The sequence below is a fragment of the Talpa occidentalis genome, unplaced genomic scaffold (assembly GCF_014898055.3).
Source record: "Talpa occidentalis isolate TD23 unplaced genomic scaffold, MPIMG_talOcc4v2.1 talOcc4.16, whole genome shotgun sequence".
NCBI lineage: Eukaryota > Metazoa > Chordata > Mammalia > Eulipotyphla > Talpidae > Talpa > Talpa occidentalis.
The window spans coordinates 75,496,120-75,610,984 of record NW_023601653.1 but is presented as its reverse complement, the minus strand read 5'-3'; the positions used below and the strand labels follow the sequence as shown (position 1 = coordinate 75,610,984).

At 42.9% G+C, this 114,865-nt stretch overlaps 5 protein-coding genes and 2 non-coding genes across 15 annotated transcripts; 3 read left to right on the top strand and 4 right to left on the bottom strand.

Annotated features, from left to right (window-relative positions):
• The first annotated feature begins 686 nt into the window (after positions 1 to 686).
• Positions 687 to 15,622, top strand: BID (BH3 interacting domain death agonist). The gene is made up of 5 exons (XM_037514632.2): positions 687 to 1,037; positions 7,563 to 7,812; positions 10,570 to 10,709; positions 12,015 to 12,230; positions 13,317 to 15,622. Exons 1-5 carry the CDS (start codon positions 1,026 to 1,028, stop codon positions 13,326 to 13,328), a joined length of 630 nt encoding a protein of 209 aa, XP_037370529.1. The 5' UTR covers positions 687 to 1,025; the 3' UTR covers positions 13,329 to 15,622.
• LOC119248518 (small nucleolar RNA U13) lies at positions 4,748 to 4,851 on the bottom strand. The gene has a single exon (XR_005125949.1). It is a non-coding gene; the product is annotated as a small nucleolar RNA U13 (small nucleolar RNA).
• Positions 15,623 to 80,562, bottom strand: BCL2L13 (BCL2 like 13). 9 transcript variants are annotated; one of them, XM_037514628.2, is made up of 7 exons: positions 80,431 to 80,562; positions 71,477 to 71,647; positions 54,512 to 54,619; positions 52,129 to 52,285; positions 47,649 to 47,718; positions 41,978 to 42,121; positions 15,623 to 23,710 (listed from the first exon to the last, which is right to left on the bottom strand). In XM_037514628.2, the coding sequence occupies exons 2-7, from the start codon at positions 71,595 to 71,597 to the stop codon at positions 22,907 to 22,909; spliced, it is 1,404 nt and encodes a 467-aa protein (XP_037370525.1). In that variant the 5' UTR covers positions 71,598 to 71,647; positions 80,431 to 80,562; the 3' UTR covers positions 15,623 to 22,906. The 9 variants fall into 9 exon arrangements, 7 of the variants coding, with proteins under 7 accessions (XP_037370525.1, XP_037370526.1, XP_054552556.1 ...); XM_037514629.2 differs by lacking the exon at positions 80,431 to 80,562 and adding an exon at positions 80,299 to 80,383; XR_005125838.2 differs by lacking the exon at positions 15,623 to 23,710 and adding an exon at positions 46,001 to 46,166 and having other exon boundaries at positions 42,086 to 42,121.
• Positions 80,563 to 86,252: 5,690 nt separating this feature from the next.
• On the top strand, positions 86,253 to 103,285 carry ATP6V1E1 (ATPase H+ transporting V1 subunit E1). Its single transcript, XM_037514624.2, has 9 exons — positions 86,253 to 86,410; positions 88,706 to 88,771; positions 90,863 to 90,972; positions 91,665 to 91,731; positions 93,665 to 93,754; positions 94,688 to 94,756; positions 98,250 to 98,344; positions 101,281 to 101,368; positions 102,359 to 103,285. The coding sequence occupies exons 1-9, from the start codon at positions 86,378 to 86,380 to the stop codon at positions 102,419 to 102,421; spliced, it is 681 nt and encodes a 226-aa protein (XP_037370521.1). The 5' UTR covers positions 86,253 to 86,377; the 3' UTR covers positions 102,422 to 103,285.
• On the top strand, positions 96,092 to 97,255 carry LOC119247863 (protein FAM177A1). The gene has a single exon (XM_037514625.2). The coding sequence runs from the start codon at positions 96,114 to 96,116 to the stop codon at positions 96,753 to 96,755; it is 642 nt and encodes a 213-aa protein (XP_037370522.1). The 5' UTR covers positions 96,092 to 96,113; the 3' UTR covers positions 96,756 to 97,255.
• An 883-nt stretch (positions 103,286 to 104,168) lies between the features above and the next one.
• SLC25A18 (solute carrier family 25 member 18) lies at positions 104,169 to 113,425 on the bottom strand. The gene is made up of 9 exons (XM_037514627.1): positions 113,237 to 113,425; positions 111,225 to 111,347; positions 110,947 to 111,002; positions 109,612 to 109,702; positions 108,443 to 108,561; positions 107,293 to 107,461; positions 106,082 to 106,236; positions 105,214 to 105,289; positions 104,169 to 104,570 (listed from the first exon to the last, which is right to left on the bottom strand). The coding sequence occupies exons 1-9, from the start codon at positions 113,254 to 113,256 to the stop codon at positions 104,429 to 104,431; spliced, it is 951 nt and encodes a 316-aa protein (XP_037370524.1). The 5' UTR covers positions 113,257 to 113,425; the 3' UTR covers positions 104,169 to 104,428.
• LOC119248571 (U7 small nuclear RNA) lies at positions 107,618 to 107,677 on the bottom strand. The gene has a single exon (XR_005125985.1). It is a non-coding gene; the product is annotated as a U7 small nuclear RNA (small nuclear RNA).
• Positions 113,426 to 114,865: the final 1,440 nt, after the last annotated feature.

Sequence of the window (114,865 nt, the reverse complement as noted above, 5' to 3'; positions counted from 1 at the left end):
CTTGTAAGGAAAGTCAGGCTGCAATCTCTGGTGATAGTCCAGGAAGCTAAAAATAAATTCTGTGGCAATTGATCCCGAATGGCAAAGTTCTTGATTAATAATTGACAGCTTCTCTAATTTTTGTCCCTCTTTTCTATTAGGGAGGAAAAGTTTTCCTGTACTTTTCAAGATTCTTTTAACTGAGCTAATAATTAAATTGATACAAGACAGATTAACAGGAGAAAAACAAAATAATTTCACACATATAGAACCCATGTACACGAGAGATTTAAAGACAGAAAGGTAAAGTAAGATATCCATGCCATTCTGAGCCAAGGAATGGGATAAGAATCTGGGGCTTCAGAGGGGAGGGGAGGGTAAGTCACAGGGCAATAAAAAGAGCAGAGGGGGCCTCCCTGCTTGTGCACAGGGTTAAGACGCAACACTATCTATCCACAGCCACTGCAGCATGAGTTCGATCCCCAGCCAGGGAGGTAACACACATGGTGCAGCAGACCTCTCTTGTCTTGCCCGCTGCTCCCCTCAGCAGTGTATTTCAGTAGATCCACCTGTCTGCTCCCCACTCTGTCTCTGATGAATCCTCTCACCCCTTGCACCTCTGGCCTACACCCCAGCTTTTGTATGCATAATCATATCAGTAGCCAATGCAGCACGAGTTCAATCCCTGGCCAGGGAGCAGACTCACATGGTGCAGCAGACATTGAGGTCAGACTGGGAGGGTTGGCCCTGGGGAGTGGCCGGACTCCGGAACAAGGAAAACTGTAGTCAGCCCAGTTCTGGCTCCCAGATGTGGCCAGGTGAGGGAGAGGCCAGGTACACACTGTTGACCAGGTAGATGCGACAGGACTGGAGCCTCTTGAGCAAGGGCCCCGGACAGTGGTCCTTGTTTTTCTCCTAAGGGGCCCCATGGGGGTGGCCCTGCAGGACACAGCCACCCACCCTTGTGTCTGTGTCCTCTTCTAGGCTGCTGACTTGGGACGCCTGCAAGCCCGAAGCCATCGGAGCCCCGCGCTGCGGCCTGGGCCATGGATTCTCAGGTCAGATGCAGCCTGTGCACGTTGTGCTGGGGGAGGGAGCAAAGGTGGCTGGCCTGGCCCCCACTTTACAGCAGCAGGAGGAGCCTCACATTCATAGTAAAAAAGAAAACAAAACTCTCGGTTCCCCATCCTCTTCCCTCCTAGCCGGGGCCTGAGGTCTAGCTGGAAGACCTTCTGTAGCATCTGGGAGAGGTCACCCTGAGGTCCTCGGGCACCTAAATTGTGCCTGGACTAAACTTGCCTTTGAACAGCATGGACGAGAAGGTCATGGCACAGCCCATCGAAAGCTTTTCATCCCATCTACGTACTGCAGTCCTTCTCGTCCCCTCCTCTGCCAAGTTCTGGAACTTCCTCGTGGTGCCCAGCCCCGGGGGCTCTTCTGTGTCCCCACCCTTTTCTCCAGCCATTCTGGGAGGTGTCCGCCACAGCCTCGTGATGTAGTCATTAGCAGGCTCAGGGGCCCAAGGTCTCTGAAGCCTGAGCACACAGCAGGGCCTCGTCCAGAAGGTTCTGTGTGTGCAACTGCAGAAGCTCCCGACGGAGGGTATCATGTGGCTCAGCTGGGCAGCTGGAGGGCTCAAGACATTGTGCATCAGGAGAGATGCCAGTGGCTTGAATGGAAGAGATTTCGGGGCTCCCCTTGTCCTGAGAAAGGCCTACTCTTGTGTCCAAAGCACTCTTGTTTGGTGCCATGATAACCTGCCCCTTATTCCTTCCAGCTGGAACTGTTGCCTCTTCTTTATGTTTTTGTGATGTCTCCAAGTCACAAGCCAAAGTCCTTGCTGCCACCTGTCCCAGCGTGCGCGTAGATGCCCTGAAGGGCTTTCTCCCAGGTCGTCCCTTCAGTAGGAAACGTGGATACAATCGCTTGCAGTGTTTTCTTTTTTTTTTCTCCTTCAAGATAAGAGAACTGAGACCCAGAAGTCACCCATTGGGGTTCACAGTGAGGGCTGAGGTTCACAGGAATTAGGGTTTGGCCTTCCCCCGCAGCAGAATTTTCATCCTATTACAGACAATTTTTTTATGTTTTCCTTTGACTTTTTTCCCTAGTGTTTTTTAAATTGTGGTCACACAGACGTAGCATAGCGCGAACAATTCAACCTTTTAAAGCTTATGATGCAGTAACATCAAGTGCTTTCATGTTCTTGTCCCTTCTGGGGCTCCAGACTGCCCAGCTGCAGCTCTCACCTCTGATAACCCCGTCCCCCACAGTCCCTGCCCGCTGCACTTTCTAGCTGTGAATCTGGCCATGAATCTGACCACTTGCAATGCCTCTGAGACCCAGCCTTGGTGTCTATCTTGGTCAACTCGTCTCACTCAGCAGTGTCTTGGAGTTTGGGTTCTTTTTTTTCTTAAAAGATTGATTTATTTATTTATGCATACAAGAACTGGGGTACAGGCCAGAGGTGTGTGGGGGGTGAGAGGATTCGTTCACCAGAGACAGAGTGGGGAACAGAACAGGCAGACTGACTGAAATACACTGCTGAGGGGAGCAGCGGGCGAGTTCAGGAGAGGTCTGCTGTGCCATGTGGGTAGCTCCCTGGCCGGCTGGGGATCGAACTCGTGCTGCAGGGGCTGCAGACAGCTTCATAGTGCAGTGCTTAACCCCTTGCGGCACCAGGGAGCCCCAGGATTTGTGTTCTTACACTATGTGGATGGCATGGTTCATATTGTAGCTTTTCTTCTTTGGATTGTTGTTTTTTTTTTTTTTTTAATTCAGAAAGAAAGTAAAAAGAATATTGACTTTGAAAGTTTGTTTGGGCAACAGGATCATTCCAACTTGTCAGATACACTGACTAGTTTTCCATCTTTTTCTCTGCATTGCCACTGATTTTATAGCCTGAGAGTTATTTTTGCCTCCTTTCAATAACTTTTATACTCTGTCCAGCAAGATCTCCTCAGTCCAGATTGTTTCTCTTAACGGAGTTCCCCCTATCAGGATAAATAACAGGATTAATACTGTCAGCTCTCCATCTTCGAACCATCCATTTCAACTTCTACTTCCTTTTTAGAAGGCCCGGCAACGTCATAGCTCCACGCTGGCTTATCAAGCTGTTTGTCCTTCGAATTGGATTTGCTCAGCCTCTGAGCAACTTCCTTTCTCCTGGAGCAGTCCAGCCAGTTCTTGGGGTTCTTGATTTGCCCATCAAAATGGGGGTCTCTCCACATTGCTTTCCTACCACCTGGCCCTGAACATTGACTTTGTGGGTTACCCACTTGTGGCTTCCAGACCTGTCCCTTCCTTTCCCTCCTTGTCCTGAATTTTTGTGAGAAAGACAAAGGTCACTGGCCCTGTATTTGAAACCTGATCTGGGGTAGCTGGTGGCACGGCCCTGGATCCAGACTTTGGACACCATGTTTACCAGCCTCTGGGTCAGAAGGAAGTCAGCAGGCAGAGGCTGCACTATTAGCCAGCTTCCAGGGAGGGCAGGGCCAGATACCACAAGCGGGTGACTTAGGACATCAGAATTAGCCCCTCATGTGCCGGACTGGAAGTCTGAAATCGGGGTGTGAGCAGGGCTGCTCTGTCTGGTGCCTCCCCGGCTTCTGGAGACTTCTGCCATCTTGGTGCTTCTGGACTTGTAAACACTTAGCTCCCGCGTCAGCCATTTGTCTTCATGAGCTTTTGTCTCAGTGGAAAAACTCCCCTCTCTCCTCGTGAAACACCTGTCCTTGACTTAGGGCTTGCCCGCACCCACTATGGCGTCATCTTGACTTGGTCACATCTGCGAAGACCTGCTTCCAGACAAGGTCACGTTCGCAGGATTAGCACCTGAGCTTTTCTTTTGGGGGACATAATTGAACCCACAACTCTGCCCCAGTCCTTGTTCCTTCTCTCCCAACCAGGACATCTCCTTGAACATGTTCTTTAAGCTGCCTTGTGCCTCCCGGCCTCACGGTATAGGACTCGTAAGGATTGAATGTAATAGAGGTTTTACATGAAATTTTTCCTTTTTTTTTTTTAAAGATTTATTTATTTATGCATACAAGAGCTGGGGCACAGACCAGAGCTGCAGGGGGTGAGAGGATTCACCAGAGACAGAGTGGGGAACAGAATAGGCAGAGTGACTGAAATACACTGCTGAGGGGAGCAGCTGGAGAGACAGGAGAGGTCTGCCTCGCCATGTGGGTTTCTCCCTGGCTGGCTGGGGATCGAACTCGTGCTGCAGAGGCTGCAGATTGCTTCATAGTGTGGTGCTTAACCCCTTGCGCCACCAGGAAGACCCCCCCTTTTTTTAAGATTTATTTATGCATACAAGAACTGGGGTACAGGCCAGAGGTGTGGGGGGTGAGAGGACCCACCAGAGAGACAGAGTGGGGAGCAGAACAGGCAGAATGACTGAAACACACTGCTAAGGGGAACAGCGGGGAGACAGGAGAGGTCTGCTGCACCCTGGGGGGCAGCTCCCTGGCCGGGGATCGAACTCGTGCTGCAGTGGCTGCGGACAGCTTCATAGGTTGTGTCTTAACCCCTTGTGCCACCAGGGAGGCCCAAATAATTCCTTTTTTAGACATAATTTTGGAGAAGGGATGAATAGCACTATATAAGCACCTTTTTTGTGCATTCTATTTCTTTTATTGAGGTGTAATTGCCATCTAACATCACGTTAGTTGCATAATGTTTGATGTTTGTAAATATTGCAAAGCAATCACTACACGGTAAATTCCATTTATACCATCACCTGACTGTTATGAGACTTTTTTTTTCACGTCAGAAGGGTAATGTGCCGATGTTGTAACAAGGTTTAAGGGAGGCACATCTCACACAGCCGCGTGAACACCCAGTCATCATGCTTATGAACCGGAAAAGGATCTATGAGACTTTTTTCTTCTTGTGATGAGAACTTGTAAGATGTATTCACTTGGCAGCTTTCAAATGTGCAATGCATTGTTATTAACTGTAGTCATCGCTCTACACTGTGCCTCATAACTTGTTTTACAGCTGGCAGTGTGTCCCTGTGTGTATACAGTTGTGTATACAGTTGGTCAGTTTCACTAGTTCTGTCCATCCCCCACTTCCAGCCTCTGCAAACACCAATCTGTTATCTCTGCAAGCTCAGTTGTTTGTTTTGGGGGTTTTGCTTGTTTGTTTTGGTTTTTTTTTTCTTCAGATTCCACATAGTGAGATCATGTGCTATTTGTCTTTCTCTGTTTGACTTATTTTACTGAGCTTAATGCCCTCATAATGTTGTTACATACGTGTGTGTGTGTGTGTGTGTGTGTGTGTGTGTGATGTCTGATTTTCAATGTATGAATGGACACTTAGGTTGCTTTCATGTCTTGGCTACTGTAAGTAATGTTGGGGCCACGAATTTGGGAGTGCAAATATCTTTTTGATATTTTCTTCCAATAAATAGCCCGCAGTCAAATTGCTGGATCTTATGGTAGTTCTTTTTTTTTTTTTTTTTTTTTTAAAGATTTATTTATTTATACAAGCACTGGGGTGGCCAGAGGCGCAGGAGGGTGAGAGGCCCCACCAGAGACAGAGCGGGGAACAGAACAGGCAGAATGACGAAGTACACTGCTGAGGGGAGCAGCGGGCGAGACAGGAGAGGTCTGCTGCGCCCTGTGGGACCCTCACCGGCCGGCTGGGATGGAACCAGCACTGCAGAGGCTGTGGACAGCTTCACCGCGCGCCGCTCAACCATCTGTGCCACCAGGGGAGGCCCTCTGCCCACTTTTTAATTAGATTGCTTGGTTGGTTTTTGCTGTTGAGTTGTATGAGTTCTTTATGTATTTTGAATATTAGCCCCTTGTCAGATACATGATTTGTAAATATGTTCTCTCATTCAGTGGCAGACCTTTTCATTTTACTGATGATTTTCTTGACTCCGCACAAGTTTTTTTTTTTTTTTTAATGTTTGTGTCATCAGCTGATTATTTCTTTTATTTTTTTTTTTAAAGATTTATTTATTTATTTATACAAGCACTGGGTACAGTCAGTAGCGCGGGAGGGTGAGAGAATTCACCAGAGCCAGAGCGGGGAGCAGAGCAGGCAGAAGGACCGAAGCACACTGCTGAGGGGAGCAGCGGGTGGCAGGAGAGGTCTGCGCGCCATGTGGGACCCTCCTCCAGTGGCCGGGGAGCAGCCGGGGATCGAACCGGCGCTGCAGAGGCCGCGGGCAGCTTCGCAACCCAGCGCTCAACCACTGCGCCACCGGGGAGGCCCCCTCGCACAAGTTTTTTAGTTTTGATGTAGCCCCTCATGTTTATTTTTGCTTTTTGGTGCCAAATCTAAGAAATCATTGCCAAGACCAGTGCCAGGCTGCTTCCTGCCTGTATCTTCTTCTCGGAGTTTATGGTTGGGTCTTACATTCAAGTTTTAATCCATTTTGAATGAATTTGTGTGTGGTGTGGAACCGCGCTTCTGTTTCATTCCTTTGCATGTGACTGTCCGTTTTCCCAACACTACTGAAGGGCCCGTCCTTTGCCCATTGTGCGTTCTTGATTCCTGTCTCATGAATTCATTGACCAAATATGTGAGTTTATTTCTGGGTGTTCTGTTCTGTCCCATGATCTGTGTACCTGATTTTTTATGACACTACCACACTGTTTTTATTACTCTTTGCATTTGCTCAATTTAAAACAATTTGTTCCCTAAAAGTTTTCTCTGTTTTTTTTTTAATGAAAAATATTAAAGACTTAGGAACTAGAGATAAAATTTACCTGCATCATCATCTGCTATCACCCCAGTTTATCTGGACAAAGCTCCGTCTCCCTCACCTTCGAGATTATTCTCTTTCATCCTAGGTCTTTTGGTTCTTCCGATTAGTTCTTTTGATCTGACCTGCTACAAGTGCTCACCTTTGTTTGCCAAGAACCTTCCCCAGGTGCAGCCAGGACAGCAGACACGTCCGGGGGCCCAATGTGCCGCTGCAAGAGCTGCTCCCTGGTCATGGGGCGTGGTCGTGGGGAGTGGTTGGGTTCTCTAGCCCCTGGGCCGGCTGAAGCAGGTGCACCCTCAGGGCTCCCTGTGGGTTTAGGGTAAAGAGGGACCAAGGGGAGGCAAAATATACCTGCCCAAAGCAGTGTTACCTGTCATTTCAACATTTACTGAAAAAGTGCTGGCTGCACAATCCCCTCCTGGTCCCACAAAGGAGACTGGGCAAGAAAGAGCTCCCTGTTCGGTGTGCACCAGTAAAGGTGGGCTCAGGTTGGTGAAAGACACATGGAATTTGGCAAAAGCCCGGAGATCCATTGATGACGCCTCCATGATGGTATTTGACTTTCTGGAAACAGCCTTTGGAGCTTCTTACCCTGAAAGGGAGCTCATTGCAGCAGGAGTCAAGCAGATGGTAGGCGATGCCCTCTGCAGAATCAGGCCTCCTCTTAGACATCCGCAGGGCCTTGCTTGAAGCAGGTGCTGCAGGCTCCATGGACCTCTGCCTGCGAGCCCTGCTGCAGGAGCCCAGTGCCCAGCAAGACCCACACCTCTCTGGCTGGTGAAAGCATTTCAGGCCGGCTGGCCTAGAGCCTTGTGCCAGCTCTGCCTGGACAGGTCTCCTGACGCCCCTTTCACCCTAGGTCAGCAATGGCGCAGGCCTCCGTGATGAGCGCATCACAAACTTGCTGTTGTTTGGCTTCCTCCAAAACTGCTCCAACGCCAGTTTCCACCATGAGCTGTTGACCCTGTGCTGTGAGCTGCCCCAGCTGCCCAAGGTGCAACCGCAGGGTCTCAGGTACCAGAGTGATTTCGGTGAACTGAAAGCCCCAGACGACGAGCTGCAAACAGACGGCAACTTCAGCAGCCACTTCGAGGGGGAGGAGCAGCAAGGTAAGCCTGTGGCCCAGCCGCCTCCCCGTAAACCTGGGCTTTGCTCTCAGTAACATTTAGGGACCCAGAGTGCCAGAGGGGTGCTGGGTGCTCAGCCACCTCTGAGGTCTCAGTACCGCTTTGTTTCTGTTGCCTGGTGCTTTGCTCTATGCCCCGTGAGTGTCCAGTTGGCTGAAATCCACTCCATTTCTCGATGATTCTTTGTATCTGTGCCTTACTCACAAGTCATAACATGTATGAAGCATAAGTGTATCTACAGACAGACTGGGGCACCGAAGCATCAGAGCCTCACTTCCAGGTGAGGAAGCTGAGGCCAGAGAAGGTAAAACAGTGCGCTCTAAGCCAGGGACAGTGAGCATAGCCAGCCTTGGCCCTGGCGCGGGCCCCGCCGTGCCCCCAGCAGGCGTCACCCCAGCTGCTGCCTCCACAGTTGGAGACCACCCTGAGCTGAAGGCCAGCGAGGGTGCCGAGGACCAGCCACTGCAGCCTGGAGCCTCGAATAGTGGTTCTCAGTTGTGTGTGCGCTGGAATTCCATGGAAGCTTCTCAATGCTCTGGGCCCTGATCCATCCAGCTGCCGGGACCAGCATATTCTAGCCAGAGAGTCCCCAGATGTTTCTGATGTACGCCCTGGCTAAATCAGTGCCCCCAAAGGCCAAGGTGAATCTGAGGACCCGAACCAGGCTCCCAGCCTAACAAGTTAGCCTGTGTTGACCTCAGCCCCCTCAGCCTCCTGACGGACGAGGCTGCACTGCCCTCTGGTGGCCGCGGGGGAGACCTCCCGCCCACGAGCCTGTGGACTCCAGCTTTGTCTTAAATTAGGCGGGTCGGAAGGGGCAGGGTCTCTGCCGGCCAGGCCCGCTGGTGTGTCTTCTGCTGGTCTTAAACAAAACACCCTCTCTGAAGAAGGCGCCCACCCCAGGCGCCTTCTCTGCAGCTGCACTTCTCTGCAAGCCTCTCTGATGTCCACCTGGGTGCGCTGCCCTTGAGCTCCTGAGCCATCTTGCCCTCCAGGCCACGCTCCACACGCCACAGCAGGCCTGGGTGTCTCATCGTCACATGGCACTAAGTGTATTGTGGAGGACGGACTGGAGGGCATGGCGGGGTTAGGACACTATTGTCACCATCCAGATGGGCGCTATGGAGGCCTCACGCCCCGGGGTGGCCGTGGGAGCACGCAGGAGTGACAGTTGTGTCTGTCCTGAGAGTGAGACCTGATGAGTGAGTGGGGCCGCAGCGATGGCCACGGTGTGGGTAAAGGAAATTTCTCTCCTGGGTGAATAAGAAGCCAGAGGGATGTTGCAAGCCCAGAAAAAATACAAGATTTAATGGGTGAACAATAGCTGACATTTATTGAGTACCTACTAGGAGCCAGGTACAGAGTTCGTTCATTCAGACATGTAATTATTAAGCACCTGTTGTGTGCCTTGCATGGCTTTTTTTTTTTTTAAATTTATTTATTTATCCATATAAGAGCTGGGGTACAGGCCAGAGGTGTGGGGGTGCGAGGATTCACTAGAGACAGACTGGGGAACAGAACAGGCAGACTGACTGAAATACACTGCTGAGGGGAGCAGGGGGCGAGGCAGGAGAGGTCTGCTGTGCCATATGGGTAGCTTCACGGCTGGGGATCGAACTCGTGCTGCAGTGGCTGTGGATAGCATTCATAGGTTGTGTCTTAACCCCTTGCACCACCAGGGAGGCCCCTTGCATGGCTTTTGGTGCTGCATATTTGGTGGTACGTAAAACAGATTAAAAAATCAGAGCCAGGGCCTCCCCTGGTGGTACAGCGGGTTGAGTGCAGCGCTGTGAAGCTGTCCTCAGCCTCTGCAGCACAGGTTCGATTCCCGGCCAGCCAGGGAGAAACCCACATGGTGCGCAGACCTCTCCTGCCTCGCCCCCTGCTCCCCTCAGCAGTGTCTTCGGTCCATCTGCCTGTTCTGTTCCCCGCTCTGGCTCTGGTGAATTCTCTCACCCTCCCATGCCTCTGACCTGTACCCCGGTTTTTGTATAAATAAATAAATCTTTAAAAAAACAAACAAACAAAATTAGAGCCTTTGGGACAGTCACATTCCAGCGAGGGAGGCAAAGCACTGACAGGTAACATAGTGATGGGCGGTGGGGGTGGGGGGTCTGGTGTCCATCTTGGTCAGAGGAGCATCTGAATAAACCGAAAGAAGCGAGAGGAGGAGCCAAGCTCTCTGGGAAGGCCAGAGAGGAGGAGTTAGGAAGAAGTTTCCACTAGAGAGGCGAGGCAGGTTGCATAGGGGTCAGAGCCCCAGGGGTCAGAGTGCAGAGTAAAGACGAGCAGCGTTGGAGGGAGCCGCCATCAGCAAGCCATGGCAGAGGTGGGGTCTCCCTCGGTCTGACGGCAGCACTTCTATGCTAGCAACTGCCTGGGGTGACCCCTGTATTTGGTGGGGTGTAGAGCTGGCGGCTGTCAAGGCTGCTGCCAGACTGTGCCCTCAGGTGCCCAGAGGCCTGGACGTCCCACGGCTGACCCTGGCATAGGCAGGGTTGACACTGTTCAAGGCAGAGGCCTCCATGCCCAGCCTGTCTGCTGCTCACTCGCATCCGTCCTCTGCCCCAGCTCTCTGCCTGGCTTCCCTGGACAGCTGGGACCACTGTGGGCCGCTGTGGAAGCGAGAGCGGGCTCGGACCCAGAGCAGAATCCCTTCCTCTTGCCAGGGTGGGGGGAGAGGGAAGGGGTAGAGGAGGGCCTTTGTTGACCCTGCCTTGTCTTGGCCTGTACACACAGATTCTGAGAGCCAAGAGGAGATCATCCGGGACATCGCCAGGAACCTGGCCCGGATAGGAGACAGCCTGGATAGCAGGATCCAGCCGGCGCTGGTGAACAACCTGGCCGCCCAGTTCCGGAACCCGAACCTGTCAGAGGATGTGAGTGAGGCGCCCGCTGTGCCTTCTGGGCTTGGCGAGAAAGCGTTGGGCTTGGCGAGAAAGCGTAGGGCGTCCAGTAGCCAGTTGAATCACCAAGGTCTGTCCGCTGTCCCCCATCAGACAGGCGGTGCTTGGTGAGGACACTCGGCGCATGACTGTCCACGAAAGAACCAGAAATAGAATCAGAGAGTGGCTGGTTGTCTTTCAGAAGAATTAAGGAAACGTGAACTTTTAAGTCAGAAGCAACAGTTTGGCGATAAAAGTCTCCTGAGAGATGAACAATACATATCTAACTCTTAGAAAAATATGTCACTGTTTCCTCAGGTTTAGGGAGTTGAATCCAAATCCCCGTTGAGAACCTGATCTCACTTACCCAGGTGTGGCGAGGAGGGTGGCGCTGCGGCCCACTGCTGTTGACTCTGGTTAAATCAATAAACAGAGACTTCCAGTGCTTCTGCATTTGCTGAGCACTGGGGGCCACAGCGAGGCCTGAGGCACTATGTCCTCTGTGAGGAGACAGCAGGATACCCCTAGTCAATACATGCCACAGATGTCCACAGGAGAGAGAGGGCCCGTCTTGACTACCACCGAGGATGCAGTGCCCTCATTGCCTGGAAAGGTCTCAGCTTCTAGGATTGAGCCAGGGCAGGCCCCCTGCCTCCACGGAGGCCCGTCCCCATTGTATGAACCCCCATCTGCCAAGCCCCAGCAGCTCCGGGGCCTCGCCCTCAACGTCAGCACGTCTGCGTGTGAGCCAAGGAGCTTTTGAAGGTCCTCTCCTAGCTAGCGCCTGTGAGGTGCCTGCCGTGGAGGGGGTCGCATCCTGTGCATCCCCCCTCATCTGCTAGTTCCTTTGACCGGTCTGCACCCGTAAGGTAGGCCAAGACTGCCCCGCGTGGTTAACTGAGTCTTGATTTTTAAGGCCCTTGGAGGCAGGGGGTGGAGGACATAGGCTGCTGCTTTTCATTGAAGTGACAGCGGTTCACGGCGTTAGGCAGCTTCTGTGTCAGCATCTGTGCGGGCCGCGTTACGCTGGTGGCAGAAACGAAGCCTTCATGCCCTGGCGGTGTCTGATGGTGACGATGCTCGGCCAACATGGACCGAGCTGCGTCCACCCAGGGCAGTCGCTCTGCCCTTTTGTCGTGTCTCAAAGCTAGATTGTTCCTCATTCTCTCGCCCAGTCTCCCTAACTGTTGAACAGCTACTTGCCCCTGAAGTGAAAGTGTGCTTCATCCTCCTCCCTGAGGGGTGCTCTCCCTTGCAGAGGGCAGCGGATCTGTAAGCGCATCTGTCTCACCCTAATAGGAGAGAAAGAAGTATCTGGCCACCGTGCTGGATCAGCTCATGCAGACTTTCCCCAAAGACACAGAGAAGGAGAAGATGATGCTGATGCTGACCATGCTGCTGGCCAAGAAGGTGGCCGATCACACGCCATCCCTGCTCCGCGATGTCTTTCGCACGACCGTGAACTTTATTATTAACCAGAACCTCCTTACCTACGTGAGGAACTTAATCAGAAACGTAAGAACCAGTGAAGTCAAGCCCCTGGTCTCTGCTCCTCCCCCCACCGCACCCACGTCCCCGCAAGGCCTGGAGACCCAGCAGCGCCCTCCGCGTGGGCTCCGTCCAGCCCTGCCCCTGCTCTGGAAGCCACCAGGATGGCTGCCAGACTCCCTGCTCGGGCTTGGCTTGCCTTCGTGAGCAGGAGCAGGTGATCGTAGACACCTGGTGCTCGTCTGAGCTTCATCAGTTTTATTTTTAAGACGTGCTGCTATCAGAGAGGTGGGGAAGGCTTCCCTCTAGTGATAAAATTGCAATCACAGGCAAGAGTATGGTGTAGACGTGTCCTGTAGGATGATACAGACGTGCAGTCATGTGGTATAGACATGAAAGAAAGGAGGAGGCCCAAGATGAGCTTCTCAGTCTGCTTCCAGCTTCCCCTTGTCATAAAAATGTGTAAATTCCTAACAAACGTGTTTACCAAGGATAATGGATGAAAGACCAAAAGAAATGGTCAAAAAGGAGCAGAAATACTATCTAAAATCCTTCCCAGGAAGCATGCCTCCCACGGTAGGGCTATTAACAGCATGGCTCTTCGGGACGCAGCTCAGGAAGAGCCAGGCTGTCCTCCAAGTCTGGTGCTTCCGTTTCACAGACCCACAGGAAGTGAAGTGGCTGTCTCTCATTTGTACACTTGAAAATATTAGTGAATGTTTGAGATTTTACACGTCAGCTTTGCTCGGGCAGCTGGTGCTCCTGATACTTACTGAGAAGCCTGACGAGCGCCCTCTGCTGTCTGTGCAGCAGATCGCCAGACACCGGGAGGCTGAAGCCCAACCCTGGTTCCCCAAAGATGCCTCTTGGCCCCATGGTGATTCAGTGGGTGTGAATCTAGATCTTTGCACGTTGAAAGCCTATGTTTTTGCAGCTGCTCTCACGCAGCAAAAAGTAGGATGCAGGGATGCAGGGGTCATTCTGGGCTCCAGAGAGTGTTTTTGCACAAACCCCAACTTCCCTTCTGTGGCTGGGGCACTAGTGATCTTAACGCTTCATCCTGCCTTTTGCATCAGACTGACTGACCCTGCCTGTCTTCCTTTCTTGCTCTAGGAGATGGACTGAATGGAGGCCTCTGCAAAGCACGACTGGTTAAAACTTGCTATGGTGACAGCAGAAGATAGCTGCCTCCCACGAGATGGAGCCAGGCCATTTAAGCAAATTTCTGAAGATGGGCATGAGAAAGTAGCTATTTATTTCTCCCTCTCTTAAAGATGATGCTTGAAGCCGGTGATCCATTTAGAAATCTCTACATTAATATACTTGAATGAAAATGTCCATGCACATGCTTGAATGACTTTCGTGCCATCTTCTAAGTCCACCTGTGTACTGTGTCTTTACCTTATTTCAGGTCCCCACTTGGAAATTAAATTAAAAAAACAGATTGTTGAAGAAAAAAGCGCAGGTTGTAAGGCAGAAGAAAAACACACTTAGATACTTGTTTTTTAAAAAATCCTCCATTGTTTATTAAAGTGCAGCCTTGGGGAATGGCCTCTCCATGGGCAGTATTGTGTTTGAGGAGGGCGAGGATTGGGGGACGGACAGACGTACACGGTCCTTACAAATGAAAACCGCCTCTCATCGGCCCCCTCAGCTTAATACTGAGAAGTAACCTTCCTGTTTAAAAACCAGACAGCTTAAGAGGTACAGGACTAAGTTCTGTACTCAAATAATGGAAAAATCAGGCCTCAAAACCTGTGTTTGATGTTTTTGAATTTAATTTCCTGTTGAGTCAAGATGAACAGTAGGCGGTTAAAGGGTGTGGAGGTGACGGAAGGGTTCCGAAGTCAGGTAACTCAGGATACCTTTCCTCTTTTCAAGAATCAAGGCTTTGCTAAACATCTTCAGCTGCATGCCAGAAGGTACCGCCTACATCGGCAGTGCCTGTTAATATTCTAGCTTTCATTTCCAGCCATCCCGCCTCAGCTCATCCATGCCTAAGAAACTGCATCTGGAAACAACAGATTTCTAGGCCTAAGAGATGAAAGAGCAATCAGACTTTTAAAAGCTGAGGTGGTTCCCTTTCCTAGTGACATAGTATATCGGGAATAACAAAAGCGAGTCACTTCGGTTGTGCTAAAGGAACCAGGAGCGCTGACATTTAGCATGAGGGCCACGCTGGTGTGCCGTCCCGGGAGAGGGGTCTGCTAGGATTCCCAACGCGAGGGAGTGACAGACGCGAGGGCCACATGACACACTCCCTTTATCCAACAGCGCTGCCCTTGTTACCCTGAATGTGACGCTCTGGAAAGGACATGAACAAGAGTAATAAATAAAGCTTTCTCCTTACCAAGAACACTTTTCTGTTGCTCAAGAGTTTAAATTTGTCAGAAAAGTAACTCCACCCTTCAGCATTGACTACATAGCACACCAGGGCCGAGTTCGCAGTCTGATACCTGCGACACCTGCAAATACTCGAAGGAAGTAGACACTTGTCTTGCAGCGTGAAGACCACATTTGGGAATAAATGTTCCGGTAGCAATTCTATGAATGTTTTGGAGTGATTTTTTTTTTTTTTTTTTTTAAGGATTCCTCTCACAGTGGGAACAAGTTGAAGCACACCTGCAGACACATACACATCCACTTCTGAATCAGTGTAATCAAGTTCTCACTAGGGGGAGATGTTTTCTTCCAGAAGGAGCAATTAAGATACAGGTAGTCAACTCTGAAGTAACAGGAGAGAAAAGAACTCTAAAACAGCCAATAATCCTAGACTCTCTCTTACCAACTTTCACTCTTTCAAGGCATCTTTATCTTTCACTGTTTTGTTTAAGTCATACAGTAGGTGTGAATTTTTCAAGACCGAGTCAGATAGATACACTCTCGGTCTTATAGGATTATCACTTCTCCACAAGCCAATTCTAAAAATGATTCCACTGTATCAAAAACATGTTCCATTCCCAGCCACAAGGACTCAGGCTAGTCCTGGACATTGGTAGATTTTCCATCTTGTAATTAAGAGAGTTTCATCCTGTTTTTGTTGTTGCTGTTTTAATATTTGCACTAGGTGATGGAAATGCTTTGGTTAAAACTAAAAATCACCACCAAAAGATAGATGCTTGGCATGTCTCTTCAGCGAGGGGACTGCTCCGTGTATCCTGAAGGTCTGATCAGCCCCCCCTCCCCCAGCATCGACTCCTGAAAGGCTAAAAGCACCAACGTCTGCTCTTATTTTCCCACAATTTCATTAGCTGCGCCGACCAGGAACTTGCACAGAGTGTCCTTTGGATGTTATGATTGTGTTTTCAGGACCTGAAGTGAAACCAAGTGTGTGTGTGCTTGTGAGGACTGCAAGATTATCTCAAATGGTCCCACCTGCGTGGAGGGCAGAAGGTTACTGTGAATAAAGACGAGTCTGCTGATTATCTTCAGATCTCATTTTATTACAACCTGCGGCGTGTTCTCCTCAACACATTGCTTCTAGCAGAAAGCACAATTTATAGATGGAGGCTTTGTTCCTTTCTCCTGATGAAGAGCAGATGAGCCAAAAGGTAGAAACAGGAGGGGCGGGAGGGGGTGGGGCACCAGAATAAGCCACGATGAGTCAGTGTAGCGAGGGTGCCTGCCGGAACTTCACTTTGAAAAAGGAAATACATGCTGCTTAGGCCAAACATGTTAACCTCGTTACCAGAATTGTCGCTTAATTCCAGTCATTTTGAGGAGATGAGGGCATCAAAACCAGTCACGCATTGAACTCAGTTCAAGGAATGAGTTAGGTAGAAAGAGGCACTTTTAATTTGAAGGAAGAACGAAATGGAAGACTACATTAGCAGGAAGATCACAGTTCCGGGAAAAATGTTATCTTTTCCTTTGGTGCCCGCCAAGGACTGACCTATATAATACAATTCTCTTGCTAGAAATCACTAGGAACCATCCAAGTTATTCCAGACTCTGCAACAGGGAAAACTGTACTTCAGCTTCCTTTTATTCCTGAAGGAGGCAACAAACCAGTAACTTTAAATCAAAATTTGTGCTAAATAACCAGTTTGTTCTCGGTGCAAAGAACACACTGAGGTGAGTGATATCACTATAAAATTTCCCCTTAGGAGAGGTGAGAACAGGGCCAAGTCCCCTTGAGCCAGCTGCTCCTTTTGACTGAAAAGGCCTTGCGACTATCCCTGAGAACAATTCCAACCTGAGCTGACAGTGAAGCAGCCGCCTGGTGAGGGCCCCTGTCTTGTAAACAAACATGGGGAAGACCCTGATGCTTTCAATTCAGGGGAATGTGGCAAGCAGAGGTGGGAGTGGGGTGTTGAGTGATGTGTACGGAAGAATGTACTAATATTTTATTACCATGACAGTTTCCAACTCTCCATGGAGCTCTGAATATAAGGTAACTGAAAAATAGTGACTGGATTTTAAGCCGCCAGTATTCCGTGCTCCCCAGCACACTGTGAGAATGGGGGGTTTTTTACCAGCAAGGCATGCTGGTCAGTCTTCCTGGCTGAGGTGGTGACCTCCGAGGGCCTGAGGGCAAGCCATGCCTATCGCTTGCCCCCCTTCACACTCAAGCTGTGGCACAGGCAAGGCAGAAGGGAAGAGAAAAAGGTTGTAGTGATACTTGCGAACTATTTGGCAGTAACTCCTGTGTCAGATGAGCCTTGTGCACTTGCAGACATATTTAACATTAAGAAGGGAATGCAAGAGCTACTCCAGTGATAACTGTGTATTTAACCATGACACGTCTCATTCAGTATTTGAAGAGAAAACTGTCCAGTACAATTACAAGTTGGGAACCATCCTGGCCCTCATGTCACTCTTATGCACCTGTAATAGAACATGCTCGCGAGTTAGGCTGTGCGCGAGGGAGAAGAAGGCTCCCCTCTTCAGGGCGCGGGGCTCACCTCACAGCTTGCAGAGAGCCTGTCGCTGCTGCTCTGTGGGACCAGAAAAGTGATAAAAACAGATAAAAGCCCCAGACTTGGAATCAAAAATTCAAACCACTGCCTTGTCTCTCATATGCTAGAACACATTAGAAAAGTTTTTGAACTCTGGTTAGGTTGCTGTGGTCTATAAAATGTGAATAAGAGGAGTGTGAAGCTACCAGAACTCTGAAGGTGAAACAGTATGTCAGGGCATGAGAACAATCTCTGGCGTATTGTAAATACTCAACATTTGCTAAAGTTGCTATTACTCACACTTTAGGGAAAATTATATTCTCTCATGGAAAAAAGATGCATCCTAACAACCCACACAGAGGGGCCTCCTCAGTGATGAGCAGCTTAGCGGGAAGCTAACAGCAGAGCTTGGTCCTCTTGAGAAGAGGAAACATTTTTCTGTCATCAGTTGTGTTGCTAATACTTGAAGTGAGAGCGTGTGAGGAATTAGTTCAAAAGGTAGAAGCTATTTCTCTTCAAAAAGTAGAAGCTGTTTTTCTTAAGTAACCAGAAAACCTACAGGTCCTCTTGATGAAAATTACTACAAATTTATTAAAAGTCTGAGTAAAAAGAATGAGAAAGAACTTCTTGCCTATAATACCTTTTAATACTACGAAATATCTCAATGTTAAAATTCTATGAGCATGACATTTGTCCACATATTGTGCCCGCAGGGGAGAAGGCAGGGAGCGGGCATGTCTTTCTACATTGTCGGAGGAAGTTAGCACAAAGGCTGAGGGAATGATTTCTATGGGAAGTTAATGGCTGCTGTGCTTCAAAACATGCCCCTGGATTCACTGCTTATCCTGCTCGGGACAAATCTAGGTAGTGGCTGCACTTGATTTAAGAGAAGGGACTGAAACAGGTGAGAGGGGACCCCGAGGATGCCCTCGGGTGGCGAACATGTGAAGCTGATGGTGTAGGGTGAGGTAAAAGTATCAGGCTTTTCCGCCCTCCCGCCATCAGGATAGATGATGGATCCTTGCGGCCCTGAATGCATGCCTGATGGCGGGCACCTGGAGGAGGGTGTGGGCCTAGGTAGATGGGATTCACCTGGGCTGAGACTGGGCTTGTAAGGGCGGCGTCATGGGGACACCAGCAGAAGCAGAATGAGAAGCTGAGAAAGAAGCAGAGCAGAACAGAAGCCGAGAGAGAGAAGGCCGGAGAGCCCAGATAGAGTGAAGACTTGCTGGGGGTTGGGAGGCCTGCCAGCCTCCCGGCCCCCCAGCACCCCTACCTGTAAATCCCAATAAAAGCCTGAAAAGCCACTGAGGGCTCCAGGACTCTCTCCTCTTTTACCCCGGTCTGCAGGATCAGAAAACCTGCTCAGTGGCCCAGTCCTGCCCTTACAATTGGCGTAAGTCGGCAGGATGATCCATGCAGACGGGTATGGAGCCCTCTGAAGACCTGGAGGGACTGAGGAGTAACAGACTGTGTGTGCCTGTGACGACGCTGGAGGCGTCATGGCGGCACAGGAGACAGACAAGGTCCGGGAGCTGCGGGACGAGAACTCGCGTGGAGGAGACGCCCGGGAGGACCAGCCAACGACCCCCGAGGCAGCAAGAATCGTCGGGGAAGAGAGGAACCCGGTTCAGAGCTCGCCAGTGCTGATGCAGGGAGAGGCCTGATGGACCTAGACTGATGGACATGGACTGACAATCCCGCCAGAAGGAGGAGGAACTTTGGCAAGTTAAGTTTTTGGGACCCTGGGGGAGGATGCTATTGTTTGTACACCCCAGGAGATGGGAATCTGGGGGTGGCCAGTGGGCCTTGATGGCCAAAAGTAGCCTGTGTATGCCCAGCAGCCAGGCGGAGGAGAAAAGCGCACTGAGAAGGCAAAAGCTGGTGCTGATGCTAAGTTTGGGAAGCCCTGAGTGGCTGTTAAGGACTAATTAAGCTGAGGAAGGCCAGTGAGTCTCGTAAAATCGCCTGTGGGTGACGCCCTGCTCGTTGTCGAGTGAGGGTGAGGATGTGAGGAACCCGTCCTTGGGGGATGGGTGGGGAACGTGGCTTGGGGTGGAGCCCAAGCCGAAGAGGGGACCCAAGAGAGGCCGCATGTAAAGTTTGGATCCCGACCCATGTGCGTGTGCTGTGGGTTGGCCTGAGTGCAGGGGTCTGTGTGTGGCATGGGTGGCTGTGAAGGCCGAGTGTTGGAGCGACCGCAGACAGAAACCCTGAGGGTTGGCAATTACCCCCAACAGTAGAATAGAAGCGCCAGTCCCAGAGCTAGTGCATCCTGGGGGTGGATGCGGTGTGTGGCTTGTAGCCGAGACCACAGCCAGAGAAGGCCAGGAAGCCTGACGGCTCCTGGTGTGTGACAGTAGATCCCCTCCCTCGTATGAGCAGTGCCTTCGGCAGCAGATTTGGTGGCTCATCTGCTGGTGCCAGTAATTGTCTTTTGCACTAGGTTGGTGTCCTGCCTGGACTTATTTGTGTTCTGTTGTATTGTTATATATTTCATTTGCTTTTGTGGGCCATGGCTGCAGTGTTCTATTGCCGAGAAATGTACATGATGTTTAGACTGTCTGGCAGAAAACCCTGAGGGGGTGGACTGTAGGGTAAGGTAAAAGTATCAGGCTTTTCTGCCCTCCCGCCATCAGGATGGATGACGAATCTGCGGTCCTGAATGCATGCCTGATGGCGGGCACCTGGAGTGGGGTGTGGGCATAGGTAGATGGGATTCACCTGGGCTAAGACTGGGCTTTTAAGGGCGGCATCATGGGGATGCCAGGAGAAGCAGAACAAGAAGCCGAGAAAGAAGCAGAACAGAAGCCGAGAGAGAGAGAGAGAGAGAGAGAGAGAGAGAGAGAAGGCCAGAGAGCCCAGATAGAGTGAAAATTTGCTGGGAGTTGGGAGGCCTGCTAGCCTCCCGGCCCCCCAGCACCCCTATCTGCCATGTACCCGGTAAATCCCAATAAAAGCCTGAAAAGCCACTGAGGGCTCCAGGACTCTCTCCTCCTTTACCCCGGTCTGCTGGATCAGAAAACCTGCTCAGTGGCCCAGTCCTGCCCTTACAGATGGTAACAGTTGTTTTTATCTACAAAGCTTTCTGGAGAGCGGTAATCATCAGGAGAGTCCCCCTAAGGCACACTAGATATTGACTGATTTTTGTGGGCCCACAATGGTTCCATTGTAATACAGAGAGAATACATTGGCATTCTTTAATTGTTTTTCTCATAAAACCTTCACTGGTTTTTTGCCAAGTGATCAGAAAGCATTATGTTCCAGAAAACAGTTAAGAGTTCCAGAAGACTTCCTAGCAAACACTTTTCTTCAGAGAATGAGCAATAACAAGGCGACAGTCTCAATCCTGCATTTGAATTCCAAAAACAAGTGGGATTTATTTCGAATCCTCCCTTACCTTAAATGTAGATGTTCTGTATAAGTATCTAAGGGAGCAAGAAAGAATGGCTTCCTACTTCCAGCCCCCACCAAAACATGGGGGTGGGTTGAGAGAGATTTAGAAAATATAATAGCAGAAAATAAGAGCTGCTGTAAGAAGCAGTCATTAATAGGGCTGTTTTCTTCCACTGCCAGAGGCAGAGGATAAGGAAGTGAAGAGACAGGACACTATTACTCAGAAACTAGTAACAGTTCATTCTAGAGAAAGCCGGTGGTTGAGAGCTATTTACCATTACCCAGCAAACTGCAACTGGCCAAATCACTTCAGATTAGCGTTCAACAGGTGGGAAAATAAAGCAGCACTGAAGCGGCAGCACCTCACGCGTCCTCTCTCCTTTTCTGGAGAACACAGACCCAACTATCCTACACCACAGACCTCCTTTTAGCAGCTCAGAAATGAACCTGATTTCTGTTCATACTTAAAATGTATATAGTCAATGGATTTGAAGATTGTGAGTGTAAAAGTGTGAACACCGAAAGGAAAATATTTTATTATGAAAGGGGGAAAAATTAAAACTTAACTCACCGGTTTGCTCTTACCCTATGCAAACATAAATGTAGCAGTTCAAATACAGAATAAAATCCAGTATCATGAATAAAATCCAGCCCAAGGAGGAAAAAAACCCTCTCGTTGTATTAATCAAGTTGCACCAAAACCCTTCAAAACATTGCTTCCTCGGCGGGACTCTAGAACTCTGGACATGAAGACAGACTGCACGATAATGCTAAACCCACAAACACACTTCAGGTCTTTTCTCGACCAACTTTTAAACTGATTGCTTTTGGGGGGGGGGGGTTACTTTAAAAAAATAAATTTCAAAAAGAAAGCACATTTAAAACATCATGTTTTGGTGACCCAGGTAGGTAATGTAATTTTATTACAAATTTCAGGATCTAAAAAGTAATGTTACATAGACTAAGAGAAATCTGAGATGACTTGTGTCGAGCATGTGTCCTGCAGTGACGCTGATCCTCAGCCATGAACAGACACAGCCCCGTTCCCCTACAGGGGTGGGATCAACCACAGGAAAGAAAACGCTGCTGATTCTCAACTAGCACATACTGATTAGATCGTTTTTGGTTTATCACTCTGGCATTTGGACTGTGAAGAGTTCAGTGCAGAAGCCTCCATTCTTGAACTCTGAAAGCCAAACTAGAATCTTGAGGGTAGTTTTGAGAAATTCAAGTTTAACTTTTCCTATTTTTTTTTTATTTCAGTGATATTTAAGGAGCTTTTCTATATTCATTAAGATTTATGATTCAGTTGGTCTGTGAGCCCTAGTATGCAAATCCTCACCACATGGCAAGAGACCGCAGGAGCTGGTTGACTTCTTAATGGAGTAAGAAGACTGACGCCAGGTACCGGGTTAACATACAAGCCCTGGTTAGAGACGGTGGCCGTCCAGCAACAGGTGCTGCCAACAGGTAATCATATGGGCAGCTGGGTGGCCACAACAAAAGGCTGGACCTAGGTCCCCTAGGCCATCTGCCTGTTTCTGAAAGAGAAATCTCTCTAGCCGGTTACTTGGCCTTTGCACTCAACGGCAGGGAGCCCTAGGTCTCTTACACTTTTTAAGATTACTAAAGGCAGCATCTTTACAAGGGGAGCTGTAGGAAGTGTCAGGGGCTTAATGGGCGCAGAGCAAGCACCCTCCCATGGGGTGTCCGAAGGAACCTGGGGGTGAAGAGGGAGTGCAGTACCTGAGAGGCAGCTGTGACAGAAAGGGAGAGCACCCTCACACTACAGGACTAGGAAGGTGGGAAGAAAAGAAGAGCCCAAAAGGAGGCTACAAAACAGCAGATTCATCAATAAAGATGAAATTCCAAAGGCAGGGCAGGAACGATCAGCAGCCGGGGCATGCCCAGCTAAGCCCTCCGGGAGTTTCCATCCCAGATCCTTCCAAACTGACCCTCCCACTAAAGTGGATCTCAACCGGGAATAACTTTACCCTCGGGGACATTTGGCAAGGTCGGGAGACATTTCTCATTGTCACAACTGGGGGAAGGGTGCTACTGGTATTAAGAGGGTGAGGCCAGGGCTGTTGCTAAACACCCTACAACACAGGCCAGTCTCCTACAACAAAGAATTGTCAAGATGTCATTAATGCCAACGTTGAGAAACCCTGTTCTAGAGGGAGTACTTTGCTCCTAAGATTCTGAATCTAGCATGAGTCAAGGCCCTTGGAACTTAGAATCAGACAAACACCCTCTACCTCAAGCCCTAGAATGGGGATCTGCTGTGTTGAACAGAAGCCCCCAATTATCCCAGAGTTGCACCAATGTCCAATGAGCTGCTGGCGGTTCAAATTCAGTCAATACAACTAAAACCTTACATCTTGTTGTCTTCCTCCTCTCCCGGACAATCTACTTCTTTCTCAGAGCCAGTGCTACTCCAACTGCCATAGCCAGGAGGGCCACAGCAGCAGCCCCTCCAAACAGCAGAACAGACTTGCCCTCAGCAAAGGGCACAGCCTTCTCTTCGCCAGCAGGGGCGGGCCCTTCCATCACACTCTTTTTCCTTGTAGTTACCCCCTCTTCACGCAGCAGCTTTTTCATGGGCTCCAGGGCAGGGATCACTACCTCCTCCAGTTCAACAGGCTCAGTTGTTGCTGCTTTCACCTCTTCTTCATCAATTTCTATGAACAAAGATGTGGGAGGGCTCACTTTCTCAACTGCAATAATTTCTGTGTCGGGGTCCCTTGTCTCCAGCAAGGATGTGGCAGTGATATGTGGAAGCAAGGAAGCTGGTGCGTCAGGGAATGCTTCTTGCAGCTCCCTGGTTGACAAGACCATAGAAGCCGCAGCAGCCTCTTCCATGCCTTCAGGTATCTCTTCTTTCTCCACATGCACAATGTCAGAATTGGAAGAGTTGTTCTCACTCTTCTCTCCAGCCCCATTACTATCTAAGCTCTTGACTTCTTCAGGATCCATGGCGATCTGCTGCCAGGACTCAGGACCGAGGGACACTGGCAGGCTCTCTGTGTGCCAACTCTGACTGGCTGACAGTGAAACAGGTAAGCTCTCTGACTGCCAAGAAGTGGTCACAGTCGGAGACTCTGGGGGACTGATTTGTCCAGAGTTGTCACTGGGCAGGATATAAATGTCATTGCTGTCTTCCGCTGTGATTCCAGGGTATTCCTCCTCTGGCTCAAGATTAAAGACCGTGCCCTAGAGAGAGATCAATGTGAAGAGTGATAAATATATTGAAAATAAATAGAAATCTTAAACAGTTCTTTCCTAAAATGAAATTCCAGGTTTAAATATTTTAAAACCTATGTAGCTTCTGGATTGAATGTAGTTACTTGTATAATGATGCAGAGGAAGAATTTTTAACAAGATCAGCTTCCTTGAAGTCAAAAAGTTAATTTATATTCAATTTAATATATATGTTCAATGCAAAACAGCAGAGAAAAAAGGCAAGAACCTTGCTCTCAATAATGAACAAAAATAGGGCCTCCCCGGTTGCGCAGCGGTTGAGCGCTGGGTTGCGGGGCTGCCTGCGGCCTCTGCAGCATCGGTTCGATCGATCCCTGGCTGCTCCCCGGCCATCGGAGGAGGGTCCCGCATGGCGCGCAGACCTCTCCTGCCGCCCGCTGCTCCCCTCAGCAGTGTACTTCGGTCCTTCTGCCTGCTCTGCTCCCCGCTCTGGCGAATTCTCTCACCCTCCCGCGCTTCTGACTGTACCCAGTGCTTGTATAAATAAATAAAAATCTTCAAAAAAAAAAAAGAACAAAAATAATGTTATTGCGCGTTCACATGGGAAAACTTCTTTTGGACATTGGAGTGGGCAGGGAGATCCCCGAAAGCTTCATGGAGGAACCAGCGCTTCTACTGGACAGCTGAAGGATGAGTAGGAGTCCATGCTCAAAGTCTCATAGAAAATACCAGCAAAATACTGCAGGGGAGGAGGAGGGAGGGAGGAGCACAGGGGACTGAGGTGATGGTGCACGGGTGCCCTGGGGAAGGAAATTCTATGGGGACTCAATCTGAGGGGGTGCGGGGAAGCAAATATTGTCTAAAAAAAGTAAAAAATGATAAATATTAAAAAAAATTAATCTAAAAATAAGTAAAACATGAAAAAAAAGAATACCAGCAAAAATACAGAAACATAAAAAAGTGGAACAGCCAGTACCCCAGTTTAATTAGTCACAGTGTACATGAAGACTACAGTTCAGTTAGGACAGGACTGCAGGGGACTCTGACAGACAGCTAAGAAACATGGACTTTATCCAATAGGCAATGATTTGTCACTGAAATCTTTTGAGCTATAAAATGATCAGCAGAGAACTACCTAAAATTACTCTGATTGCAATTCCAGAATGGAGGGACACCAGATATGTGGGCCACTTGCTTCCCTCTTTAGCAAGAGTCTACTTAAAACAAAAACAAATAGTGTAGGGGCCTCCCTGGTGGCGCAGCGGGCTGAGCGCTGCCCTGTGAAGCTTTTTGCAGCCTCTGCAGCGTGGGTTCGATTCCCAGCCGGCCAGGGAGAAACCCACATGGCGTGGCAGACCTCTCCTGCCTCGCCCACCGCTCCCCTCAGCAGAGTCCTCGGTCTGTCTGCCTGTTCTGCTCCCCACTCTGTCTCTGGTGAATTCTCTCACCCTCCACCCCATGCTTGTATAAATAAATAAATCTTTTTAAAATATATATAAATTTAAAAAAATACTGTGCGGATGTGAAGACTGACCTGTGAATAACGAATTTCAATATGATCTGGTAAGTTGTAAGGTAGGTGCACATACACAGAGCTAACAGAAGCAGGGGTTAAGACATGGTCAGAACAGCAGGAAAGAACCGGTGGAATGGAGTAGCATAGAGACCTACAGGAAGTTTTACAAAAGTCTGGATGATACTCTTATTTGCTAATGAGTGGTTGAATAGGATGTGTACAATAAATTCCTACTTTATTGTACGATGATGGCTGAATACTTTAAGCTATTTTATTCTTCTATCAAGACCAGAAGTTTCTGTGTACACCAAGGCTCTAAAATAAATCAGTCGCATTTGCAGCAGCACCGCCAAAAGAAAATCAGAAATAAAACTAAGCAAATCACATGGTCATAATGTCAGCATTCCAATTGCCCCACATTCTACTTTAATTCACTTAAGCCTCCTTAAAAAGAGGTCCTTGGTAGATCTCAGAGGCAGCCCATAAATGAACATAAGCAGAGAGACCAATTTAAAAAACAACTTTTGTAGGAAGAAAGAATTGGTTTGAATCCCAGCTTCACCAGGCACCAACTCAGTGAATTTGGACGGCATACTTTTAAACTTCAATTTCTTCATAAATTAAATGGGGATGACTGATTTGATAGGATTGTTACAAAATTAAATAATAGCATTTATAGTGCTTAGCACAGTATCATGTACATAGTAAGCAACAATAAATTATGCTATTTTTCCATTATTATTGTTTTTGCTGTCATTTTTTAAAAGATTTATTTATGCATACAAGAACTGGGGCATAGGCCAGAGATGGGGGGCCAGGGGGTTGAGAGGATTCACCAGAGACAGAGTGGGGAGCAGAACAGGCAGATCTACTGAAATACACTGCTGAGGGGAGCAGCAGGCAAGACAGGAGAGGTCTGCTGTGCCATATGTGGGTCACCTCCCTGGCCTGGGATCAAATTAACCCCTAGGCCACCAGGGAGGCCCTCTTTTATTCTTTCATAGCATTGAAATTTAAATTCATAACATTTACATAACACAAATTCACCATTTATAGATGTACAATTCAGCTGTTTTCAGCACAGTCACAACGGTGTACATACATCACTGAGCACTCCCCATTTCCCCTTGTCCACCCCCTTGCAACAGCTCATTTCTGTCTTTATGGCTTTGTCTATGCTGGTGAGCACTTACCAGTACCTGCTAACAGCATGTGTTCAAGGATCGTCCCTGTTGTTGCAGGTATCCTTAGTTCCTTTCTTTTAATGGTGCTATATTTCATTATAAGGACATACCACCTTTTGTTATTAATTCATCAGCTGGTTGACATCTGAGTTATCTCTAGTTTTTGGTTATTGTGAACAGTGCTTCAGTGACCTTCACAGACAAGCTTTTCCTTAACTACCTACTTCCAGTTCTTTTGAATTGGAGTTATTGGGTCATACAATTTTTAATTTTATTTTTCATTTATTGAGGTGCTACCAAACTACTTCCCAAAGTAAATGCACCATTTTATACTCTAACCAGCAATGTCTCAGAGTTCTAATTTCTTCACATCCTCCTCAATACTTGCCACTATCTGATTTTTTAAATTATAGCCATCGGGCCTCCCTGGTTGCGCAAGGGGGTAAGATGCAACCTATGAAGCTATCTGCAGCCACTGCAGCATGAGTTCGATCCCCGGCCAGGGAGCAACTCACATGGCACAGCAGACCTCTCCTGACTCACCCACTGTTCCCCTCAGCCTTCAGTCAATCTGCCTGTTCTGTTCCCCACTCTGTCTCTGGTGAATCCTCTCATCGCCCCCACCCCCACTTCTGGCCTGTACCCCAGTTCTTGTATGCATAAATAAATCTTTAAAAAAAATTTTTTAAAAAATTATAGCAATCCTGGGGGAGGGGAAGTGGTATCTCACTGTGGTTTTGTTTTTCTCTAATGACTAATGGCTTTTAGCATCTTCTTCATGTGCTCACTGGCCATTTGTATATCTTCCTTGGAATAAAATCTTATTCACATATTTTGCCCATTTTAAAACTGGATTACTATATTCCTGAATTAACATTTTCGTCTATTGTTTTTAAACAAAACTGCTGCTCAGCTGGATATTAAAATAACCAATTGTCTGGGAACAAGAGTACTTTTAATTAGGTTGAGCCTAAATGAAACAGATAATAAAAAGTACTAAAGTAACTAGTAGTCTATGCTAATTAATAATTTTAGCCTTAAAAAGTCTCCTCTGCCATCAATGCCATTACTTGTATGTACTATTTTTCTAGGCTTCAAACTCCACATGACTTAAAAGGGACCTAATATAACTATGATCTTAATGATATTCAATCTCTTTTATACTTTCATTATATTTTCATCAATATAATGGTAATACAAAAGCACTCGACAGTTCTGGGACTACCATCAATAATAAATGATAACAGAGAGTCCCTTACAATCAGTGCAGCACATAAAGGCTGCACATCAATAGCAGACGTCATTAATTAGAGAGAGCCAGAAAAGAATACTTGTCCTACCGAAGAACAGGAAGTACAAATACTACTTCTACATCATTCTGTCTTATCCCAGACTTAGTAATTTTTCATTCTAGTTAGCATCTTCTTCTAGTTACTCATTAAGTGCTAAATATATGTCAAAATATTCATTCTTAAGTGACCCTTAACATGTCTAAATCTATTTTCCCTTTCAACACCTTCTATTTTTCTAGCACAGCAATCACTTTCACCAGAACTAATGCAAAAGGCTCCTTTCTTCTTGACCCTGTAATCCAATGTGGAGATGAGAAACACCATTTCACAAGTCAGCTAAGCCAAAAAGCTAAGAGTCATATTGTATTTCTCCCGCTTCTGAAGAAGTTGCTTCTTATTGCTGGGAAGTGTGCTACTTAGAGGCTAGTGATAAAACCATATCACCTCTGCCCTCACAGAGTTTAAGATGGAGATTAAAATCTAGTGAAAGAGACAAAGAGAGAAACTTATTTGGGGATTCATCAAAGGCCTCTTCGAAGAGAGAACAATAGAGCTGGATCTTAAAGAATAAATAACAACCAACAAACCAAGATGGTCCAAGGAGCAGAAAAGCACAAATAAAAATACGGCACTGAGAAACCTCTTATCATATGTAGGCAACTAGTGGGTCTTCTATATTTCAATGCATAGGACAGTAAGTGAAGAAACACAAAGGTAAAAAAGTAGGGAAGATGAGGCATGATGCATGAATGGAAAGTAAAATATCAGTGTCTTTCTGGATATAAAACAAGGATATGCCTCTGTCTAACAGAAGGTCAATGTTTTCCCACAGTCTTGCAGACTTTGACAAAGATCTTGGTTCTATTGAAAAATGATTTTTCTATTGAAAAAAATCTTTCTGGGGCCTCCCTGGTGGCGTAAGGGGTTAAGACGCAATGTACGAAGTTGTCTGCAGCTGCAAGTTCAATCCCCAGCTGGGGAGTTTCCCACATGGTACAGCAGACCTCTCCTGGCTCTCCCCCTGCTACCTTCAGAAGTGTATTTCAGTCAATCTGCCTGTTCTGTTCTCCACTCTGTCTCTGGTGAATCCTCTCATGCCCCGCACCTCTGGCCTGTATCCCAGTTCTTATATGTATGAATAAATCTTTAAAAAAAAAAAAACAGAAAAAAGAAAAATCTTTCTCCCACCCCCCCCCATATGGCAACTCTTAGACACCATTAATAACTTGAGAGCTGAAGAGATGAATCTGAGGTACCAGAGGCCATTAGATAAAGGCATAGAATTTTAGAGTAGTGCCATATTTTAAATGTATTTCTAATTACCTGATTCCTTCAATTAAAAAGCAAAATGGCATAGTCATTCAATATTTAGAATAATATCTTGTAAAAAAATTTAAAGGCTACAGTATAGTGAATGGTTTCAAAGGAGGTAAGACCAAATTTTCCTCTCTAATTCCTAGGGTCATCATTTAGCCCAAATTTGTCTTCACATATTAGGAACCTACATAAGAAGGAAGGCTTGTGTTGGTGAGGTGGTTCGCTGTCTCTACAAGTGCTGTGCTAAATTCCCAAGTCCTGCCTTTCTATTCATGCAGATACTAACATTTTAGATGAGCAGAAAATGTTTGGCAAATAGAAAGAAACATTGAGACTTTTCCCTTAGAACTGTGCATTCATACAAAACAGCATACCATTTTAGGGGAGATTTCAGACTCTCTGAAACATATCCATGGATCCCAATTTAAGATTCCTTATCTGGCTCTATCAGGGAAGAGCTGAAATTTCATGCCCTCTGGACTACTGAATCTAACCTTGCTCTTCTATTTCTCCTGAGCTCATAGCTCAGAGTCTTGGCCACACAAGGTATAATAATTATACACTTGTACCACATATCTAATTTTTTCATAAGTATTAGTCATATCCCCAACTAGATTAATACCTCAGGGGAAGAAAACATGTTTTAAACTTCCCTGTTATCCTCATGTAACACCTAACATTTGCTGAGAAAACAATGATACTCAATATAACGCTTGGCTGACAGGAAAATAGGTTCCATCTTTGGATATAAAAGCAGCTCTGAACATTAGCTGTTTTGATTTTCTCAGGCACTGGTAGATACAGCTCTTTATTCATCTCTCCACTTCTACTCATATGGACTGCACCTCAGTGTCTGCTGACCAAGGTCACACAGTGCTGGGGCTGAAGGGAGAATTCCAACACCCTCAACCCCCCTCCGCATTCTGACTAACTCAAGTCACCTGATCCCATCCACCCAGAATGCCCTCCCCCTCAGTTCTGCCCTTCTGAATCATTACCTCTACAGTCTTAAGTAATTAATCTGTTCTCCTTGCTATAAAATGTATAGGAAATAGTACATGTTATAGACTCTAATAACTATAGGCTCCAAGAAGCTAAGGATACTTTTTATGACATCTTTGTTATATTGATTTCTTTTCTCAGCCCACTCCTCCCAGGTGTCTTACAGGATTCCATACATATTATGTGAACATAATTACATTAATCATATATATCATTATATTAATAGAAATCAATCTGGGGGAACTTAAACAAGCTGGCCTGGCTCTTGAATCTGGAAATATTCCCCTGAAATACAGCTATCATTTCTCTTTCTGCATGACTGCCTTGTAATCACCAACCCACAAGGATGGAACATTCTTTATGTGCAACATAACATGTACCATAACCTGCTTTTCTGGACCTGCAAGTCTCTCAGAAGAGGAAATACCTCTGTTTTTCAACTTTTTCTGCTATACACAATCAGTGGAGGTCTGAGCAGGATTGAATAGGTTCAAGACTGCTTTTTTCAAAGCAAAGCTCAGTTTAGGATGTACTGCAAGTGGCTCAGCTACTAAAGATTCAGAACATAATAGACAAAGTCTGGCTATTCTGAGCAAAAGCCCCACCAGACTACCTAAGAGGGATTCTCAAAATTTACGACTAATCCTTGCTGCTGGACCTCGCCGGTGGCGCAGCGGTTGAGCGCTGGGATGCGAAGTTGCCCGCAGCCTCTGCAGCACGGGTTCGATCCCCAGCTGCTCCCCGGCCACTGGAGGAGGGTCCCACATGGCGCGCAGACCTCTCCTGCCGCCCGCTGCTCCCCTCAGCAGTGTACTTCGGTCCTTCTGCCTGCTCTGCTCCCTGCTCTGGCTCTGGTGCATTCTCTCACCCTCCCGCGCTTCTGACTGTACCCAGTGCTTGTATAAATAATAAAATAAAATAAAATAAAAATAAAAATAAATCTTAAAAAAAAAAAAATCCTTGCTGCTTTCCAAAATGCCCTTCACTTTAAGATGTGATTACGTTTTCAAGACGCCTTTGCAGATTCAGTGCTACTTTACTAAAACACATTTTCTCTCTTGGCATTCTATAATTGCCACTAAAAAAAAAGTAATTCACTGTGGCTTTCTTGATATTTCTTTATTTTAAATAACTATTGGCTCCTATATGTATAGGGTTGTACTTAACTAATAAGTACAATATAACCAGTAATCCAGAAAAGTCATAGTAGATACTGTCATGTTAAAGAGAAACTGAAGGTCCTCCCTGGGTGCAAGGGGTTGTCTCAGCACTATGAAGCTATCAGCAGCCACTGCAGCACCAGTTTGATCCCTGGCCAGGGAGGTGACCCACATGGCGCAGCAGACCTCTCCTATCTCGTGTGCACTGCTCCCCTCAGCAGGGTGTTTCAGTAGATCTGCCTGTTCTGCTCCCCACTCTGTCTCTGGTGAATCCTCTCACCTCCCCTCCCCCCACCCCACACCTCTGACCTACACCCAGGCTCTTGTATGCTTAAATAAATAAATCTTTTTTAAAAAAAAAAAAAAGTACTGAAAATAGTGTACTCTTGCCAGTCTTCCATTAACATTTAAAAATTTTCATATAAAATATTCAAAAAGTGCTACTAACACCACCCTCCAATCAATGTTATTTGGAGATAAGAAATATATTTCTCATGTACTTTATTTTTAGTCTTAGAATCACATCAGCTCTCACTCTCTGTTCACTCTCTACAAGTTTTGTAAGCTGTTTCCATGCCATTTCAAAATATGTACAGGAGCTGGATTCACAGAACAATCTTACAATTACACAGCTCTTAAACAGAAAGGTTATCCAGAGGTTAGAGAAGTCTTAAATATCAGCTGATAGGGATTCTCAACTAGCTACTTATCTATATTTCTAAAAACAGACCTCTGACAGTAAGAACTGATTAAAACTAAAAAAACAAAAACAAAAAACAAACAAAATGAAACACAGCAAAAAAAATGTAAGAAGTTTAATCCTTAGACAGGAGACCTTTGCTACTTTTTTCTTTTGGGTTCCAAGCCAAAACAAGTGAAGTGGAAATTTCAAAAGTTCTATCATGAAGAAATAGGAGGAAAGTTAACAAGCTGAAATAGAATTTAGTGTAAAATGACTTTTCTTTTTATTTTTAATAATCCAAAGTTAGTAAAAGAGTTAAGACCATTCTTTACTCCACATCTAGAGGGTCTTTTCATCTCATCCAAGATACTAGGTCAACTTGTTTAAAATTACAACTTTGGAGTAATGGATTCTTAAAAGTAAATTCTTAAAAGCTATAATGGCTGACCTGACAACACGTTTCTGTATTCAGGACATACCATTTTAATGAAGGTTCACCATCTTGTGCTCTTAGGTAAAAAGTTCAAAGAAAGAATAGATGGCCACTGAGACTCTTACTCCTGGAGACAAGTCATATAAAGCAAAAATAAAAAATTTCCTTTTCACAATTACTGACATTATTGAAGAAAAGCCTTTCACTAAATGACAAAAAGCTAGTCTGGATAACAGTTCACCTAAAATTTAACACATTAGAGGAACAACATTTGAAAGTGGTTTAGAAGTATTTCAACAAGTTAAATTATTTTTAGGACAAAATATTTGTATTGGAACTATCTCTTTAGTCCCATTATGGAAAACAAAAAGGAGTAACTTCAAGTGCTCAAAACTATAAAATTAATTGGAACCAATTATCACAGGCTAAATATGTGTAAAAAAATCAGAGGTCTTGTTCTGTTCCCCACTCTGCTTCTGGTGAATCCTCTCACCCCCCGACACCTCTCGCCTGTACCCCACCTCTTGTATGCATAAATAAATAAATATTTTAAAGAAATGTAAAAAATAAAAAAGCAGAGGTTTTTAAAAAAATAATTGAAATCCTTAGAAACCAGGTAACTTACCCAGGATAGTTTGCTATGAGAACTGGATGTCAATAATCACAGGTAATCCTTGTACAGCTCTGATCATACAACCTTCTAAAGGCTTTAATCCTATTTAAACCTCAAGATGCTATGAAGTAAGTCTTACTATCTCCATTTTATAGACACAGAAACTGAAGCTAGTGAAAGGGTAAGTAATTTGCCCAAAGCTCTAAGCCCAGGCAGCCTAGCCCCAGGGTCCACACTTTTATCAACTATGCTATCCTAACTTTCAGGCTGAAGTCCCTGGGTTCCTCATACTAATTTTTTTCCCTAAGTTTATGGCCAGAAGTACGTGGAAAAGTGTAGGGTAAGGGAAAAAAAAATCAGGCTTTTCTGCCCTCCCGCCATCAGGATAGATGAGGGAACCCTGTGATCCTGAATGCATGCCTGATGGTGGGCACCTGAAGTGGGTACACCTGTGCTAAGACTGCTTTTTAAGGGCGGTGTCACGGGGACGCCAGTAGAAGCCGAAAGAGAAGAAGCCCGAAGCAGAAGCAGAGAACGCCAGAGAGCCCAGATAGAGTGAAGACTTGCTGGGGGCTGGGAGGGCTGCCAGCCTCCCAGCCCCCCAGCACCCCTGCCTGCGGTGTACCGGGTAAATCCCAATAAAAAGACCTGCAAAAACCCACTAAGGACTCTGACTCCTCCTTTACCCGGTCTGCATGGGATCAGAAAAGCTGCACTGTGGTCCTTCCTGACCCTTACAAAAAGTAAATGTTTCCTTCAAGCAAATACACAAAGATATGTACAGGAAACTCTTCAACTGAAAAGAAGACTGAAATACAGATATTAAAGAAATATTTTAAATAAACATGAGATAAAATATAATCATAACTTTGGTTTTGGTGTTTGGAATCATCAAACACCTTGATTGTTTCAAAGAATCATTTCAAAAATGGCAGTATCTGCTTCATGATTATAATCACTGCATTTTGTTTTGCTCTTTTTGTTCTTGTTGTTCACATCAGTTATAAATTATTCTGCCACTTCAGGGTCATAGGTCCTGACAAAGCAAGCTCTTACAAAATGAACTTTTCCATCTGAAGATGCTTTGGCAGAACTCCAAAAACCATATTCACTGGAAAACTCACCTAGGGACTCATTGCCCCTAAAAGTATGCCAACAAGCATTCTCGTTACTTGCAAGCCCTTATAAAAATATCTCTCAAGTAGTCACCTTACAAAATAAATACAAATAAGTGGTTTTCTACATTTGGTCAAACTAATAACCATTTTTGCTCACTATTAACCTACAATGAGAAAATAGAGAGTGTAAAAGAAATCCCAGAAAAGTAATTTTCCACCTACTATGGTAACAAGGCCCACAAAATACATTTCAGAACAAAATGCAGTGATTGCCCATCCTCACAAACGGATCCTATTTACCCTTACTACACTACATTGACCGCAACTGAAGCCCACTTAACTGAATTCATATCACCTGTTTATCATTTCCTACCATATGAAAACTCTGTTCTAACAAATTCCCACGAGACAGTTTTCAACTATCCTTAACTTAAAAAAAGACTACTTTTGTGATTTGATATTCTTAAACTAGAAATCAGATGCTTTAAGTCAAAGAGAAAAAAGAAACACTTAGTTTTATTAATACTACATAAACATTATGACTGACATAAGATGACATTTCCCCCAATAACCTTTTATGCAATCTAAAACTAAATCTTTCATAATAAGTACTTAGTTCAGTATATGACAAAAGAGAAAATAAGAGAAGCCTTACCAGGTGGACTTGCACCTTTGCAGGAGACAGCCTTATTTCTAATGTAGCAACACAGCCCAGAAATCGAGACAGTGAGTGAGAGGGAGGGAGGGAGCAGGATGAGTCAGGGACAATCACTGTGTGCCAGTCTGTCCTGACTGTGCTGCAGCCCAAGCAGAAGTCAGACTCAAACTCAAGAGAAATTTCAATCAGACTTAAAAGATGAGGTTAAAAAAAAAAAAAAAAAAAAAAGCAAAAAGGGACATCTGAAAACTTGATGTTTGCAAAAACATAACATTCTCATAAACCACTATGATATCACTATTTTTTTCTGAGCAAAGTAGTTCAGAAGGTTAAATGAATTTCCCCCCAAAACACAGGGTTAATATTTAATAGAGCTGGGGGCTATAAACAAATCTTGTGATTTCCAATCGTGTTTTCAACTCACCACTCTGGTAAGATGAAAAAAAAAGAGGTAAAATAAAAATATATTAAAGACCCTATCTTGTAATTCTAATGCCAGTGTAACTGAAAGTAATACTTCTGTTCTAGCTCTAAAATTATAAAAATGAGGGGCCTACCTGCTGGCCAGGACTAAAGTCTCCGAGCTACCCCACATGGTGCAGCAGACCTCTCCTGTTTCCCTTATCCTCTCCTCAGCAGTGTATTTCAGTAAATGAGTCTGTTCTCCTCCCCACTCTGTCTCTGGTGGATCCTCTCACACCCCGCACCTGTAGCCTACACCAGAGTTCTTGTATGCATAAATAATAGAAATAAATCTTAAAATAAATAAAATTATAAAATGATGTTTCTAACTAATCTGTATTTCTACTTGCTCCCCAGATACTCATTCCCTCCTTTTGCTTTCCTGCTACCCTTTGAACACACCTACCTCAAAGCACATATCATGCTACATGTGGGTAGCACCTTTTACACTTCGGTCTCCATTAGGTCTAAGTTCAAAACTAACTCCAAGATTGGCTTATCAGAGCAGATGCCATCCAGGGAATCAGAGCTGAGGTTAAGAAACCTGAGTAATGGATGGATTACTGGAGGCTCAGTTTCAACAATAAGAGTTAAAAACTCTGGGAGAATGCAATCATCAGAAGGTTCCCACAATACTGTTAGATTTATCAACCAGGTGCTCACAGTAAATATGAGAAAAATCTCCTCATGCTTCCAGCAAGGAGAGAGAAAAGAAGCCATTTTGAAATAGTTTTTTTTTTAAGATTTTATTTATTTATGCATACAAGAACTGGGGTACAGGCCAGAGGTGCAGGGGGTGAGGGGTGAGAGGATTCACCCGAGACAGAGTGGGGAACAGAACAGGCAGATCGACTGAAATACACTGCTGAGGGGAGCAGCGGATGAGTCAGGAGAGGTCTGCTGTGCCAGACCTGGGTAGCTCCCTGGCTGGGGACCAAACTCATGCTGCAGTGGCTGCGAATAGCTTCATGAGTTGTATCTTAACCCCTTGCGCCACCAGGGAGGCCTGAAATAGTTTGTTCTTAATAGGGACTGCCCTCAAGAGAAACCAGTTAACCAGAGCCTTGTTAGCTCCGGATAGGTCAGCCTAACCTATCTGGGGTTTGAGAAATCCAACTCCAGCCCACTCTAGCCATCCTCCTCCATCTAAGGGTGGGGGCAAAGAAATGAAAAACACTTGTAAAATTTACAGTGCAGAGGCGCAGGCTCAGTCCTAACCCAATCATAGGACTCTAAAACACTTCTCCTCCTCCCACACCTCACCACTACAACATTACTCAAGGCCTGTTTTCAGTAGTTCCTTTTACCCAGCACATGTCTGAGGATGAAGAATTACAGGGCATACAAAAAGCAGGGGGTAAAAAACCAACCACAATTTGAAGAGATGGAGCAAGCACGACAACCAGATATGGCAGAGATGTTGGAATTAGCATATCCAAGAATTTAAAACAATGATGATTAATAAGCTTAAGAGTTCTAATGTATAAAGTAGACAGCATGCAAGAACAGATGGGCAATGGCAGCAGACTGAAATCTTAAGAAAGAACCAAAAAGAAATGCTAGGGATCAAAAGCACTAACAGAAATAAAGAGTGCTTTGATGAACTTATTAGTAGACTAGACAGGGCTGAGGAAAAGAATCTCTGAGTTTGAGCATATCTGAATAGAAACATCGAAAATGGAAGAGCAAAAACGGGCAAACAAAAACAAAAACAAGATTATCCAAGGACTGGGACAACTACACAGGATGTAACATACCTGTAGTTGGAAGGAGAAGAAAGGAACAGAAAACTTGAGAAACAATGACTGAGGATTTTATGACTGAGTCATAAAATGACTGAGTCATAAAATGTATTGCCAATGTTTTCTTCTATATATTTAATTGTTGCGGTATGCTTAAGTCTTCAATCTATTTAGAATTTATCTTTGTGTGTGGAGTGAGAGCGATCCAGCTTTATTCTTTTACTTGTGGCCTTTCAGTCTTCCCAGCACCATTTGTTAGAGACTCTCCTTTCCCCATCGTATTGTCCTGGCTCCTTAAGTATTGTTATAAACGTGGGTTTATTTCTGGGCTTGCAAAGTTGTTCCATTGGTTCATGTGTCTATTTTTCTGCTAACAGCATATTGTTTTAATTACTATTTTTTTAGCATAAAGTCAGGTAATGTGATGCCTTGGTTTCTCTCTTTTTTTTTTCCCCCTCAGGATTGCTTTTGCTATTCAAGGCCTTGTATTCCATACCAATGTTTGTATTTTCTATACAATTTCTTTGAAGAATATCATTGATATTTTCATGGGAATTAATCACTTTTGGAACAATGTTCACTTTGCCTACATTGAGTCTCCCCAACTATTAGCATGGAATTTCTTTCCCTCTCCCTATGTCATGACCTATATCCTTTGATGACACTTTGAAGTTTTTTTGTATGATGAAATAGTGGTTAGGTTAATGCCAAGGTTTTTATTCTTTTTGAAACAATTGTGAATAGAATTATTTTCTTCATTTCATTTTCTTCTCATTGATTGTCTATAAAATCGCAATAGAGTTTTTTATGTTAATTTTGTAACCTGCCACTTTGCTGTATTCACTTACGGTTTCCAAAAACCTTCTGGTGGAGCATTTAGGGCTTTCTATAGAAATTATTATATTGCATGCAAATAATGGTAGTTTCACGTTTTCTTTTTTTTTTTAAAGATTTATTTATTTATATATACAAGCACTGGGTACAGTCAGAAGTGCGGGAGGGTGAGAGAATTCCCCAGAGCCAGAGCAGGGAACAGAACTGGCAGACTGACAGAATACACTGCTGAGGGGAGCAGCAGGCGTGGCAGGAGGGGTCTGCGCACCATGTGGGACCCTCACTGGCGGCCGGGGATGGAACCCGTGCTACAGAGGCTGCGGGCAGCTTCACAGCCCAGAGCTCAATCGCTGCGCCACCAGGGGAGGCCCTCACATTTTCTTTTCTAATCTGGATTCCTTTTATTTCCTGTTGCCAGACTGCTCTAGTTAAAACCTCTAAGACTAAATAAAACAGAAGTGGTGGCAGTGGGCATCCTTGTCTTGTTCTTGATCTTAAACGCTTTCAGTTTTTCACTATGAAGTATGACATTTTCTGTTGGTTTGTGATATATGGCCTTTATTAAGTTGAGGTAGGTCCCCTCCATTTTCATATTAAGTTTTTAATCATAAATGGGTATTGAATCTTGTGAAACACTTTCTTTACGTATATTGATATTGTTTGCTCCAAAAATGAATGTCTTTTTTAAAAAGCAAACTGGTCATATGAATTCTAAACCTTAGTAAGTATTCTCAATACTAGTACTGAAAATCATCTCAAATATACTAAGACAAAAACTATCACAAAACATAGGTCACAGAAAAAGTACTAAGTACTAAACTATGTGCAGAGCTCCAAAAGGCATTTATCATTGCTATTTCTCTTTATAATTCAGAGAATATTATTTTTCTCTTTGCAAATCTATGGACCAAAACCTTGCCTTTTCCTAAAGAACTACATGCCACATTGTCATTCATCCAACAGAATATGGCTGCCATCACCTTTCCCTTTTCTGTAGGTTTTTAAAGCTCATTCCATGTTGGCAGCTAGGCAGTTTCACCTTATTCAAGTGGCTGATAGATGACACATTACCTGTAGAAATCACACAGCTGACTTTACATAACAGACACCAGACAGGTAACATCATGTAGCTAAATGCTTCTCTTCAGGAAGGGTGGGTGCCTTACATAACAGACATGGAACTTATGAGTCAAATAATTCTCCTCAGGAAGGTTAGTGACAGTTTTAAGAGCTGTGAATATTTAATACAAAGTACTTTAAAGGTGATTCATGTTGACACTACCAGAATGTATTTTCACCAATCAGTCATAAAAGCAATCTCTACATTTTAAACACACATACATAACACTTACCCTTGCCAATGTGAAATGCAGATTGGGCATACAAATTTAGAAAGAAAAGTATACTTTAAATGTAAGCATGGGCTGAGCCTAAGGGTTAACTCTCAGCACTATCACCACTATGGCCTGAGTTCAATCCCCACCAGGGAGCTGACCCACATGGCACAGCAGACCTCTCCTGTCTCACCCACTACTCCCCTCAGCAGTGTATCTCAGTAGATCAACCTGTTCTGATCCCCACTTTGTCTCTGGTGAATCCTCTCACCCCCTGCACCTCTGGCCTACACCCCAGTTTCTACACAAAAATAAATAAAATCTTCTAAAAAATAACTATAAGCAAACTAGTTATTTATATTACTGCTCTTATTCTTTGCACATACATTTTATTTTATATATATATATATATATATATATATTAGCCTCCAAGTCCGGCTGCACATAGGTTTTTAAATTAATAAAAAATACTTTCTCTGTAACAAATTGTAATCATCAACAAACTTCAAAGCACTCCATCACAATAAAACTAAAAATCAAGGAGGGAATATATAACATCCCCTGGGTCTTTCCCCTTGGTTGTAAAGCACCGTATAGGATAAGTGGAAACGAACCTGCAGCATCCCCCAGCTCTCACACAAACCATATACTACACTCACCAAGATAATTTTAAATGTACTAAAATAGGAAGAAAAAAAGCAATAATAAATTCTCATAGTTCTTATTTTAAAGAACAGATTTAAAATATTATTTTCCTAAGACAAATGCTCAGCATTTCATTCCCTAAATATTTACCAAGCTTCTAAACTTAGTATGTTCCATACTAGTATCCGCATTAAATTCCACTTTTCTCTTTCTTTAAACTCAAACTCCTAGCTGCACAGTGGCTAAAAAGCAATAATGTGTGCTATAGTTTATAAAAACTATTCTCACTACAAAATCACTAAAAGTCCGGTGAATTACAACAAACACAGTTTAAAAACCATTTCTGGGCTACAAGAAAGGAAGAGAAATTCCCAGGGAAAAACAGAGTGAAAAGAAAAGAGAGAGACGAGAACAATGAACTGTGAGATAAAACAGGAGAAATAAATCTTTGCTCAATTGTAATTCGAATGTCAGTGGGGCTGTACCACATTACAAACTTTAACTACATCCTATATGTCTTCCCTGCTCTCTTTTTCTTCATAGAATATACCAACACCTGATATACTATGTACCTTAATTATGTTTATCTTCCTCAATTAAAATGTAAGCTCCATGGGGTCAAGGATATTTTCTGTTTATAACTGTCTACTCAGAATCTGAAACAGAGCATGGTATATTATAAGTATTCAATAAACTGTACAAGAAAAGCTGAGGTAAATAAAATGATGAAGTAAGATACAGAGGCAAATACCAGGATGAAAAAATTGCTACTATAAAGCTTTAGACAAAGACTTTAAGACAAAAAAACATTTTTAGGGACAAAGACCATGCCAAAAGTTTCAAGTTGCCAAGAGTATTCAATAATTGTAACTTGTAGTCATCCAACAAAATAACCTGAGGAAAAACAATCTCCAAATTGACAGAACTAAGGAGGAAACTCAAAATCTGCCATCATAACAGAAGATTTGAATGTACCAAACATCAGCCAACACAGCAATCGAGATCATGCATTATTCTCAATGGGGACAATTAAGAGGGTGAAAATTGGTTTCGTAGCTGTATGAAATCTTAGATATTACAATGACTGGTGCCCTCCAAAGGGCTACAGTACATTAGTAGACTTATACTGTAGTTTAAAATTTCATGGGGGGTAGGGAGAATAGAGAGAAGAGGGAGATGGATAGGGAAAAAAATCCAAAAAGAGTTCGTAGGGGAGAAATAATGAACAAAAGACTGGTAAACAAAGACCAAGGTGAATCTCAAAAACCTAAGATTAAGTGAAAAAAAGCTAATTAGAGAAGAACACATAGTATAATACTATATAATTAAAGTTCAAAACAAACAAAATAGTATTTTATCTAAGGGTATGTGTGTGTATAAAAACTATAATAAAAAAACAAAATTCAGGGGCCTCCCTGGTGGCGCAGGCAGTTGAGCGCCGCACTGTTAAGCTGTCCACAGCTTCTGCAGCGCAGGTTCGATCCTGGCCAGCTGTGGAGATACCCACATGGCGTGGCAGACCTCTCCTGTCTTGCCCGCTGCTCCCCTCAGCAGTGTATTTCATCAGTCTGCCTGTTTCTTTCCCTGCTCTGTCTCTGGTGAATCCTCTCACCCTCCTGTGCATCTGGACTATAACCCGGTTCTTGTATAAATAAAAATAAATCTTTAAAAAAAAATTCAGAACAGAAGTTATCTTTGTGAAGTAGGTAGGACCATGCTGAAATCTAGGAGCACATAAGGAGATATAAAAATGTTGGCTGTGTTCTTCGATGGGGATGCACAGGTGTACATTTTATTATTCCTCATCCCTCATTTAAATATTAGTATGAAATTTTCATAGGAACTGCTTTAAAATATCACATGTTAATTCACTATAAATATAATCTTAGTAATTTAACTTAAAACTGTATGGATAGTTTCTCCATTAGTTTGTCATTCAATATTGATATCAAACCTATACTTTTAAAAACACAACCATGGGGGCCTTAATTTTTTATTTATTTACCTTAAATGCTTTTTATAAATTGTAATATTTTTCATTGAGTTAACACTGGTCACCACACTATAAGTGATTTAGATGTATAGGTCCACGCCTCTTCAGATTTTAGTAACCATACCACACCCACCACCAAAACACCCATAATTCTCTACCATAGATAATTGGGCTCCCACCCCGCTTTGCTTCCCACCGTCAGCCTCCCCCCACCCCAGCAGCCTCAATTCCATAATCAGATTTTTCTTAATTTTTTTAAAAGAAAATATTTTTTAAAAAAATCACAACTCATACCCAGCCACCTTGCTGAATGATGTACTCTGCTGCACAGTCCTCCAGATACGTCACACCAAACTGCAGCAATGAATGCAAAGGTTCTTGACCACGTCTGGTCAACTCCAAAAGCATTTGTTGTAGCAAAACCAGAGGCACCAAAATCTTCAATGCAAAGATGAGAGAGTAAAAAAACAAACTGAAATTCTTATAATTCATTTTCTGTTCAACTACTAGAAAATTATACTTAGAGGCATCATTATAGAATCCATTTGTTATTATAAGAAATAAACGTTGACCCCCTACTAGAATTTTTGCTTATGTTTCATTAGGTGGCAGAAATAAGTACTATATGAAAAAAATGGGTTCGTGTGTGTGTGTATGTGAGAGACAGAGAAACAACATATGTATACGGAAGTTCATAGAAGCATTATTTATAAGCAAAAGAATGGAAACAATCCAGCAGGGTCCAGTTAAATAAATTCTGACAACATCACAGTTTCAAAAGAATCAAATTGTTCAGTGCCCAAACATCAAGATTTACTTTAAGTGAAAAGAGCAAGATAATGCAGTGTTGTACAATAGTGTCATCAAAAAATAAATAAAAAGCATGACATATACACGTTTGCATAATCCTATAGTATACCTGGAAAAATATACAAAAAAGCCCCTAGTAATAGTGGTTGTCTGATGAGAGGAAACTAAGCAGCCTGCAATAAGGATGAGAAAATACTTTCAACGTTATATCTTTCTGTACATTTTGTGTTTTGTACCATGTGCTTTTAATACCTATCTGAAAATTAGGACTTTTAAAATCTTGTAAAAGTCATTAAATATATGACATAAACTAGGGTCATTTGCCTTCTAAAAAATAACAGCATATTGAAAAAACTAAGTATAACCATCTGGGTGCAATCTCTTCCGTATAAAACATAAAAAAGGTCTCCACACGACTGGAAAAGGAAAGCTAAAGGAAATTAAGCCAAGTCTGATTCCTTGTTACTGAATTGCCAAGGTAATAACTGAGATATTACAACTGAGATATTACAAACAGAAAAGACAATGACTTTATGTTCATAATAATATTCTTTGGTTTTTAAGCAGCCCTGCAGGAATCTATACCAAAATCTGAAAGAAATACAGTAACTATGTATCCTCATTTTTTTATATCCTAAAAAGAACTGTAGTCCAGAAGATATTAAAAACTTCTGAATACTCATGAAGAGGTTGAGGTCTTTAAAGAATATGAAATGGGGGTCTCCCTGGTGGTGCAGGAGTTAAAGACAGTGCTATCAAGCTATTGCCAGCCACTGAAGCACGAGTTCAATCCCCCGCCAGCCAGGGAGCTACCCACATGGCGCAGCAGACTTCTGCCTCGCCTGCTGCTCCCCTCAGCAGTATATTTCAATAGATCTGCCTATTCTGCTCCCCACTGTCTCTGGTGAATCCTCTCACCCCCGCACCTCTGGCTTATACCCCAGTTCTTGTAGGCATAAATAAACACATGAAATGAGTCTTTTTTCCACAGCTAGGAAATCTGCCATACTACTAAAACCAAATTCCCCCTGTCCCCCTCAAAACTTTCACCTAGCCCCAGGATTTTGTCTTAGCAGGAACAGTAAGTGAAAGTTTGTCAATCTACTAATCTACTAATATGCAACATTTTAATGTTATTCATGTTTAGGCTCTATAGACTCTTTGGGAAATGAACTGCAAACATTTTGTATTTGCTATATAAAATTATAATTTCATTTGTTCCAAAGTTACCTTCTTTCATGTATCAAAAAGTAGATGCTCAAATTTTACTAGAGATAAATCTGTAATCCTCTCTCACTACTGCCTTTTAGTCTTTTATCATATTCCCTCTCAACCACTATATTTTTAGGCTGAAATCTATTCAACTTTTAGTCTGTTCTTCATATGGTAATTTCTTCATGACTTTGATCATTTAAGTTTTTCTTTTCTGAATCTTCGCCAGTAACCAGAGAGCAGAAATTAAATTTTACAGGACTAACTTTCTCTATTTGATTGATAATACTCTTGTAATTTTATGTTCGGTAATTCATTCCCCTCTGCCCCCTATATTCCTCACACATTAAATGACTACTACCAGCTTAACTGGTAGATTGCCTTTAAATAATTTTTATAATCACCTGCAAAGGTTTATGAGTTAGCTCTACAACAGCTCTCCAAGACCTTGGAAATACTTTTTATGCTTCATCTTCCATTTTACGTTTATTTTTAATTGCTAAAACAAAACTAGGTCCCCAAGTCCCCTTCCTAGAAGGTCCCACTGTTCATATCTCCAGAACTAAAAAGTAACCAAATAATCTTAATCTTTGAATTCTTTTCTGTAAACCATTCTGTACTGGTTAAGAGTAATCCCCACAATGCATATAAATTACTTTTTTCTTTAATAAGTTCTGCAGTGGAAAGGTTCTTTTGGCCATCAAAAAGGACTACCTCCACTGCTGTCTCCTCATATGGACCATGTGGCCTCTTTCTTCAGTAGGTTAGACTTAGTTAACCAAGTTATCCTATATGAAACTGCCTGGTATAGAAATGAACTATATCAATTTATAGCTTCCAGGGTCCCTTTCAATAGAATGGATATTTCGTAATAATGAATTACATATTTCAGCACTCTATATACTATTTAACCCTTCTATACTTTCTGTACCTTCTAGTAGAAGTCACACCCCACAAAATTGATCTGCATTTAATTCACTGATTAGGTTTGACCCATCAGCTTCAAAATAAAATTTCAGAGACAACAGGGCATTATATATCATCTACTATGATGCAACAGAAAATAGAGAACATCACCAATCTAAATCTGATTAGGTTTCTAGATCTACCTACCAAGGAAAAGGAAATATAGATACTAACACACACGCTAAATGACATCTCACTGAGGCAGTCAATAAAATCCAGGAGGAAGGAAAATTACTGGATGAATAACTCATAAGTAAATTAGAGAATTATAATTCAATTTAAAAAAAAGAGAGAGGCTCGAGATCTCAACCAAATGCAATCTCAACCTATCAAATGAGTCTTGATCTAAAAAAATCACCTTATAAAAATGCATTTATGAGATAACTGGGAAAATCTGAATACTGAACGATGTGACAATATTAGAATTACTGTTAATATTTTGAGATGTGATATTGGTATTATCAGGTGGTTTAAAAAAAAGGAATTCATTACCCTTGGAAAAACATACTAATGCATTTATGAATGAAATGATATGATGTCTAGGGTTTGCTTCAAAATAATCTAGTAGGAAAGGTGTATGGGGAATAGATGAAACATGATCAGCCATATACCAGTAACTGTTGAATCTGAAAGATGCATATTCATGGAGTTTGCTAAACTATTCTCTCTGTTTTGTGTATTCTAGAAAGTTTAATAACAAATATTTCAAAAGATTAGTGATCTAACATGTCACTAAAATTTAAGTGAGGCAAAAATTTCATTTATCTTTGCTATCATTTTCTAAAGTGAGTTTAGCATACTATGAACATCATGTAGTTCCTTACTAACTTTCTAGCTAGTTTTTTTTCTGGGATAGTCACTTTCTTCTTATTTTCCTATAAGCAGTTAAGTACATAGGAAAAAATAAACTTCATGAGGAAAAAGAAAATCACCTGTAATCCTGTGATAACTACTACATATTATATAATGTTCGACACATATTTCAATTATTTCTAGACATACTATATAGTCTGCATTTATAAATGTGCACTCCTTTAAAAGATCATACTATTAATATAAGTTTACGACCAGCTTTTACCTCCACTTCTTTTGATATATTTATATTCCACAATGCTTTTAAAATCCCTTTATAGGGACAGTAAAAAATAAATATTTAAATAAAATAAATAAATCTCTTTACAGATGAAATGACTGATATCTAATTCACCCCTAACCTGGCAGGCTTTGTAAACATTTTTTTCTCTTCTCACTGATGAACATTTCACTTAACTTCATTTACCTGCCAGCAGCTATAGTCATATAACAACCTTATATAAGAATTTTGCAAACCTTCACATGAAATGTAAGACATGAGCTAGCTGCTTCATATTAGTCAAACTGAGTTTGACTGGCAGTGAGAGGAGGCAGAGCAAGTAATAGTCTACTTGGCACATCTCATTTATATGAGGTACTCAAGCCACAGCCTTGAAGATCAACAGTTGGTCCAGATGAGGAACTAAAATGAAGGAGGGAATGGAACAAAAAGAAGAGTGAAGAGAGAGTGAATACTGAAGTTTACCCAGATTTTTGTATGCTAACCCTACAGAGGGAAGGGGGCATATAAGTGTTGATTATAACAATCACTAGACAGTAAGGCAAACATAAAACAGGAGAAGGCTAGTAATATTATATATATCTACGTATTTGTTGGCTATATTGAGAAATATAACCAAATCTATTTTATTTATAAAATCTTTCAAATGTCCTTATGATTTGTTTCTTTATTCCAAGAAAACAAATGAAACAAATAGTAAAATATTTTTACAAATTATTTATAGCTAAATAACAGTAAAATTCTATAATAGTGACATGGGAACAAGGTCCTCCCATGTGTTAAAGCTAACATAATAGCAGCTGTTTATTAAGTACTAACTATGGTGCCAGACATATATATGTCTAGACATATCACAGACATATCATATATGTCATTTAAAATTCCAGAAAAACGTATAAGGTTACTATTATCAACCCCATTTCACATAGTAAAAAAACCTAAGATTTAAAGAGTTTAATTAAACTGTCAAAAGACACACACCTAGTCCTTGGCAAAGCTGGAATTTGAAACAAGTCTGATTACAAAGACTATAATGCTCATTATGCTATAATACCTCCAAAGTCTGCATTAAGCAAAACAACATATATCAATTAGGTACATAAGATCACATGGCCTAACATATCAAAAGCCATTCTAAATAGAGCTGGCTATTTGAAAAATAATTCTACTAAACTTTTTCATCCCTAGCATTAAATCAGTAATGGCCATACTTTTTCCTCATAATTGAGTTACCCTATACTGCATCCCCTCAGACTCTGTCTTTTTGAGGTGATAAGTAGATAATAAGATAATGGATAAGGGTATGGCACAATGGAAAAGCACTGAAGCTAGAATTATAAGATCTTAGCTTTAGTGTTTGTTCCAATATTTACTAGTCAAGAAGTCCTAGACAAGTCGTTCTTTTTCTCTATTCACGGAACCTAATTATATAAATAACAAATGCCAATAAAATCTATTCTGCCTTCTGCAAAGAACAGTTGTGATGATCAAATGAGATGTGACATGAGATACTTCATGAGCTATATAACACAAATGCTATTCGTTTAAGAGAATCAGAAGAAGCTGTCTCCTAAATGAAGCCCCAAGACATACACGTTAACAAAAAACCACCTGGAGATAAAAGTCATGTCTAACACAGAAAAATTAAGAAATGACGGGGAATTCAGGAAAGAAGGGTTATATTTGGGACACACATTTTTCACCCAAGCAGAACCTTGCAGTACTAACCCAAAAATTAATTTTAAAAATGTACTTAATACAATTGGACTTATGCATTGAATAATAAGCTCTAGTAGGTTTTTCTTATATGATGCTAGAAATTCATATTGCCCTTATAATTAACACACTAAAATCTTGTAAAATAAAAGGTAGTTTGGTTAATACCTTATTCCAGCCGCTGGCATGAACTGTGGTCTCCAGAGTACATTCCCGATATGCCTGATATGTCACTGGCCTGCAGAGATTTTTTTAAAAGTCTATGTCACAAAGAAGGAAAATTCTAAATTTCCAAATGAATAAATAAATATACAGATACCACTCTGCTGTTGAAATTTTTGCTAAAGTAACAAGGATTATTTAACATATTGTTTTGATGAGATGTGACATTTAATCGGTATGCATTTTTCTTCAAGCATTCTCTAGACAATGAGATTCATGCTACTAAGCTGGGAAAGCAGTTAATAACATAGGAAAATAATGATAAGTATTAATTTTCTTAACTGCTTGAAACTTATCAAAGATTTCTGTGTTGCAAATAAACACACACTTATTAATATAAAATCAAATAAAAACAAAAATTATCTCATCAATAAAATTAAAAGTACAATTTAAACTTTTTAAAAGTCTAAAATATTTTAAGATATGTCACTGGAAGACTCTTCAAATTAAGGAGATATAAGAAGTTGGAATAAACAAGGCCAATGAATGGAGCGCTATTTTTAACTAAGAGTCTTATGACATAAAATCCTGGAGGGGATAGAGATAAGCTTTTCTGATTATTTCCATGTAAGTTTTAGTCTAGATATGGAAACAAAAACAAATCCTTGAGTGATGACAACACTCAACTGATTTATTGAGGGACTCAAAGTACTTAATATTCTATGCCTTGGTTTCACCCTAGACATAAATTAACAATATCAAGAAAACAACACTTGGTAGCAAGTAACACATGAAGGCTTCAATAGCTTAAATATTAGATATAATAAAATTTAATCCCCACGCTTTTTGGGAAAATATAAACATATTTGTAAAAGAGAGGGACAACGAGTCTTGCTTTTATGGAATTTTAAAATTCATTCCAAAGGCATTTTCTGTTCTGATCACTCTGGTCTGTGACCTCTTTGTTCTGCGAATATTTAAGATTAATTTAAATATTTAATATTTGAGATTGGTAGCCTACTGTTAGGCTTTATAGTTTTATATTTATATTTTATATTATATATCATTTTGTATATTAGGAAACAAGCTCAAAAGAGCTTTCAGTCTGTCCCAATAGCTGGAAAGCAGCAACGGAGGAATTCACACTCAGTTAGATCTGATACCAAAGTCCACATTGTCCTATTTGAAGTTAGGCTTTGGATACATGCCATGATAATATATAGATGCCACATGTGGCTAAGGACCAATTAAAATGTAATGACTAGTGATGAACTGAAAATGTAAATGTACATATTGGATTTCAGAAATAAAATAATTAGCAACAAAAAAGAAGTAAAATATCTCATTTTCATATTGAGTACATGTTAAAACTATATTTTTAACATATTGGGTAAATATATCATTATATTATTTTATTTTTTATGTAACTGTTAGAAAATTTTAATATATGTGACTAGCATGTGAAAATTTTACATATATGTGATTAGCATTATAATTACTGGACAGTGCTGGTCTAGATAGTTCAGAAAACAATTCTGATCACAAATTTCATTCTTTTATACAAGTCAATATAACAACACTATAGTGATACTAAAAGGAGATAAGATACCAAGGATTACCTTTTGAATGAGATGTTATATATTTTCCTGATAATATTCCATTAAAGTGGTCTGGGATTTTTTTACAATCCTTGGGCTAAATACAAGGTGGTTGGAAAACTTGAACTTCAGCAAAACTATACAGTCTACCTACCTATATACTCCCTGAAGTTTTATTTGCGTATACCAGTCCCTTCACTTCCTTTCCTGAACTGTCTGATGCAGCTGTGGGTCACAGGAGTCCTTATTGGTAGTTTGTCTATCAGGCTAAAAGTACTTTAGCATCCTTCAGAATGAAACATGATTTGAAACATTACATGTCCACACATACATGCACATAAGAGATCCAGCAGATTAAAATATTCCAAAAAATCTAATACATAGAAAAGTAAGTAGCTTAATAACCAGCACTACTTAATGAGCTATTTGAACAGAGTAAAGAAAAAAGAGATCTGGGGGGAGGGGAATCTTTGAAACTGCTGATGCTCACCTACACAAACAGTTGATGATTAATTTCCACTTTAACAAAATTGTTGAGCAGGAAGTATTTTCTACCTTAATAGACAATGCATCAACCTGTATGATATCTCTAGTTCATCAACCATGAGTTATTTTCCAGGCATTAGTAACAGAGCTTAACAATTTTCAATTTCAATTTCTAGAAAAAAGGTATTCATAAGATGTCTGACTTTGAAATACAACAGAGGTACCAATTTGAAAAATAACTGCATCAGTATTTGGGGTTTGTGGGGGAAAAAAACAAATATTGATCCAAGACAGCAATTTTTTTTAATATAATTTACTTTGCAGTGAAAAGATATCAATTTTTTCCTATAAATATGAAAAGAACTCCAAAAACAATACTAAAAAAATACTACATATTATCATAATTCAGAGACCTTATAATATCCCAGTAAAGTCAAAATTAACAGAGTAACTGAAACTTGGAGTGAAATGGTCTGTTCAAAGTTAATGGCTCACTTCAAAGCTGGAAACAGAAGTTATGCCTCATACTGCTCAGTTACTTTACTCCCGGTCCCAACAACTTTTACAAGTTTTTGTTTACTTGTTTATTGTCTTGGCAAAGCAGATTTCTTCAGATCGCACAAGAAACTTCAAAACGTAAAACACATGAAACTATGGCTGTCCTGGTTTTAAAAATCGGAGAGGCCAGAACCAGCCCCACCCACTCACCCCATCCCTCACCTTTCAGGGCCCCCTAAAGTCCCACAGAACACTTGGATGCCACTGCAGTAAACTGAAATTTCCTGTTTAGATGTTTTATCTCCAGAAACTCATAATCTCTCCACAGTCATTTGTAAACTTTTCTACAGTTATAGTTAAGCAAATACAAATACAATTTTCATTTCACTGTTTCCTGTTTTTATACTAGCTCATGTCACCAGAATATGCAAAAACACATTGAATTCTCCTTAAACCCTGCTTCCTTCTAACAAATGGTAAAATACAAACACTGCCTATGGGAGAGTAAGGAATTACCACTGTACAACTGTAATGTGGCATCTTAATCTTAGCCCTGTAAAGGAACAGTCCTCATCCTGGTTTGGATTCTTTCTTTTTTTTTTTATTCTTTTCTCTTTATTACTTTAAAGACCCAACTAAGTTACCAAGACCTGTTGATTAATATCAACTTCTTAAACATCTTCAGTCTCTCACTACTTCAATCCAATACAATGCTGCCATCAGAGTTGTAGAACTCAAATCTGATACTCCTACTTAAATACCTTTGGTGGTCTCTCCTCCTTTTATCAGATAGTTTACAAATCCTTTAAGTTTGGTAGGAGGAATGTCCTTTAGATTGCCCTTCAAGGTACATTTCAGTTTCATGTGGCCACTTTCACTATAATTGATACTACTACATAGAACTATTCCAGATTTTCTGGACAGACCATGTGGTGTCACAGTCCACATCCTTGTACTTGCTAAACCATTTGCATGGTATTCTTTCTTCCACCTGGTTATGGTATAGATCAAGGAACAAAAGACTCCTTAGTACAGTGCTCACACGCCATTTGTGTGATGAAGTCATCCTTGACAGTCTTCATTTTTCGTTGGTCTTTTTTTTTTTTTCAGTTTTATTGAAAAATAATTGACATACATTACTGTATAAATTTAAGGCATACAGCATGATTGTTTGATTTACATCATCCTGTTTTAGATAACTGTTACTCTTCATTAAAACAAGTATCTTTTTGAATTCATACTAATTCCTAATGAGTCTTAACAAAAAAATTAGGGAAAGTTAATTTTTATGCTTTTTAATAAATGACTTGGTTCCATTTTAATAGCATTTATACATTTTAAATAATTTATAGTCTGTTTCTTGTTTTTAACTTAACAGTCAGGACCACAGTTAGGAGCGAAGTTCTCACTCTTAAGAATATGGAAGCAGATCCATGGGCAGATATGCAACCCCAAAGTTCAGCAACATTTCTGATACTTAAAATACAGATATAATGTTAATGCCACATAACAATGATAAAATCCTAGCCACTATATTCATATTGGCACTGGAGGAAATGGTGGTAAAAGTGGTCAGGACAAGTAAAATAGCTATAGTTACAAGTCAGTGAAAGCAGTTGTTGAAACCTGATTGCTCAACAAGTCAATACAAATGATCACATTCAGGCTGGAACAGTTAAATTACTGCTTTGGATGTGATTTTGATTTGTCAATCAAAAATTGTCACTGGAAACATAAATAGGGACGCTTTAGGAAAGCAAAAGAAAAAAGTGAAGAGAAGTATTTTGAGAAAAGAAGTGATAACATTCTCCTAGAACAAAGCCTTATCCATTAACCAATCCAGTGCTGCACGAGCTCCAGAGACTACTTAGAGACGCACGTCCCCACTCAGCAACGTAACTCACTGGCTGAGGAGCTTTTGCAAGGCTTTATGCAGGGGCTCTTTCAGTTCCTGAGACACTTTTTCTCCCAGATGAGCCAAGCAGTCCTCTACTGAGCTTTCTGGGTTAGCAGGGCTAAATACTGGAGAAGTGTGACGGTCAAAGCCTGTGCTGGTGAAGGCTGAAGACAGAGCAGAAGAAAAACCTAATTTAGTAAGCAGTATCAAAAATTGTGCTATAAAAATTCAAGAAATTAAAACAGCTACTCTTGAGAACAAGCCAGTAGTTTCAAGCCACTTGAAAAGATCAAATAATCATGGGATATTAATTTGTCCTGGACACCAACATTGATAGGTCCTAAATTAAAAAGTGTCTATCCCACCTTGAGCTGAGTCAAATACTATCATTCCTTTTTTAAAATGAACTTTCAACTTACTAATTTTCTTTTTTTTTTTTTTTTTAATTTTCTAGAGGCATGTCTTATTTATATTTATTTGTTTGTTTGGTTTTTGGTTTATACAAGCACTGGGTACAGTCAGAAGCGCGGGAGGGTGAGAGAATTCACCAGAGTCAGAGCGGGGTGCAGAGCAGGCAGAAGGACCGAAGTACACTGCTGAGGGGAGCAGCGGGCGGCAGGAGAGGTCTGCGCGCCATGTGGGACCCTCCTCCGGTGGCCGGGAAGCAGCCGGGAATCGAACCGGCGCCGCAGAGGCCGGCCGCGGGCAGCTTCGCAACCCAGCACTCAACCGCTGTGCCACTGGGGAGGCCCTCAACTTACTAATTTTCATATGTAAGAAGCAATCATAGTCTATCCCTCCTTAGTTCAAAATTCAGCCTCTCATCTGCTTTGTTATTCCATGTTATATGGACTTAGTCCTTCCCGAAGTGCAGGAAAAGCAAGCAGAATCATTGTTTGCTCTAGGGTACCAACAGGACACAGGGCACAGAATTCCAGTAAAGCAAGTGGTTTATTCCCACACCCAGGAGTTGTCAATAACCTCCACAAAATATTTATTGTATTAATCTAAAGGTAGCTCCTAGAAGGCTGCAAATTTTACTATTAAGTATAACTTTTTTATTTTTATGTTTTTTAAAGATTTATTTATTTATTTGTTTGTTTATTTATTTATTTATACAAGCACTGGGTACAGTCAGAAGCGCGGGGGGAGGGGGGGTGTGTGAGAGAATTCACCAGAGCCAGAGAGGGGAGCAGAGCAGGCAGAAGGACCGAAGTACACTGCTGAGGGGAGCAGCGGGCGGCAGGAGAGGTCTGCGCGCCATGCGGGACCCTCCTCTGGTGGCCGGGGAGCAGCCAGAGATCAAACCGGCGCTGCAGAGGCTGCGGGCAGCTTCGCAGCCCAGTGCTCAACTGCTGCACCACCGGGGAGGCCCAAGTATAACTTTTTTTAATTGTTTGCCTCTAAGAAAGATGCAAATGGCTTTAAAATTTACAAATATTTTGTTGTCTGAGCAAGCTCGACAATATCCACTTTAACCATCTATTTTGGATAATATGGGGTTTAACATTGTGTGTATTTCAGCTTTTTCTTGCTCTTTTTTTCCTTTTTCCAATTTTATCACATATAAGTACTGTTATTAGAATATGAACGAAGGCTTAGAATAGAACTGGAACATTAATCAATTAAATATGCTAGTGAAGGAAAATAAAGACCAAAAGTAGTTTTCTATATTATTTTAAAATTTCTATTCAAGGGCCTCCCCGGTGTTGCTCAACCGCTGGGCCACCGGGGGAGGCCCAAAGCTATGCACTTTAAATGGGCAAACTTTAAGACATGAGAAATACATCTCTATAAAGCTGTAAAAAAAACATTGGACAAGTTGTTCAATGCAGTGCTACTTTATGGGAGGCAAAACAATAACCTAAATGTTCTCCTCAATAAGGGAATGTTTGAGTGAATATTTATGATGGGATTTTATGCAGTTAGCACAATGATATTATTTTAAAGTTTATGAGGTACAATGTTAAGTGAAAAATATGTGGCTATAAAATTACATGTACACTGATAACACACATAATGTGAATCTATATCCCTAAATCATATTCAGGATTATAAACCAATGTTATGGAATTTCAAAAAAAAGATACAAGAGAATAAATTACATGTACATTAACATTACAGCTATCTATAGCATATATGCATGCAAAAACAAAAGCAGATTACTTTTTCCCCTTTAATGTTGCTATTAATTATAAAGATACCGAATATAAATCAGTAAAAAGTACCATGACATGATCATTTACTCTATTACTTAATGCTATAATTAACTGTTGGATGTAGTTGGGAAACTTCACAAATAAATATCCCAGGAAAAAGGATACCTTAACCAACAGTAAATCACACCAAACATAATTTTACTTTAACTAAGAAAATAAGAATAAACAGACCTTCAGAAATTTCTTTGTCCAAGGATTTTAGCTCTTCTTCTATTTCAGTTTTAACTTTTAATAAAACTTCTTGACCCAGAGATTGAGAAGCTACATCTGGTTGAACCCCTGAAACCAACAAATAAGTTTACGATTAAAAGAGGGAGAGAGAAGCTACTAGAGTATGGTGGTATTTAACTACTAAGAAAACAATGCCAAAACATTAAGGCTAGGGAGATAGAAGGTTAAGTTTTTGCAATGTATTTTTTTTTTTTTTTTTTGGTCTTAGAAGCATGTGGGCCTATCTAATTGAGAGAAAAATATGGTAATAAAAGAATACATCTCCCCTTTGAGTTGTTTTTTACAGGGATGGAGGAAAGAGCAGAACCTTTAGAAACACATCAATTCAAAAGGAGATTGGGGAAAGACTGGTATTAACACGCATGAGAGCATCTCCTTGTATTCTTAAAAACTATTTATGAAAACTGAATACAATAGAGCCAAATAGAAGAATTTTGTGTCATTGCCATTTTAGTGGTGGTGAAAGGTGCCCAACCCTGCCATTGCCACCCACTCTTCCCACCCCACCCCACCCCACCCCCCATTTAAATTATACAGATCCCTAATTGCATCTCACTTCTGGGCACAATTGTTTTCTTCACCTTCTACCAAACCAGCTGTGCCCATACCCCATCTGTCTCCCCTACTCCTTCCTTCCTCTCCCATTCTCTCTGATAACCATTATATTCTTTTTATTGAGTTCAAGATTTATTCCTACTCTTCTTTTATATGCATGTTTTGGAGTCTTTGCACAGATGAGTGAAACCAATTTATATCTTTCACCTTTTGACTTATTTCATTCAACATAATCACCTAGAGGCCCATCCACTTTGTCCCAAATGCCACCATTTCATCTTTCTTCACAGCTGTGTAGTAATCCATTGAGTATATATTCTACAACTTCTCTATCTATTCATCTGTTGAAGGGCACATTTGTAAATGAAATAGCTCTAGTATTTTATGCATGTTTTGTGAGTTTAATTTTTTCATATCTGAGTAATTAATATTTGCAATTAATAATAAGGTCCTCCCTGGTGGTGCAGCGGTTGAGTGCTGGGTTGCGAAGCTGCCCGCAGCCTCTGCAGTGCTGGTTCAATCCCCGGCCACCGGGTGAGGGTCCTACATGGTGCGCAGACCTCTCCTGCCGCCCACTGCCCCCCTCAGCAGTGTACTTTGTCAGTCTGTCTGTTCTGCTCCCTGCTCTGGCTCTGGTGAATTCTCTCACCCTCCCACGCTTCTGACTGTACCCAGTGCTTGTATAAGTAGTAAATAAATAAATCTTAAAATAATAATAATAAGTTAATTATAATCCACAAAGCATACAACTGAAGGTAATTGTTCACTACTTTGGGCATAAAGATTTGTCTTAGTCATATTAGATTTATAAGAGTTATGCTCACCATCAGTGTCATCCTTATTACTGACACTTCAATTTTTCCACTAATTTAAGAAATAAAGGAATAACTGCAAGTAAGATAACTGTGCAGGCACTAATATACAAAAGGAAGATACTGCTGAAGCTTGAAGGAAATTATCCTCATGGTTTCACACATGACAGTTCAAATTCAAATAACAAGTCAGTTTAGTGGTACAGATGCATAATGGTCAATACTCAGTGCCAAATGTACTTTGTGTATGGTTTGTATTTATTAAATCCTCCTAATGATCCTCTTTGAGAGATACTATTATTCCTACTTTGTAGATCAAAAAATTGAGACACAGGGCCTCCCCGGTGGTGCAGCGGTTGAGCGCTGGGTTGCGAAGCTGCCCGCGGCCTCTGCAGCGCCGGTTCGATCCCCGGTTGCTCCCCGGCCAACAGAGGAGGGTCCCGCATGGCACGCAGACCTCTCCTGCCACCTGCTGCTCCCCTCAGCAGTGTACTTCGGTCCTTCTGCCTGCTCTGCTCCCCGCTCTGGCTCTGAATTCTCTCACCCTCCCGCGCTTCTGATTGTACCCAGTGCTTGTATAAATAAATAAATAAATAAATATCTTTAAAAAAAAAAATTTGAGACACAGGGAAGGGAACTGACTGAGGACGCCTAGACAGAAGTGGCGGAGCTCAGAAACAATCCCAAGCATTCTAGTTTCAAGGTGTGGGCTCTCCACCACTATACTACATGGCCTCTCCTGCTTGAAAGTGCTGGCTATCTAAAATCAAACACCCAAAAGTCAAGGACTTCTCTAAAACAATAATCTCCTAATCACAGACATTCTTAGAACATTTTTTGGATTATGGTCCCTTAGAGAACTTAAATAAAATAATGGCCCCTCATCCCAGAAGGTTCACCAAGAAGGCAATCACGATTCTCTCAAGGACCTTCATGAGCCGTTGGTTTTAAAACTTTATTAATTTTCAGCTAATTCTCCTTTCCCTTCCTGGCCTTCTACATAAAATCACACTCTTTGAATAATAAAGTACTATGCTTTTGTTATTGGGCAATCTGACAATATGCAATGGTTATTAATCAGCCCTAAAAAGTTACAGGGAAATAAGTCAAGAGTTAGTTTGGGGCCTCCCTGGTGGCACAAGGGGTTAAGCACAGCACTATGAAGCAATCCACAGCCTCTGCAGCATGAGTTGGCTCCCCAGCCGGCCAGGGAGAAACCCACATGGCACAGCAGACCTCTCCTGTCTCGCCCGCTGCTCCCCTCAGCAGTGTATTTCAGTCAATCTGCCTGTTCTGTTCCCCACTCTCTCTGGTGAATCCTTTCATTCCCCCTACCTCTGGCCTATGCAAAAATAAATAAAATCTTTTAAAAAAATTAAAGTTCTCATGAAGGTTAAAAGTTGGCAGATTTGGGGGTGTAACAGCATATATCCTTTAAAAAGCTTACATAGTAAATTTAAGGTCTTACTACACTGTGAAAACACACTTTCTTAAGTGAATACATTTTTCTTGTTTTGGATTATTTCAGCACTATAGAAAAAGACTTCTATTTTTTTTTAAAGATTTATTTATTTATTCAAGAATCGGGGTACAGGCCAGATCCACGTGAGGGTGAGAGGATTCACCAGAGACAGAGCGGGGAACAGAACAGTCAGACTGATGAAATACACTGCCAAGGGGAGCAGCGGGTACAACAGGAAAGGTCTGCTGCGCCATGTGGGACCCTCATCGGTTGGCTGAGATCGAACCGGTGCTGTAGAGGCTGCAGACAGCTTCACAGTGCGGAGCTCAACTGCCTGCGCCACCATGGGAGGCCCAGAAAAAGACTTCTATTTTAACAATAAATTTTGTTTAAATGAGTCAAACCAATGGAAACACTCAGCAAAAATCAGATTCCTGGGACATAAGTCAGAGTTGCAATTACACCAATAATATAGTTTAACTTTTAGCTGAAGGACGTCAGGATAATGGGCCATTCTAGGAATGTTTCATTTCTTCTTGTATTCTTAAAAATCATTTATGAAAACTGAATACAATAAAGCTTACATACAAGCTTATCTTAACACTCAGAAGTTGTTGGTTTCTTGTGTGTAGAACTGGGGTGTAGGCCAGAGGTGGCAGGGCAGGGGTATGAAAGGATTTACCAGAGTCAGAGTGGGGAGCAGAACAGGAAGGTTTACTGAAATACAGTGCTAAGGGAAGAGCAGGCAAGACAGGAGAGGTCTGCTGCGCCATGTGGGTTAGCTCCCTGGCCAGAGATTGAACTCAGGTCCTACCAGTGATAGCACTGAGACTTACCCTCAGGGAGGGCTAACTCAGAAGTTGTTAAATCAGATACTTACTAACCAAACTGTAGATAAAGAAAAGTTTTCAATTCAGCCAAAGTATTGAGGTAAATAAATGGTTGCAAGTGACAATGAAGTCCCTACCTAGGTGTAGGGGAAAGGCCCTGCCATCAGCTATCCGCCTCTTTGCAAGAATCCCAACAAAAGGAGAAAGAATACAGTTTAGACCACCAATTTGCAGATCTATTTATTCACTCAATCACTGAAGAAAACATTTACTGCATACCTGCTATTTTTGGCTATTGTGCTAAGCATCTAACTAGCACAAAAATGAATAAAATTTGTCCAATTCCTCAAGCAATTCATATATGGGGAAATCTAGTGGGGCAGGAAGAAAGCAAGCATTTACAAGTCTCCTGTCTTTTAACAGGTGCTGTGCTAAACATGTCTTTCATATGTGTTACTTTATTTAATGTTCATGTCAACATCTTCAGGGATGAAATGACATTTCCATTTAAAGATGAGGATACTGAGGCTTGGGAAGGTTACAATAACTACTGTGGAGAAGCTCACTGAGTAGCACTCAGGTCAGTCTGAAAACAAGCCATGAATTCTGACTGTACCCATCTCATCTTGATTCAATGGCCAGGAAGAAAATATCTCAGAATTATTTTGGACATACTTAAAAAGTAAAGGAAACCTGACAGGTGGGTAGATCAGTGGTATCTTCGGACACTGAAATCCGTGGCCTTACCTTCAGTTCTTCATGAAATCTGCAGCCCAAAAGAAGGCTTATTACGATCCAAAAAAGACACCCTTCAAAGAAAACTATGAATACACTAAAGGCACTGGGCACAAGCTGTTCTCGTGCAGTAAGAGGAATAGGCGAGTCTTGGTCTCTAGCATAGAAAGGAGAACAAAGAAGAATCTGAAGGAGAAAATCAGGCTAGATACTTGACAATTTACTAATCTCTCCTGCCTGAGATACTGGAGTAGAGCTTCATCATGTCATCGGAAAAACTGAATCCAAATATGACATCCCTCACCCTTCCCATTCAGAATATATTTACAGATACACATCCAGTACTTTTCCAGCTGTTCATGTCACTGTTTTCTGCCACTGACACATTTTAAAAACAAAGGGAGCTGTTTTTGTCTTCAATTTTTGCAAGCATATAATTCTGAATTCAAAGGTTAACTTCTTTAAGCCAAGAAACTTGATTATCTATGGGCCTTTAAAATACCTTTGAGGGGCCTCCCTGGTAACACAAGAGGTTAAGACACAATCTATGAAGCTATCCGCAGTCACTGCAGCAAGAGTTCGATTCCCAGCAGGGCAGGGAGCTACCCACAAGGCACAGCAGTCCTCTCCTGTCTCGCCCGCTGCTCCCCTCAGCAGTGTATTTCAGTCAATCTGCCTGTTCTGTTCCCCATTCTGTCTCTGGTGACTCCTCTCACCGCCCCCCCAAACCTCTGGCCTATACCCCAGTACTTGTACATATAAATAAATCTTAAAAAAAAACCTCCTAAAACCATAATTTAAAAATAAAAAATAAAATACCTTTGAAAAGTAAAAGGTTAAATGTTTCTATATATCACAGATTCTCTGACCAGTTTTCAACTTTTAAAGTTGACAAAAAGAATTTTCCCTTAGGCCTCATGAAATACCTTTTTTTTTTAAATAATTTTTAAAAAAAATTTTACATCATTGATGAAACACCTTCTGAGCTGAGACTAGCCAAGATAAAATCCACATCCTTAAAATAATTTTTGTGGAAAATATATAATCCTATTTCCCAGTGAAGTTTAACACAAAGGATACCCTCAATGTCATGATAAACCTTTATTTTGTTTAATGACATTTCACTTATCATTTCTGCCTACATAAATGCCTTATATGAAACGACATATCTAAAAACTTTAAACTGCTTCATTAAACAGACACAATCTATTATGCAAAATGTGAAGATAATGTATCCTAGGAAGAAGATTCATCTTTATATATTCTCATAAAGCATAAAAGTCTAACTTTACAGATAGGCTTTTCTTCCTCAATTTGTGAACTGTGGTTAACAACATGAAATTTACCATTTTAAAGTATGGAGTTCAGTGGTATCAAACGCATTCAAAAGGTTGTACAACCATCCCAATATCCACCTCTAGAACTCTCTTCATTGTGTGAAGCTGAAATTCTATAGCTATGGAACAGTAACTCCCCGTTCCCTCCTTCTAGTCCCTGGTAAACACCATTCTAATTTCAGTCTATGATTCTGAATCCTCTAAGTACTTTATGTAAGTGGAATTATACAGTATTTGTCTTTTGGGGACTGGGTTGTTGTTTTTTTTTTAAGATTTGTTTATTTATGCATACAAGAGCTGGGGTACAGGCCAGAGGTGCAGGGGCTAAGAGGATTCACCAGAGATAGAGTGGGAAACAGAACAGGCAGACTGGCTGAAATACACTGCTGAGGGGAGCAGCGGGTGAAACGGGAAAGGTCTGCTGCGCCATGTGGGTTGCTCCCTGGCTGGCTGGGGATCGAACTCATGCTGCAGAGGCTGTAGATTGCTTCATAGTGCAGTGCTTAACCCCTTGTGCCACCAGGGAGGCCCAGTGTTAATTATTTTTTTAAGATTTATTTTACTTATTTATGCATACAAGAACTGGGGTGCAGGCCAGAGGTTTGAGGGATGAGAAGATCCACCAGAAACAGAGTGGAGAGCAGAACAAGTGAATCTACTGCAATACACTGCTGAGGGGAGCACCGGGGGTGAGGGGGGATAGGAGAGGTCTGTTGAACCATGTGGGTCAGCTCCCTGGTTGAGGATGGAACTCCTGGTGCAGTGGCTGGCAACAGCTTGATAGCGCTGAGACTTTAACCCCTGTGCCACCAGGGAGGCCCAGTTAACTATTTTTTTAACATTGGTACTTTATTGCCATTACTTTACCTTTTATCCAGAATTATATTAAGAGACAGTGTTCTGAAACCAAACACTGTAACTTCTACTGTATTTCTCTGTGCCCTATGATATACAGTTCTAAGTGAAAAAAGTACCTTTTATAGAAGAATGTTCTACATAAAAGAAAATAGTAGTTTCTAGTTATGGAGGAAAAAAATAATTCTTTTGAATCTTTATCACAGGGTGATCCTCCCTCATTATATGAATATGGGATTTCAATGAATTGCCCAGGCTCAGAGAAATCACACAGAAACAATTTAAAAAGCAGATTTTCTGGTGAGTAAAAGTATTACTGAATTCTAGAACATGATTATAATTTTTGATGTACAGTGAAACACAGGAATACATGAATGTTTTATCTACCATCTGCCTCTTTTTGAAAAATCTACATACCTAAAATAAATGCACTCCCACACTCATTCACACCACCACCATTATCACCACCATGACACAAAGTACATGAAAATAATGGCTTGGTCACCATATGCCTCACCTCGCCAGATTAAAGAAAAGCAGCTGATTAAAGAATTATCTATTCTCATGAGACTAATGTGATGCTGATTACACACGACAAGTTGTCATACTTGATAATAAGCCATGTGGAAAACCTTAACCAGAAAAAGTCTACTGCTGTCAGAACACAAAAGGCTATTTATTTAGCTAATCAATGATATAGACAGACTCAGTGGTTTTCATTTATACAACACTCCACCCAGAGTTTCAAAAGCATAGAGATATGCAGTAGCACCAATGCAGGCTAAATCCTACACTACAAACCCAGAGAGAACTATTTTAAAGATAAACAGACTTTTAACACACTAAATTTCACCCATCTCAGGGTCCAATAAAAAGTTAGCAATGGTTATATTCTGGTCCTGAAATAGACTCAAGGGCTTGCAATGTGAATACTGGATCAACAAGTTTAGAACAATAGTATTGGGCTAAATCTTCTAGAACACACTGCTTTCTAAATCTATGGTTCCTCAAGCTGCAGAACCTAGAAAGTATATTAAAAATACAGACCCCCAGGTTTTGGGATGCACCACTTCTTCAGCAGGTCTGAAATAGGGCTCCATGATCTTTGTTTTTTTTTTTTTTTTTTTTTTTTTTTTTTTTTTTTTTTTTTTTATTTTTTTTTTAATAGAGGCATGTTTTATTTATTTATTTATTTATTATATTTGTTTGTTTGTTTTGTTTATACATGCACTGGGTACAGTCAGAAGCGCAGGAAGATGAGAGAATTCACCAGAGCCAGAGCGGGGAGCAGAACAGGCAGAAGGACCGAAGCACACTGCTGAGGGGAGCAGCGGGTGGCAGGAGAGGTCTGCGCACCATGTGGGATCCTCCTCCGGGGCCGGGAGCAGCGGGGATCGAACCGGCGCCACGGAGGCTGTGGGCAGCTTCGCAACCCAGCGCTCAACCGCTGCGCCACCGGGAGGCCCCTCCATGATCTTTGTTTTAATAAGAACATAGGCAATTAGTCCTGACAATCCAAGTAATTATAATCAAATTCAAACCATGTACTGAACAGCCAACAAATGTGTCAATTATTCATTCACTAGCAAAGAAAAATATCCCAAATGATACCAGTAAGAGAGATTTAAAAACAACAAATTCCAAAATAGTCAATCACAGTGACAGCTTTCAAGTTCTAACGTTACCAACCCCACCTCCCACCCCTACCCTGTATCCTGCAGACTGGGAGACACATTTGAGGGAGGAGAGATTTGAAGAAGATGAATGCATGGAAAATCTATCATGCACTCACTCAAAGTCTGGTTTCATAGTGATGAGAACCAAACATCTGGCATTCCCGGCAGACTGACATAAACATGAACAGTACACACCTCCAGCTAATGGATTCTAAATCACCATTTGGGATGGGGTTATAAGAGTCTGTCTTGGAAAGTTGATTTGAGATGGCACTACTCCCCAAATTGATCTACAGAGTCCATGTAAACCCTTATCAAAATTCCAACTACCTTTTTTCCAGAAAAGGAAAATAAAAAAATCATAACAGAATTATAAGAGACAGAGAACTGTCACAGCAATTTTGAAAAAGAACCAAGCTGGAAGACTCACAGGCTCATACTTCACAATTTCAAAACTTACTAGAAAGCTACAGTAATAGAGATAGTGTGGTGATAATATAAGAACAAACATACAGATCAATGGAATCTAATGGAAAGACCAGAAATAAATCCACATATTTAAGGTTAATTGACTTTTTTAAAAAGTACCAGTGCCATTCAATGGGGCAAAAAGCCTTTTCAATAAATGGTGCTGGGACAACTGGATATTCCTATCATCAGAATGAACCTGGACCCTTCCCACCACTACAAAAATTAATTCAAATAGATCAATAGTCTAAATTTAAGAGTCAACTTTTTATCTGACATCTTAATGAGGCTGCTCTGGGCAAAGTTGGTCACCCTACCATGTCTATTTGTGATATATGTTAATTAGAAAAGGTTAGTCTATGCTGCAATAACAAATAAAGCCAGAAATTTCAGCAAGTAAACTCAAAGGTGCACTTCCCCCTGATGTACAAATCTAACATGCTGCAGGCAGGAGACTGCTCCACATAGTCAAGACATAGTCATGTCTTATTGTAACTATGGCATAAGGAACATATGTCCCTCCCCTGCATATCCACACACACACACAGGGAGAAAGCATACTGGCTACCACCTCTAAGTACAACAAATCACATCCACTCATATTTCATTGGCTAAGACTGAACAGTCACATGGCCCTGCCTAAATGCAATTTTACCATAGGCCCAGGAAGGATGGAAGAATTAGATATGGGTAAGCCTTAGCAGTCACTACCAATGAAGCAGTAATCACTACAACCAACGATAGACTACCAAAAGTCTACCATTCTGTAGTAGTTCAACTTGAAAGAAAAAGATACAGATAGGAATAAGCATGGTTTGTTTAAAGTTCAAAGCAAAACAGATAAGACACAATAGGTGGCCTCCCTGGTGGTGCAAGGAGTTAAGCACTGCACTACGAAGCAATCCACAGCCTCTGCGGCACGAGTTCAATCCCTGGCCGGCCGGGGAGAAACCACATGGCGCAGTAGACCTCTCCTGTGTTGCCCGCTGCTCCCTCAGCAGTGTATTTCAGTCAGTCTGCCTGCTCCCCACTGTGTCTCTGGTGAATCCTCTCATCCCTCCCACATCTCTGGCCTGTACCCCAGCTCTTGTAGGCATAAATAAATCTTTAAAAAAAAAAAAAGGACACAACAGGCAATGGGACCAGATCATGAAAATGTATTAAAGTTTAGTAGTGCAGCCTTAGGGAAAAGGGATCAACTGGGGGTTCTCAAAGCAAGAAGCAATGCTAGGGACTTCCCTGGTGGCGCAAGGGATTAAGACGCAACCTATGAAGCTTCCCACAGCCACTGCAGCGTGAGTTCGATCCCTGGCCCGGGAGCTACCGACATGGCACGGCAGATCTCTCCTGTCTTGCTTGCTGCTCCCCTCAGCAGTGTATTTCAGTCAATCTGCCTGTTCTGTTCTCCACTCTGCCTCTGGTGAATCCTCTCAACCCCCACACCTCTGGCCCGTACCCCAGTTCTTGTATGCATAAATAAGTAAATCTTAAAAAAAATAAAATAAAAAAAGAAGCAATGCTAGGAAGCACAATCTTTGTGTAGTAGCATGCAAAATGTATGATGGAAAAGACATAAAGTGAAGAAGAATTAGGACACATTTGCAATAATGAGAAAGGGTCTATAAAAATATGAGAGAATAGTCACAATATTGGGGCAACTGGTAATAGCTGACAATGAAAGAAGGCAGGGGCTTCCTGGTGGTGCAAGGGGTTAAGACACAACCTATGAAGCTAACCACAGCCACTGCAGCACGAGTTTGATCCCCGGCCAGGGAACAACCCACATAGCACAGACCTCTCCTGACTTGCCCACTGCTCCCCTCAACAGTGTATTTCAGTCAATCTGCCTGTTCTGGTCCCCACTCTGACTCTGGTGAATCCTCTCACCCCCACTGCCGGACCTCTGGCCTGTACCCCAGTTCTTGCATGCAGAAAAGTAAAATCTTAAAAAACAAAAACAAAGAAAGAAGGCAGAAAGCAGAGATAAGAGCTAAACATATAACTTATGTTTCAAGGCTGGGTAGCAGGTAGTATTGTTAACAAATTACTATGAAAATAGGGATTGGCTTACAGAAGAAGATAAAAATAAAACTGACTTCTAGACTTGTGTATTTAATATTGTACCTACTAGCCTACTTATGTATTTAATATTGCACCTACCAGCCAATTAATATGCAGCTATCTTAAAAATTCAGTGCCTCTATCACACCAGAGTCACACTTCAAGAAATCAATTGCCATGTGTGACTTGTGATTGCAATACTGGACAGATAATAACATTATCATCATTATGAAAAGTTCCACTAAACAGTGTTTTTCTAAACCTACCAGGCTCTAACTAGTAAGGAAAAGGTTTTGGAAAAGTAAATGAAACTAGAAATAAAAGTTTTAAGGAATTTGTAGAGTAGTTGAAGGATTATTATGTACCTACTCCAAAGAAGGCTGATGAACTTTTACCAGTAAATACTAGTTAACTGTACTAAATGTCCTAGAGTAGGAGACTGTAGATATTTATTTATTGACATGGACAGGCGATCAAATACATTATTAATTTTTAAAACATTACAAAATGGCATATATAGGATCCTATTTTTGTAAACCATAAATTCAAATTTATATGGACTGATAAAAAATGTTTTGAAATAATATTAACACTTCATAATTTTAGTGACAGGATTTTTTCTTATTTTTTAATTTTTTTCACTTTCCTAAACATTTTCAAATATATGTTACCAATATAAAATATTTTCATAAAAAATATGATTACAGATTAGAGGGACAAAGAGACAGATTTTGTAGTAATACCAAAAAGAAATAGCATTTAGTTTTGTGTATAATGGAATATGTTTCTCAATAATGATGAGAAAGGGGCCTCCCTGGTGGTGCAGGGGTTAAAATCTCAGCCCTCAGAAGCTTTTGCCAGCCACTGCAGCATGAGTTTAATCCTGGCCAGGGAGCTGACCCACATGGCGCAACAGACCTCTCCTGTCTCGCCCGCTGCTCCCCTCAGCAGTGTATTTCAGTTGATCTGCCTGTTCTGCTCCCCACTCTGTCTCTGGTGAATCCTCTCAACCTTCAATCCTCTGGCCTACACCCCAGAGGTGTAATGCATAAATTAAAAAAATAAATCTTTAAAAAAAAATGATGAGGCGAAAAGTAATAAATGTTTCTTACGCTGATATTCCATATCAGGGGTCAGGAAACTCTGATCCTTGGGTAAAATTTGTCCCACTACATGTTTTTATACAGTCCCTGACCTAAGAATGGTTTCTATATTTTTGAAATGTAAATTTCAAAAAAAAAAAAGTTTTTTGTGACATTAAATATAGGAAATTCAGTGCCAACAGCCACTCTCATTCATTCACAGATGATCTTAGGCTGATGTGAGCTGCAATGGCAGCATCAGTGGCAGACTGTGTGTGGCACTCTCAGGGCTTCACACTGCTGCTCAGCACACTACAAACTGTAGAGATGTAACCACAGCTACACAACACTTCAACTACCACACATACTGCCATACCACAACTTTTATTTCCCTATGTATACACATTATGTCAAAACAAGAAAAGTGGACTTTGAATATCCTTTTTTTTAATATCCTGCTTTTTAAGGTACAATGGAGTACAGATTATTTTATTATCAAATTAGATGGCAAAGTATGTGTTTATCACGCAGTGACATTATAGTTGTGTTCTCAGAACACAATATACATTAACATTACCACACTATAAAGCACTCATCACAATATTCAAAAAATCACAGGAAAGCAATAGTCAGAAAAATTGGAAAATTTAAAATGAAACATCTCATCGTAGAATTTCTTCATAAAAATAAAAAATGAAAATGAGGCTGCAACCAAGTAAGTTTCTAAATGGCTCTATCATTCACCTGGAAAGCCATTTATTGATGCTGAGTTACTTAAATCATATTCAATTGCAGTAACTGAAGAAATGTGTCCAGAAAAAAATAAATGTTTAAGATTATTAGTCTTTTGGAGAGAACAGGTGCTCAGTGAGTTGAGGACAATGGGAAGAATATCAATAGTCAAATGAAATACAAAGCAAACATTTTGAGTGGTTTTCCTTGGCTCTTGATTCAATGACAGATGTCTGAAACTGCTCAGCTGTTGTTTATTCAAGGAGTCAATGCCGAGTTTGAAGTGACTGAAGAATTGGCACAGTCTGCACAAAATAATTACAGGTGAGAATATTTTCAAAGACATTGAGAAAGCACTAATTTACTATAACCTGAAGTAGAATCTAAGATGTGTTAGTGATGGTGGCAAAATATGTGTACACTAGAAAAAAACTTTATTAGTTGGACAAATTTAAAGACTGTAAAAGGATAAGTAACTTAAATTGGTGGCTTATTCATAATAGTATTCATCAGTAGGTACTGTGAAGATACTTGGATCTACTGTGTGTTAATGAACCTGGAGTTTCAACAGTAAACATTTACTATCATAAACTTAATCACTGTCAGTTCCAAGAACTTTTGTCAGAAAAAGAAGTTGAATATCCTGATACACTTATCACACAGGAATTTAATGGCTAAAAAGTGGTAAGGTTTTATTGCAACTTTTGAACTCAAGAATGAAACTGAAATTTTTCTGAAAAAGAACATTCAACCAATATTATCAAATAATGACTAGCTTCGGGAACTGGCTTTTGCTGCAGACTTGTAGATGTTCCTTAATGAATTAAACCTAAAACTACAAGGCCTACTGTTTGCCAACCCTTTTCTGGACAGTATTCCTAAGAGTCAATGACACCACCCTTGGGCTACATTCTGTTGGCTCCTCAGGCAAAGAAGGCAGGATACACTGACTCCTGCTACTACTATACAGCAGATCAAGTACTAATATCTGGTATTGGAGTTTATGGCCCCAGATAATAACCAGGAATCTATCCTTAACTCTAGCTACAACAGTCAATGAAATGGCATAAATCTTGAAGAAAGCATGTCTGAGTGCTTTTGCTTGCATTATAATGGGTAACAGAGTGGTCTTGGGCCACATATTGGCCTATTAGGGAAGGATATGTATGACAGTCAAACCTCCTATTGAGTTGGAGGAATACTATTGGTTATGTAGAATAACCTATACATGCTAAAGAAAGGAAACTAAGTCGCTGTCTGAAAAAATACCTACTTGTCCTCCATCTGGGATTTACTCACTTGACTGAATCTGGGGCCCTGAGGTGGATGGCTGAGATTCACACGCAGAATGGCCTCATCCTGCTAATTGTGATTCTGCTGGTAATAACCTTATTGAGTGCCACATGAGATAAACTATATGAACCGTACTGCATCTAGTCTTGAGGGCTGGATTGTTGAGAACACTAGCTTGCTATGAACCCCAAGCATCCCTGTATGTCCTTGGTGAGTATGACAAACCAGAGGCCTAACTGTCTTCTAACATTTAGTCATTTCTATAGTTAGTCATGAAGGCAATTAAAGTAAGGGGTGTCCCAGGGTGCCCTTCAACTTGCCCTATAACAAGTGGACTCCCTGTAAGTCTAATATGGTAGATGCTGAGGATAAATACCTGGAATCCAGGATATCAGATGTTATAGCTAATTTTAAGACAATATATGAAAACTTAAAAATACATAATAGATGGTATGACAATCTATAGGTCACATTTATTTTAAATTACAAGTTTCTCATAAAAATATTATTGCTCTTGGGCCTCCCCGGTGGCGCAGAGGTTGAGCGCTGGGTTGCGAATCTGCCCACGGCCTCTGCAGCGCCGGTTCGATCCCCAGCTGCTCCCTGGCCCCCAGAGGAGGGTCCCACATGGCGCGCAGACCTCTCCTGCTGCCCGCTGCTCCCCTCAGCAGTGTATTTCATCAGTCTGCCTGTTCTGCTCCCCGCTCTGGCTCTGGTGAATTCTCTTACCCTCCCGCGCTTCTGACTATACCCAGTGCTTGTATAAATAAAAAAATAAATAAATAAATCTTTAAAAAAAAAAATTGCTCTTTTTGATTCCATTGTATGATTCTAGATGATTTAGTAAAAAACTAAAAAAAGGCAATGTATGGTAGAAACACTTTTTTTAAAAAATTTATTTTATTTATTTATGCATGTAAGAGCTGGGGTACAGGCCAGAGGTGCTGGGGGATGGCAGTGAGAGCAATCACCAGAGACAGAGCAGAACAGGAGGATCTACTGAAATACACTGCTGAGGGGAGGAGTGGGCGAGACAGGAGGGGTCTGCTGCGCCATGTAGCTCAGCTCCCTGGTCGGGTATCAAACTCATGCTGCAGTGACTGGCGATACCTTGATAGCGCTGAGACTTTAACCTTTGTGCCACCAGGAAGGCCCAGTAGAAACACCCTTAACCAACCTCCCCTGAAATGATGTGTTGAATGAAGTGGCCTCTGGCAGCCTGCATCTGGAACATGCCAAGTGCACTCACAGGAAGCTGCACACATGCAGCTAACGGACTTCTTTACAGTGTACTTGCACCAGTTTTTGTGCTTATCAAGACACAGTTATTTTTCTCCCAATCTCCCAGTCGTTTTATGAAAGGTGTCTTTGTCATTGAAATTACATAATTTAAAATTATAGGCATCATTGAAATATTATTATGCAAGGAGACTTGATACTTCTTTATTTTTTTAGATGTGATACTTCTATGAGAGCTGGATTAAATGCTTTGAGAAGCTGCTTTAAAGCTACCTTACTAAAAAAAAAAAAAAAAAGATTTTATCAAAATGGGTGAGAGAACAGCTGTAGGAGATTGGGGGAAATCATAAAAATCTGCAACTACTCTTTAATCACTATTTTACAAGCATTTTGATGTTCCTACTCAATCTTAAGTAAACATATATTGAAAACGATAGGTAATAGATGTGATTTATGCTAGAAAGATGACATGGAATTCCAGTCACCAGATCCATCTTTAAAAGAAAAAAAGCCGTGACCCTGTATCAAAATTGCTAAATGTGTATTAATAACATTTTAAATTAAAATTTCTTACAATAACCTTTGATTATGATTCTGTCTTAACTTTTCAATTAAAGCCCTGCCACTGGTGTTAGTGGCTTAGGTGAAAGCCTTTTATGGTAAACTAAAAATTATATAGCAGTACTACTAATAAAAGAAATTAAAAGACATTTACAAAGGTAAGTAATACAATAATGGAGGAAAGCACAGACAGTACAGAAATATGTAAAAAGGTTCAAAAAAAAATGAGTAAAAAAATCCACAAATAATTGATTACAACTATGCAAAATTGTGTATAAATGATAAATATTAAAAGACAATAGTAAGAGTTGCTACGTGAGTTTGGTAAGATTAAGTGAGATAATTAAATATTTGGTAACACAAATGACTTAAGTTTTTAAAGTCATTTTGATGTAATCTGTTTAAATGGCAACCTACATTGGGGTACTTAAAATGATGTATATCTTAAAATTAAACACACCCACTAATATGCCAGTATTTGTATAAGTATTTAAATGAGCATTGTTAGGATACCTTCTGTCATTGCCTCCTAACATAACTGCTAATGATTCCATCATTTCCAAATTCACAACACTATCTCTTCTGGAACTAGAATAGCAGCAGATAAGAACTACCTCTATGGCTGAGGTGGAAATCTATGATGAGAATATTTAAGATGATGAAGTCACAACTTAATGAAGACTCCAGTAACTACTTTAAGCTTGTTTTGACAAACTACTTAAAGAAGAGTATATACAATTTCACAAAACAAAGAATTGTGCTAAAAACTATCAGTTATGCTAATCCATTGTTTAAATCTAATATCCTTGAACAAAGGCAATTCAAAGAATCTAATTGTATTATACATTTTAAAATAATTATGCAATTCTAGTGTATCTCTTGGTAAGTATGAAATCTCTTTAAAACAAGTAGATTTCTGTTTATATGTATTTAGTACATTTTTACCTGTATGGCATTTACTTTTTCATGACATTCATTTACCAATGGCATTTATTTAAATTATCAAGCTCTTAAAAAGCATGAAAAGTAGTTGCTTCTGGGAATAGGTCAAGGGGCAGGAAGGGATTAGGTAAGAGGTTATTCTTTAAAAGTATATTACAAATATTTAATCTAGTGACCATAGATATTCAATAGTTAGATACAAGTATTTTTATGTATGAAGTAATTGTTACTGCTTAATAAAACCAGTATAAGCCAAATATAATACCTTGGGGTGAGGAAGGGTGTTGCTCTTGCAGCTTCTCCTGAGAGAGGAGTCCCAAGTAGCTGAGAACAACATACTTTGTTTCATAGTGAAATCCTAGAGGCACAGTAGTAGAGGACGCCATTGAGTTGGCTGGCAGGGCTCCAAAAAAGTCTATTTACAGATGTGTAAAACCTAAAAACATAAAAGTATTTTTTCAGTTTAAAGTTTACTACATGCCAGTACATATTCCCATTGACTCCGATTATTCAAATAATGCCAAAATAAATATTTGAAATCTAAAAATGTGACTTCAATTTACTTATAAGGAATTTATTTAGATTTCAGATCAAAAGTAAATTTTCCTTTATATCACTCCCTAGTTTCTCTATTTTCACCTACATGGCAAAAACACTAGCTATGCCCCCACTCCCAAACCAGTATATGTTCTCATTTTTTTTTTCCTAATAAAATCTAATTAACTCAGTCCATGACCAGAGCTGCAGACCACATTCCTAGTCTCCTTCGCAGCTCAACATACCATATGATTAGTCTGAGAGGAATATGAAGGGAAGTTATAAGTGCAATTTGTGGGTCTCTTATAAATTTCCTCTTTCCTCTTTTCTGTGGTTAAGAATATGAGTATGGAAGGCTTTGACCTGCAAACAAGTACACCACTACTGGGGGCAGCAAAGAAACCTGGGTCCTTAAATAATTACGTGGAACAGAGTTGTCCTGCCAGCCTGGATCACTCACCTCTGCTCTGTTATTTTAGCCACTTTAGTATGAATCTCACTAGGTATCCTAATATGCACCCTAGTCAATACAACTCCCACTTTTTGGACTGGAATTTAGTAGTTATTTTACCTACCATGTATCTTACCAGTTGCTTCAAATGGTAAATAAGATAAAACATCTTACTATGAAATTAGCAAATAACTCTTTTCTATTGAAAACAACAATATGGAGTTCTTTAAGACCTCAAGAAATAGCCAGTAAAAGGTAGTTCAGATAATTGAGAGGAAAAAAAGATCTATAATAAGCAAACTAAGAATAATGTCCTAGAAAGATTAACAATGGGGAAAAAAAACACTTGCAGAATTTGAAATACACAAAATAAGAGTGGCGCTATAAAGATTAAAAGAAAAAGATGAAAACCTGCTTTGAATGGTTCTATGCTTTTTTAAAAGTGTATTTATGGTTGCTATTAATAGCAGTATTTACTTAGGTTGTCGAAACAAATCAACTGTGAAAAGTCTCTGCTGTTTCTATCTTCAGGGGCAATGTTACCAAATTGTATTACAATATCCAATAAATCAAACAATAGGTTTTGGACTACCTTGTTCAACTTTAATAGAAGTTCCCATACATAAACTTCAAAAAAGTATTTCAAAACTATCCTCCAATTAAAAGAAAAAAGTGTTACAGCTTATCTCACAGGAATGAAAGTTACACCATTGTAGTCTTACCAGGTGTTTTACTCTTGAAAAACTCAAAATATTTGATATACTTTTACATTATTGCCACTTAATAGTTAGACAACAGTATTTTAAATTTACAAATAAGGAAAGGGAAACCCACAGAGGTAAAATAAGAATTCCGAGGTCTATTATTTCTAATATCAGATCATATTTCTAATATTATTTCTCAGGTCAGATATTACCTAGAAGCAGTGGTATAACAAAATCTGCCTTTTTATTTTGCTTGCCTGCCATCCAAACCCAATTTCCTTTCTACAGAGAATCCCACACTGTGTCAATATTGGTAAAATAAACAAAGAAAAAGAGAAATCCACCAGCCCCCAAGGGAAAAGCTTAGAGAGGTTAGACATTTTCTCTCCTGTTATCCAATTCCCTGGTACCTAAGAAATAGATGTAGGACCTTGGCTTGGCCAAGTCAGAGGCTCCCACCTAGGAACTAGAACCGGAAAGACATTTAAAGATAATTCATGGAGAAGATGGTGGTATCAGTTCAGCAGAGGCAGCGATGTGGCTCCTGCAGCACTATCCTAGATGGTCCCATTCTTATGGTCGGACGCTGGATGAGGCTGCGGTCAGGTCTCCCTTGGACCCTGCCTGTTTCCTAACCTAATTTTCCAGCTATTCTGTGGGCTATCCAATGCCTTTCCCATAAGTTCCTTTTCAGCTTAAGCTAGAATTACTTTGTGTTGTTTGCAATGTGACCTAACTGGAACAAGGGCCAAGACTGGAATCTAATTTTCTTTAAATTTCTAAGGAAGTTCTTCAACAATTGTAACACACTATTTTCATGTGAATTTTATTACACTGGACTTAGTTTAGAAAAAATCTAATTCTGCAAAGTTCATGTGTAGACCTAGTTATTACACTGAAATAGAAGACAATGTCTTCTGATAACTTCATGTGTTCATTCAACACACATTTCTTAGGAGAAAAAGTATACTCCAGAGGCACTAGGCACAAAGACAGCAGAGGAAAAAAAAAATATATAAACAAATAAGAACAACCAAGTTCTCCAATACAAGTCAGAATCCATAGAGTGGGGGAAGGCAACGCAAAAGAGGAAGCAGGCAAGTCTCGCCAGGGAAGGGAAAAGGGAAGTAGAAATCAGCAAAGACTTCATAAAGTAAAAATCTGAGCCAGTTTTGGAACAAGAGCAGGTAGGTATTCACTGAACCAGCCAAGGGTAGGGACAATTTGGGATGCAAATAAGTCTAGGAAAAGGCACAGATGTGTTTTGAAACGGCATGAAAAAACACAAAAGCTAAGGAATCTGATATGGCCTAATCATAAGATATACAGGGGAGGGGGCTCAGCCGGAGTAAGCAGCAGTATACATTTGATGTGCCTTGTGCACTACAGGCTGCTAGGAAGCTTGAATTTTTTTCTATAAGCCAGGAATTATATCAGCCACATCCATGAGTGAACCTCCTAAAACTGTATGCAAATGACGTGTGTACAAACATTTTTTCTGGAGAGAAAAATCATTTCATTTCTCTCATTAGATTCTTAAGTTAGATCATGATGCAAAGCAGCTAAAAACTACTTTAGAACACCACTAGGAGACGTAAAGGATCTCAAACAAGAGAAGCTCATTAACAGACGGCATTCTGAAAAACGATCCTGGAGGTGGTGTGGATGGTAGAGATTGGACACCGGACACAGGGTTAGAGGAATACTGGAAACACCTAAACCATAAAAATATGAAGGCATAAATTAGGGCGGGAACACCAAAAAGGAGAAGGGGACAGATAAGAAAAATCTTAAGAGTTCAAAGATGTGTAAGCTGACCCAACCAGAGTAATCAGGGCATTGTATGGAAAAGGGTTGTTATTAATATTTCTCAAATTAGGCTACTATAGGAAGAGATGCTTTGGGGAAGAGGGATAACAAGTTCCCTTGGAGACATCCTGACTTCAAATGACCTTTTGGGAAGCCCACCTGGGTATACAGAAGGAGTTAGACATATAGGTCTTAAACTCAGAAAGAGGTCTAGAGATACTGAACTGTATACCGCAAAATGCGAGTCAATAAAATTATCTAAAGAATCCAAGACCAGTGGTGATCTCTAGTGGGCATGCAGTGTCAAAATTTTGGATTAATTTAGCTTGAAAACCATATTCAATATATTGTTTCATACATGCAAAAGGAGTGGTTACCCACTATTTTCAGAATACAAAGTACAGAAAATAAAGCAGGGTAAATCTTAAATATTCTGTTATCAGTGACCCAGTGTGGGGATGGAACGGAAAAATAATGTTTCCTCAACCCACCCCAAGCGTCACCACCAGGATAGGAGCCAGAGAAATTTTCAATCTCTCTCTAAAAGAGAAATATTTAAAATATGCCCAGAAGTACTTGTTAATAAAAAGAAACACCAGGGGAAAAAAACATTTTTAGGGGTGGTCAAGAGATGAGAAGCCAGCAGAGAAAACCTCTTGGTCTGGATTGGAACAATCAGAAAGGAATGCAGGACACCAGGTAAGGGCGTGTTCACAGAAGTCAGGGGAGGCAAGTCTATATGGAGAGTGAATAAAAGAGTCAATTTAACAGCACATCTAGAAGAATGCAAACGAGGAGTCAGCTGGATCTGGGCATTGAAGTTCTGTCTTATGTCTGACAGGACAGTTCTATTTGACTGGCAGGGCCATGGCGGATGGCAGGAAGTTGAGGAATGAAAGGGTGGAGTAAAAGAAAATACGGCTTGTAGAGAAGAAAAGATGGAGGCTAGAATGAGAGACAAAAAAGGTTTGTGAGCGCACCCGTTTTATATTTAAACACAATGAAAGAGTCCTTGAGCATGTTTACATTCAGTGAAGGAAGAGCCAATAAAGAGAAATAAATATAGAGGGCAAGGAATAAATGAAGTAAAGTTCCAAAAGAAAGGGGGAGAATACAGCAAACCAGTGACGAAACCTAATCTTTAAAGTCTCAGAATCTGTCTGGTGTTTTGATAATTCTTTAAATAAAAATTTGATGTTCTCAAATTTTGTGACATTCAAATTTCTTGTATTCATCAAAAATTCATATACCAAAAGGCACTGGGCATTCAAATTTTTTTTGAGTGTCTTCAAATTTTCTTACAAATCTCAATTGTCTAACTATAAATGCAAGGATTTAATAATCTTCCAACTTGCACACTCACCATTCTATTTGCAGTTAGCCCTCAGCTGTTAATATCCCTATATTTGGTGACTATCCTGGTTGAATACTACATTCAATCATTTTCAATGATTCACGTGATCGGAGATAATACAAACTTTATAGTTTTTAGGCTTTAAATGTGCATTGAGCATTCTAGTTATAAACATACCAGATCTACACATACCGCACTTACAATATAAAATAACCAACTTTTAATTTAGCTTGTGCTACTGGCTACACAGCAACAAAGCAGCTCATGCAAGCCTGTGTTTAGGTGGTTAGCTAGACAGACTCCAGGAACACTATTATAGATAGAGTTCATTCGCATAAATCCCAGAATTAAGCATTGGGAATATGGTAAAGAGAAGGTGCAGAGCACTACCATGTATTCTAAGGTATTCTGGGATGAGAGGGCACTCACTGCCTTTGCAACATTCTGCAGTGTCTTAAACAGCAGCCCGAGCTTGCATTTCTAACACATACCATAAATAAATTGTATCTGTGTGAGAGTTCCATCTATGAAGCACTTTTCCATACATTGTCACAGCAATCCTCTATGCTAGAAGGAAAAGTTGTAGTAATCTCAATTTTATTGATGGAGAAACAAGAATAGACAATTTATTTGCTCAAAATCATACAGCTAAGTAATAACTCAACCATTTGGGTGAGTACACCCTCTTCTGTTCTGAACTCTTAGCCCTTAACTGCATTCACTGAACACATATTTACTGCATACCAGGTAACGTGCCGGGGGGGAGGGAAGGAAAGCAGAGGTAAAAAACAGTAACACCAATAACAGCAGGGAGACATGTAGGGGGGAAGGAATGGGTTTTCAAGTATCAGAAAATCAAGAGTATTATAAGAAGCAAATTTGAGAAGGGAGGGGAGGAAAAGGTCAGAAGGACAAAAAGTAAGTATGATCGACGTTCAGGAGGGGAAGGGAAGAGAGCGGGATCAAAACAGCACAAGGGATTGTGATGACAGTTCACAGGTAACTTGGTGGAGGGAATTTTATGGGGATTACACCTGAGAGGAGATATCAAATACTATGCGAAAATGAAAAACTATGTAAAAAACTATATATATTTAAATAAATATAGAAAAACAAACCAAAAACCCCAAAAAGTAAATATGATTGGAGGCCACCACCTAGGGCTTTTCTGGAATCAGGGGACAATGCTGAGGTCCCCTCCAATTCTGCCTCACCAACACAGTGCATTTTTAAAATGTGCAAGTTTCCATTTTAAATGTTTGCTTAAAAAAAAAAAAACAACAGATTTGTATGATGAGTACCAGTACAAATGCTGGTACTCTAGCACTGATTATACAGCAGAAATTAAGTACATTTTATGAACTATAACCTGAAGGTATGCAGCAATTATTAAATTCCTGTGAATGGAAAGGAAATCTGCAGCAACAGGAATTTTTTGTACCTGTTTCACAAACTTGTCTGACTAGTCATCTTGAATACTTGTTAAAAATAGAAATTTCTACCACCCACCTCAGACATATTAACTTAGAATATCATACCTATGTTATACTCCTTAACTCCATAAAACCAAGAAACAAACCATTATAATTTGATATTTTAGTTAAAATATTTCAGGAAACTCTTGTTTTTAGGCCACGTCCTTCCATAAATAAAAATTGTAATATAATAAAATTGACTGAATACTCCAGCAAGAGACTTGAACAGATTTAGAATTCGTTTTTAAACTGTTAAAATCTGCAAATAATTCAATCACAACCAAAACTCTAGAATTTTAAATATCAACAAAGATTTCTGGTTACCAGCTCTCTAGTCTCAACACTCAACCCATGGGTTGAGCAGGGAATTTTTTTGAAGTTCCACAATTTAACATGAAGTTGAATAACTATATTATAACCCATGCTTTATTAGATCGTAGAGAATTCTAGGACTTTCTCTAAAAGTAAAATTAAATATCCTAATAAAAATTGGAAAGTTGCAAAAATTCATCCCATCCAGGTGAGAAATGCAACTGAGCAAGGTGTCATTTTTAACTCAGCAGACAGGAAGAATTCTAGAATACACTATCCCTTTTCTATTGAAACATGCTTAACCTAAACACTCTAGTTTTATCTTGCATTGAGCTGCCCAAAAATGTTTTCACTTAGCAGCTGACATTAGCAGATAATGTACTTACAGAGGACTGCCTCATTCTCTCCCCACACAGTCTGACTTTCAAATATGTTAATTAGGTTCCCATATACATGTAGATAGCTTGTAAAAGGGGAAACATAAAATTCAGTTACTCTCCTCTACTTCCTAGGTATATGCCAGAAATGAGAACACAGCTACGGAAAAACTTGCATGTGAAAAGCTACAGCAGCATTATATCTAACAGTCAAATAGTGGAAATAACTGCCCATCAACTGATGAAGAAGGAAAATGTGGTGTAGCCATACAATGGAATGTTATGTGACTATAAAAAAGGAGTGAAGTACTGGTCCACGCTACGACATGAAACCTAAAAATATTATGCTAAGAGAAACCAATCACAAAAGACTTCATAGTGTATAATTTCATTTATATTAAATGTCCAGAAGTGTAACTAGAAACAACAGTAAATCAGTGGTTGCCGATAAAGGAGAGGTAGGGAAAAGAAGGAATCAAGAATGACTGTTAATGGGTACAGGGTTTCATTTTGGGACGATGAAAATTGTGGTAATGGTTGTACACACCATGAACATCCTAAAAACTATTAAACTATTAAACTGGTGAGTTGTATGATGTTAATTATATTTCACTAAAAAAGTTATTCTGAAAATATCCCTTCCAGTATTAAGAACTTTTGGTGACCATTTATTTGGAATAAGATACAAATCAAAATGTTTGAAAAACAACCATAAAAAGCAAGATGGCACAGTTGTTTAAAATGTGTATGTCTAAAATTGTTCATAAGAGAAATATATTTTTAAAACAGTTGCAAATCACTTGTCCTAACAATTTAGTATAGAAGCTATTTAGTAAATATTGAGCAATGTGCTAATGAGCATATCTTTTCTTTACAAAATGGATTGGAATCAACCTTACAACTGAATTCAACTATTGGGGTATAGTCCACCTTAAGAACATTTGTCAATAAATTTATTCTCAGTGAATAAAACACCGAGAATAGCAACTGACCAATAAGCATAAAAGGATTTTCAAGACCCTTACCAGTCTGTTGTCAATGAAGACTACATAATGGTTTAAATATTTTCAATTTGCGGGTGCACAAGTGTAATGCACATTTATCCAATGTGTAGAAACAGTTCGCTACCTACACAAACATTTGCTTAATTTTCTGGGAGAGTGGAAAAAAAAAAAAAAAAACAACTAGAAGGGTGTGGCAACTCATCCAAGGTCACACAAGTCAGGGCAGAGATCAACATTCTGGTTTTTGCCAAATCTCCAGGGGAAATCTTACTGACAGTTTCGCAAAAAAGACTGCTTTGCAAAGCAAAAAACCAAAACAAAACCAAAAAAACGAGGTGGGGGAGGGGAGAGGGGCTGTCAGCTTAGTTTTAAACTTTATAAATAGAGACCGTGAGATAGCTATTTTGGATAAACAAACACTATTGCCAGAAGTGGTTAAGAGAGAAAGTGTCAGAAGCCTGCGCACAACTGACCAGATCGCCTCATTTTCAACCTAGGTTACAGCTTTATCTCAAAAAGTCTAGTTTTCCTTCACAGTCTGTTCTGAAGGAAAGCAACGTGGGATCTCCTTGGCATAATGAGAGGATAAACATCAAAGGAAGGAAGAACTAACTGTAAATTGTATTGCCCCCAAAGATAAGAGATTTTTTTTTTTGGGGGGGGGGAATGGGTGTCAAAACAGCAGTGTCTAAAGGGTAAGCATTCTAACAATCTGTAAGAAGGAAAGACCAGGAGGGCTGACAGCACTCATCTGGGCTCGTTCTACACGAATCGCAGGAAAACCTTCTCTTGGGTCAAGAACTCCACGTTCTCAGCTTGGTCCTAAAAAAACGGGGCTGGGCTTCCCATGTCAAAGTCTCTGTGGGTTCGGGCGCTGCAGAGCGAGGCCGAGCCCCCCATCTCTGAGCGCCCCTCGGAAAGCCCCGCTCAACAAGCGTTCACGCTGGGTCCCCCGCTGGACACGTCAGGTTCTCCTGAAAGGGACCCTTTAGCTTCGAGAACCTTCGGCCGAAGCATCGCCCACTCGCCCTCTCTCAGTCACTGTCACACGCTCTGACACTCACTCACGCGTCGTCGGAACCACTGGGGGGCCGGCGGCTCGGCACCGTCTCTGGGCACCTTCCTAGCCTGTGAAAGGCGCCTGAGGAGCCCGGTGAGGACCCAGCGCCTCCTGCCCGGACACCCGCTCCCCTCACCTGGCCCTGGCCCCAGCCCCAGAAGAGATGACAGAGGCGGCGGCGGCGGCAGGTGTTTCCGACAGGGTCCCCCAGCGGCGGTGGCTGCTCCGACCCGCGGCCCTAATCTACCGCCGCCGCCATGTTGGAGGGTGAGGTCACCCCCGGCGTGCTTCCGTCAGCGCCGGCGTCGGGGCGGGCCGGGAGCGCGCCGGAAGGGGGCGACTCTGTGCTTCCGGGCGGAAGCACGGACCGCGGAGCCGAGAGGGCCCAGCGCGGATGTGACCCGGAAGGCGGCCGCGCTGAGCCCGCTCGTCCCGGGGGCCGCGCGGGGCTGTGGTGCCCGGGTCGGCGGAGGCCGCTGAAGGCCGGAGGGGGCGGTTGTGTGGGGCGAGAGGCCGGCCAGCCCCCGGGCCAGGAAATGGCTGCGTTCACAGAACGTGAGCCGCGGGTGTACTGAGTGTGGAGCTTCAGGTGTGTGCCAGCAGGCGACAAGTGTCAAGAGACCCACGGAGTCACCTGCTGGAAAAATAGGAAATTTTTCTCCGGGATAGGGTTGCACTGGACGTGGAGGGTCACCTAGGCGGAGGCCCTGCCTGAGCGGAGGCGCGATGCCCCTAAGGGAAATCTACAGGGGCGGAGCATGTTGCTTGCAGCTCCTAGCTCGGCGCCTGGGGTAGAATGTGTGTTAATAGGGGTTTGCTTTCTTGGATCTCAGTGTCCTTTGGGGGAGTCCCTGAAGCCCCCTGGTCGGGTAGAGTATCCTATCTAAGCCACGTTCTAATGAAATCAAGTTCACCAGGTTGTACATGAGTTGCAAGGAGACTATTGAGGACGAGAAGTTACAATTCTGTTATATGAGGAATCAGAACCGAATCCCAGAAGCCTAATGAAGGGTGGCCACTTACTGGCACAGGATTCCTCTTGGGGCGATAAGAATACTCTCAAATTGATTGTGGTGATGGTTGCACAACTCTGTGACTATCCTTAACACTGTTCAATAGTAAAATTTAAGTAGGGGGATTTTTTTCAGTTATATCTGAAGGCTGTGGAAGAAGTGATAAAAACCTGAACTGATGAGAGGGTGGGTGGTGAAATCAAAAAGAAGCTTGGAGCTGTGTTATAGGCAGCTTTCAGCCTAAGTGAATGAGAAAATGCAGTGCCATTCTTTAGTAATTAGAGATTTGCCAAGGAAGACTTGGTGAGCTAAGAAAACAAGATTCCTGTTCATTTTCAAATTTCCCTAATTGTCCTAGTAATGGGTTTTATAATTTTTTTTAAAACTAAGATCATGCATTTTGTGTGTGTGTGTGTGTGTGTGTGTGTGTGTGTTTAGTCTCCCGGTCTTATTTTTAACACTGACTTTTTGAAATATCTTCACATAATGAATATTACTAAGCCATAAACAAAAATGAAGCATTGATATATCTGACAATATAGATCAATTTCAAAAAAAAAAAAAAGTAAGTGAACGAAGCCAGACACAAAAACATAATGTGTGAATCTGTTTATATTTCAGGAGCAGGCAAAAATAACAATTGGTGATAGATATCAGCACACTGTAGCGAGAGGTAAGGGGATTACCTGGAAATGAGAGTAAAAAATAAGCTAAGGGGTAAGTAAAGGAAAAGGCCATCCCAGGCAAAAAGCTTGACATTTTTCAGGAATTGAAAGGAAACCAGTAAGGTTTGAGCTGGTGAGCAAAGAAAAGGGTGATGAGCTCAGGCTGTCTCACAGAGGACATCTAAGGTGTCTGTAAATACATAGACACCACTAGAGGATTTTAATTGGGGAGTGACTAGATGACTAGGTTTTAAATCTTCTGTGTGAATTGGCTGCAAAGGGGTAAAATGTACAGGCACCTAAGTTAGAGTTTCACTATTTTCTGCTACCATTTTTTTACCTTCTTTTTTAAATTGATTCTTCAAAGAGATTATTTGCATTTACCACCAGTCTCTCCCTTAGTTCCTCCCCAGCAAATAAATTCAAGAGTTAGCCTATCATTTGGCTGACTCAATTTCTAATTAAACCACAGACTGAAGTCCCAGCCTGTGAGCCGGTGAGATGATGACCACACAAACCAATTCTTTAGGATTAACCTGACAGGGATCTACGGCAGTGATTCTGGGGAAGCCACAAGTAAATTGGCTTATCTAGGACCGAGATTTTGGGAATTTATCTGAGAAACTCTAACACTTCTTCACAAGACCTGAGCTAGTATAAGAGGAAATTGGGTCTCTCCGGTGGCGCAGCGGTTGAGCGCTGGGTGGCGAAGGTGCCCTCAGCCTCTGCAGCGCCCGTTCGATCCCCGGCTGCTCCCCGGCCACCGGAGGAGGGTCCCGCATGGCGCGCAGACCTCTCCTGCCGCCCGCTGCTCCCCTCAGCAGTGTACTTCGGTCCTTCTGCCTGCTCTGCTCCCCGCTCTGTCTCTGGTGAATTCTCTCACCCTCCAGCGCTTCTGACTATACCCAGTGTTTGTATAAATAAATGAATAAATCTTTAAAAAAAAAAAAAAAAAAGAGGAAATTGAATTTGGGAAGCTACCAAATGGTTAATCTTTGCTTGTACTCAACTTTTTCAATCAAGGGACTGTCTCTGTGAAGCTTATCATGTTCTTATCAGACAGGACCTGTCCTGTTCTTTGATGATTCAGCAAAATACTACAGAAACTAGTTGCAAAGAGCAATAACGTGGGAAAGGGGGAGGCTGCACAAAAGGATATTACAGTATCACAAATGTAAGCCATATGTCAAGAGTATAACACACTTGGCGCCTTCCTGGTGGCAAGGGGTTAAGACACAACCTATGAAGCTGCCCACAGCCACTGCAGCATGTATTTATGCATACAAGAACTGGGCGTAGGCCAGAGGTGCCGGGGCCAGGGTGTGTGTAAGAAGATTCACCAGAGGGACAGTGGGGAGCAGAACAGGCAGATCCACTGAAGTACACTGCTGAGGGGAGCAGCAAGCGAGACAGGAGAGGTCTGCTGTACAATGTGGGTTAGCTCCCTGGCCAGGGATCAAACTCATGCTGCAGTGGCTGCCAGTAGCTTGATAGTGCTGAGACTTTAACCCCTGCACCACCAGGGAGGCCCACAATTGATGAATTTATATCAAGGGAGTTCACTGCTATTCTTACAACTTAATATATTGGAAATTTCCTCAAAATAGAAAGCTAGTGGGCATTGCCAGGGCAACCCATGGTGGCATGGTTCCCACCACAATGGGCCTGAGCTGTGCCCAGTTCCGGCTGCCCTTGACCAAATGGCCTGATACAGACATTGACCCTGATCTGGCAAGAAGTTTGATACCTGTAGGATTGTGCTCGCATTTACAGTTTTGCTATGCATTTCAGATTCGGAAACCTCTAGAAAAAAATCACAGAAACTGCAAAGATTTCACTCTTAGCCTTTCATCCTACTATAAAGGAATCTGAACAGAAAATGAGTAGGTGAGAAGCTAGTCTTTTTTGGGGGGTAAGCCCATGTGCTGGCAAGGCCAAGATCAGGATAGGTCAGAGGAGAATCATGATTTTGAATAACCCAGATATAGGTGGATCTCCTTACATAGCAACCAAAACAAATGAAGCAAAACACTTGGTAGAAGCAACCACCAAACATTCATTGATGCTCAAGAGCCACTCGGAAGAGAAAAAATGGGTAACTTGAAAAAGTGCTGCACATGAATCTAAACCACATCCTTCAGTTTTCATACATGTACTGAATAATCATTTAATCCATGATTAAACTGTATAAGAGATTCATAATAAAAATAAATATAAAGCTACTAATAAAAATGCATGTTCCTTTTGATCCATAATTCTGCTAGAAATCTCATAAAAATTACATTTTCAAAAGTTTTTTGCCTTTCTAGTTGAGGAGACAGGGAAATGGAACTTGGAATAAACAACTCTGAGGAAATTACTGCCCTAATTTTCTAAATAATTTCCTCTGTGCAGGTTTTGGGAATAATATTGGGAAATGCATGGGCTCATTTGAAGAATTCCAAATATGTAGATACTGCCCTCTAAAGGGAGGTGGAGTATAACTTCTCACTTCTTAAGTGTGGAATGCACGTAGTACTGCCTTCCAAAGGTAAAAGGGGAAGGAACTTTACAGAAGAGAAACCTTCCAAACACTTCTTCAGCCAGGTGATCAAGTTCAACATCAAGAGTCAAAAATCATATTCACAGTATATAGCCTTAAAATGATGTCATGAAAATAGCACTTTGCCTCTGTAATCTTTCTCCCCAAGCCCCACAATCCATGATTAATTAGAAAATTTTGATAGAGGAGCCTCCCTGGTGGTGCAGGTGTTAAAGACACATGGCTATCAAGCTATTGCTAGCCACTGCAACATGAGTTCAATCCCCGGCCAGGGAGCTAACCCACATGGCACAGCAGACCTCTCCTGTCTCTCCCGCTGCTCCCCTCAGAGTGTTCTGCTTCTCACTCTGTCTCTGGTGAATCCTCTCAAACCCCCACCCACTCCCGCATCTCTGGCCTGTACCCCAGCTCTTGTGTACATAAATAAATAAATCTTTTTAAAAAAGTGACCTAGAAATGAACTATGAATATAATTTCTTTAGGATGTTAACCTCTCCATTTCCCCTCCCCCCAATTTTAGGCTGTCTGATTAAAGCTCACCTTAAAGATTCAATTCCTCTCTCTATTGGCAATAGATGGTGCCTGGTGGCCTGAGTTCTGGGTCTTCCAACTAGTTTGAAAAAATTGTCACAGCCAAAAGGAAAGTTAAAGACATGACAATTAAATGTCATGTATACTGGTAATATCCTGGAACAGAAAAAGGATATTAGGTTAAAACTAAGTAAATCCAAATAAATTATAGACTTTAGTTAATACACCAACATTGGTTAATTGTAATGGATGTGCTGTAAAGGAAGTCCTAAGCCAATAAATCTTTCCTGCTAAAGGGTCTTAGGCCTGGTGCAGTAAATAATCCAATGCAATTGTAAATAACCAGTTTGCTTACTTGCTAAACCTTTCCTTAGAGAGCTTTCCATCTAATTTTTAGCTTATCTAAACGAGGTTACATTTTAACAGGGTTGGAGAGCCCGTCAAGCTGATTTATCTCTCAAAGGACATCCCCAAATGTCCATCTTTCCCCCTTTGTCTAGGAGTTTTACAGCAAATAATTGTGCTTGCTAACCCATGTTATCAATGTAAGATAGTTGTGTATAAAAGAAACCCTTTGTCTCTAGACAAGAGCGCAGACCTTACCGGACTGCCCAGGTCTGGGACCTCATGCATGAGTAATGAAGCTCCTCCTGACCTCACGGTTCGTGAAGTACCGCTGGTTCTTCTCTTGCCTGGGTAAAAGGCTAGAATTTATTTCTGCAACACTGCTTTATTAATGTAAGATGTTAAATAAAGGGTAAACTGTGCGTGGGGGCAAGAAAGCTATAGGGGGACTCTACGCTCTTTAATTTTTCCGTAAATTTAAAATTGTTCTAAAAGTATATTAGTAAAACATTAGTGATGAGTAAGGTCAGCAAAATACAGTGACACATTGAGGTAGAAAATACTTAAAACTATGTTTTTCAACACAAGGACTGTAAGGCCGGAGAAATCCACACAACTCGGCTAATTTCGGACGCTGGAAGTCCTGCTCTCTTCTTTATGAAAAGCAGCGGCTGCTCAGGAGCACGGCGCGGGGGTCACGAGTCAACCCCCAGAAATGACAGGGGTTGAGCCCCAGCGCAGGCGCCCAGCTGGGCGGGGGCGGGGCAGGGGCAGGGCGGGGGCGGGACTTCCGGGCCTTGTCTCTTCCCACTGGCTGGGATCTCTCACTGGGCGGGGCTTTCGCGGTCACGTGGCAGGAACCGGAAGCCAGGTTTATAAAGCAAAAGACACCGACCCCTACGCTGGCTTTTCCTCCCCAGCTCCTCTGTCCCCCGCTTGAGGTCTGCATTCCAGCCAGCTGCCCACCGGCCTAGCCTCTCTTGCGCCATGGCCCTCAGCGATGCTGACGTGCAAAAGCAGGTGAGGAGCTGGCATTCGGGTCCCGCGAATCCGCGGCGCACGGCCGGGGTAGGGGGCTGGAGCCTCGCTCTAGGAGGGCGCTGGCCTTGGGCCCCCCGGATGCCCGAGGGGCGCCCCGACCCCAGCTCTCCGGGTCCTGGGGAGCTGTTGGCTGGAGGGAGACGTGTTGACCGGGGAGTCACCCCGCTGCTCATGTGATTCCTGCCTGGGGTTTACGCAGTCGGCTGGCTCGCGGGCCGCCCCGTGAATGCCCGGGCTCTCTGGCCCCAGTTTCAGCAGCTCCTGCTTCCCAGCCTGTTCGTTGTGTTTGATGGAGCCAGGAGCTGAAAACTAGGATTGAAAATGCAAGTTGAAATGCAACGATCGAAAACCACCTCTTCGCTGGATTGTGAACCTGCGGAAGGGTTCACAGTTCGCGAAAAGAAAGAATGCTGCGCGGGGAGAGCCCTTTTCCAGTGTTGAAGTCATTCAGTGGCTGTTAATCTTCATCCTGGAGCAGCCTGCTCTAGTTTGGTCTCCCGCTCGTGTCTACGTTAATATTTGTCAAATGCAGAACCCTAATTTTCTTGTGTTTTATGAACCCCAACGCCCGACATTGTGAGGTACAAAGTAGGTGATAAGCCAGGGATTGGGGTGGGTGGTGGGAACGTTAGGTAGGTTGTGAACTTGCATCAACTTTGCAAGCGTATATCCAGTTCTGGGAAACTTAAGGTGTTTTTTGTTTTTCAAAATGTGCCCTTCTAGTTTGTAGGCATTAGGAATGTTATAATGCAAAAATGTCTCAGAATATAGTGGCATTTATACTCCTGTTTATTTACCTGAGAACTGGTTTCCTTTTGTCCTGCCAATTGCTGTTCTGAAACCAGGTGCCTTGCTTTTCGTAGTCATATTGCAAATAGGTTTTTCAGAGACGTAAACCTAAGGACACTATTTAATCTCATAGTTTTAGAAAACTAAATCTTGTTTTTGAAGTACTAGGAAAATTCTCTGACTAAAGAACACTCACTGGCTTACGAATTTTCTTAGATGAGCAATAAAATATTTTTTTCTTGGATATTTCCATTTCCCTGAAAATGTCTAAGAAGAGAGAAGTGTTTCTTCATTTTAATGGTTCTTGTGTTAATCACAGAAGGGAAGTAGATTAACAAAAATAGCATCTATGGAGAAAATTAAGAAATCTTAAAATGTCCTTACAGGACAGTGGGGGTTTTTGGATATTTATCACTGCTGCTGCTGATTTTTTTTTTTTTAATAGAAACACTTGATGCAGTGGAAAAGCACAATGCTCTCCACATACTCTAGCATCATCATATAGCACTAATTCTCTTCTTCCTCGTTTTTCATCGCCCCCCCCCCGCCTTGTTGTAATATATTGTAGATTAAAGTTTCTCTAGGAAAAATACAAAGTTAAAGCAGTACGTTCCCTTGGAGTCGAGACCAAATTCATTTTTTTGTTTCTCTAAAGTTAAAAGAATGAAGAAATCTCATGTGTTGTCTGTTCTGCTCCATGCTACCTAAGGACAATGTGTTTTATTAACTTTGTCCACAGCAATGGAATAGACCAAATAGGTGTTTAATACATCCTGGATTCCCTGACTTATTCCCCTTTGTAGGAAAATATTTTTACATATTTGCTTTTTTGTCTGAGAGTATGGACATTTCTTTCATGAAAATTTCAAAGGAATCTGACTGCAGAAACCTTAATTACTGGGTGAGCAGGAAGAAGAAAAGTTTTTTTTTTTTTTAAGCCTAGATTTTTCTGCTTTGGGGGTGGAGTTAAATGTCCTTAAGGGTTGACTGTTTCTCCTGTTGGAATTCTTAAAGACAGTATAATCATGTTGACAGTAAACAGGCTCCTCTGGTCGTGGTTAAAATTAGTGCATTTTGCTCTAGGCTGTGCTGATCTAGTTAAATCTGGTAGCAGAGGCTCCAGCCTGACCATTAAAGCTGATAATGCAAGTTTGAATCGGACTCACCTGTAGAAGAGAGATATGTCTGTTTTGAGTACTATACTTATTAAAATTCCACTCTGTATCTGGGAAGGATGATCTTCCTTCTTGCAGTAGATGCAGAAGAAAAAAAAATACATAATGTCCTATTTACTTGCGTTACTGAATAGTGCATCAGGTCCAGAGCAAATTCCAGATTATAAGTTACCACAGGACAAAAATTCTCATCCTTCCAGAGAGTACATGGCACATGATATACTCTTTAATAAATGATTGATTGTTGAGTGAGAACCAATAAATAACATTTTTTTCTAATTTTGTTAAAAAATAAAATCTTTTTTTGTAGATTAAGCATATGATGGCTTTTATTGAACAAGAAGCCAATGAGAAAGCAGAAGAAATAGATGCAAAGGTGAGAGTCTATATTCCAGGTTTAAGAAGTTACCAAAATTTAATATTGCTTGCTATGATAAAATGTAGTTGGTAAAATTATTTAACATTGCATTGTGTGTGATTAATGAGAATATCTTATTTTGAACATTAAGAATAAAATTTCCTTTCTAAATGTTCTAATTGCCAATAAGTATTCTGAAGTTTTGTGGTACAGAATAGAAAAGTAAATTTTGCATGGATCCAAGATTCAATTTAGTACTCATGGCTAAGTTTAATAGCTAGTTAGGGAAGGGTGAAGTTTTTTTTGTTGTTGTTATTTTGTTTTTTTATTAACATGTGCTTGCTTCAAGAACAATAATTTGGAAGTATATAATGTTAAGTGAAAGCCCTTGTCCATTATGAAGGTGACACTCAGCATTTAGAAATTTTATGGCTATTTCCAGTTACACATTGTTAATTTACAGTTTATGAAATTCCTCTTTTATTTAAGAATAAACATAATAGCCATTTTAAAGCTTGCTTTTAAACTATACCCAGAATAGGACCTCCCTGGTGGCGCAGCGGTTGAGCGCTGGGTTGCGAAGCTGCCCGCAGCCTCTGCAGCGCTGGTTCGATCCCGGCTGCCGGGCGAGGGTCCCACATGGCGCGCAGACCTCTCCTGCCGCCCGCTGCTCCCCTTAGCAGTGTACTTCGTCACTGCCTGCTCTACTCTCCGCTCTGGCTCTGGTGAATTCTTTCACCCTCCCGCGCCTCTGACTCTACCCAGTGCTTGTATAAATAAATAAATAAATCTTTAAACTATGCCCAGAATATATTGGTGTAATATTTTATTTTCATTGTCTTTTGAATTTATTCTATTGTTACATTTGTTACGTACCAATAGTGCCCTAAAATTCTTTGTGCCTGGTGGTCTAGGACTAAAACTCCAAGAAGCGTTGACCTCTTTGACTGATTTATCATTTAAGGAAGAAAAGACTATTTTGTGTACCACTAACATATACACTCATTTTAACTGTTGATAGAATATTGTTTAATATTGTTTTGATATCCTTTGGAGCACAGCAGTGTCTTGTAGGACTAATTCCCTTATTTCTCTTAGACAAATATAGAAATTCTATTTCAGCAGGGAAATGCATTCTATTTAAAGTAGTCTTAACACATATAAGACCATCATCTGTACTTACTTCCCATGGTAAGTTATAGGAATAAGCTGGTAGGCATTTATTTTAGAATATAAAAGCCCAAGTACTTATGCCAAGTATTAAACATCTGAATCAACAACTTTAGCTGTTCTTTAGTGTTCCAAAACCAATGTTACCTCAATAAAAATTTATCTTAAAAAGTAATTGCTTAATTTGGAAAATAAAACAAATGACTTACATTTATATAATTTATTCAACCTATGAGAAAAGAATACTATTTTTATTTTTTTTTGTTTTGTTTTATAAGGGAGGACACTGAAGACTGAGATTTCTTGCCTAACTTTTTTATATGGTAAACCAGAGCTTCTAAACTCCAAATTCTTTGTTATTTTCATTAATCCTCTAGCAAGCAAATGGATAAAATTCAGAATGCGTAATCAGGGGGCCTCCCTAGTGGCGTAGGTGTTAAGGCTCATCACTATCACACTATCACCACAGCCTTAGTTTGATCCCCGGCCAGGGAGCTACCCACATGGCGCAGCAGACTTCTCCTGTCTTGCCTGCTGCTTCCCTCAGCAGTGTATTTCAGTCAGTTCATCTGTTCTGCTCCCCACTCTGTCTCTGGTGAATTCTCTTACTCTCTGCACCTCTGACCTGTACCCCAGTTCTTGTATGCATAAAATTTAAAAAATATATTTTAAAAAGAATGCATAATCGTTTCTTTGTCATGCAGTCTTCAGTTTATACCCTGGTGACTTTGTTACTGAGGACTGCTACTCTTGATTACTTTTCAGTCTTCTGGTTCGTCATTTATGATGATCTTTTCTTTTGAATAAATTAGAAGTAATCTTTGAATATGAGCCATAATAAATTTCCTGTTTTAGATGCAGGGTAAGGTATATCACCTGCTTAAAATTAAACTGGTTATAAAAGTCTGGTCTAATGAATTAATGTCGACTCCCCGGCAGGCGGAAGAAGAGTTTAACATTGAGAAGGGCCGCCTGGTGCAGACCCAGAGGCTGAAGATCATGGAGTACTATGAGAAGAAGGAGAAGCAGATTGAGCAGCAGAAGAAAATGCAAGTAGATTTCGGTCATAGGATTAGGCTAAGGAAGCTTTCTCTTTTTAAGATTTATTTTATTTATGCCTACAAGAGCTGGGGTATAGGCCAGAGAGGCGGGGGCCCGGGGTGGGGGGGGCGTGGTGAGAGGATTCACCAGAGACAGAGTGGGTAACAGAACAGGCAGACTGACTGAAATACACTGCTGAGGGGAGCAGCAGGGAAACAGGAGAGGTCTGCTGTGCCACGTGGACAGCTCCCTGGCTGGGAATCTTGCACTCAGGCCGCAGAGGTGATAGTGCTGAGACTTAACCCCTAGGCCACCAGGGAGGCCCCTAAGGGAGCTTTAAATGGGACAGAACAGGTGCTTTGGAGTCAAGCATATGTCGTTTGGCCCTAACTGGACCACCTGTCTGTTACCCGAGCTGGGGCAAGTTGCTTAACTCCTTGTTCTTCACTTGTGAAAATGGAAGTTTCAGGGGATTTTTGAAAAACTATACTGGAATAACTGATAGGAAAGTTTGCCACTTGGAAACTACCAATAAATATGTCCTTATTTTTTAAAGTAAGTTGGTATAAACTACTAAATGCATGTCAGTGGGTCTTGGTCATTAGAAAAGTATTTGTACATGCAAAGGAAGCTTTTTGTCCTTTCTCTACATTTTTATTTTTTGTGCTGTGCTGACACTATTTTTCCATACCTTTTGTAGTCAGATGTCCAATTTGATGAATCAAGCAAGACTCAAAGTCCTCAGAGCAAGAGATGACCTTATTACAGTGAGTAATTAGCTCTTGCTAGTTATAAAATTATAAAATGTTTATTCATTTGCTTTTTTTTTTAGATTTATTTATTTATGCATAGAAGAGCTGGGGTGTAAGCCAGAGATGGGAGTGGGTGAGAGGATTCACCAGAGAGAGAGTGGGGAGCAGAACAGACAAATGTACAAAACACACTGCTTAGGGGGGCAGTGGGTGAGATAGGAGAAGTCTGCTGTGCCATATGTGGGTTAGGCTGCAGAGGTTATAGTGCTCAAACTTAACCCCCAGGCCGCTAGGGAGGCCCCTATTCATTTGCTTTTTATAGAGAATTCACTAAACAGCTTATTAAGGCATTGATTTTTTATAAAGATTTATTTATGCATTCAAGAACTGGGGTGTAGACCAGAGGTGCAGGGGGTGAGAGGATTCACCAGAGAGCATGGGAGCACAACAGGCGGATCCACTGAAATACACTGCTGAGGGGAGCAGCGGGCAAGACAGGAGAGGTCTGCTGTGCCATGTGGGTTGCTCCCTGGCCAGCCAGGAATCGAACTCGTGCTGCAGTGGCTGGTGACAGCTTGCCAGCGCTGTGTCTTTAACCCCTATGCCACCAGGGAGGCCTATCTACCACATCTTATCCACTCATCTGTTATTGGGCACTAAGGTTGTTTCCATAACTTGGCTATTGTGCTATGAACATGGGAGCACATTTATCTCTTTGAATTACTGTTTTGTATTGATACCTAGAGAGAGCTTGCTGGAACATTTAATGTTTTGAGAAACTTCCACACTGTTCCATGGAGACTGGACTAGTCTACATTCTTACCAGTAGCATAGGAGGTTTCTTTTCCTCCACATAACTCAACAACACATCTTATTATTCGTTTGTTTTTTTAATATGGGCCATTCTGACAGCTGTGAAGTGGTGTGTCATTATGGATGTGATGTATATTTCCCTGGTAGCAAGTAATGATGCAGATTTTTTCATGTGTCTGTTGACCATCTGTATATCTTCTTCAGACAAGTGTCATTGATCTCTTTTGCCATTTTTCAGCTGGGTTTCTTGTTGTATGAGTTCTTTGTCGATTTTAGGTATTAGCTTCTTCATGTGTGATGTGCAAATATTTTCTCCCATTTGGTAGGAGGTCTTTTTTTATTTGAATAATAGTTTATTTTGCTTTGCAGAAGCTTTTCCATTTGACACGGTCCTGTTTGGTTATTTTGTCTTTTGCTTTCCTTGCTGTTGTAGTCAAGTCCCCAAGACATCACTGAAATCAGTGTTGTGGAGTGTTTCTCCTATATTTTCTTCTATGTATTTTATGGTTTCAGGGCTTACATACAAGTTTTTAATCACTTTTGAATCAGTTTTCATGTGTGGTATGACATAGAGGGCTACTTTAATTTTCTTGCATGTGTCTACAATTTTCTCAGCACCATTTGTTGAAGAGACTTTCTCCATTTTGGTTCCTATGTTGTGAATTAGTTGTCCATGTAAGTATGAATTTATTTCTGAGCTCCAGATTCGATTCCATTGTTCTATGTATGTATTTTTGTTCCAATACCATAATGTTTTGATTCTTGGGACTTTATAATATAATTTGAAGTCTGGGAGCATAATACAGCCCTTCTTTTTTTTGTCAGAATTGCTTTGGCTACTTGGAGTCTTTTGTGGTCTAAATTTCAGTGAGTTTGCTCCATTTCCATGAAGAAAGCTATTGGAATGTTGATAGGGATTGTTTTGAGCCTGTATTTTGTTTGGGGTAAGATGTCTATTTTCACTAACATGTAAAATACTAACACAACATTAGGTCTATCCTGTATCTCAGAGATTGTGGCTTGAGAGCATGTAGAATATGATGTGATTGGGCATGGACCAGGACCAGCCACACGATGGGTTCTAAACTGACTGTCTAGTTGTGTATGTAACTTTTTTCTTTTCCACCCTCTGTAGGACCTACTAACTGAAGCAAAACAGAGACTCAGCAAAGTGGTAAAAGATACAACTAGGTACCAAGTGCTGCTGGATGGACTGGTCCTACAGGTACCTTTATAGGCCAGTTCTGCCACTTACAGCTACAGCTCTTACAAAATTGACAAGCTATATTAGCAACTGGTAGCTCTGTTTGCCTGTTTTCTCACCTTAGCTGTTTTCCTTTTGCTCTTTTCCTTGTTTTTTATTTTTTTTTAAAGATTTATTTATGCATGCAAGAGCTGGGGTACAGGCCAGAGGTGTGGGAGGAGAGGGGATTCACCAGAGAGAGTGGGGAACAGAACAGGCAGAATGACCGAAGTACACTGCTGAGGGGAACAGCGGGCGAGCCAGGAGAGGTCTGCTGTGCCATGTGGGTTGCTCCCTGGCCAGCCGGGAATCAAACTCGTGCTGCAGAGGCTGCGGACTGCTTCATAGGTTGTGTCTTAACCCCTTGCACCACCAGGGAGGCCGCCTCTTTTCCTTGTTTTTTAGAGAAATGTGTGCTGCCTGGGGTTATGATACTGTCTGGGTGGGCACACCTTCAGGCTTACCACTCTTTTATATGTAGTCTTATTAGTCCTATACAAATCAGGGGTCAAATTTGCTTGCAACCTCTAGCTTTAAACTTGCCTAGTTTGATTTCACCGCTAATATACTTGTTTTAGATATTGGGGTTCAGAAAAATAAAATTAAATTGGGTTTCAGACCAAACACTGTTTACATTTTTAATTGTTTACTGTTCAGCTGCAATTTGTCCTCACCCTATTGATGTAAGATAAGACTGCCATGTAAATTCGGTTTCTACCACCTGAACATTGGGTATGTTCATCTGACTTCCAATATCAAAAACTTTCCATGCTCTCATATGTATTGTCTGTGGGGGAACTTACAAGGGGACACAGATTCCCAAATCTGATGAAAAAAACCTAGAAACATTTTATTTTGCTGGTGCTTTATTTTGTAGTCTACTTTGGTACTCATTGCATCTGTTGTATCTTCCAGGGTTTGTACCAGTTATTGGAACCCCGAATGATTGTTCGTTGCAGGAAACAGGATTTCCCTCTGGTCAAGGTAAAGTGCATTTTGAAATGTTAAGGATAAAATGTATGTTCCAGTAGATCATAGCTCATACGTGGGAATTAGGGGGGGTCTTAATACATTATAGGTATTAATTTAACTGTTAAGTGAACCTCTGTTTCTTAAAAAGGTCAAGTTGCCATATGAACTAGTACTCTTCTCTCATTCTGGTAGCTCCTTCCCTTCCTGGGAATACCCTAATCTTCTGAAAATTCAATAGTAAAAGCAGCTTATACTAGACTAGCACACAGAGAGGCAACGGCATCTTAAGAGGCATCTATTCCTAGACCAACAAGGCTTGACTCTAACCTACTGTCTTCCTAATCCTAGAGGAAGAAAAGAGGTTGGTCAGTTGTGAAAGCTTAACTGTAGTCCAGAAGCAAATACCAAGATGGTCCCCCATGTCCTGTTTAAGGGAGGACCTGCTCACCCTCTGGCAGGTACACTGGTGATAGCAGCAGAGTAACCAGTCACAGAAAGGACTCCTGTGTCATCAGGTTGCTCTTCAGATTCAAATTCTTCTTCTAGAAGATTCTCGCTTTCATGCAGGTATATGTGTGCTTAGTCCCTTAGCAATTATCTTTCTTATTATAAATTAATACATTTATAATACATAATATAATTGCATTTTTATTATTATTTATCTCCCCAAATAACTTGTCTCCTAGGAAAGACAGTGCGCCAGCCAGAGAACACAGGTGTTAGTTCCCCTCCAATATTAAATCATAAATTGTGATTTCATTTATAAGCCGTGTCAGTCATCTGGATCCATGTTTGTGCTGACCACCCTACTTAATGGAAACAGCTAGACATAGCAGAGAACCCACAAAGGTAATGACCATTCCATGGAGGCAGGTCTGAGTGGCCAGGTAGCCCTCTCTAGATGACATTGGTTTTTTTCTTGAAACTAAGTGTCGGGGCCTCCCTGGTGGTGCAAGGGGTTAAGACGCAGCACTGTGAAGCTATCTGCAGCCACTGCAGCACGAGTTCGATCCCCAGCCAGGGAGCTACCCACATGGAGCAGCAGACCTCTCCTATCCTGCCCGCTGCTCCCCTCAGCAGTGTATTTCAGTCACTCTGCCTGTTCTGTTCCCCACTCTGTCTCTGGTGAATCCTCTCACCCCCGCATACCTCTGGCTTGTACCCCAGTTCGTGTATTCGTTGTGTATGCATGAATAAATCTTTTAAAAAAAAAGAAAAAGGTCGTCGGCGACTTGGGGTTGCGGAGCCTGGTGGGTGCGGCGCCCGCCGGCCCCGCCCCTCAGGGCCGCGGGGTCCCTCCCGCTGTGGCGCGGCTGGGAGTGGCCGAGGCGGGCGCTGCGGCGCCGGCAGCTCTGTGGCGGCGACGACCATGGAGCGGGAGCCAGGGAGCCGTGCGGAAGGCGGAGACGCGCTCACAGCCTCGGGAGCCGCGGCCGCCGCGGCGTTCAGGGAACCAGCGCCGCAGATGAGTAATGAAAGAGGCTTTGAGACTGTAGAGCTGGGAGTCATAGGAAAAAAGAAGAAAGTTCCAAGGAGAGTCATCCACTTTGTTAGTGGTGAAACAATGGAAGAATATAGCACAGATGAAGATGAAGTTGACAGCGTGGAGAAGAAAGATGTTTTACCCACTGTTGATCCGACAAAACTTACCTGGGGCCCTTACTTATGGTTTTACATGCTTCGTGCTGCAACATCAACCCTCTCAGTGTGTGACTTTCTTGGAGAGAAGATTGCATCTGTTTTGGGCATCAGCACCCCAAAATACCAGTATGCCATTGATGAGTATTACCGGATGAAGAAGGAGGAAGAAGAAGAAGAAGAAGAAAACAGGATGTCTGAAGAAGCAGAAAGACAGTACCAGCAGAATAAGCTGCAAGCTGATTCCATTATTCAAACAGATCAGCCAGAAACCATGGTATCCAGTTCATTTGTGAATCTCAATTTTGAAATGGAGGGAGACTGTGAAGTAATTATGGAAAGCAAACAAAATCCAGTCTCTGTCCCACCATAAAATGAAATGACTACCAAAATTTTAACTTTATTGTTTTTATACCACGAACTTTCACATTCTGTAGTCAGTGGGATTTAATACAGTTATTTATATTTTAAATTATTATCTGGAAGGGAAAAATGTTTATTTGTAAACTCTTATATAGCAAAAGCCAGATCTGAAATTTGGGTATTTGTACTGTGCTTTTACTGTATGTCAAATTAATGCTTTGTTTTCAAAATGATCTTTAAAAAAAGTTAAGAACTTTGTAGAGTCCTAAGCACCAATTAAGAAGAGTTAGATTACCAAGCTTGTCTGTTACTTGTATAAAAGAAAAAAAGTTGCTGATTACGGCTAATTGGAGTTTATATTTGTCTCAAATCAAAATGAGGATTCCCCCTTGCCAGGTTTTCTCTTGTCTTACACATTTGTATATCTAACCATTAATTTCATACTAAGGATGGCTTACTGTGTGTGCAATAAAAGCAACATAAAAGCAAAAAAAAAAATAAAATAAAATAAAAAAATAAAATAAAAAAAATAAATAAAAAAAAAAGAAAAAGAAACCAACAGTGTCAGTGCCATGTCAGGGGGTAGCTCTCCTAAGTGGTACTGTGTTCGATCTGGGAAGCAGGTAAGAGTTGAGGACACCGGTAAATCTGTTCAACTAGTAATATTGTTAGGGAGAAAGTCGAGTTTATGTGTCTACCAGAATAGACACAGCGTTGCTCACAGGTAGGACTCAACACACTCATGGCATTGAAAACCCACCCGCCTCACCCCAGCGAGCTCATTTCTCTTGTAAATTGCGAACAAGTGTACAGACATTAAATTACTATTACAAGCGTACATTTGCATGAAGTGCATTCCCATTGTCGTGCAGCCGTCGCCACTGCCCATCTCCAGGACATCCTCATCCTCCCAAACGGAAACTCAGTACCTTTGAACACAAACTACCCCTTCCCCCCGCCCCCGCCCCCGGGAACCACCTTGCTACTGTCTGTCTCTATGAATTTGACTATTCTAAGTACCCCGTTAAGGGGAATCCTACAGTGTGTGTCCTGTGGTGATGGGCTGATTGCACTTAGCGTGGTGTCTTCTGGGCTCACCCATGGTGTAGTATGTGTCGGGATTTCCTTTTTAAGGCTGAGTGATGTCTCTACCGCATTTTGTTTATCCAGCCTCTGTCATCGACACCAAGCTTACTTCTGCCTTTTGGCTATTGTGAGCAATGCTGGGGTGAGCCTGGGCGCACAGATATCTGTTTGAGTTTTGCTGTCACAGGTTTTGAATATATGCCCAGAGGTGGAATTGCTGGGTCAAAAAGTAATTGTTTTGTGTTTTTTTTTTTTTTTTTTTGAGGAACTGTTATATGGTTTTCCACGATGTCTGCACCGTTTTCTATCCCCACCAACAATGCATCTGTTACTCTACTTGAAATAAATAGGACTATCCTTGCTTGTATATTTTGTTGATCTTTTTTTGCTGAAACCTTTTATCATTTTTGCTTTCCAGGCGGCGGTGCAAAAAGCAATCCCTATGTACAAAATTGCCACCAAAAAAGATCTTGACGTTCAAGTTGATCAGGAGGCCTTCCTGCCTGAGGAAATGTAAGGAACATTTCTGCTTTTAACATGTAGTTCCCCTGGCAGGGAGACTGGTCTGTCCACTGGGCCTGTAGAGTGGGTTTTCTCTTTGGCTGTCTTAGCCTTGAGGGGAACGGCGAGGCTGTGTCCACTGCAGCTGTTGCACCTCTTCTGTCAGCGCTCTGGGTTGTTTTCCTTTGTCAACCATCTGGACATGCTTGTGGTCACCCAGTTCACGCTGCAAAGACGCAGCATCGATTCTGTACCCCAAACTCAAAGCTGGAATCAGTGATCTTCTGATTAGATGGGGAGCAAGATGGATCTGTACCTCTACATCATTACCAAAACCCAAGAAGAGTAGTGATGTTGCCAGTTGTTAGGGTTCCGTGGCTCTAGAATGGCAACTGTCCATGGTACTTGTGAGGGTGCACGGGAGGAAATGACAGGACATCTTGCCTGCACTACTCATAAACTTGGTGCAGTCAGGACAGCAGTCAGAGCTCCTGGCAGGGTTGAGCCAGGGTCACTTACATCTTCGGTGATGCTGCCCAGGCACACCACTGACCAACTGGAGTCGGCAGGACTCGGGAATGTAGCTGAAATGGTGGGCTTGACCTTTGCTGTCTCTGGGACCTGGGGACTGAAGTCTGTCATCTGTAAAATGGGATCGATGTTTTTGTCTCATAAAGTGAGGAAAAGCCAGGAGATAGTATATGTGAAATGTGAAAATGCTTTATAAACTGAGATGATGTATAAGGTGGTTTAAAAAAAATCTTAAGCACTAAGGCCAGATTGAAACTTGATTCTCCACACTGCCTCTTGCGAGCCTAGGTAGTTTTGGACTAGTTATTTAATCTCACTGAACCTTGATTTCCTCATCGAAACTGGGATAATCACACCCTCCTCACAGGAAGCTTGGGTGCCTAAATGAGATGGTATCTCTCCAGCACTAGCAGAATGTCTGGAGCATGCTCAGTGCTCAGTATAGGGGGTCATACTCCTGTCAGATAGTCACTGTTGTGGAGATTAGACAGACAGGACAGAAACACTTAGTTCAGGGTCTGATAAATAATAGGTTTCAGTCATGAGCACTATTCCTAAAACCAATGTTTTGAATTTCAGCATCTAGAAAATCATAAAGGATATATGCCACAGGGCCTCCCTGGTGGCACGGGGATTAAAGTCTCAGCACAATCAAGCTATCACAGCCACTGCAGCATGAGTTCAATCTCTGGCCAGGGAGCAACCCACATGGCACAGCAGACCTCTCCTGTCTCACCCGCTGCTCCCCTCAGCAGTGTATTTCAGTCAATCTGCCTGTTCTGTTCCCCACTCTGTCTCTGGTGAATCCACTCACCTCCTGCACCTCTGGCCCAGCTCTTGTATGCATAAATAAATAAATCTTTAAAAAAATAATATATGCCACATATTATGTAATATTTTCCACAGGTTCTGAGTCCTCATTCCCCATAATCAGACAGAGTGATGCTTCTGAATGGAAACAGGAATAGTCACACTGCAGGAGACAGAGACTCGCTAGTCATTTACTGCCAGCTGACTGGAAAGCTAGTTTGGAGCCACATGAATTAGACTTTTGTTTTCAAAGCTTTTTGAATTTCAGACTTGCAGATAAAGGACTGTGAACTTCTTCCAGTGCAATTTAAAGTGGATTTTTAAAATATTGTCACTTAATTACAAAAATTCAGGCTTTTACTCAGCCTCACTAGCCTGTTTCCTTGTTTGTAAGATGACAAGGATACCAAGACTCGCACAGGGTTATCGGAAGTTGTGAAAAACCCTTGGCTTTCCGGCCCGTGGGTGCCTGGCACACAGGCGCTGTGCTCGCTTCCTGGTGCTTTTCCCTCCCGCTGTCCTGCCATGGAAATGAAGCATTGTATCACAGACGGGTCAGGACTTCAGCAAAGAACCAATTGTGCCCTTAGGAAGGACACTCTGACAAAGGTGGAACGAGAAAATATTATTAAGCTCACAGTCCATTAAAATTTTCCAAAGAAAATTTGCAAAACCTTTCACAACCTTTCTTTCACAGCCTGTTTCTTTCGAGAAACATTTGCTAAAATTCTAATGCAGCAATCGAATTTTTGTCCCTGAAATTCATTGTGACTGACTCTGACCTGTTTGCCTCTAAGACCTGTTTGAGGAAAGAAATGGCTATGGGAGGTGTGACTAGAGGCAGGACTGGCCGGGGCTGAGTCTGGCTGGCTGCAGCGAGCCTTCCCTCTGCCACACTGTGCACTGGGAGCACTGCTGTGCCAGCGCCCTCTGATGAGTAGCAGGACCTGACCTTCCAGAAGGAGTGGAAGGAAAGCTCCTTCCCTGTAGATTTGCAAACTGGAACTAACTCCTTCCGCTTTTCATACTTATGAGGAGAACTGGGTGTTAAAATTAAATCAGATAGGGCCTCCCCGGTGGCGCAGCGGTTGAGCGCTGGGTTGTGAAGCTGCCCGCGGCCTCTGCAGCGCCGGTTCGATCCCTGGCTGCTCCCCGGCCACCGGAGGAGGGTCCCACATGGCGCGCAGACCTCTCCTGCTGCCCGCTGCTCCCCTCAGCGGTGTGCTTCGGTCCTTCTGCCTGCTCTGCTCCCTGCTCTGGCTCTGGTGAATTCTCTCACCCTCCCGCGCGTCTGACTGTACCCAGTGCATGTATAAACAAAACAAAAACAAACAAACAAACAAATAAATAAATAAATAAAATTAAATCAGATAGTATAACAGCGTCACTTGGTACATGCGGTATTACCAGCACACATCTTAAATCCTCAGAAGCTTTCTGAATCAATGTCAAGCTTATTGTTTATGTTTGTTTTTATTGGCCCCCTTGTGGCATTTAGGCACCCCATCCACCAGAACGCCTTTCCTCCAAGGGAATGGAGTAAATGTACCATGTGTGTCGGTCTTGCTCAAATCTGTAAAAGTCGTTATTTCCTGTGTTCTTTACAGAGCTGGTGGAGTTGAGATCTACAACGGGGATCGTAAAATAAAGGTTTCCAATACCCTCGAAAGCCGGCTGGACCTCATCGCCCAGCAGGTGAGTGTGGGAATGCTTCTCATTAGCCGGTCTGTAATTTTGAAGTTGCACAGAGAACATGTCTGTTCACTGGTTTTTGAGATTTGTCACTCAGCATTTTTGACATTTTCTGGAAGGAGTGGGGATTAGGCATTTGCTGAGGAGATGTCGTTCACACGCGGGAGGAATTGGGGCCAGGCCAGGGCTTCATCTGAGATTGCGGTATTTAGATTCTACTCCATGTAGCTGTGCTGGCCAGAGTGCTCCAGCAAGGATGATGGGCACCACAGCAAATATACTTCCAAAGGGACTGAAACATCTGCCTCTTCAGATGTTTCCATGTTTGCAGAAATAAAGTCTAGGAAACAAGGAGGAAAATCCAGTTGTCCCAGAATGCCGGGCTTCCTTGCATCGTGGAGCGCAGCGGCGCTGGACAGCTGGCCTGTCTTACAGCTGAAGCATTTGACCTTGAGTATTATCACAACCTTACAGCTGTGTCACCCCACATTGCAGATGTGCAGTAGCCGCGTGTGGCTAGAGACTACATACTGCGCAGTCTTAGAAGTTTGAAGTTAAAGCCTAAAGACTTCTCAGTAGCCATAATGCGCGCCTCAGCACAACTTACATTGTAAGTGTTCTGCTTGACACACAGTAGGCCCACAATAGTTGTTGAATTAACAGACATTGGAGATGGCCAAAATACCATGATGAGGTGGTGTTATTATTAATGGACTCATGTTTTCTCCCTATGTCACTTACACAGTGACTTTAGTGTTTCAGGTTTTTTTTATTGGTGTCTTGTAAAGAGGCAGTCGTAACCGCTAATGTGCAGTCGGCAGAGTTTCTCACCAAGGATTCTGCTCCAGGGCTTTGGGGAGTCCAGGACAGATTTGGTGCACTGAGCTTTGGGAGTCTTCTTCCCAGTGACTTGCCACCTGTGGCTAAGATACGCCATCGTTTCCAAGTTCTCCAGTCAATGATGCTTATTTATTAAAGAATTTCTCTTCACAGATGATGCCAGAAGTACGGGGAGCCTTGTTTGGTGCAAATGCCAACAGGAAGTTTCTGGATTAAACCTGTGGGAGGCGGAGTTCACCCACTGCTCTACAGCTGTGATATGGAAGTTTCTGCTATTTGAAGAAACAAGATTATCTCTGTAATTTCCTCCTTGCTGTACTAATATTCTGTATTTATCAGTGGATACCTTTCTGTAGCTAATGCCCTTGGCCTAATTAACAATGAGAGAAAGTTACCCAACTTTCGCTTGCTTCTGCAGCATCAAGGTGAGGGGACCAGATGGTGGTTGCATGAAATTCAAGTTTGCTGCTCTTTGTCTGGTTCCAGTTATCCAGTGTAGAGGGTGGTGGGTAAGGTGTTCTCCACTGTTAAATCTCTTCAGGCTTAAAATGCATGTGGGGCACACATTCCTCCCAGCGGTCGTAGCTTCACTGTTACCTGTTTGGGCCTAGTCGTTTTCCTCATCTGTAAATGTGATTGAAAATCTAAGCCATGAATATGCTTTATTTATTAAAACAAAAGGTTTACGTGGATTTCATTGTAAATTATTATGCCAGGGCACTGCGAATTTGTGATGTGAGAGAGTCAGGTCTTACCAGGGTGTCTAGAAAAGCAGCATGTTCCAAATCCCTTAAGCATCTGCTGGTTGACCACTGTCAATTCTTGAAACCATTGTGTCCTTGGTGCTTCCTGCTCATTTTAACCAGACCCTTCCCCGGAAATATCCCTTCCAACCCCTCGCGATTGTAACGCACACACCACACACACAGGTGTTCGAGGGTTTGACAGCTTTATTGAGGAAACAGTTTTATTAGCTTTGGCGGAGTCAGAAAAGAAACCGGGTATCTCGAGAGGAGTTACTTGTGTTAGGCCTGAATAAACCCTTCCACAAAGGTCCTTTTCTTCCGCTTCTCATTCTTTGTGCTTTCCTCCGATGACTACTGAGATTGCCTAAGGTCTTGCAGCTACTGAGTGGAATTTTACCTCAGGTCTGTGTCCCGATCCCACGCTCCAGGTAGAGAACACGGCTGCTGAGGCTGACCTTTTCTCGTTCACTTAAGTTTTAGGCGGGGCTAATGTAAACACCAACTCCTCAAAACAGGTTTTTTGCTGGACATGACCCCAAGTGTGTGTGTGGTTCCATCTCACTAGAGCAGCCTTCTGGGGGAGGGAGCTGGGCGCGCTGAGACAGCAAACTCGTTCCTCAGAGGGATGTGATTATGCAGTGATTGGATCAAGACTTAAAATCAAGGTGACTTAAAAAATATCCCTTTGGCTGTTCTCCGCCTTCTTACAAGTTAGTGCTAGAGACCAGCTTCGGTGCTCGTGGTAATGTGTTGGATTTGAAGGGCACAGAAAAGCTGCTGAGATCCTCTTCATTGTCCCCGTCTGCTTTTCCCACTAATGAGACAAGATCTTAACTAGTCACGTTATTTATGAAGTAGCCGTGGTCCCTGGGCTGCAGGAGCCCCTGTGCCAGAAGGAGGGGGCAGCAGAGCTGGCAGCTCTGCTCTGGCCGCTCAGTTTAAACCAGCCCAACCCCTCCGCCATTCGCAAGGATTCGCTTGGCTTCAAACTAGGCGCTCGCTTTGAGGCTTTTCATGGCCCCTTGCACTTCTGATCCTCCTTTTATCCCCCAGATCAGTGCCTAGGGCTACCCATAAATTACAGAATTCAGAATTAACAAAACTAGATCCTCAAATTGGCTCAAGTATACTCAGTTTGCATGTCAAATAGAAATGTAAGCTGCAGAAACCACCCTTCTCTTTACTGGTAAGTTCCTGTGGTTAATAACAGGGCAAGCACTGTTTTCACCGTGGTGGAAAGTAGGTTGTTAGGGGCTGCCGAAGTCCCTGGGAGCTACAGCCCCAGAGAAAACAAATGCAGAACCATGAAGGGAGAACAGGGCCCTACCCAGCCTGCTTGTTAGTATATGGTGGTTTCTTCCAAGATTGAGGTAGCACTACGTTAGAGGACAACACACGGCACGGCCGAGCCATCTTGCTCGAGGTGCCGGGGGCTAGAAAGACGGTGGCAGGTGCAGGGGCCCGTGCCCCACTACGTCTACTCAAAGAACTTTAAGATGCGCTCTCCTATCCCGAGGAAGTAGACACCTTGGGCAATCCCGAAGAGGGGGGCTATGACGAGGGCCCGGCAGCCCGCTCCTTTCATGAAGGCAGATGGTCCCTCCTGAAGCCAGACTTTCCTGAAGAGAAAGCAGAGCCCAGTGAGCCAACACGCAGAGGCTGTGGTGGCCTCGCCGGCTTTGGGCCCTTCCCTGTGAGAGCAGGTGTCACTGCAGTGACCAGAGCCACATGCCCAGTTGGCCTGTGGGGTGTGCAGCTCTCAGCCCATGGCCTGGAACACAGGCGTGACCTATTTTCTAGTCTGGCTAGACTCTGGGAGAAAGATGCTGTAGGGATGCAAGGAAGAAGAATGAAGCTCTCAAGACTTGTTGAAAGATGAGAAAAGGGGTCTCCCTGGTGGCGCAAGGGTTAAAGACACAGCGCTGTCATGCTATCACCAGCCACTGCAGCACATGTTCGATCCCCAGACAGGATGCTACCCACATGGCGCAGCAGACCTCTCCTGACTCGCCCGCCGCTCCGCTCGGCAGTGTATTTCAGTCAGTCTGCCTGTTCTGTTCCCCACTCTGTCTCTGGTGAATCCTCTCACCCCCATAAATAAATAAATAAATCTTTAAAAGAAAAAGATGAGGGAAAGGGGCCGATTCCAAAGCCCAGAGTTGAGTGTGCAGTAACAAAATTGTTTTCTAAGTGGGGTGCGGGCAGACACCAGCGCAGAGCGGACTGTCCCAGCCATGATTGACGAAGGACACGGAGTCTCACCTGGCACAGTCAGTGACCCCGCTGTAGCTGTCCTCACCCAGGCCTTTCTTCAGGGTCTGGATTCGCGTTTTCAAAACTAAAGCAAAAGTGAAATAGTGAAAGTTAGCTTTTGGCCGTGGTCTCAGCATGAAGTGGCTGGGTTTCCTTTTACAACCAGCACACGCAACAGTCCTGCAGCCAGCTCTGCCTGTGTGAGCTGTAATAAAAGATCACCCCCTCTAACCTAAAGATACAGAATTACTGTTCATCCTATAGATGAGCAGTAGAGGGCCCCCCTGGTGGCCTAGGGGTTAAGTCAGCGCTGTCACCACTAGGGCCTGAGTTCGATCCCTGGCCAGAGAGCTGACCCACCTGGTGCAGCAGACCTGTGTCACCTGCTGCTCCCCTCAGCAGTGTATTTCAATCAATCCCTCTTTTCTGCTCCCCACTCTGTCTCTGGTGAATCCTCTCACCACCCCCACACACCCCTCTGGCCTATACCCCAGTTCTTCTACAAAAAAATTTAAAAAACAGTAGATGGGCCTCCCTGGTGGTGCAAGGCATTAAGCACCGCACTATGAAGCAATCTGCAGCCTCTGTAGCAAGAGTTCCATCTCTGGCTGGCCAGGGAGCAACCCACATGGCACAGCAGACCTCTCCTGTCTCGCCCGCTGCTCCCCTCAGCAGTGTATTTCAGCCAGTCTGCCTGTTCTGTTCCCCACTCTGTCTCTGGTGAATCCTCTCACCCCCTGCATCTCTGGCCTGTACCCCAGCTCTTGTATGCATAGATAATAAATCTTAAAAAAAAAAAAAAAACAGTAGGCAACTAGACATGCCTCATTTGTAAACAAGTCACCCCTTGAAGCCCCTACATCTCTGGTGCACTTACCATCCAGAGGTGTAACCGCCACAGCAGCTGTGGAGCCTGCCACACAGCCTGATACAAAGGAATGTGCAAAGGAGGCCTTCCCGGTCAATTCATTGATGCCAAGGCTGTTCAGGTTGGCAAACAGTGGGAAGTAGATGATGGAGAAGGGAATATCTCTGCAGGCAAGGAAGAGGAAACACTGAGCTGCATGCAGCTTGGGGCTCCACCCCACTCCAGACATCACCCCTTCTTAGGAGCAGTAGGGCTCATCAGACAAGTCAGAGGCAAGACCACAATGATTTACTCCTACTCTGGCACCCCATGATGACACAGGACAAAAGACCACATGAAAGGAAAAAGAGATGCCTCCTCCGACCCTCCCAACTCACGACTGAGTACCAGCTCCTGCTATGTGAGGCAGCAGAGTCAATGATGGTGAACGGTCTATAAAAGGGGGCAGGCTGGGTAAGGTAACAATAAGTTGAGCAGGGCCTCCCTAGTGGTGCAAGGGGTTAGGACACAACCTATGAAGCTGTCCACAGCCACTGCAGCACGGGTTTGATCTCCAGCGAGGGAGCTACCCACATGGCGCAGCAGACCTCTCCTGACTTGCCTGCTGCTCCCCTCAGCAGTGTATTTCAGTAGATCCCTCCGTTCTTCTCCCCACTCTGTCTCTGGTGAATCCTCTCACCCCCTGCCCCCCACCTCTGGCCTGTTCCCCAGTTCTTGTGTGCATAAATAAATAAATAAATCTTTTTAAAAATTTAAAAAAAAAAGAAGTTGAGCAAGGGACTGGTGAAGAGCTTGGAGCTAAGTACTGAGTGCGTGGAAGGGGCCACACCTGCATCCTATATCTACACTGAAGAAAACCATCCCCGGGGCTGGGCTGCTTCTGACCCACTGGAAGGATTTGGGCCAAGTAGCAACGTAAGATGAGAGGGTCTGTCTATTCCTGTACACGATCTTCTATACAATCTTTGCAGACAGGGCATTCCTAGGTGCCTTTGGGCACAGAACACCCAGGACTTGTGTGGGCCCAATCATCGGAGAAGAGGCCTCCTCGAGTCTACTCCGGGCAGCCTGCCCGATGCCGGCCGCAGAGGAAGCAGGAGAACCTGCCCGCGAGCTGGGTTTACCCGGCCAGGAGCAGACAGAGACAAGGCGGGGCAGCAGTGCCTGCTCCTTCACTCCCTCCCCGTTCCTGGGGCCCCGAATCTGAGGAGAAACCTCACCTGAGGAGAGTGGCACCCAGCCCCTTATAGAGACCAGCCGGGCCTCGGGTACGAAACAGCTCCCAGGCGATGAGGGTGGCCGACGGGCGCTTGGAGGCGGACGGCGAGCCAGGAACATAGGACCCGGAGGCGGCGGGGGGCGCTGAGGCGGAGCCCTGATGCTGGATGGCTGAAAGGAAAAGGACGCCCCGTCACAACCCAGGCCCCGCGGGCCCCGAGAGACTCCCCGTCGCGGTGGTTGGGACAATCGGAGCACGGCTGACACCCAACTAGAGTCCTGAGGCTTGTCCTACTTTTATTTATTTAATTTTTTTTTCCCATGAAGGGGGGTGTCTCCCAGGGAGACTGGAAAACCTAGACAAATTCTAAAAGAGCTAGAACACGCGACTTTCAGAACATTCGTTTCTGGGCTCCGATGGAATCTAAGTTGTGCATTCTCTAGAGCACTGTGCCTGCGGCAAGGATGCTTCTGGGGCACAGCCTTTGCCTCCGTGGCTTTCTTTATGGAGATCTAGTGTGTCCACCCCTCCCGCCTCCTTACTCCTGTTAAACCTGTTTCTGACCTTTCATTTATAAAACCATCTCCCGGGGCCTCCCTGGTGGTGCAAGGGGTTAAGGCGCAGCACTACGAAGCTCTCCCCAGTCACTGCAGCACAAATTCGATCTCCGGCCAGGGAGCTACCCCCATGGTGCAGCAGACCTCTCCTGTCTCACCCGCTGCTCCCCTCAGCAGTGTATTTCAGTAGATCTGCCTGTTCTGCTCCCCACTCTGCTCTGGTGAATCCTCCCACCTCCCGCACCTCTGGCCTGTACCCCAGTTCTTGTATGCCTAAATAAATAAATGTTAAAAATTACAAAAAAAAAAAAATAGAGCTTCTACTGACTGACCTGCTCATGAGCAGGTGTGGACATTTCTTGAACTCTTTAGGAAATCAGGCCTAAATGTCAAGGCAATATCAGTATTGCCCATCTTCCTGAATCAAGATTCTCGTTCCTGCTATTTATTCAAAGCTGGCAGGACTCACATCTAGAATTGTGACTGAAATAAAGACTTCTACTGACTTAGGAAGCGGTGGCATCACACAGAACGTGGAGAAGTCTGTTCTGCTCAGCCCTTTCTGATCCCATGTGAAGTCGGGGGAGGCCTTACCCAAGCGCCCAGCATCCTGCAGCTGAATCTTGAGCATTTCCATGGGGCAGGTAACCACCACCTGGCATATTCCAGCTCCGCATCCCGCCAGCATCTCCATCTTCAGGTTCCGCTGCATCCTGTGGGACCAAGGCCCCTTCAGTCCCAGGCAGCCCCGCTGCCCATCAGGCCCTCTACCCTCCCTGGCTGATGGGATTTTCCGGGCATGGCCTTTAGCCTTGTCCTCATTGGCTGCCAATCAATCAGCTGGGTGAAAAATCACCTGTGCCTAAGAGTCCGTCTTCTTTTTTTTTTTTTTTTTTTTAAAGATTTATTTATTTATACAAGCACTGGGTATAGTCAGAAGCACAGGAGGGTGAGAGAATTCACCAGAGCCAGAGCGGGGAGCAGAGCAGGCAGAAGGACCGAAGTACACTGCTGAGGGGAGCAGCGGGCGGCAGGAGAGGTCTGCGCGCCATGTGGGACCCTCCTCTGGTGGCCGGGGAGCAGCCGGGGATTGAACCGGCACCGCACAGGCTGCCGGCAGCTTCGCAACCCAGCGCTCAACCGCTGCGCCACCAGGGAGGCCAGACTCCGTCTTCTTAAAGACACACAACTAATGTTAAAACAGGTAGCACCTGGGCCTCTCTGGTGGCGCAAGGGGTTAAGCACCACACCCTGAAGCAATCTGGAGCCTCTGCAGCATGAATTCGATCCCCGGCCCGCCAGGGAGCTACCCACATGGTGCAGCAGACCTCTCCTGTCTCACCCGCTGCTCCCCTCAGCAGTGTGTTTCAGTCAGTCTGCCTGTTCTGTTCCCCACTCTGTCTCTAGTGAATCCTCTCATCCCCCACATATCTGGCCTGTACCCCAGCCTGTACCCATTGTAGGGACGCATGTGTTCTTGATCCCTTAAGATAAGTCGTTAGAGCAACGGGAGGCACCAAGAGAACTGCCAACACACACATAAGATCCATGGGACAGAAGGGGAGCCTGGAAATAAGCCCACACATGTGGAATCAGCTCACATTTGACAAGGGGTGCTCAGTGAATTGTCAGGTCCTTGACAAGAATACTCAGTGAAGCAAAGAGCAGTGTCTTTAATAAACGGTGTTGGGAAATCAGAACTCAGATGTAGAAACCCACCGACGTACGGTGAGCGTTTGCTCCTCACCCCCTCCTGGCCATACCCGTCTTCCATCAGCAGCTGCCGGAAGAAATCGTTGGCTGCCAGCTTGATGGCCTTCTCTGGAGTGACCAGGGTTAGGTTCACCGCGGCCCCTGGAGGGGAAAAACGAAGGCCGGGCCTTTAGGTTACCTCAGCAGTAATGATGGCCAGAGTCTGCCCCTCAGTCCTACACAGATATGTTTTGGGGAGTCAGGGGGCTCTTGGGGACTAGCGTCAAGGAGGCTTCCTCCTCCTGTTTTGAAATGTAAATTTTCCTTTCATTTCCCTACTTCACTCTGTTCCCACCATGTTTCTTTTTTTTAATGTAATGTGTTTCCTGTCTAGGCTCATTGATGCGAAGATTCACCAGTTATTTGTATTTTTTAGGCAGTTATTTTTATACTTGCTAGGGCTGCCCATCTCCAGTGATAAATGAGCAGTTTCCCAAAGGAAGCCCCGGTAAGGAGGTCCTGGGGGGCCTCCTCCCTGGCGCAGCGGGTTGAGCCCAGCGCTGTGAGGCTGTCTGAAGCCACTGCAGTGCGGGTTTGATCCCCACATGGCGCAGCAGACCTCTCCTGTCTCACCCGCTGCTCCCCTCAGCAGTGTTTTGGGTCCATCTGCCTGTTCTGCTCCCCACTCTGTCTCTGGTGAATCCTCTCACGCCCCACACCTCTGATCTATATCTCAGCTCTTGTATAAATAAATATATCTTAAAAAATAAAACAAAATCAAGAAGGTCCTGGGGGGCAGGGGTTGGGTTTCAGTGACTGCCGCACTAGCCCAGTCCCACTGGCACTATGGGGTGCTGGGGGTGTGCAGAGGAGGTGGTTTCATGTCTCAGGTGTTCTAGCTTATCAGCTGCTTGCCAACACAGCTTTGTAACCATTTTCCAAGGCTTGGTCACAGCTATGCTGCCCTGAATGGAGACCCCAGGGTGCAGGGGCAGCATTGGGTGTCAGGGACAATCACCCAGTACCTCCTTCTAGGAGCTCAAACTCTACGCTTGTCAGCTCCCCCGCCTCTCCTGTGTGGCTGGGTGCCCTGAGAGGTTTGGGGTGGGGGTTAGCTGCGGGGCTGCTCACTCACTTCAAAATCATCAGCAATGGTGGTGCCAGGATGGAACCCCAAGCTCAGTTGCTCGCGGGCGCCCCCCAAAACCTTACCCAGAACCATAACTACCTCTGTCTCCATCAAAGAACACAAGGGCATAAGCAACGCAAATGGGGTTCAGCTAGGCCAGGCCTCATTGGGCAAAAGGAGCACCAATTCCCAGCGTTCTAGAAATCACAATCTGCAGCCCCCCACGCCACCCTGTTTCCAGCGCCGCAGCCGGGCCTCCTGGGCCTGCAGAGCCTACCTCGGTACATGCCGAAGAAGCCCTCGGCCCGGGCGGTCTTGGCCAAGCAGTCAATCCTGGAGGTGGGCAAAAGGATGTCAAGGTGGGCACGAGGCTTGCCATCAGCCCCCTCCCCACCCCGTGCCCTGACCAGCCGGGCACCCCCCCAGTTGACTGACTCCTCCTAGCCCCCCACCCACACACACCCTCATCCACTCCCTGGAGAAAGCTGGGAGAGGTGAGGCCCTGCCCTCCCTGGGGGCTCCTCTCCCGCCCTCCTAGCCCCTGCGGATACCTACATTCCTCTGTAGACATCCGTCCCTTGCTGGTTCTGCAGGCGAGTCTTGGCCAAGTCGATGGGGAACACACAGGTCACCCCTACGAGCCCCGCCACACCTCCGTTGATGAGTTTTGCTGCGATACTAGGCCACGGAGGGGGGAAGCAGAGTGAGCCAGGGAGGCCCGAGGCCAGGGCTGGACTTTGGCAGAGACGGACGGAGGGCAGGAGCCGAGAAAGGGTAGGAACGGCCGCGCCCCAGACCTCAGTCCCACGGGTGTGTAGACACCCCTATTGCAGCCATTGACACTGCCTACAAGCTCCTGAGGCCGACCTGGCCTCCCTCCCTCCCCCAGGTCTGGTTACAGACAGGTGCGAGGCCTGAGCTCGGAGTACCCGCCACTTCCTTCAGGGGGCGCTGCAGTCACCTGGGCTGACGCTTCTTGCCCTAACCCCACAGGTAGGCGGCTGCAAGGGCTTCTGGGAGGGAGGTCCAGAGAGCCAGCTCTGCTCTCTGTGGCCCTAAGGGGTGCAGAAAGTCCTGGGGCATCAGCTTTAGAGCTTCCACCCAAAGCCTGCTTTCTGGCTCGGCCCACTCTTAGGGCCTTGTGTGGAAAACATGCTGCAACTTTATGTCAGGCTGAAGGTCAGGCAGAACTGAATTTGAATTCTGGTTATTTTATCCTGTTTACTTAAGCAAGTCACCTCATTTCTCTGATCTTTTGTTCCTTCTTCCTCCTCTCCCCCTTCCCCTTGTAAAATCCCTCAAGGGATTTTGCGAGGATTAAATAAATTGATGAGTTTGGTAAATGGTAGCTATTATTCATAACAAGAGAACACACATTTCTGTCAGCACAAGATAACCAGGGTTAAACTTCTGAGATTATCTGATTCCAGTTGAAAGTAAAGTCACACTTTACATAAGGTGGGCCCCTCATCCTGGTTCAGCAGAAGCTTTGAAAGACTGAAAGTAGAAAACAAAGGTTTCTCAGACTCACTTCAACCTACTAAATTTGCTTATCTTTCAGGCCAGAGGCAGATGGTGAGCAAGATATTTGAGGTAGAGTCTCTAGAAGTGGTTAAGAATAGACAATAGATTTTCTCACAAAGAAGCAAGCAACAAACTTGCTGAGAACAAATAGGACTGTGACTTAGATTTTGCATTGGAGAACATGCAGACCAAACAATTTACAAATTAATTTAGCCATATTCCTTTCATATGTCTGTAAGTGTGTGTGTGTGTGTGTGTGTGTGTGTGTGTGTGCACGCACACACTTTTTCCCTTTTTGTATACTGGGGTGGGGTAAATGAGACACACACACAACTGCCCCAGGACTCAGTTTATACTAAGGTCTCTGGAAGAGTTGCTGAGTGATGTGTTGTTACTGTAACAGGGGGGTCCCCAGGAAAGGGGGAGGTTCCAGGTTCCCTGCCCCACCCAAGGGAGGGTGGAGCTGAGCAGAGAGAGAAGAAGCTGCAGAGGAGACTGAGGAAGGAGGAAGCAGGATGGAGATCTAGGAAGAGACCTGGAGGAGGCACATGGAGCCAAGAGACACGTGAAGAAACTGCACTTGTCTTTTGGTCGTGGACTGGGTGACACAGATGTGGGTGAGACCCACATGGGGAGGTGATAGTGGCGGGTTTTGTCTTGATTTTGATTTTGCTCTTTGTCTATTGATTCTTTTCTGTGGGCCCCCACTGGAAGATGCTTTAGACTTGTGGCAGGCTTTGGGGCCTTGCTCTGGGCCAATCCTGCTTGCGTGGACTTTTACCCACGAGGGGACGGGTCACTTTGGGTGCTTGATTTAGAAACCAGATTCTTTGTCTTTGCTGTATTGTTTCCTAATTGTATTAACGTTCCTTCCCATTAAAGTCTCATATGATTTGTGTTGATGCCGCGGATGGCAGAATCCGTTTAGAACAGGCAGGTTTTGGGGGTCTGGGGTGCACCTCTCCCTGCCCTGTCACATTACCACAGCAACTCTTCCCCCAGGCCCGACCCAGAGGTGAGGGCCTCCCTCGGTCAGAGTTTACCTCAAATCCTGGTTGGACATTCTGCAGGGACGGAGGGCTGCTGTGGGGTCAGTCCTCAGGGGAGGTCGCTGCTGAAGCTGAAGTGGCAATTGTGTCCTGGACTCTAGCCCGCCGTCGTGAATGGAGAGTGTGCAGGTTTTCGGTGGAGACTGGCCGCAGCCACCGCCCCTCCCAGCAAGTCTCTCGGCAGCAGTTTCCCTGTAAAGTGGTCAGAGCAACATTCACGCGTGTGGAGATGAGCATGAGAAGCCACACGGGCTGGCACAGGACATTATAAACACGCCCGAGCTGCTAGCTTCCGGTTACTGCCCTCCCTGCGCCACTTGGACTTTGAGGATGGAGATGAAGAGGAAGGATGATAAGAAAAAACAATAACAGACCCAAACTAAGCCTCAGGGGAGGAGTTGGAGGGCATTTTGGGGAGAGACACGGAGCAATGGTGAAGGAAGCTGCTGGGATGGAAGGATTTCAAGGACAGTTGCATTGGACAAGGAGTCTTCTGAGTGTCATAAGATACTTGACATGTTCTGGAATTGCTTTTGGCTTTCAAAATGTATTTTCTAAACTTCTGTGACCCTGTTGGAAGACTAAGGTGCATGGAGCCCCAGATCTATCTGTAACCGATGTGTATGGAAAGCACCGGGGAGAGTGTCAAGCAGCCAAAGCTACAATAGTAATGATTACAGCTTCTGAGAAGGGGTCCTGATTTAATCTGGGAGGGGCAGTGTCAGGGGGTACCCTGCCCCCCCCCCCACTGGAGGCTGGCTGGAACTTGAGGAGCCACTTCTCTCTAGCTCCCTTCAAGCTGCTGGAGAGTCTCCCACTCTTTCCATGTTTCTCACTGTTCCTCTGAGCCATTCTCTGCTGTCTTCAGATAGTTTGTTTAAAGGGAAAGAAAAGAAAGAGAGATCAGCCTCGGGGCCTCCTCTGTGGTGCAGTGGTTGAGCGCTGGGTTGCGAAGCTGCCAGCAGCCTCTGCAGCGCAGGTTCCATCCCCGGCTGTTCCCTGGCCCCCGGAGGAGGGTCCCACATGGCGCGCAGACCTCTCCTGCCGCCTGCTGCTCCCCTCAGCAGTGGACTTCGGTCCTTCTGCCTGCTCTGCTCCCCGCTCTGGCTCTGGTGAATTCTCTCACCCTCCCGCGCTTCTGACTGTACCCAGTGCTTATATAAATAAATAAATAAATCTTTAAAAAAAAAAAAGAGAAAGGATCAGCCTCTCCATGTAAGTTTATTCATTCAAAAAAAATTTATTGAGTGCCAGTTCTGGGGATACAATAGTGAACAAAAATTCTCAGGGACTTGAGTTCTAAAGGAGGAGACAGATAATAATTGAAATAAGTAATAAGACACCAGATAATTGGGGCCTCCCTGGTGGTGCAGGCTGGTTAAGCACAGCACTGTGAAGCTTTCCACACCCACTGCAGCATGCGTTCGATTCCTGGCCGACCAGGGAGCTACCCCCATGGTGTAGCCGACCTCTCCTGTCTCACCCGCTGCTCCCCTCAGCAGTGTATTTCCGTCATTCTGCCTGTTCTGTTCCCCACTCTGACTCTGGTGAATCCTCTCATCCCCCGCACCTCTGGCCCGTCCCCCAGCTCTTGTATACATAAATAAATAAATCTTTAAAAAA

Excerpts from the sequence above, each read along its gene's own strand:
- BID (XM_037514632.2), top strand. Across the intron at positions 7,813-10,569 it reads CGAGGGGGAGGAGCAGCAAG|ATTCTGAGAGCCAAGAGGAG; the intron begins GTAAGCCTGTGG and ends CTGTACACACAG. Across the intron at positions 10,710-12,014 it reads ACCCGAACCTGTCAGAGGAT|GAGAGAAAGAAGTATCTGGC; the intron begins GTGAGTGAGGCG and ends TCACCCTAATAG.
- BCL2L13 (XM_037514628.2), bottom strand. The coding sequence starts at position 71,597 with ATGGCGTCCTCTACTACTGTGCCTCTAGGATTTCACTATGAAACAAAG. Across the intron at positions 52,286-54,511 it reads GGACAAAGAAATTTCTGAAG|CCTTCACCAGCACAGGCTTT; the intron begins GTCTGTTTATTC and ends CTCTGTCTTCAG. Across the intron at positions 42,122-47,648 it reads ATGCCAGCGGCTGGAATAAG|ATTTTGGTGCCTCTGGTTTT; the intron begins GTATTAACCAAA and ends TTTGCATTGAAG.
- ATP6V1E1 (XM_037514624.2), top strand. The coding sequence starts at position 86,378 with ATGGCCCTCAGCGATGCTGACGTGCAAAAGCAG. Across the intron at positions 88,772-90,862 it reads CAGAAGAAATAGATGCAAAG|GCGGAAGAAGAGTTTAACAT; the intron begins GTGAGAGTCTAT and ends ACTCCCCGGCAG. Across the intron at positions 94,757-98,249 it reads AGGATTTCCCTCTGGTCAAG|GCGGCGGTGCAAAAAGCAAT; the intron begins GTAAAGTGCATT and ends TTTGCTTTCCAG.
- LOC119247863 (XM_037514625.2), top strand. The coding sequence starts at position 96,114 with ATGGAGCGGGAGCCAGGGAGCCGTGCGGAAGGCGGAGACGCGCTCACA.
- SLC25A18 (XM_037514627.1), bottom strand. The coding sequence starts at position 113,256 with ATGTCCAACCAGGATTTGAG. Across the intron at positions 109,703-110,946 it reads CTTCTTCGGCATGTACCGAG|GGGCCGCGGTGAACCTAACC; the intron begins GTAGGCTCTGCA and ends TTTCCCCTCCAG. Across the intron at positions 107,462-108,442 it reads GCAGGATGCTGGGCGCTTGG|CCATCCAGCATCAGGGCTCC; the intron begins GTAAGGCCTCCC and ends TTTTCCTTTCAG.